The sequence below is a fragment of the Podarcis liolepis genome (assembly GCF_965112155.1).
Source record: "Podarcis liolepis genome assembly, chromosome: 1".
In the NCBI taxonomy this organism is placed as follows: Eukaryota; Metazoa; Chordata; class Lepidosauria; order Squamata; family Lacertidae; genus Podarcis; species Podarcis liolepis.
The window spans coordinates 134,328,004-134,472,182 of record NC_139554.1 but is presented as its reverse complement, the minus strand read 5'-3'; the positions used below and the strand labels follow the sequence as shown (position 1 = coordinate 134,472,182).

The following is a 144,179-nucleotide window of genomic DNA, read 5'->3' as shown; positions in this document are numbered from 1 at the left end:
ATTCTGTAACACAGCACAGAACCACACAATAGAAGCATTCGTGGAAGTATGAAGGCTTTCTTTCAGATGCTGAACAACCCAAGGGAACCAACTACAACAGCAGTAAGAAAAGTTATACTTCTTGCCAAATGCTAAGTTTAGTTTAGAATCCAAACTATGGTTTGCACTGCTAACATTACAGGCAAACCATTGTTTAGAGATGCTGACATTATTATTTTCCTTGCTCAACACTTCAGTGTCTGGATAAATCTGAAGGCAGAGAAGCAGCTGTAACTATGATTTGACCAGTCATGCCAAATCATAGTTAGTATAACCACAGTTTGCAAATCTACCTCAAATATTGGTTTTTGTTTCTGATTTGCCAGTTGCAAACCACTGTTAGTTAATTTAGATATTAAACTGCACTGTAAGCTTCTTTAACCATGATTTGTGTGATGACATAATTTAGAGTATGTTTACATGGTGTGTTTTTTTTACACAGAATCCCTATTACAATGTGAGGGAACATGTAAACTCACACTAAATCAGAGCTTCATCTTCATCCTCTCAGAATGTCATATTTTGTTATAAAATACATTTAAGTAAATGCCCTTAGGACTGCAACTCAAGTCTGATGAAGTAGCAGTTTGAAAGGAAAGTAATAATTGCCCTAATTCCTTTATACACCCAGATGTAATTCAAGAGAACTTATTTAACTTTCAGTGGTTCTGTTTGGGCCACCTGAACAGATATAAGGGCATCATAGGAACATCCTTGCAAAGGCTAAGGCAACGAAAGAAAGGATGATTCTGAGTTATTTACTCACTTATTGAAAGGGCTGCACATGCATCTCTGGGACACCAGCAAGGTTGTGTAGATGATGTGGGCATTTTTTATGTGATGACCAATGTTATGGAAGCACAATAACTTAAGACTGTAGCAGTAAACAGCTATAGCAGAAGGCCATAAAATGGAGACAGTGACAAGGGGTCTTAGAGGAGCATTTGAAGAGTAAGCTTCCTCCATCTGAATCTTGTGGCAATTTTTTAAATGAAAATGCAATAATGTTGTTAAAGAAACTGCAAAAATGACACTCACCGCAGCAAGCTAGGAGAGAGGAAGAAAACAAAACAAATATGCTGAGAATCGACTTCAAACTCACTGTGACTCTAAAGAGCACTGAAATTAAATATCAATATGAGGATGTTGAAAACTTTCTCCCTGCTATTAGGTCAACTTTAAGATGATTTTCATATCCCAGATGTTTTCTTTTTCAAATCCAGCATATGCTACTTAGCAAAAAGTAAAGAGGGAAGTATAATAAAAATGCTGAAGGACATTTCAGCGGGAACACATATTTTGGGATTGTTTGACATCCCTGACTGCAATTAATAATGAAATCACATTTAGTGTTTAATAAACTCTGGAAAATAACCACAGAGTTTGTTAAGCAGCAAATGTAATTTGATGTAAACAACAAATGTAACAAGGATGAAGATAAGGTATACAGGAAATCCTAATTCCCAGTGCAACAGAGTTGCTCAACTAGTTAAAACTGCGACTGCAGACAGCATGCACGGGGGAGGCCTTTCCCAAACATTGTAAATAATCTCTTTTATAATTTCTTTGCGGTTTTTGGAATGTAGGAAATAATTTGCTTGGATGATATTCAATAGTAGATGCAAACGTTTAATACCTTCAAAATATAAATAAAGGATGAAAAAAAATTAAGAGCCTTAGCCTGTGAACTTCTTTGCCAAAACAGGCAGCACACAGAATCAGGTTTCAATTTCCCTTTCTCTTGGGTTCACACCAGAAATACACTACTTAATGGAGGAGAAGTCCCCTCCAAGCTTGAGTCACGCTACCCACTTAAAAAAATTGAATTAGAGGAAGATAGGATACAAGGCTTGTTACTGGTCCAAAAAACCAATAGACTGGCCCTTGGGACCTGATTGGGGGGGGGGAATTGATAATGGGCCCTTGCTGCATGATAGATCCAACTGGTTTTCAGATGACTCTGGGCAATGAATTCTGTTGACTAGAGCCAAGCTGGCTACCTGGTTCTGTGACATTGAGCCTGAATCCATTTAGAAACATGAAGACTTGGATCCCAGAATCAATGTGATGGTGTGAAGCTTGGTTAAAGTCAACAACCTATTGTTTCTTATTCTGACTTGGTCACTGGCAATGATACAGCTGCTAATTCTGCAACAGTAGGAGTCAGAATACTTACAGCACATTTTCATTATGATATCCAAAATTTCACATTCCTGGAAACAAACGAAGAAACATTGGTGTCATCCAGGTCTTGGAAATTAAGAATCATTCTGCATCCCCCTTTAGATGGGTCCTTCATTGCAGTTATAGCCCAAGAAAATAGCCCTGTCACATTTAGCAATCAAGTCACCAGGCAGTATGTGAAGCATTAGATGTTTTTCTGAGAGGGCAGGCTGCATTTGTGGAGCATTATCTAATAAGCAGGAAGGAAAGGAGGTAGTTTCCATTGGTGGAAACAACACTGTCACTTTAGTCTTGATTTCAGGGTAAAGTAATGAATTCTAGTTAATATTGTGAATGGGTGCTTATTCCTTGCTTCCTTGAAAAGATGGCCATTTGATCTGCCATTCTGAAGTTGTCCCCTCTTAGCTGACTACACTACTGTACAAACAAAGTTAGTCTATGGGTTGTGGGAGCCCCCCAATGAGCGTATAAATCTCAGAACTGGCATAAGGAACAAGGAGGGGGCAAAGGCTGTATCTGGGGTGTCTACCAGTGAAAGAAAATGCAAGGCTGTAAGGAAGGTCCACAACAAGTCACCTCTGTTTTCTTCACTTTAAAGTCAGATCGTCAAAAGGAAAGACAGATAGCTAGAAATTCTACTGAAAGCTAAGAAGGGAAAGTCACTGACTCAGGGACTGAGCTTTGTTAGGACAAGCCAGAGTGCATCTCTACTCTGTTTTGCTTTGCTGAACACTTCCCTCCACAATCACTCAACCCTTCACTAAGAGAAGGACCCAAGTGTCATGTAAGGCCGGTTTTACTCACATCTGGTCCTGGAGGGCCTCTGGGTCCTGCAGGTCCCTGGAAAACAACACATTGTACAAGTGCCAAGAGAATACTTAGTTGCATCAGACAAATTCCAGAGAGAAAGCTATGTCAGACAGTTGTTACAAAAATGGCAGAGTCCTGTGGTGCCTTCGAGAGTGATGAGATGAGCTCTAATCCCAGAAAAAAATGGGCTAGGGTACAAGTTGCTACTGCAGGGATCTCCCCACACAGACAAAGAAATAAACTGGCAACACCCCTCAAAAACAGGAAACCCTCCTAACCAAACACTTCTCACCAAAAATTAAAACCAAGGGATCCCCACTGTAGTTCTTTTAATTACTCATAATCCAAATTATACACCTCCCCACTTGTACTCATAGTCATCTGGCTATGAGGATTAGAATCTCTGCCAATGAAAATGCCTTTGAATGTTGTGGTTGATATTTCTTCTTCTTGAGAGTTGTGAAGATATTCTTGTTGCTATCCTCGTAAGAGCACCGGGCATTGGCTCAGGTGCAATTTGTTACCTAAGGCATTTTGATAAAAGACTATTAGCTAGTCAGTTATTGTATATAGTAATATATCCCAAGTAGCTCCCCAAAGGCCTGTTCCTTCATAATCCATAGTTAGTGGGAACTTTATTACTCACTGGGGGTCCTTCTGGTCCTCTGTAACCTTTGGCTCCTTTCATGCCTCGGGTCCCAGTTGCATTGCTCTGGAAGAAAAAGACACCCGTTTCCTAAGGGGACGCTTACACTCTTTTCTGTGTTAAAGAAGACAGTCAAGTTAGAGAAGGACTTCTGGGCTGCCTTTGCTCAACTTTCTTACTATGACAACTGAGCAATCAAACTGGTCGATTAGCATCTGTGAGATCACTTCCTATCTAAGGAGTGGGTTGCATGTCACTTTCCCCCCAGGTATGGAAGGTGCAAGAGCCACAACACGGCACTCTCAGGAGAACCTGCAACATGTGAACAGATGAGAAATACAGTGGTGCCCTGCAAGACGAATGCCTTGCAAGACGAAAAACTCGCTAGACGAAAGGGTTTTCCGTTTTTTGAGTCGTTCCGCAAGACGAATTTCCCTATGGGCTTGCTTCGCAAGACGAAATGTCTTGCGAGTTCTTGCAAGTTTGTTTCCTTTTTCTTAAAGCCGCTAAGCCATTAATAGCCGCTAAGTCGCTAAGCCGTTAATAGCTGCTAAGCTGCTAATAGCCGCTAAGCTGCTAAGCCGCTAATAGCCGTGCTTTGCAAGACGAAAAAACCGCAAGACGAAGAGACTCGCGGAACGGATTAATTTCGTCTTGCGAGGCACCACTGTATATAAATCTTACCTGAATGCAGATGACATCTATACATTTATAGTAATTCACACATATTTTGAAAAGATAAATCACTCCATCGTCACCCATGATAAAAAGCCTGAAAATTGGTCCTATAATGTTTGTATCACTTCCTTTGGAACTCTAGTTCATACACTGTGGCAGTGAGTTCCATAAGTTATTTATTCACTGTATGAAATGGTGCTGTCTTTTACGTACAGGCAACAACTGATTTAGGCATGTCTGAATGACATGCAATCACGATCCTGTGCACGGCACAGAAGTTAGCCCCAAAAGGTCATAAAGACAGCATGGAAAGGGGCGGAATGGGGCAGGGGTGGAACAGGGCAGAGCAGGTTGACATGTGCTCCACCGACTCATGCAGGGGTTCAGAATGGAACCCCCATGCAAAACGAAGATTGAGTGATCCCGAGTTCTAATGTTATGAAAGTGGGAGAAGAATCTCCTTTATCCACTCACTCCCTACTGCTCATAAGTTTATAAACTTCTATCATTTCCTCCTTCGTCATATTTTTTTCTAAATTCAAAACCCCCAAACAAGTGCTCCAATCTTTGGTAGTTAAATTCACTGTACCTGCCCATCACACACCACCTCTGTCATGAGCCTGTCTGTCTGCTGAGATCATCATCTGAAGCCTTGCTCCTAATGGATATTCAAGCCTTCAAATGTTAGGCCTTTCCTGTGTTGGCCCTTCAACTGGCCTTTCCCAGGAACATTTGCCTGGTACCACCATGGCTATCTTTGAAGCACTAGACTAAGATTGTCCTGATCACTCAAGCCTTTGATAGCAAATAATGTATATTTGATTATTATTTCAACTGGTGTTTATTAATGTTCTTTCTTCTATCTTGGGTTTTAGGTTGTTTGATTTTAAGCTGGTTTTAATGTGCATTTTTATATTGTTTAGAATGAATTGTACACTATATTGACATAAATTCTTAAACAAATAAATAACAATTAATGTCTCTCAGAAATGTAAACTGCAAACCTAAATACATTTAGGTGGAAGGAATTCCCATTTGTTTCCACAGCACGTACTTGAATCAAGAATGTTTCATCTGTAGGTAATTGCATATTTCTAATTCTAGCTGTTGTCTCAGATGGCGAACTCAGCTAAAGTTGGCCAAAGTGTGTTTTCTCTTTTCTGTGTCATCACTTATTTCAATTAGTTTTTTTCAAAGACTTGGTAAATAGGAGTTATTTTGTCGCGTCTAAAAGGGAACAGAAATTTTCTTCTCCTGTTCTGCCTGTCTTCCATGACCAAGCAACTCAATTCTTTCCAAATACACACTGTTACTTCCCTATCTGTCCAGACAAGTTTTCTACTACTCCCTCCACATATTTTTGAATAGTATAATGGATGGGTTAAAGTATTGAATAATATTGCTGAATACTTTATCATATATTTCAAATAAAGATGTATGGTGGGAAATAAAACTCATGGATTATATTGCACAAGGGAATAATCTATCCCGTTCTTTTACTTACTTCCAGTCCTGGGTCTCCGATCTCTCCTTCATCGCCTTTGGGACCAGGATAGCCTTTGGTACCCTGAAAAGGGAAGATATAAAGCCATTGGGCAGAAGTATACAAACGACGTGGCACTCAGCTCCTGCAGTTAACCATGGAAAGAGGCATTGTCCATAGACACAGTGCTCTCTGCTTCTTGTCAACATGCTTGATTGCAGGCAAGAGATCACCAGAAGGCGTTCAGATACATTCCATCCGTTGGACCTAGACCTTTTGTTACCAAGCTACATTCAGAGCAATCATCTGCCTCCCCTGCACTGCAAGGCAATTCTGGGTAGAATGTGGGCAAAACCTCTCATATGCTTATTAGAAACATTAGGCAAACAGTTATTAGTGTACTGTTTACAATTTGCAATAAGATGCTTAGCCAAGGAAAGGCTTTTCAGCACAAAAGGGCAAGCTCTCTCAAATTTGCTTTGGATTAAATTGGGAACAGCAGAATTTCTTGTGGTGAAAATATGAACACAATTCATATTATCCTTCTATATTGATTAGCAGAGCACTGGGGCACAAAGCGCCAGGGACCATGGGATATGTAGTCCTCCTGAGAGCAACAGTTCCCACTTGTGGGAAGGGAACAGGGCACTGTGTTGGGAATGGACTGCTGGCAGTGGCAGAAAGGGCTGGTAGTGACATGGGATGGCAGCCAGCAATATTTTGATCTGAATCAGAGAAGAAATTTATGAAAAGTTCTTGTAGCCTAAACTTGGAGAAGTCTGCTTGCATCCTGCTTTCCAGTTAAGTTGCTTTTACCAATAGACTAGTACAATAATTCACAATCACACTTTTCTCTCCAGATAATGGTGTTACCTGAAAATCTCCCAAAGATCTTGTTTATCTTTTCAGAAACTACAAGTATCAGCTCTAAAGCTGTTCCACGTTACTGTTTTGTATATTACTGTACTGTATATTAACAAATATACCAGCATATGATTTCAATGCTTGATACTTTCAACCTGTGTGGGGAGGAGATATGGCATGCCTGAGTACCAAGAGTAAAGAAAGGAGAGACTGAGACTTACATTAGCCCCAGGATCACCTCTGTTGCCAGGATATCCCTTAGGAAGAGAAGGAAAATAGGAAGTTAAATAAAAAAAAGAATGCAAGTGGTAATAAGCTTTGTCTGAATTCTTTCTTAAACTTTGGCCTTCTGGAGTGAAACTCACCGGGAAACCGGGGAAACCATCTGTGCCATTTCCTGCTCGGCCATCTTCTCCCTAAGAGGAAGTTCCAAAACCAAGAGGAGACGTCAAAGTTTAGTTTATGAACCTTGTATGTCCTTAGTCTATTAAGCTGGCAGGGTCCCTGGGATCGACTCATTGTTAGCCACCAGAGAACTTTATGTTACAGGCAGTGCTTTCCCCCCCCCCTAGAAAAAAGGGTGCCGGTTCCCACCTGAAGGCCGTTGTGGCCATGGCTAGAAAGAGCGGGATGAAGGGAGGGTGGCTGGCAAGAGAAACAGAGGCTGAGAGTGGGGGGGGGACCCAAGAGGGAAGAGGGGGGGCTGACGGTTGTTCTGGAGCCCGTGACTGGCGACTGGACACAGCAGCCCTGGTTTCTTGCAGGTTCACAAGTGAGGCAGCAATGAGAACAGGGCTGGGGAAGCCCTGCTTCCCCTTTTCTCCTCAGCAGCGCTGCATCTGGCAGGTGGGCGAGGGAGCGAAAGGGACATGGAGGGAGCCTGAGGGAGAAGTAAGCGAAGCACAGCAGCCGCTCTCAGATGGGGATGGATTTCTCCTCCCCCCATTGTCTCCTCAGACACTCCAGTGAGCACCTGGTTTGCTCTGTTCCCCTCTCCCCCTGACCACCATTTGCTTCTCAGGTCTGGAGAAGTTGCTTCCCAAGGAGCTGGGAGGAAGAGGACTGCGCAGAGTCCTCCTGGTCCAGCTCGGTGGTCTCCTCTCACGTTTTGCACGCTTCCTTTAGGACACTCACCCTGTCACCCATCAAGCCAGTTTCTCCAGGTAATCCAGGTGGGCCAGGCAGTCCTTTAGGACCCTATAAAGCACATAGGGGAAAGCATCAAAGTCATTGCCATACGGACAGCACTTGTTGAGACATAAACAGCGAATCATCCTCTGGTGCCTTAAATACTAAATAAATACATAGTTTGCCTTTAACGTTCTATAGGACTCTATGGGCTTTCCAGATGGGGCTGTCTTTGCAAATCGGTTGCTAAGATACTGCAAATGGCAACTTTTTTTTAATTTTACTGCTCAAATTTCCATTGGAAAGGATGTTTACAAAGGGCAGTTTGAAAGCCCTTCGAAAGCCCTTCGAATTGGTTCACTTTGAAGTCCTAACTATTGGGGCTGGGAGGGGGTTGGCCAGGGGTGTAACTGGGGGTTGCCCTGAGGAGCAAGCAGGGGCAGAAGACGCACGAGATTCCATGTCTTCTAAGTAGCCTTTGATGTATAACTCTGTATGTCATGAAAACACATGATGCTCTCTGACTTCTGCAGCATAGCATTCTGCAACATTGCTGTCTATGAAGTGTGTGGCCTTTTAAGCTCTTGAGGCAAGGAACAGATCCCCTAATCCTGGGCATTAGAATATACTAACCTCCGGTCCAGAAGGGCCTTCATCTCCTCTGTATCCTTTAGGGCCAGCTGTGCCTGCTTCACCCTAGAAAAATGGGAGGACATCTCAACGGCTTCACCCTTCAAAATATGTGGTCAGCATAAAGTTGTGCAAAGAGCAAAAGCCTCAGCTCCAAACTCCCTCAATGACCTCCTGGCGAATCCCTTTGGCATATCGGCTATATGATTTCATGATGGATTGGCAGAACTGAAATGTGAATGGCTTGACATACATCACGGGCCAATCTGGATCTAACAGTTCCGAGTTGCACTCAGATGCAATATAAGAGAGCAAGTCCAATTGGACACACTTCTGAGTAGCCATGGATAGGATTGGACTACTGTACTGATGCTTTTTTCACAGGCTGACCTGTATAAACTGAATGCATTTGTTTGTTTGTTTGTTTACTCACTCACTCACTTTATATTCCACCTTCCTCCCAAAGGAGCCCAGGGCAGTAATGCTGAACCATTTTCTAAACCAACGTGCACAAGAATAACTAATATGAAGCAACTGGAAAATGTCACACAGTCCGATTTGTTTGTGTCATAGAATGGGGTTAGAAGGCATGGACAGCATGAGACAGCATTTCCTGGCAGAAGGTGTAAGAATTTGACTTTTCTCTGCCCCTCGAAAAGAACAGCCAAAGCTGTCATAGGAACTAAATGAAAGGCAACATCTGTCTTGGGGAGGGGAAAATGAGCGTAGGGTACATATTGTTAACAAATGTGCCCTGGAAGGGAATAAGGACCATTTTTTATTTGGAGGTGGGTGCTGGAATTAAGCAGTGTCAACATTCCTGTGCTGTAGACTGAAGAACCAGAAATTCACTGCAACTGAACAAAAGCAAAGCGCTAGTAGGATCATGGAATTGTAGGGCTGGAAGACCTCAAAGGTTACCCCGTCCAGCCTCCACTCTGGTTTTGCCAGGAAAGAGGAGGGAACAAGACAGAATCAGTTGGTCTATTCCCCAACCTCTGCATTTCCCCAAAACTTGTAGCCAGTCCTACTTCTTTCCTGAAAGGCGGGCTTCAGATTTTTATGATGTTCACGTCAGTTCAAATGATGATTTATTTGTCCTTTTAGACACAAATTCAAGTGCCTACATCACCTTGTCCATGTATGTATCTTAAACATCTTAAAATGTACGTATCTTACTATGGTCAGATCAAATAATTGTGGCGTAACATCCCTTGGGTAGCTGTGCAGCTGCCTTCCCCCATTTTGAAGAACGCGTCTACACCAACTTCTCAGCTGCTTTCTGTGCTGCACAGTGCAGGCAGGCAGCTCCTGCACCAACCAGTGTGAGCCAACGGATTTGGGGAAGGCTCTCATCTCCAGGGTGGGACTTATGCCAGCTTTTATTCTAGCAGCTTTTCTTCTAGCAGGCTGTTTTTAATTATTCCTTCTGACAGAGGACACCTGCATTTAATTTCAACTACGCTCAATACTATTGCTATAAAAACTGATACTTCACAACAGACTGGATGGGATGCATTTTGGCAAACAGACTAGAGCAAAGAATCCTTTCTTGAAAAACAGGACAAGAATTTCTGGAACCCGAGGAAGGATACGCTACCCCCGGGGGTACACTTGGGCAACTAGGAAGGGTAAAAAAATGAAAATGTAATAAAACATCATTAAGACCAAACTGGTTGTGTCATTAATAGTATCTGCACAACCCTATACTATGCGTTTCAAGATATTCGGGATGCAGCCAAGGTTTTCTCATTCACAAAGGGTTCTTCCACACTTCTGCTTCTCCTGTGCCTAGAAATCACACATCTGAGTGGTTTTCCACAAGACCCACACTTTCTAGGCACGGGTCCAAGTAGTTTTCCCTTTGCCCCACTCCTTTTCCAAGGGAAAACCCGCTCTTTAGCAACAGATTGGAAGAAATGGCAATCCAGGGAAAACCAGAATTGTCGTTTGTGCCGATTGAGTGCTAAAGAACCCAAAGTGAAAGGACCAAGTCTTATTTCAAGGACTGGGAAACTGTGGCCCTCCCTTTGTTCACCTCCAGCAACTTCTGGAGAGCCACAAGTTCCCCATCCCTTGCCTGATTTTTCTTGACGCTTGATGCTTATTGGTCTATTTTTATTAATTTTAGCACTGTTACTTCATTACATTGTTCCCTGCCAAAAATTCATTTTGTTGAAATTTTCTCAACCAACACATGGCAATTTCCAGCTTTCACTGTGGGTCAGAGGTAACATGCAGACCAGACAAGGGTTGTGGAGAAGCGTCTAAGAGCTATCTCTAGCTGCTGTAGTCCTGGCTGGGTTCCTGAGCTGATCTCTTGTTCCCTCGCATGCATTAGTTTGCCTTTTGCCTCTGCCCATTCAACAGATATGGACTATCAAGTGGGTGGGCAATGGCTTACTGGTTCTCCAGGTGGTCCAAAAGGTCCTTCTCGTCCTTGGTCACCCTGTGGCCCTGGCTCACCCTAAAAACCAAGAAGAAATTGAAAAGGCATCAACAAAAATACTTTGCAGAATGGAACAGCAAACAAACATGATAATTACAGGAGTAAGGTGTCTTCTCCATATCTAATTGTGCTGGATTTCCCCTGTAATCAGCAGAGATGAGACCAACCCATATCAAGCAGAAAATCCCTAGAGCAGCGATGACTAACCTGGTTAGTCCACATTGACCACAGTGAATGACAGCCATCTAAGAAGGTGCGACTGAAGTCTAATTTTTTTTTTGTGAGTCACAAAAACCCTTTGGCATCACAGCAGGGGATGTGCAGGAATGCTCAGTAAAATACTTTTTTAATGCTAAAACTTTTTTCAACAAAATGGACACATTTGGAGGGCGTGTTGTAGGATGACAAAAATAAACTCTTGGCATCATAGTGCTGAACACATAGAGCAGTAACACTTTTTAAAAAATGACAGGTTTCCCCCCTCTTTTTGGGGGGTGTTGTGCTCCAGAGGAGTTTGTGACATGTGGATCAGCAACAGATAGAATGGTTTTGTTCACAGCTTGCTCACGTTCACCACATCAGCCATTTGAGTTTCGACATGAATATGGGATTGTCATTACCATAATCCAAGAGAACGGTTTCCAGATGACCTGAAAACTCAAAGATTTAAACATGATTCCTGAGAAGTCCAGTAGTTTCAAATGGGCCAAAAGAAACATGAGGCTAAATCAAGGAGGATAAATCACTTGCCCATGTAAGTATTCCACGTGAGCCATATGAGTGACTGGTCTGTTTGAATGCTGAGTCAGCACAGCAGCAACTGAGCAAATTCTGCATGCAAATGGGGGCTCATCCACACTTCCATTTGCCCCACTGCTCCCCCCGGGAAAACCCTCTGTTTGCTGCTGAATCAGGACAAACATTATTCAGGTTTTTGCGGACTGAAGTTTCTTCCAATTCAGCAGTAAACAGAGGGTTTTCCCAGGGAAAGTGGTGGGGCACAAGGAAAACTGCTTGGACCCATGCCTAGAAAGCCTGAGACAAGCGGCAGTGTGGATGAGTCCTGTGTCCGCTTGCGTGGGAAGGGTTTGTGCATGACAGGGCCTCCATGGAGCAGGCTGGCCCTTTGCCCACAGCCAAAATCTCATCCACTTTGGCCCTCTTCTTCTCAGTCCTTTATGCGCAGAGGTTCACATAGAATCATAAAATCATAGAGTTGGAAGAGACCACAAGGGCCATCGAGTCCAACCCCCTGCCAAGCAGGAAACACCATCAGAGCACTCCTGACATATGGTTGTCAAGCCTCTGCTTAAAGACCTCCAAAGAAGGAGACTCCACCACACTCCTTGGCAGCAAATTCCACTGTCGAACAGCTCTTACTGTCACGATGAGTGACTCTACTCATAGCCCAACCAAGGCTACATTCTTGCTTAAAGAATGGTCTGGACAATTCGCCCCCCATTTCAAATTCTCTGTGTGCAGCGCTTTCTTTCTGCAGGCGGCCAAGATATTGTTGTGCAAATACCTATGGGATTGTTACACAAGAGAAGGGCAAGAAGCCAGGATAGTGGCATACGTGGAAACTGACTGGCAACAGGCATTTACCAACAGCTCCCTGGTGGCCTTGCTGAGCTGATTTGCATTAATTAAAAGAACTTGGGGTTCTGATGGGAAGCAGAATGGCTTCTTGCAGCCCCACAGCTGAGAAATTGCTCGTGGAGAGACAGTCACTTGCCAGCCCACTTTCCAAGAGGAAAGCAGCACTGTGGCATCTATGGCAATGGAGCAGGAGTGGGGCTGCAGCTTCCATCACCCATGATGAGCAGAGGCTGTGAGGCTGGGGCTGAGTCCTCCACTTCTGATGGGCCCTGCAATGGAGGGCCAGACTCCTCCGGGTACCTTTAGAGGACAGTTTTTTCTTTGTTTGCAGAAATGAATACATTAGAGGACCGGCCCATCCCAAGAAGCACATGGCAGTTCCTCTTCCTTCTCAGTGGTGCCAAACCTTGACATGAGCGGAGTATTTGGCTGCACTGGAAAATCAGGAAATGCCACAGCTTCTGCCTTGTGCATTGGGAGCCAGAGATATCAGCAGCCAGTTCTCTGCAAAGCTGGATGGAGAAGCTGCTCTCACATAATCCGATTCTTGGTCTTAAAAGGAGAAATAAGTGACCCTGACAGAAGTACCAGATCAGAACGTACATTTCCCTGCACAAACACAAGATAACACCCAAACATTTAGTTGCTTTTTGCCCTTGCCCTATCACATCCATAAGAGTATATTTTTAATGTCTTGCAATAGTTAAGGGCAGCACTAGAGAAACCCAGGCACAATTTCAGCCCAGTCACAAATCTCACTGGGTGGCCTTGGCCAGACCTTCTCCCTCAGTCTGAGCTACCTCTCAGGGATAGTGTCGGATCTGGTGCCACCTGAAGGCAACAAAACAACTGCCCCCTCCCACTGCTGCCCCTTCTCCGGCTTCTCTTATTTTTATTGTTTTTGCTGTTGGTAACATGGCAGCGCTGTGCCTTGTCCCTTTCTCTCCCTCACTCTGAGGAAGGGAAGTGGAGTCTTTCCTCACAGAAAGCCACCGTGGGAGAGTTCCTGTATCATGGCTGCTTTTCCAGGATGGCTAGGCATTCTCTAAACTTAAGGAATTAACAAAAGAGACTGGCAGGCCCTTGCCTAGACCACCTCACCGAGAATGCCTCACTCTGAGGAAGAACCTTTTTCCTTCCTCTGACAGGCAGAGAGGAGAGGGCAGGCAGGCAGGCAGAGAGGGGAGAGATACCAGACTGGACTGATCTGAAGAGGCTTCCAGAGAGGCACAAAAGACAAAATGGCAGGAGGGACCAAGTTCCGTTTTGCTTCCCTCCAGGATGGGAGCAGCTTTGCCTTCTAAGAATGGCTACTACCCGAATTCCAGCTCTAGTACTACAGAAGAACCACATTTTTCCTATGGAAAATATGCTGTTGTGTGAGTACTTGAAAAATGTGATATGCCTACAACAGATGTGCAACCTTGAGGGAAGGCATGTTAACTGTTCATTACAAGCAAGAAACAATTGTATTTTGTAATGTGATGCTGAACCAATTATTTTATATTGTTTATTTAGATCTATAAACAAACAAGCAACACTTCAGCGGTATTGATGCCCCATCCTGGGTCTTTTGCCTGCAGAGTGTAGCTCCAAACCTGATGCAGAAACTATACTTAAATGTTTACATGGGTGTGTGATGACACTTGCCTGATGGGTATTTGACTTTCCTGGTTTTTGCCCCACAGAGCTGCTGGAGGGGGCACAGGTGCTCTTTTTCATTGTGCTAATGAATCTGGCTCAAGGCCCACATCCATTCTTAGGTAACTGAATCAACACAATAAGCATCTAACGACAACGAAAAACTACTTTCCTGTCAATCTGCTTGGAAATAGAGTGTCTAGAACACAATATTCCACACCTGCAAGAAGTCATAATGGTTGGGGTACGGACGCTGCCCGGATGCTGAGGTCCAGCGTCGAGGGCCTTCTGGCGGTTCCCTCACTGCGAGAAGCAAAGCTACAGGGAACCAGGCAGAGGGCCTTCTCGGTAGTGGCGCCCGCCCTGTGGAACGCCCTCCCATCAGATGTCAAAGCGATAAATAACTACCTGACATTTAGAAGACATCTTAAGGCAGCCCTGTTCAGGGAAGCTTTTAATCTGTGATATTTTACTGTATTTTTTGTTTCTATGGAAGCCGCCCAGAGTGGCTGGGGAGGCCCAGCCAGATGGGCGGGGTACAAATAATAAATTATTATTATTATTATTATTATTATTATTATTATTATTATTATTGGGGTAAGCTCAGAGCACTTTAATGATGATGTCTCAGGACAGCCCTCCAGAGAGAAAGCCTGGCAAACAGAAACGAGCACCTTGTCCAACATTTTGTATGGAATTAGAGAAGCTGGGGTAAGCAGTGTGCTCCTCAGAGGAATGACTGTTGAATGCTCACTGTCTGTGGAAGAGGCTCAAATGAATTCTGAAGATCAGCATTCGTGAAAGCGCCTAAACCTCGGGAGCTCCCCTTTTCCCTCCCTTTCAAATAGCCCCAATTTAAGGCACTCTGCTGGCACATTTATCCACATCTGGTTCACAAAGTACAGTTGAACTGCTGTTTGTGAAAACATGAGATGTAAACAGGAAACTGAAATTTAGATGAGGCTTGAACTTTCCTCCTGCTGTGCCTGCCCAGCACATCAAGCTGATTTATGGGCTTGTATGTTTGTATGGGCTCCATTTCCACTATGCATGACAGCAGAGAGCAAACTGTTTGCAGTTAGGACAGGAGGTTTCTTCACACCAGGCACACAGTGACACACGACTCAAACGAAAGCATGCACAATGGGCAGAGTCCAAGACAAGCTCTTGCACCGCACAACCCTAACAGAGGAAAGGAGGTGGGCCTTTAAGGCTGCCGTTCTATAGCCCTTACTTGGGAGGATGTCTAAGGGCTTAACCTCACTTACCTTTCCTCCACTCTTCCCAGGCATGGTCCATGATTTAAAGCTCTGTGTTGGAGCATACACGTCCTTTTTTTTTTGTTCCAGAGCTTTCCCAATGAAAACCCTCTTTAAAGCTCAATTGGAACAAGCGCCAATCTGTGGAAAACCTGAATTGATGTTTGATCTGATTCAACTTTAAAGAATGGATTTTCAGTGGGAAAGCCCAGGGCAACCCCCCCCAAAAAACCCCACAACAACCCCATGCTCGGACACAGAGCATTAAGGCAGAGCATGATCTGGCTGACATTGGCCCAGAAGCTTAGGCTCAAAATACTGACTGTGGGGTTAGTTGAATGTTACAGAGATGTATTTTCACCATAAGGTTTTCAAAAGACACCTTACAGACTGACCAAGTGAGCTGGAAGAGAAAAAGAAAACACCTGAGGCTTATATGGTAGAATGCAAAATGTCTTTTTTTCCCCTGGGAGGTCTTGAGCAGATGAAATGAAGGGGAACCTATGATTTAAATGCACGATGCTTACTGAAGTTTTTTTTTTATTTAACAGCACTATTTTTTCTCAGTGGCATCAGAACATTTTTCCGTTCTCCCTGGCAGAAGTTGCGCCACTGCCCATGTTGGTTTTGGATAGATAAACTCTACAAGTTGTCCAGCTCATGTGCCTGTTGGGTGATTCAGCTTGGGACAGACATATAAAATATTTTCCTACTTACGCCCCGTTCGTATGGAGGACCTGAACGCTCTCCCTGAAAAGAAACATTCTCCCCTCCCCTCTACAACTGCACTGTTCTTGGTTTGCTTAGCACCAATATATGAATGCAATCCAGGAACTCCCCAGTGAGTCATGCAGATCCTCCAAGCCAACAGAGCTGTAAGAAATTCAGTACATAAACAGGTTTTAATAGAAATGGGTAATTTAGGAAGCAAAAGGAAAAGGCTTTTTTTAGATGTTCAAGCACTTCAGCAATGTTTGACCCAAACCACTCTACAGCTTTGCACTTTATTCCGCATCTCATACAAAGTTCGCTTGAATCTTTACATTATGTAGCCGTCTTCATGCCTCGTGCAACTTGTGAATATCACAAATGACAACTACATTTCCCGGCTCTAAAGATATATTTGTGCCTTTCTTCTACTAGACAGAGTACTGCTCGTTGGCTGATGGATGAGCAGAGCACAGAAGCTGTAAGATCTGGGTTGTTCCTGTGGAGCCCTGCCTTTACCTGCCCCACACCTGACGTCATGTATGATGCCAGCTGTGGGGCAGGAGGGTCAGTGGCTTCCCCTCCCTTCTCAACCCCATTATGCTGCACCTGCTGTTTTACGGCTATTTGGCCAACAACACGTATGGTAGGAAGCACAGTCTTGGAAGGGACACAAGGCCCCTTGAGGAAGTCCTGCACTGAACCAATGCACATTTTTCATACCTTGCTCTGATGCAGCCCTGGCAGGAGGAGAGGGAAGGCGGTAGGTCAGTGCTGGATGGAGACCAGAGCTTATGAACTGGCAATTGAGGGCTGCTAAAGCTGTGGTGGTCTGCACTTGCTTCAGGCCACAAGGCAGGAACAGGGCACATGATCGTTGTGACATTGCGCATGGGAAGGGTAAAATGCCAGGGTCTGCTGCAGAACTTTGAGTGGCCCCATTTAAGGACAAAAACAAATCCAGCTAGCATATAGCAGACCTCTCTGCCTGGCACAGCTTGGACAGCTTCCATGCATGCTTGAGATTGAATAAGGCAGTGAGAGGAAAGACAACAAGCTCTACTGAAATATTATTTCGGGATTTGCTTGTTTACCTTTTCTCCTCTTGGTCCACGGGTACCAGGGTTCCCTAGCGGCCCTCTTTCTCCATTTGCACCCTGTGTGATAAAGAACATGTCAGAGATGAGGAAATTGTAGCGCACTGGATTCAGCTATGAATTTGACTGACAGCCATAGCAGTCAGCTTTGTTATCTGATGGCTACATGACAATGCGACTGTGTTGTGGTTTTCTCTCATCTGGCAGAACTGAGTGGGGAAGGTAGTATAAGAGCTTGTCCTCAAAAGCCCATTTAGAAGGTAGTTGAGAACATGTTGGGGACAGGGGGAGATCTCCTGGGACAGCTGTGACTTAAGGGATGTATCAGCCTCATAAAAGGATAAAAATGATGGCAATGCTCAATTCCTCAGGCAGCCCAGAGCAACAGGGAAGAAGGCATTCTTGGTTGTGGCACATTTTATGTGGTTTCCCTGGGAGTGCACTCTGTTGACCATTCTGGTGGCAGGCCAAAGCTTTCTTTTATTCCATCAGGCTGTGTCTTCAGGACATGACAAAAACTATGCAACACTCACCTTTGAGAGGAGGAAATTCCACAGCTTAGGTGCTGCTACAGAAAATGCCTTCTCCCATTCTGCCACCCCCAAACCTATAAGAAACTACGAAGACTGTCCCTTAACTCCTGAAAGAATCTCTTAGGTGGTCACTGAGGGCTTTAGCACTCATGTGAACACCTTGAACTGGGCCCAGAAACAAACTGGCAGCCAATGCAGCTATTTTAGAATGGGGATTATGTGAGTTCTGAATGGAACCCCAGCCAATAGTGTCTCTGCTGCATTTTGGACCAGTTGAAGCCTTTGTGGCAACTTCAAGGGCAGCCCTGTGCAGAGCACATTCCAATAGTTCAGTCTGGATGTTGCCAGAGCACAGAGTGCTGTGGTCAAGTAATCCCTGACCCAAAAGGACTGCAGCTGGCAAACCTACCAGAGTAGGAAACAAGCACTCCCAGCTACTGAGGCCACCAGAACCTCCAGGGACAAGGTTGGAGCCAGGAGTTGAAGAAGGTTCTTTACTGCAGCACTTCACAGGTCGCTGCATTCTGTGCCAGGTCATCCCCATGGCTTTTAATCAGCCCTCCATGTCTCAACTACTGCTATGTTGGGTTTTCAGAGGAATACTCAAAATCGGTGCCTCGAGTCCTCATATTGTTGGTTACTCTAGCCAACAGGCATACTTCCCCTGTAATGAAAACAGTAGCCTTACCCTGTCTCCCGTGGGGCCATCTGGGCCAGGATTTCCCTATAAGAATAGGAAAGAAATGTTAAAACCAATCTGTGTAGCAATCTGGTCATTTAGACAATGGAGAATTTTTACATGTCTACCTCATCTCCCATTTCTCCTTTCTCTCCAGGCGCTCCGGACTCTCCAGGCGGTCCCTAAACAAACACATGCGAGACAAGAAATAAGCACATTAAAATGAAAGGATTCCGAAATAAGTGACTGGGAGCTCAGGCACCAGCTGTGCGCCACATGACAAGAGTTGATCTCAAGAACAGAAATGGATATATCTGCCAAAACAAGATGGTCTTCTTTGGAGATGTCATTCAAAATTGACATATTCGCTTACACAGACAAAATTTGAAAAAGTGGTGCACTGGGAGGGTATCTTTTATTTAGTTGCTAATCTTCCACAGTCTTGTTCTTTCAGGTGTTTCTTCATATGGATGAATTATATGAAAAATGAAAGCAGGTTGGAAGCCAAAGCTTGAAGGAAAATGGCTGTTACTGAATTTTGTAATAATAATAATAATAATAATAATAATAATAATAATAATAATAATAATATTTATACCCCGCCCTCCCCAGCCAAGGCCGGGCTCAGGGCGGCTAACAAGCAATAATAAAAACAAATTGAATGAATACAACTTAAAAACAAAATTAAAATACAACATTAAAATATTGAAACCTCATCGCAGGAGCAGAAAGGAAAAGAAAAAAGAAAGAAAGAGGAAGAGCGAATCAAATTGGCTCCAAGCCAAAGGCCAGGTGGAACAACTCTGTCTTACAGGCCCTGTGGAAAGAAATCAGATCCTACAGGGCCCTGGTCTCATGAGGCAGAGCGTTCCACCAGGCCGGGGCCAGTGTTGAAAAGGCCCTGGCTTTGGTTGAAGCTAATCTAACTTCCTTAGGGCCCAGAACCACTAGGGTGTTGCTATTTATGGACCTTGAGGCTCTCCGTGGGGCATACCGGGAGATATGAAGATAAAAGCATAGCCTCCTCTAGAGAGAACAATTCATCCTCTCTCTCTGGGCCCCCACTTTGGCCAGTAAGGCGACTTAAGCCAAATTAAAGGTTTTCAGGCAAGATGGCCCTTGCCCCTTTCTCTCTGGGCCTCTGCAAGTAACTGAGTGGGCAGGTGGCAGATGTCAAGGCTGCTCTCCCTCCCACCTTCGCTGCTCGTGCAGCCCACCATTTTAGGGCCCAATCTTCATAATATCTCAGAGGGAGGGAGAAGAGCGAGGCAACTGCCTCTTCTCCCCTTTCTCATTACCCCTGCTTGCTCTCTGGCCCATCGTCACCTTTGGGCAGCAACAGGGAACAGCAGAAGCCAATGGGCCCCAGGCAGAAATATACTTGAGCTGAGCTATGGGTTTTAGCAGGTACCTGACTACGCTGACCCCAGCGCTAACTCCGTAGACATTTAGAACACAGATCAGAGCTGGGTAGAAAGACAGATCTTCTCAACTGCAAAGGGATTGTTGTTTCACTGCCAGATGGCTGTTCTTTCATGAACTTGTGGGGGAAACCAAGCATGGTGAACCCCAAGCTCCTTTTCATCTTAACTGACTCCTTGCAAAGAGAGTGTGTAGGTAACAGAGACATTGAGGACATCATTGCAGCATGGAAAAGAACTGAGTGATCGTCTACAGGCCATGTCTTCAACCTTACCTTATCTCCAGGACTTCCAGAGTTTCCTGTCCTGCCTGGTCTTCCACTAAGCCCAGGCTCTCCCTTGAAGGAAATAAACCCAGACACAAAACAGAATTGTGAAACTAAATATGACTCACTATTTTAAATTCAATCGTCCAGTTTTTAAAATTATAATCTGTAAGCATGTGCATAATTTTGATCTGCCCCAGAGTGCAGGCACCAGCCTTGATCAAGAGCTCAAGAACTTTCAGAGGAACAACAGTAGGCCCCAAACTGGAAGGAACCAATGTTCAGTAATCAGCTGGTGATGGGAGAATTTCTTCCTAGTCCTGTTCACAAGTATGCTGGGAAATCTAGATTCTGGGCTTATCCACATTTACCTTTTGCCCCACTCTTTCAGGCATAAGTCTCTGCTTAAAAGCCCCATGTCTGAGCATTTCTGTTTTGCCCCAAAACTTTCCCCACAAAAACACACTCTTCAGTGTTCCATCAGAGAAAACACAAATTCACATTTCCCACAAAGTGTGATTTGCTCTGGTTAAGCTTTAAAGAGCAGGGAAAGCTCAGGTTGTGGGGTTGGGACTTGGACACAGAGCTTTAAAGTGTGGCCTGGAAACAGCAGAGGAAAGGGAAGTGTATGCAAGCCCCCCCTGGTTGATCATTCTTGATAACTTGGCTCTAATCCCTTATGTACGATGGTGACCAGTGTGTATACAGGACCTCAAGACCTGCCACCTTAGAGAGTCAGTGTGGTATAGTGGTTATCACAAAAGTGGACAGAAGAACACCCATTTTTGCAGAATGAGTATATTGGTCCTCCAGCAGTTCATTTTATTTGAGAGATACAGTGTTAAATGTCCTTCCAAAATGGGACAGTAATTGAAGCATGTGTGTTACAGTTCCCTTCCATGCAACACTATATAAGCTACTCTGAGCCACTTCCTTGGCATTAACCAACCAGACCAAAGTTTGTGGTAGGCGATTATTTGGGTATTTGGATGACACAGAATGTCAACCATGTAGAGTGGGAGGTTATCTTACTACCAATTTTTTTATCCCTCTTTGTCACAAACGCTCCAAAGAAACACACGTTCTAGAATCTATTAATCTTCACTAAAGTATGGGAAATATCCTGTGAGGGGGAAGTGTGAAGATTTGGGGACTAGGTGTGACTGTCTCAAGTCATCTTCACGGCTTTATTTATATATTTATATATTTTTATTTCTCAAAATTTACCGTATTTTTCGCCCTATATGACGCACTTTTTCCCCTCCAAGCAGAGCGCCCCCCGCGTCAGGCAGACATCCGCAGCGTGGGGAGCCTTGCAGGAGTTCCCGGCAAGGCTCCCCACGCTGCGGATAGCAGCCTGCTGCCCGGCGGGCGGGGCACCCTGAAGCAGAGCGCCCCCTGCGCCAGGCAGACACCCGCAGCGTGGGGAGCCTTGCAGGAGTTCCCGGCAAGGCTCCCCACGCTGCGGATAGCAGCCTGCCGCCCCGCAGGGGGGGGCGCCCTGATGCAGAGCGCCCCCCGCGCCAGGCAGACATCGGCCAGCCCCACAAGCTCGGGGGACAGCAGGGAGGCGCAGCGTCGCCATCCCACTGTTCCTCGACCTGGTTCTGTTTCCCCGACCTGCTTTTGGGGGGGGGAATAAAGGGAAAATTTTTTTCCTTTATTTCCCCCCCAAAAAAACTAGGTGCGTCCTATGGGACGGAGCGTCCTATGGGGCGAAAAATACGGTACACACCGCTTAGTTGTAAAAAAAACCCCTCAATGCAGTTTGCAAAAGATAAAAGAGTAAAATCAAGAGAAAATACAACCCTACTTTAAAATATACACAAGTTAAAATATTAAAACAGATCAAAATTACCTCAACTTTTTAAGCAGCTGGGTAGGCTTGTCTAAACAGGAATGTTTTAAGCAGGTGCTGAAAAGAGCACAGGGAAGGCACCTGCCTGATCTCACCAGACAGGGAGTTCCAAGGTGCAGGAACTCATGATAACCAACATTTTCCTTTTTGGCTTCACTGCAAGTCTCAGTGCATTCTTGAAAAGGTGTTGCTAGGAAAACTTGAAGCCTCAATACAGCATAAATTTTGCTGCAATAAGATTGTTTTTCAACACCATGATGTTGATCACACTTCTTTTGCAAAAAAAACCCAAAAAGGCAGACAAAGGGTGCATGATCATTTCAGGCAATCAAAGTCGCCCTAGCAAAGCAACAGCCAGGAACAGTGCAACTCACTAGGCCTCTTCCCCAAGCGTTGTTCTGCAAGTGTGGTGAAATGTTCATGTTCAATTTCCACCTGACTTTCAGCATAGAACAGTTCCCTGACCTAAACAGATAGCTATACTGCTCCAAGCCATAACAAAGAAAACAGATTATTATTCACCTTTCTTCCTTTGGGTCCATAAGGACCTAGATCCCCTTTTGGCCCAGGAGGTCCTTGTAAGCCCTGTTTGAAACCAAGTTGCAATCAGTGTTATGTGGGAAACAAAGATAAATCACATATGTTAACATATTGCCATGATCCTCATCAAGGGTAGGGGCTGATTTTCCCCTGGGATCCTCAGGTACACAGCCTCCTTCAATCTCCCAGCACTGCATTTCAAACTTTCCCATGTTGCAGTTTCTCCTCCACTAGTGAGATTCTGCTGCTCACACTGACTCTAGGAATGCACCTATATCCAATCCAAATATTTATTATGGTCATAGACTAGCATAAGGTAAAAGCACCTGCATACACAAATAAAAGATGCTAGATAGGCAATAAGGCAAGTGCAGAAGTAGAGGGTGCACATACTCATCCTCTCAGCTGCAGTAGACCAGCGTAAGATAAAAACACATAAAACATGTCCCTCTATAATAAAAAGCTGCATCCACTATTGCAGACTCAGATCTCTGCTGCTACAAGCCTAGGGTGATCTAGCATGTTGAACCTACGTACATCAAATCCTGGGGATCCTTTGCATCCTGGTAACCCATGAAATCCTTGTTCACCCTGTAAGGAAAGAAAAGTTGTCCAGATTGATAACCTGTCATTGTTGTTGCTTCTTCCTGTGATCAGCAGCATGCAATAGGCTACTATATAGCATTCACAGAAAGTGAAATTACCCAAAGAAACTAAATCAGTGAGCTTTTTAAAAATAATAATAAGGGAAGCAACTGGCTTTGATACATGGCAAACAGTTCTTCAGACTTAGGCAGCCCCACCTGCTCTGCAAACAGTGGACTCCCACTCCTGGTCTGGAAAGTGTTGTGCCCACGACATTAACCTGACTCCATATCTACCCTGAATCCATCCTGTGTTTTGATGCATTTCCCCACAAACCAGCTTCTGCCTGAACCCGGAAAAATAAGAACCCAGCCATGTTTTATGTTGGTAATGTGTACACAGCTTTAATGCAGTCTAAAAAGATCTGAATTGCTCATTCCAGCTTAAGCATTTGGTGATTTCCCCTCTGAGCGCTTGGATGCTCATCACATTGGCTATTCCTTCTGCATCTCTGTTCTTCTTACCATTACACATTTAGTGGTGATTTTCTTGGAATGAGCCTTTTCAGGCTCTGTTGCAAATATTTTTCATGCACATTTGCTCTGACTTACATACGTTTCTTTGTTAGGAAAAACATAGAGATTGCGCCCTGTGCATGAAAATATGAACCATACCTTCTTGCCATCTAAACCATCGATGCCACGCCTGCCTTTCTCCCCCTGAAAGGAGAAAAAAAATGTCAAAAATGTAAAAACAATGCTTGTTGTCTCCAGCATAACTTTCCAAGTAGCATCCATTCCCCCCCCCAAAAAAAACCACAACCCCCAATACATACCTTGGCTCCTTTTGCACCTCTTGAACCCTGTGGATGAGAAGAAGATTTAGTTTGTGGTACCAGCTACTGAAATGTGCCTCACTGAAAATAATAATATATTTATTATTATTTTCATTTGTATCTCATCAAGGGACTCAAGGTAGCAAACATGGTGTTCCCAGGTGGCTTTTCATCCTGGCATTGATCAGATCCAAACCTGCTTAAATCCAGCAAGGCACCTTTATCATGTGTCCTCAGACCACAGTCTAGGAATCACCTTGCTAACTGTGGAGAGATTGTTCTCTCATTAAAAAAAAGGTGGGTAAGTGGAAACTTACAAAATATTTCAGTTCCCATCCATCACCACTGACATATCTATAACCAACAAAAGCATAATTTAACTGTTTTGGCACTGACAAACAGCAAAACAAACCCCTTTGTATTCAACTCCAAACTGCTACTTATAATCGGATGCCCACGGCCAGGGCTTTATACTGTGCTGTATACTGTGCTAACTATTTTGTGATATTTTGGTCCTAGTAAAAGCTGAACAGGTAAGAGTTCCAGGTAAGGGTTGTTTAAATGGCCAGGGCACAGACGGGAGGGAAGCCCTTCTGCTCCATCAGCTCCGCCCCCTGGCCAGCCTGCATCCGAGCCTGCACCTCCATTCATCAATCTTGGGTGCAGGCTAGGATCTGGCTCCTGATAGGCAGCGCGGGTTTTCACTGGCTCCGCCCATCAGGACAGGAGGCCAATCATGGGATTCTTCTCCGGGTCCTTGACACCAGCAACATCGTGGCACCATGAGGGTGAATGGACTTGCTGGACCATTTTGGATTTTTTATATTATTATTGAGCAGACTCTTTGCCTTCTGTAGGGTTGCACTGTTAATCAATGGCACACTCACCTTGTCACCTCGGGTACCTTTTTCTCCCTAAACAGGACAAGCGGAAAAACACATTACAAAATGAAGAAATGAGACAAAATTTAACTATAGAAAGTCAAATCAAGCAATCCGTTAACCAACAGTATACCTTCATGCCTTGGTAACCAATGGGTCCTGGGTCACCTTGCTTCCCCTAGAATAAAGTAATAATAAGAAAAGTCACAAACCACTTTGCACAAAGTAATCAGACACCTGCTGTCATATGCACTAGTATCTGAAGATTTTTAGGCAAAAGCAATTTTATTATAATGGACAGGACATGAAAGATTGCACATTAATGACATTCTATAACTTTTAATGTACTCCGTATGTCATTGTGGGTGAAGACAAGCAGCCATTCTAAGGGTTCATCCCACCATTTTTGCCTGGGAAAACCCAACCTTTGCTGCTGAATTTGAAGCAAACATCAGTTGGGTTTTTGCAGATTGACATTTGCTCCAGTTCAGCACTAGAACAGGTTTTCCCAGGGAAACTAGCGGTGCAAAGGCAAAACCACTTGGATTCATCCCTAGAAAGCATGGGACAAGTGGAAAGGCACCCAACCCCGTGATCTCTAGGCACGGAAGAAGCGGGATGTAAACGAGCCCTAACTGTGGTGAAAGTAAGTTGCAACACACATTCTTTGCTCAGAAAATGAAGGCCCAGGGATATAGAAAGGAGGCATTCAAACTGCCTTTAGAATCCTGTCTTCACTTGATGACTCCCAGTGTATTTAATTTACTGTTTAAATACATAAAACTATTTGTACCCCACTTTCGATCCACAAGGTGACTAGCTACAAAGGAAACTAAAAGAAAAGCAACACTCATTACATACAGTCCAAACAGCTGAGTGAATAAAAATGCCAACAGCAGTCTGGCTTATAAAACCAGCAGTCAGCTTTGCCTGGCTTGCTTCTCCCTTCGTGGATGAGAAGGGGAAGCTCTTGTGGGTCTGCAGCTCTGAAACCTCTAACTGGTTAACTGGCTGATGGAAATTCAATTAGTTTTCTGGACAGCCGGGGAAGGCATTCAATCTCCCCACTAAAATCAGAATGAAAACCCAAGGAAAAAACCCCTACCTAATGAGTGCATGAAAATGAAACCAAAGGAAAAAATTTAAATGAATGAAGTGCTGTTTCCTGATCTTCCAAACTAAAAACAAACAATATGAGTAACCATCCCTTTGGAGATGTGGGAGAAACTCGCCACCTCCCAAACTAAAAGTACCCAGGTTTGGTTTGGTTTTTTAAAGAGGAGGGAACAAGGATATATATATATTCCACCCTGTTAGCAAATTGTATCCCAAAGAGGACCCAATAACCCTGCCTTGTTTGTACTTTGAAAGAGGTGGGTCCCCAAAGGCAGGCAACAAATAAATAAATCTGAGGGTAGAATATGTTACTGTTGGCTTCTTGGCCAACACCTGGCAAAAAAGAGATGTAAGTTAAAGGGTTGGAAACATAGGGGTGGGGTGACTCAGTGTAGCCTAAGCCTGGTTGAGGCCTCTTGCTAATCTTACTTAACGGGCAGAGAAACCCTCATGAAGGCCAGGGAGCAGCAGAGGGGAAGATCCACCAATGGCTCTCAAGTCTGGCTGTCTCATGCTGGGCCCCACTCAAGGTGAGGTTCTGGGCTGAGGCTTCCGGATCCGATTGCCTTAATGGAGTAGCTCCCGCGGCAACCGGAGATCATTGGCAAAGGAATAAAGAAAGATGACAGAGGGTAATTAGCTTTGTAAACTCCCCCCCAGGGTCAGGGGAAATCGCTTCACTCACGGACCATCAGTATCACCACCCACAATGATTCTGTGGAGCAGTCTTCCCCTCTTGGGATATCTAGCTTGCTGGGCTTGGTGTTCCCTTTGATGTACAGAGCGACACCATCTCTGGTACATCCTTCTCTGCCCTTCCTGTAGAGTTTATATACTGAGATAGCTATGTCCCACTGGTTCTCTCCATTCCACCAGGTTTCATTTATGCAATATATCAGTGCACTTCACGTCACCCTTCTTGGCTCAGAGGCTTCTAACATTAGCATATAAACACTTGTGTACAGTCTCTCGCTTGAAGTGTCTTTGGTACTTGCATTGTTATCTGCCTGGGCTCCATTCAGTGACCTTCAGAAGGGTATGCAAGGGCATTGCTACAGAAGAGGGCCTTTGATTTTTATAAATAAATCTTCCCTTCATAATCTTGCTTCATAATTTGTGTTCTTATTTTGTATTTTTATGTTGTGAATTGCCCTGTGATCTTCAGATTTAAAAATTTAAAAAATAAATTATGGTGGTCATCTGCATAAAGGGTAAATAGCATGAATCAGCTTTTACAGCACCCAGAGAAGGTTTCTCAATAGGTTTCCCTAAACAAAGTTTTATTTTACTTGATTATTTCGCAGTCAAATAACGGCGACTTACAGGTTCTCCAGCATCTCCTTTTTCACCAGGAAGGCCAGGTTTCCCCCTTTCTCCCTGAAACAAAACAGAAGTAAACAGGAGACACAATTTTGATTTTACATTCAGTTCCATAGACTAGGATGCCTGCATTGCAGGAGGTTGGACTAGGCATAGCTGTCAACGTTTCCCTTTTTTAAAAGGGAAATTCCCTTATTTTGAATAGGATTCCTCGCAAGAAAAGGGAAAAGTTGACAGCTATGTGGACTAGGAGACCCTTGGGATACCTTCCAACTCTACAATTCTATACAAATGCATGGGGTGGGGGGTGGGGAGTGTGTATGGGGGACCAAGAATATCCTCAGACTTGTGAATGAGATGAGTTTCCTTCCAAGAGCCCATTTAATTGGTGAAGGCACCACCACGTTGTTCTTGTAAATCTGTTTGGTTTTTTAAAAAAATCTGCCACACTGCAGACATTTTCAAACGGCAGCTTTAAGTAGTTGGCCCTTTGCAACACAGAAGGACGTCAAAATTACATTTAACAACAACATTAGACAAATGACAGACATCACCACGACATAGGTCAAGGTAAAGGGACCCCTGACCATTAGGTCCAGTCGTGGCCGACTCTGGGGTTGCGGCGCTCATCTCGCTTTATTGGCCGAGGGAGCCGGCGTACAGCTTCCAGGTCATGTGGCCAGCATGACTAAGCCGCTTCTGGCGAACCAGAGCAGCACATGGAAACACCGTTTACCTTCCCGTCGGAGTGGTACCTATTTATCTACTTGCACTTTGACATGCTTTCGAACTGCTAGGTGGGCAGGAGCAGGGACTGAGCAACGGGAGCTCACCCCGTTGTGGGGATTTGAACCGCTGACCTTCTGATCAGCAAGTCCTAGGCTCTGTGGTTTAATCCACAGTGCCACCCGCGTCATAGCATTTATTAATTAAAGTATTTGCAACCTGCTTTTAATGTAAAAGTCCCCACACTACAATTTAAACTAAAAAGGTTATCATAATAATATAGTTTTTAAAAAAGATACACCCTGTGGAGATTTCCAGCAGTACTGATATCCCAAAAGATTGAACTTTGGGGCATCCCCACCACATGTGGAGGTATGTCTCCTCCTCATCTTTCCCCACCAATGTCTGGGACAATAGTGTTTCATACAGAATGTAAACGAGCTGTGAAAAAGACTATGACTTGAAAGTGGATATGTTATATGTACATTTCCTTACTTATTTGCTTGCTTTGTATCACAAAAAAATCTTCAGTAAAAACAAATTTTAAAAAACACCCTTTGAAATTTATGCTGTGCTCTTTGGTTCTTCTGCAAGCTCACATGTACACCTGCCACCCCTTGTACTTTGGACAAGGGAAGCATATGAAATAGGACCCCTAAGAAAGATCTCATCACATTGGTAAGTTCTTATGGGAGAAGACAGCTCTTATTTCTTAAAGTATTCTGGGTCGGTCCCACTTAGAGCTCTGGCGATTCAAGTCATCCCTTTAAATATTGCCTGGAAGCAAACCAGAAGACAGTTAAGCTACTGCAAAATTGGGACCGCGTTCTGCACACAGCTTGCACCAGGCAGATGCATTTGGAACTAAGTGGTGTTTCTAATTACTTTTCAAGGAGCTCATTTTGGTGGACTAATCCAGATGTGAATAAGGCCAGAATCACTGTGGCTAAGCAATTTCTTTCCAGGAAAAGTTGCAGCTGGCAAATCTAAGCTTTTAAAGTGCACACCAGCTATCAGTGCCGCCTGTACATCCCAGTTTGGTGCTAGATCCAGCAGCACCTTTAAGCTCATTCAGGGTTAAATCCTGGCTGGCTTCTATTTTCCCACTTACTCACCTGGCATTGACCAGCAGTAGACAAAGACGGTTGTGTCACTGGCTGAAAAACTGGAAGGGTGGAATACCTTGCAAATGTCACATGTTTTTGCTACTGTCAGTCTCCTTGTCCCACCAGTGGCAGTGTATTCCTCAAAACTTGTTAGATTTTCCACATTCAGCCTTATAGGTGTGGCAAATTGAGTAAAATACCAACCTCATATCCTGGATCCCCTAATGGTCCCGGGGGGCCACGAGCAGGCTGCAAAAAGAACAGTGAAGAGTTAGTGATTTGAGCAGAGAAATGGGACCATTTTGACATTAAATATGATTTATATTACTAGATAGACACTCACCTGGCATTCATATGAGCAGCACTGCCAAGAAAGAGAAAGTATACCATTAGAGGAAGAGCAAAGAACTCACTGGGAAACCAATTTCACAGAACACACACTCTTTCTCTACTAATCTAGCAGAAAAACCATTTATTCATGTTTATGCAATGAACTACAGTTTAACATATCCCCCAAGGTTTGCTTTGGTCAGCTCTAGGGGGAGTTAGAGATGTGCCATAGGCTTCCATGTGATAGATGGCAAACTAATCTACTGAGGACCAAGATTGGTAAACTGAAGCAAAAGACTACACTAAAAAACCCAGCAAAGTGACTATACACCAAAATGTTGGCAAATCTGAAACAAATGTCACTTTAAATGGAATAAAAAGGCCTATTCCTTTATTCCTTTAAATGGAATAAAAAGTGCCTGGAGGCGGTTGGAGGATGGATGGCGGCTAATGGATTGAGGTTGAATCCTGACAAGACAGAAGTACTGTTTTTGGGGGACAGGGAGCGGGTTGGTGTGGAGGACTCCCTGGTCCTGAATGGGGCAACTGTGCCCCTGAAGGACCAGGTGTGCAGCCTGGGAGTCATTTTGGACTCACAGCTGTCCATGGAGGCACAGGTCAATTCTGTATCCAGGGCAGCTGTCTACCAGCTCCATCTGGTACGCAGGCTGAGACCCTATCTGCCCGCGGACTGTCTCGCCACAGTGGTGCATGCTCTAGTTATCTCCCGCTTGGACTACTGCAATGCGCTCTACGTGGGGCTACCTTTGAAGGTGACTCAGAAACTACAACTAATCCAGAATGCGGCAGCTAGATTGGTGACTGGGGGCGGCCGCCGAGACCACATAACACCGGTCTTGAAAGACCTACATTGGCTCCCAGTACGTTTCCGAGCACAATTCAAAGTGCTGGTGTTGACCTTTAAAGCCCTAAATGGCCTTGGCCCAGTATACCTGAAGGAGCGTCTCCACCCCCATCGTTCTGCCCGGACGCTGAGGTCCAGCGCCGAGGGCCTTCTGGCGGTTCCCTCATTGTGAGAAGCAAAGCTACAGGGAACCAGGCAGAGGGCCTTTTTGGTAGTGGCGCCCGCCCTGTGGAACGCCCTCCCATCAGATGTCAAAACGATAAACAACTACCTGACATTCAGAAGACATCTTAAGGCAGCCCTGTTCAGGGAAGTTTTTAATGTATGATATTTTAGTATTTTTTGGTTTCTATGGAAGCCGCCCAGAGTGGCTGGGGAAACCCAGCCAGATGGGCGGGGTACAAATAATAAATTATTATTATTATTATTTGCATGGGACTTTTCCCTGCAAAGCATGCAATGCATTTGCATGTGACAACTGCACATGAGTCTATTTTGCTCCTTGAATAATGCAATCCGTCCTTTAGGCTTTTCTCCTCAAAACACTTCCATACTGACAAGCAGCTTGGACCAAGGGTTCTTCTCCATTATGCTCCAGTAGGTGGGTACTTTAGGGTGGAAAGGGATGACCAGAAACTTTGTGAGCAGATGGTCATCTATAACTTCCACCTACACAGGAATCTCATGTTATCACTCTCCACGATTGCCCCAAAATGCAGGGAAGTAGAGAGAAGACAAAGCTTTAGGTTGTTTCAGCCACCATATAATTAGCTTTTAAGAAGCTAATGTGCAGGCCCAGTAAAGTGTTTCTGCTTGGCATGAAATGCTAAGCCAAACTCTGACTCATGATTCTGTGAGAAAAATAATTTCCTTTTTCTGACACACAGGCAACAGAAAAAGAGAATCCTGGGTCTCAGGTTCACATTTGCCCTGCAAGCCGAAGTTCTACTGGAGAATAAATGATGGAAACATACAGGGGAATTGTAAAAGTCAGAAATTATTCCTTGGTGGAAAAACAGCTTACCTCTTGCTCCACTGTCTCCGTCTGAAATAAACAAACGACAAAGAAGTCATATGAGGCACAAGATGGTTCAATGTATTTGACTCGGAACAAACAGAGAGGGAAGACAGATACCCACAATTCTAGCAGTGATTTTGTCAATTGTGTTGTCAATATCACGTGCTGGACGTCCAGTTGCTGTGAAATTCTCACGATAGGAATGGTCTGTGGCAATCACACCGAGCCGAGATTCCTAGGACAAAAGAAGCACATGGGCAGAAATGAGAAACCGGGGGATTTGGAAGGACTGCTACCCAAATCTAAGTTCCTTGGGGCTGCTGAACTGATGTACCGTAATTCTGGTCATCAGATGACACTGCAATGAAGAAACTTGCTACAGAAAGCTAGGAGATAAATGTAGTCACATGAAGCTTACAATGCAATCACAATCTCTAAAAGTCGTTCTCTAAGAGAAGGCCTGTTATAAGCTACCTACAAACCATACAGGGGAGCTGGCTGGGCAGGCACCATTGGAAGGACCCAAGAGCCAGAAATGCTGGATGAAGGCTGTTTAGGCACCATCTGCCAGCCCTATCTATAGTCAAGAGTCTTGCTTTCATGACATAAACTGCAGGAATACTGCGGACAAAATGCACATTTAATATAACACATTTTAACTGAATTATTTTCTCTTGGATGTGGGCAAAGTTTGTTGAAACTGATTCTTTACTTTTTGGCAAAACAATTTACAGGGAAACTGGAGGAATTTATTAATGGGAGGGGGCGCTTGAGCATGTCCACTGAAGCTGATTGTAAACAAAATTCTGACGGTAATGTTTGGCAGGTGCTGTGATCTGATAGGGGTGATGTGGAGCTCTTTGAGAAAATCACCGTATTTTTCGCCCTATAGGACGCACTTTTTCCCCTCCAAAAATGAAGGGGAAATATGTGTGCGTCCTATGGGGCGAATGCAGGCTTTCGCTGAAGCCTGGAGAGTGAGAGGGGTCAGTGCGCACCAACCCCTCTTGCTCTCCAGGCTTCAGGAAGCTATCCGCAACCCTTGGGAGACCGGCGCCACTTCGCGCTCGCCTCCCGAGGGTTGCGCAGAGCTGCCTGCAGTCCCGGGGCGAGTGCCGCTCTTGTGCAGCCATCGGGAGCAGGGCGCAAAGTCGCGCCTGCCTCCCGATGGCTGCGCAGAGCTGCCTGCATTCCGAAGCCTGGGGAGACCGGCACGACTTACTGCTGGCGTCCCTAGGCTTGCAGATAGCAGGCTGTTCTCGGGGCTGCGATTGGGGGAAGCTTGGGCTTCCCCCGCGCCAGCCCCGCGCCTGGGGGGGAAATAATTTTTTTCTTTATTTCCCCCCCAAAAAAACTAGGTGCGTCCTATGGGGCGGTGCGCCCTATGGGGCAAAAAATACGGTATGTTCCTTCACGGAGCCAGATTTCAACCTTGAGGTGAGCTGAAACAAACTTCAAATCATAGTTGAGACGAAGAGCATTTTCTAGGACTATCTATCAGGAAGGTTTTGACTCACTCTTCTTCCAGATCTGGACATGCTGAGACATGGACATGGTTTCCTAACCCGAAGAGATTGGCTGATCACTGCCAATGCACAAAGTGGTTGTTCAAGGCTTGATACTTGTCCATAGCTTCTTAGTAGTAGTTGCTGGTTTTGACTCACAAAACCTGTGGGGTAAACTTTACGTAGCTGTCACTTTTTCCTCGCCTGCGTTACATCGTGATTTCTAGAGCAGGCAAAAATGACCTCTAATAAAAGCCTTTTCACACATAGAAATTGGTGGAGAGAGGAAATGGGTGTGGCATTGTGGACTTAACTTTCTTCCTCTTCTTAGCCCTGGCATCAGAGGCAGAACAGAATAATTTCTGGAAATACTGTATTTCCATGGATATCTTGCAATGCCTCAGAGATTATTAAAATCCAAAGTTTAGAGAGAGGCCTTTCACCTATCTTCCAGGTCATGGTAGGGATGTTGTGAGCCAAAGGATCAACCAGATCTGCTAAGTAATATCCTGTTTCTGCTTTGATTCTCTCTATTTATGGGCAGCAATTGCTCTAATAGCATCCGTGTGTGTGTGCATTGCATACCAGATGGTCTGGAGATATGGCAATGGAGAACACTTTGATCCCCAGATGTTTCGCTTCAGCCGCAGCATCTTCCAATCCGCCACAGGGCTCTTTGTAGCCTTCCAAGGGGTGTCCATCTGTCACCACAATCAGGTATTTATTTTCAGTCTTATGAGATCCTCTGCAGGGGGAAGAAATCAAACCCACTAGTGCCGCCATACTGTCTCTATAATATGAGAACTCCAAAGCATCAGTCCTAAACCCTTGCACTGGCATAGCCACCTGCTGTACCAATTGCAATGTCTAATTACACAAAGATATATAGGTTTGTATTTGCTGATGAACCTACTCAACCAGCAATATGCTAGAAACGTAACAAAACACATTATCATAGAATCAGAAATTGTAGAGTTGGAAGGGACCCCAAGGGTCATGCAGTCCAACCCCCTGCAAGGCAGGAACCTGAACTCAGGACTCAGCTACATTAATAAAAAAAAAGCATTTTGAATGTGTTATAAACATGCAACACCAGATGGCACCAGAGAGCAAAGAAAAATTCTAAGTGCTTTTCCGTAGCTCTTTTTTTCAATTTTGTTAAAACAATTTAATTTCTGACTTATTTATAGCACCCCCCCCCCGGTGTGTAGATCCACCCTCATTCTCAACCTCCAAAGAAGGAGAGTCCACAACCTCCCTGTGGAGACTGTTCCACTGTCAAACAGTTTTTCCATATATTTATTCAGAATCTCATTTCTTGTCATTTTAAACCATTGGTTCAGGTCCTACCCTCTGGGGCAGGAGAAAACAAGCTTGCTCCTTCTTCCATGTGACAGCCCTTGAGATATTTGAAGATGGATCTCTTATCTCCTCTCAGTCTCCTCTTTTCCAGGCTAAACATACCCAAAGCACATTTGCTCACACAGGCATTTGGGGGAGGTCTGTAAATGAGTCTCACTATTTTTGAAAATGTGGCTGAACTGTTTTTATTGATTTGATGCAATTTGTAATGATGTTTAAATTAAATAGCTTATGGTTTTGTTATGTGCATTCAACCACCCTACAGAATGAGGGGTAAATGTAAATAATGAAGGAAATAAACAAGCAATAATAAATCTAACTACGAATATTGTGATCAGAAAGTGCAAATTCTATGACTTAAATAAACTCTTCAACGTAAATAAGGAATACATTTTGTTCTGGTATCAAACTGACTGTTTTTTTTTGTTAGAGGGGAAAAAAATCTCCCCACACATAGACACACACAGGTCCTCTCAGAGTCCAGAGAGGGCCAGGCCACTTTCAACATTTGAAACCCCTACTCATAATGAAAATGGAAAATGATGAGTGAACTCAATACAAGTCCTCCCATTCAGCAACCAAAAGCTGCTTCTTTCCCTGCTTCCACGTCAGACAAAGAAAGACACATGATCCTCATGGCAGAAAGCCTGAGAACTAAACGCACAGACTGAATGGAGAGAACTGCACAGTGGAAATGCCTCAGATTCCTGCCTAGTTAGGCTGTGTTCCTTACCCCAAGTACCTAGGAGTAAACTCTACCCAGAACTTAATTCTGAGTAGACAAGGTTAGGAATGCACTTTCAAGAGGGTTGCCAGACCCCCAGGACTAACCTGAAGTCTCCAGGTTTGCCTGACATGCTCCAACCACCCCAGGTGACAGAGGGAGGGCTAGACTCTCCAGTGGGTGAGAGCACCTTAAATTATATGGGGTCTTAGTGGTGGGATAATATCTATGGTGGGGGATGTGTCCTGCTCTTTCTGGGGTAGTTGACCCACCTTTGGTCCCCATCATGCACTCAGTTCTCACCTGTGGCTCCTAAAAGCTGTCCGTCTGGGACAGTGGCCGTCCCCCAACAACAGCTTCCCCTGACCAGCTAAACCAGGTGAGGGCAGCCGATGGGCCTCAAACCCTCAGTGCGTTAGGGACTTGTCCATCCCCTGCCTGCGAAAGAGGCTCTGGCAGACTGAGCAGATGAGACCAACAAAAACAGGAGCGACAATTTTGGAACAATTCCTGTTGCGCCTTTATGCATCTTTATGGGGAGCGGAGGCAGAAAGTCGTGGCCATTTTGGTTTGTCAATGCAAATCATTGCGAGGATTGAAATTTGGTCCCCCCTCCCAGCATGGCTTTGGATTCGAGGTCATAGGTGAGGGTCCCCTAAAGCAATCCAAAGCAAATACAGGTCTCGAAGCCTTGGCGGGGGCCTCACTTATCCCCCTCCCCTTTGAGGCAATGAGGGGAAGGGAGAGGGAAAATTGGCCTGCGTTGCTGGTCCCCTCCTCTTCAAAAGGCCTTCTGGGCAACAAAATATGCTGGACCCCCCCCCCCCAACATCCTCAAAAAGGAAGAGAAGAGAAGAGAAGAGAGCAAGGGGCAGATAAATCTGACTCCGACTCCAAGCCAGCACTTTGATTCACAGAGTGCGTCACCCCCCCCGCCACAGAGTCCTTAGTAAAGAAGAGTGGAGGGGTTCATGCCACAGCCAATGTATAGGAAGAGACGCCTTGAACCAAGTCATAAACATTTTAAACTCTTTAATACAGTGGTACCTCGCAAGACGAATGCCTCGCAAGACGAAAAACGCGCAAGACGAAAGAGTTTTCCGTTTTTTGAGTCGTTCCGCAAGACGAATTTCCCTATGGGCTTGCTTCGCAAGACAAAACGTATTGTGAGTTCTTGCGAGTTTGTTTCCTTTTTCTTAAAGCCGCTAAGCCGTTAATAGCCGCTAAGCCACTAAGCCGCTACTAGCCGTGCTTCGCAAGACGAAAAAAACCGCAAGATGAAGAGACTCGCGGAACGGATTACAGTGGTACCCCGCAAAACGAATGCCTCGCAAGACGGAAAACCCGCAAGACGAAAGGGTTTTCTGTTTTGGAGGCGCTTCGCAAGACGAATTTCCCTATGGGCTTGCTTCGCAAGACGAAAGCCCATAGGGAAATCTCTGGGGACCTGTTTTAAATTGCTGGCGGTCGGGAGCAAAGACTTTCGCCCACAGCCGGCCTTCAGAAGAGGTCCTTTGCTCCCCCCCCCTGCCTTCCCGGGACAGCGGAGACTTCTCCGCTGCCCCGGGCGATCTTAAAATGCTGGCGGGCGGGAGCGAAGCGTTCGCTGCCGACCCCTAGCATTTTAAAATCTCCCCGGGACAGCAGAGAAGTCTCTGCTGTCCCGGGGAGATTTTAAAATGCTGGGGGTCGGGAGCGAAGCGTTCGCTGCCGACCCCCAGCATTTTAAAATCTCCCCGTGTCCCGGGGAGACTTCTCTGCTGTCCCGGGCGATCTTAAAATGCTGGCGGGCGGGAGCGAAGCATTCGCTGCCGACCCCCAGCATTTTAAAATCTCCCCGTGTCCCGGGGAGACTTCTCTGCTGTCCCGGGCGATCTTAAAATGCTGGCGGGCGGGAGCGAAGCGTTCGCTGCCAACCCCCAGCATTTTAAAATCTCCCCGGGACAGCGGAGGCTTCGCTCCCACCCGCCAGCATTTTAAAATCGCCCCGGGACAGCAGGGGCTTTTAAAATGCTGGCGGTCGGCAGCAAAGCCCTCCTGTCCCCGGAGCTTGCGGGGCGGGAGGTGGGAAGAAGGGCTTTTCTTCCCACCGCCAGCCTTCAGAACAGCCTTCTGAAGGCTGGCAGTGGGAAGAAAAGCCCTTGTCCCCCCCCCCCAGCCTTCAGAAGAGGTCGGGGGACAGACTGTCCCCGGACCTGCTCTGAAGGCGGTTTCCCTAGGAACGCATTAATTGATTTTCAATGCATTCCTATGGGAAACCGTGCTTCGCAAGACGAAATACTCGCAAGAAGAAAAAACTTGCGGAACGAATTAATTTCGTCTTGCGAGGCACCACTGTATTTTCATCTTGCGAGGCACCACTGTACAATCAAAGCTATATCACTTAACCCCCAAAATGTATGCTACCAAACCGCATCTCTTAGAGCAGCTTAACTTTGCAGTTCCAAGCTGTCACATGTTGGTCCAATGTGCATAAAAACAACTTGTGGAACTTATCAAATGCCAACGAATTAATGAGCCCCCCTTTGAACTTGAGGACCAAGCCAAATGTCCCTTGCCGCCCTCTGACCAGCCCTGTGTGTACACACACACACACACACACACTTGTGTGACAGCTGCTTCCCCATGGTGCAATAAATTTACCTGAGTGCTTCTTATTAAACTAGCATTTTGTTGGGATGGAGGATACTGATTTGATGGGAAAGAGCCTTGCCGCTGTGTGTCTGCTCTCTCTCACACACACCCTCCTGCAAAGGGTCAGGTTACTGTGAGCTCTTGGTGTAAAGGGCAAAACACCTGCCACTGCCCCACCTCCTCCTTCCCCAACCCAAACAACTATGGGAAAGGGGATGGAGACAGCAAAGCCTCAGCGAGCCAAGGCAGTGCATGCTCATCCCAGTCCACCAGCCCAAGAGCCCCTGGTGGAAAAGGATACTATTTGCAGCATTTCCCAATGCTTGGCAGTACCCCACCCTAAAAAGAAAACGTCCCCTGTCAAGGCTCTGCAAAGTTCTGCTGCTTGGATTTGGGCAGGGACAGGGAGAGGCACAGAGCAGCTGGTTTGGCTCACCAAATCACGTACCTTTGGGGGATGGGGAAGGACATGTTAGGGGACTATCTCAGAGCCTTAATCCAGAGGGGACCCTTTTCGGGCTAGGTTGTCTTGGTGCTGTTCACATGCATTCAAGCTGGGTAGTTGCTCTTGGGCGTAGCCCTGGTCAAACGTGCATGATAGCGTGTACATTTGTGCCTGTGTGTGCAACACTGGTGCATGTCAAGTGTGTGGGAAATCGCATCAATAAGAAAGAGCAGAAAGTCTGAAGAGCAAACTAGTACAGGCCAACAAAAGCACACATCTAAAACAAACCTCCTGTTTCCAAGGGTTCCTCCACACGACAACAAATTTGGTTTCAAATTCTGCACCAAAATCCAAACAATTTATCACAGGATTCAATGTCTTTGCCTACTGAAATTGATAGGTGTATATGAACGGGCTGCTGTGGCATCAGGGACCAGCTGCCAGGCCACCAATACTACAGTCCACTGGAAAGGGCTAGAAAAGCTGCCCAGGTACCCCGTCTTCCTCCCACTTTTCCCTTCCTCCGTTGACGGAATGAGAAAATTAGCGTTCCCACTTACCCGACGAGCAGCTCTTCAATCCCTCTCTTGATGGCACAGTCTGTGTAGGTGCCTTTGCCAATAGAAACCACGGAGGAGACCCTGTTCTTCAGGTCTGCTCTCCCTGCAGGCATCCGGCTGAGCTCCTTGATCAGCTGCACTTCATCACTGTAATGCAAGGCTCCCGCATTCCACACAAGATTCCGGTCACACCGATAGTATCTATAAAGAAAGAGAACCACTTCCTTAGCTCTGGTGCCCCTTGCATATTTTTTATTTCTGTCTGTTTATAATGTACAAATAGACATACGTCACAATGTACATCTGTGAAAGCTCCCCACAGCATCCTGTACCAGCTGGCCCGGCCCACCCATGAGGTGGACTGAGGCAGCCCCCTACTGCCACCAGAGAAGCAAGGAGGAGTGGAAGTGGCTTGCAGATCCACTCCAAGATCTTGCAGGGGAACAGCACCTTCCCATTTCAGCTCAGATGGCAAAACTGGATGGGCTGCCCCTGTGTGCCAGGATGCCCTGGGAGAAGGATGGATGAATGGTGTCTGCTGTTGCTCTCCTTCCTTCCTTCCTTCCTTCCTTCCTTCCTTCCTTCCTTCCTTCCTTCCTTCCTTCCTGTTGTTGACTCACATACCAGAAATGAGAGGCTGCATGATTCTGTCTCTTGCCATGAGGCACATAAGGCCAGCGGCGTAGCGTGGGTTGTCAGCACCCGGGGCAAGGCAAGTAATTTGCGCCCCCTAACCCCTAACCTGCCGCGTCAGGTGATCTGAGGTGAGTTGCCGCTGGCGCTGCCGCCCAAACAACGCCGCTTGCCCGGAGGAGGAGGGGGGCAGAGAGGCGAGGAAAATGCAACATGGCCCAGCAGCTGCAGCAGCGGCGGGGCTGTGAGGAGGGGCTGCGTGGCGCGTCCTCCGTGGCCCTGACGCGTGGGGACCACGGCAAGCGCTGAGAGCCGCTGCCTGCGGATGCCTTCAGCCCAGACGCGCGCACAGCTCGTCGGTTCCGCGAGACATGGGGCTCTGCTACAGCCTGCGCCCGAGGCTCTTCGGCGACTCCGGAGGCGGCGAGCGCGCCCCCCCCCAGATGTTGCACCCGGTGTGGCCGGCCCCCCTTGCACCCCCCATGCTACGCCACTGCATAAGGCTGCTGCTTGCAGGTGTGGGGTTGTTGTTGTTATTTGAATTGAATTTATATGCCGCCCTATATCCGGACATCTCAGGGTGGTTCACAGAATAAAATCAAAATATAAAACCACAAAATACATAATCAAAATAAAAACAACAACCCAATAACACCCCTGACACCTCAAGGATACTGCTGTAGGGTGGAGCACATGAGGGGAGAAAGCGTGTTTTGCCTATCTGCTCTCATAAGAAATCAGCACTGATTCAGATAAACAGCAAAAGCTAGATTTTTTTAAATAAAAAAACCTGACCTGATATTTCTACCACATTTGTCTCGGTTATCTTGCTATCTTAGTAATCTTTGTTCCTTCTCCCATGCCGTTGATAGCAGCCCGACACAGATGTTTAGCTTTCTCCAGAAGTGGAGCAGAAGTTGAGCTCTGGCACAGCTGCATCAAGCGGGGTCGGCCTCCTGGCTGTGGTGCAGCTGGGGAGAGACGTCCCTTCTTCCTCCGCTGGGCCCCCTGGCTGCTAGGGCCCACCCACAGTTGAAGCCATGGGGCATGGTTTGGGGAACTGGCCAGGGGGAAGACTCTCCGGCTATAGAAGCCCAGGGCACCCAGGCCGCAGCTCAGTTGCCGCTGGTTTCCCTGCCCGCCCGCCCTGCTCCTTATGTGGTAGGGCTGCCCGAGGGCAAGCAGGCAGCTCCCACAGAGGACCTTGCTATGGAAACCTTTATTCGCCAGCTTTAGGGCCAGGGAAGAATTTGCCTTCAGACAAATTGGGCCTGTCTGGGGGTTTTGCCTGCCTCGTAGTCAGTGTCACAAGTTGATGGGGACAAGGCTGGGTCCTTAGTCTAAATGGCCAAGGGGTGGGGTCTTGCTCGAAAGGATCAGGGGATCCCCTTAAAGGGATCCAGGGAGGTGCATCTGTCTGGACACCCCAGATGAGGGAGGGTGGATGGGTCATGCCACCCCCGAAAATCGTGATGTGGGGGGGAGTTGCCCTGATTTGATGTACATCATAGGGCGATCCTTAACATTGGGTAATCTTGCCAAATAATCAACCGGCAGACAGGTCAGTTGATTCAGGATACACCCCCCAATGTCTGCGCCAAAGCCTTCTAACGTCTTTAATCAATAAAATCGTGGCCTGTTTAAATCACGGTTGGTTGTCCTGCAGTTATTGCAACTTTACCCTGCCTTGGCCCCACCACCAGTGGTTTCACTCCACCTGGAAACGCAATTTATCACCACAATAGAAAAACATCAACTTGTGTTTCATCAGGGTGCACAAAGGCAAGAGGTAAGGAAAACAAGTTCAGCTCTAATTAAATATGAAAGCAGAATTTCTTCCCCTGACATTGGTGTGCCCAAACATAAAACAAGACCAGGAATTTTGGAATACCACTACCACCTGCAGTTTAGAGCAGGAGACTGCAGAACATTCTTCTCCATATGAAATGCAGCAGGAATTTTGAACAATGATTAGGAAGTATAAAACCCACATAAAATGCATGCTTTTCAAATGACATTATTATTCTTACTGTGTAAAAATGTGCCTTGAATGTTCAGAACAAGACAAAAGACCGTATCAGATGTTTGTTGTAGGATTGCCAGGGCAGTTCATGCAACATTTACCTGTCAGTTAACTTATCAAGGAATCGGTTGGTGAATGCTTTAACTTGATCCACCAAGGCCCCAAAAGGCTTTTCTCTTAAGGCAACACTCTCAGAGGTATCCAAGACGAAAAACAGATCCACAGGACAATCTGTGCAAAATCAGAAAGAGGAAGTTTAAAAAGAACACTCTTTATAATACAAGATTCTCCAGAAAGTCTGCAATACTTCATGATGAAGTACACCTGAGAGGGTCTTTTTTGGTGGGGGGACGGCATTGCAGTGTAGTACCTATGTGACATAGAGCCCATCCAGACAACCTTTTTATTGTGCATCCATGATAATTTGTGATCATGATGCTCTGCAGGGGGTGTCATACAAGACCCTTCTTTCCATACTGATGGGGCAGTCACACGGCTTCCTTTCTAGTCAGTGCACATTTAGGAACTTCCTGCTGAAATCCCATCGCTTTGTGCCACAAATGTTCAGGTTGACTTATGCCCTTCTTTCGGTGCCCCTCTCGACAGCAAGAATGTGGTGGTATTAGGCGGCATCACAGGAACAAGATAAAGCAGAATAAATCCACTGCTGATGCACGATTATTGTGCCCAGACCATGTGGCAGAAGATGCCCACAATAGAACAATAGATCCCCCAGATCCTGAAGAAGGGCCTGGTCTGGGCTCCCCTGTGGATCTGGGGCAGAAAAGGAGGGTGTAAATGCCCCCACGTTCCATCCTGGCAGCCAAGAGGCTGTATATCTCCCTATCGCCTCTTAGGACTGCTGTGTAAGAGTGCTGTCCTCTGCCTGTTTACTTGGAAGTAAGCCACACTGAATGCAGTGGCCTTAGCCACTGGGACTGTAGCCTAAGCTGCAGAAGAGGAGGTCCTCCCTCTGCTTGGATCAGCCTACTATACTTTTGAGTGAGAGCTCTTTGGGGACTATTAACTTGCTGATGAAGAAATATCGTTGAAACAGTTCATTATCCTGGAAGAACTGTTCTGTTTGCTGCACCACCCGGCTCCAGTTCATTCTCCACCAAACTGTGATATAGATATGAACTGTGGAAAGGCTTTCTGCCTCAACTTCAGTGTTTCTTTGTGGTCACACACCATTCTAAGCATTCCTGTTGATGGAATATTCATTTGACTTCTATTAGTCTGTGACTTCTTGCACGTATTATGTGGCTTTTGTTTATGAATTTGTTTATGAATTAAGAAACAACTGATAGCGTTTCATAAATATTGCCAATACATTATTAGCCCTCGTGTTGTCTTTTGTTGATCTGCTTGGAGCTTGGGTGGTGGCTGGAGGCACAAAGCTCTCGCATAGCCTCATACATCCCCACCCTTTAAATATGGCGTTAAAAGAAAGGAATGGCCTTCCAAGGACCTTATCACAATATAAGGGACATGAAACTCTTTCAATAGTGCTATGTAAATGCTCAGTATTATTATTAAACTAATTTAAATGAATCAATATATATAAATAAAACAAGGCATGTGGGCCACAGTGCAGAGGCCCTCACACCCAAACAGGAATTGGACCTTGTTCTTCTCTAATATCACCCTGCCACTCCCCCACCCCCAACATGGCAACTCACTTCTGAAACTCCAATGAGCCCATAGCAGCCAACTCCTAGGAGCAGAGTTCCCTTCTCACCCCAATAAAATATTTGAGGGGGCTGCCCCCCAAGTTGTGTGTATTCAAATGGTGTGTATGTGTCACGTCTTGTGATCGATTATGTGGGACTGGGCTTACCTCCCCCCCCCCAGTATTTTATTCAAGTTGACACCCCTGAATGAGCCTCAACAGCAGTCTCTGGCCTGGAAATCTGTGTGCTAAGAAAAAGAAAAGAAGGTCCTTCTGGGTAGCTTCAGTCATAAGGTTTAGAACCCTCTAAAATATTATTATTTATGGTTTTGGAATATCATCTACAATATCCATATGTTGCAGATGCCAGAAACTGTCACTAGCCTTGGGCAGCTGGATTATCTTTGTGGAGAAAGGAGTCAGGATTGCATCTCGATCCCTTCCCCTTGCCATGCCTGACCTTCCTGCTCTCAGGATATCTTCACAGAGGGCCTGTGGGGGGTTGCCTGCCAATGGAGAGCATAAGTTGCACATCCAAAGCCAACTCCCTTATTAGAGGACACACATATAAGCCTCTGTGCCCACGTCACTCAAATACACAGATGTCAGAGACAGGACCAACAGGTGTGATTCTGCACACACGTATACACACACACACACACACACACATAAACACAGCTGATATTTAGTTGAAAGACTCTGCTCAAGAGCATTGCTTTTAGAGGGAAACTGAAGAAAAATGAACACAGCCTGAGACAGTAAAATGAACCACTACTTTCTATTCCTAATATAAAAAGAGGATTACACTAAGAATATATGCTATGTCAAAAGTACATATAAAGCACCCTTCTTTTCTTTTTTCTTCTGCAGCTTTTTTCTTCTTCTTTTGGCCATTTTTTTTGGTATACATTTTCATTTCATTTTTAACATGAGTATTTATCTCCAAAGCTCAATGCTCACTACAGTAGAGACACTACTTAAAGCTCTCTCTTCATCAAAAAGTGGGGCTATAATCCTCAGATATCCCTTAACGAGTTCTTCAAAACAAAGAAGGAATACAAGTTTGTAATTTTTGAAAGAGTTAGCAAAATCTGGTGACTTCCATAATGGCTTATTAGTCACCGTATTATTGGGACATACAGGCTTGGCTTGTACTGCAACTCAGTACAGAAAAGAATCTCTGACAAAAAACATATGTATGACTGCTACCCCTTACTTGCCAATGTGGGGCATATACTGCTGTCCTGTTACTGATTTTCATATTTGTATGTCAGACAAACTTAAAAGTTAGCATAAAAGTTAACGCCCAAATTCTGATCTGAAATAACACGGCAGATGCTTCATCAGATCATGGACTGGTACTCAGTTGTTTCATTTCAACGTAGTGAGAAGGCAGTAAGCATAAGCGAGGAGAAAGCAACACGCTGTGAAAATATCTTCTTACCTTGAAATGTTGCTGCACCATTGGAGACTGCTGTTGCTTGAGCAAGAACTGTTCTGAAAAGAAAGCAGCCCTGAAGTAGGAAGGCTGGGAAAAAGTAAGCGAACTTCATCTTGCAAGGATTGTAGTTATCATTTACTGAGACTTGAGGACAAATTTAAGGAAAAAAGAGAGGGAGCCCAGGACTCAGAGGGTGACAATTATCACCTAGTTTGCAATTATTATTAAGTTTCTGCTCTGTCCCTGAGTTTCCAGAGAGTGGAAGGAGAAAGGAAGGGAATTAAGAAGAGGCGGCGGCTTGGATTTGCAGGAGCTGGAGCTCTCCTTCCAGGAGGGAGGGAACATAACAGTAGTGTCAGATTCGGCTGAACTGCAGCACTAGCTAGTGAGTCATGAAACACACCAGCCCATTTTGAAGTCTCCCTTCTCTGAGTTCAGTTTTGCCACTGCCTTCTTCAAATATGGCTGGGCTCCTCATACTAAAACGTAATTTAGCTCCATTACAAAATTATTGCTGCCTGTCCTCATATGCTTGCAACTGATTAATGGCTCACAATGCAGAAACACACATTAATTCATGTTTTTGTATAACGGCTGACTCTAGTGTCCAATGAAATATTCAGGATATAAAGGGGATGTTTAGATGGCTAACAAGTAAAGATGAAAAATGAGCAGAGTTGTATCAAATGGGTATCTAATATAATAGAGTTGAAGCCTCTTAAGATATAATAGAGTTGAAGCCTACAAAGTTGGTCGCTTTGTAATTTTGCTCTAGATACATTTGGTAAACTGCATTTATGTTCTAAAATCTATCGTTATTAGGACCAACAGAATTATCAAAAAATCTGTCCAGCTTCTGAGTTCTCCAGAACTCTGCATCAGCTGTGACATAAAGGAGGTGTTGGTGATGCTTTGTGGAACATCTTGCCTCATGAAGGTCCCCACCATCTCTGTTGCATTCCACCCTGTTGCTCTTTCCTTCATTGCACTAAGCCTGAATACTTGGAAGGCTTTCCCAAGCATGCATTGCAGTCTTGTTTTCCCTCTCTTCCCCAAAATGTCCCCTGACTCATTTTTAGTCTTCCTCTCAACTGTTATGCTATTGCAAATAAAATGAAGGTATTTATAACAAATTGTGTAAATCAAGGCCTTTGTGTAACTTTGTATCTGCAACTAATAAAGTAATATCTGCATGGTTAGTACAACTGAATATGCTCATCGCAAATGGTGGAAAAAATGCCCCCCCTTTGGTTTTAAAATGTGGTAGTTTTCCTATAAGCGAACTTCATATTCATGCTTCTGGTCCAGTTCTTTTAACAGCCGTTCCCAGCAAAGCCCTTCTGCTTTGCCTCATTGCACCACTTATTTGCTTGTCCCAACTCCACCCTTCTAGCACCAGTGTGGGGTTTTGCCAAGAGAGACCTTTCAGCCGAATCTACTGAATGGTAAATGTTAAGTTGTGGGTGAACATATCAGACGACACAGCGATTCTTCAAACAGCTCCTGTTTATTCACAGGCCAGAACTGAACTGAAGGGTTCAGCCAGCCTGCTTATATAGAGCTCCAGTACCACGCAACTGTAACAACTTTCTGTAACTATCCAATCACCGAACGTCACTTTCAATCCCTTATTTGCATATGTGGACCTGAGTGAAAACTATCTACAGTACCCCCCTGCTGGCCCAGGGTGAGAACTTCAGTACATAACAGTAAAAGCTGAGAAGATAAAAGTTTATTAACCCAGGAGCACAACAAGAAAGACTTCTAAATGGTCAACTCTTGGGGATTTCAGTTTTCACTGATAAATGGTTGACAGTAATGATCCCCACTTAGAAATGAAAAGGAGTGAGTTAATCAAAGTAAATGGGGCAGGGGTCTGAACTGTTAGTGTTGACCCACTCAGATCGGTACCCAGGCAGTGATGGAGATGCAGTAAGAACATAGCCCTCTGCACGGTTTACCACATGAAGTAGGTGAGCACAGTGAGCGGACCTGTGCATTTACTGTAAACAAATTTAAATTTAAGGACTTAAATTTAAAGGACTTGTTTAGAGTCCCCTTCCCCCCTGTTTCCAATGTGGAGTGATGGCCTGGGACTCAACATTACCTGGGGAGCCTCCGCTTGTAGACATCATAATAAAGGCAGCAACAGTGTGAGGAGCCACACAACTTTGGAGTGGGGCAGGGCAGAATGTGTGGCCCTGCTGCCCCCACCACTGGGCTGACTCTCTTCATTCATTCAAGCAACTCATGAAGAGGACTTGCATCAGCATATGTGTTCTTTCAAATATCCTGCTCTGCAACTGGATGCACCTGCCTTGTGCTGAGGGGAGGGACAATAGGTCCCAGCATAGCCACTGCAGGATTGGCTCCAGTTTGGCAGTTCCTTTTTCTATATACAGGCAGCCCCCCTTTATGTGCATTCAAAATGTGCATGACTGTGTATACATGCATCACACCCAACCTGGAAACATCATAAAGATGTCACTGAAACGTCACTAAAAGGGCAGAATGGGGGTGGGGCAGGGCTTTTTGCAGGTTTTTTCAATGGGTTTCAATTATACACAATTTCACTAACATGCCTGGTGCCTGGGAATGTAACTCCCACGTAAATGGGGGGTTGCCTGTATTTCAACCAGGGCTGAGGCAAATAGCAAGATAGCAACTCCCTTTCCATAGATAAAAACTGATCAGACCGGCAGTTGGGTTTTATTTCTGCTCTGGTGACGCCTGTATTCCTCCCTCATGCCTGAAGTAGCCTCCTCATTCTGCCTAATGGTAGGGCTGGCATTGATTTCCGCTCTAGTTCAGGAATGGGAAGAGGGAATCTGCATTAACAGGATCCTTGCCCCACCCCCCAAAATTCCAGCTGGTTTCTTAAATATGAACTAGACTTTAGATTTTCATTACAACACACCAACAGACCATCCCCAAAAGGGTATTGTGTTTTTCCTCTTTTCTTAGTGAAGCTTTAGCAAAAAGTTTCTTGCGCAAAACAGTTGCGTCTTTATTACTGGGGAAAAAGAAGTTGTGGAGTTAAGGAAACTTTGGTCATTTTAAAACGTCTTCATGGCTGCTTTGAACAGTACAAACTGGAAAGGAGTCAACTGTCTGCTAAAGCCTAATGATAATGGTATGGCTTTTGCCGTTCATCTTTGACTATATATGGGAGTTGTTTCACATCTGGAAGGAATCAAGGACACATGCTTTCCTGGCAGCCTTGCAGCTGGGCTAGATCCCAGCTGCTCGGAAAGGAAGACTTTTCTGGAGGAAAGAGCAACAGCTCCCCCTTGGCCGCCGAGTGTGGATCTGCAGCTGGTTTCGTAAGAGCAGGCAAGCTCTCAAGGGGTCCCTTGTTTCTCAAAAAAAATTCTGTGCATCAGAAAAACGGAATCACCGAAAGCAGCTACCTTTTAAGGGCTGGAACTGTGCATCTTTTCCACAGAATCACTGTTTCCTGAGAAAAGCACTTCCCCCATCCAGAACTTAAAACCAACATTAACAGCATTAAAGAAATATGTTCTGTAAAGCAAGGGTGTTCATGTAGTGGCATTTTCACTTATGCACCGATGGTAATAATTAAAGAAACATAGCTTCATGTTGCAAAATACATGAGACTGATGAAACAGAACTGACTTCTGGGGGGCTGGGGCTGCATGTGAAAAGGGAGTAACAAGTCAAGAGGAAAGGAAGCTTAAATGATGGTGTAGCCCACCCTTGTGGGGAGGAAAGTATTGCACGCTGGAATGAAAGACCAGAAGTCAAATGGAAAGATACATTCCATACTCAAGCGCCACCGTTGAGGAAAGATGCAGGAAACAGCCCACCCTCCCAGGCATGACTAAGCCCTGTGAGCTTCACAAGGGGGTGGCAGGATGGATTTCAGGGCTGCAGCCAGGGCAGAGTGGTGATGTGCAGCCCAAGGACCCAAAGAGAAGAAGTGGGTGAGGCAGATGCAGCTTACTGTCCTGCCCCCCCCCCAAAAAACCACACACAAGCAGAAGCTCTTAACTTTTAAGTAAGAAATACTTAAAAGGCTCAGCAGCAGATACAAGGCTCAGGAGTTCAAGAGCAGAACAAGAAGTTCAGAGCTGGGTGAGAGCAATGGAGATGCCCCAATAAGTCTCCACCTCCTGCCCACCAAGTTTTCAAAGATGAGGCAGGGTGCACTCACTCACTAGACTCGCACGCCTTACAGGGATGTCGGAATTGCAAATGTGTGCTCCTTCAGAGGGGTCCTCTTCTCATTTGCAAAGGTAGCACCCCTAAAGTGTGAGCAGACTGCACCCTCCTATCTGGCGCCTGTTCAGCCATTGCCACCTCTGGTTCTGGCTCCCTTCTTGTCTGTTTCATGCAGGTGGGGCAGTAGGGGGGCATGACACATGGCTTACTGCTCCCTCTTCCCAAGCTATGGAAGTTGGAGTGGAAGGGGAAGAGCCCTCCTTCTCAGGCTCTCACCATCCAGCTCCCCACCCCAACATTTCTTCCTCCTCCTGGGTCAGAGCCTGCCAACCGGAGCCTGATTCTGATAGCGCTGTGGGGCTCATGATGCTGACACCACTGAATTCCCTAAGTTTGTCTCGTGATCCACTGCTGGGGTCCAGAGGCATTCTGGGAAAATTAAGATGGTGGCTGCAGCATTTCTTTTTTTAAAGAGACGTTTTTAAGGAGGCTGGCACCAACAGAGATGAACCCTCTGCTTCCCTTTGGAGATCCATCAGCATGCTTATTGGGTAGTAAGTTTCAGTTAACTCAATGCATCTTTTTGTTGTTGTTTAGTCGTTTAGTCATGTCCAACTCTTTGTGACCCCCATGGACCAGAGCATGCCAGGCACTTCTGTCTTCCACTGCCTCCTGCAGTTTGGTCAAACTCATGCTGGTAGCTTCGAGAACACTATCCAACCATCTCGTCCTGTGTCGTCTCCTTCTCCTTGTGCCCTCCATCTTTCCCAACATCAGGGTCTTTTCCAGGGAGTCTTCTCTTCTCATGAGGTGGCCAAAGTATTGGAGCCTCAGCTTCAGGATCTGTCCTTCCAGTGAGCACTCAGGGTTGATTTCCTTAAGAATGGATAGATTTGATCTTCTTGCAGTCCATGGGACTCTCAAGAGTCTCCTCCAGCACCATAATTCAAAAGCATCAATTCTTCAGCGATCAGACTTCTTTATGGTCCAGCTCTCACATCTTAGATCTGATGTGCCTAGAAAGGACTGCAGTGTTAATCTCTCTCTCTCTCTCTCTCTCTCTCTCTCTCTCTCTCTCTCTCTCCCCCCTCTCTCTCTCTCTCTCACACACACACGTGACAACATATGACACCTTTAAAACCTTTGGGTTAACTTCCAAATAAAGCATCTTTGGGTTCTCATTCTCATTAAGGAAAAAAAAAAATCCAAACATAACCCCAGTAATTTAGGTTGAAAAATAGAACTGCATTCTACCATATTTCTAAAACTTTATATACCACCTTTCAGTCCAGGGTATTAAGGAGGTTTATAATCAGCCATAAAAAGTAGCAGTCACAAAACGTATCAATGTAAACATATCAGTAAAATATTAAGATCCGTTACTGTAGGGCGAGTACTTGAAACTGGTATGAAGGACCTGGGAATGCCTGAGCAAGTTAATGTGAAAACACCCATCCCCATCAAGAGTTCTCCACAGAGTCCTAAGCATAGCTGTCAAGTGTACCCTTTTCTTGCGAGGAATCCTATTCGGAATAAGGGGATTTCCCTTTAAAAAAAGACTAGTAACAAATGTATAAGACTAGTAACAAATGTTGGAAATGTAAAGAAAAAGAAGGTACATTTTATCATATGTGGTGGGAATGTAAGAAAGTAAAAAGCTTTTAAGAAATATTATATAATGAATTGAAGAAAATGTTGAAATATACATTTGTTAAGAAACCAGAAGCATTTTTATTAGGCATTACAGGTAATGAGATAAACAAGAAAGAAAAGAAGTTATTTCTATATGCAGTGACAGTGGCAAGAATACTGATGGCCCAGAAATGGAAACAGGAGGAACTACCTACGATAGAAGAATGGAGAACTAAAATGATGGACTATGCAGAACTGGATAGAATGACAGGAAGGATCCGAAATCGACGAGATCAAAGATTTACAGAAGATTGGAAAAAAATTATTGAATATTTGCAAAAATTAAGTGATAATCAGATTACGTTTGTAAGTTTTAATGAAGTGCTGGGATGGGAGAATATTATAATAAGAATTAAAAATGAGATGAAGGTTACAGTAACATTATAAAGAATAACATAGAAATGTGTTAAAAGTTAAAATATGAAGGACTGGCAGACAAATTGAGGGAAGTCAAAAAAGAGAAATAAGATGTAATTAAGATGTATGGAGTGTATAATTTTGTTTTGCATTTGAAAACACACACACACACACACACACACACACACATATATATATATATATATATGTCAGGTCAGGCTGACAAATAGTAACTGACCTAGAGGCACTCAATAAATTTCATGGCTGTAAACAAAGGGAAACACTGACAGGTATGATCCTAAGCTTTTTCTGAAGAGGTCTTTCTGTGCTCCTGGTTGCGATCCTGACAAGCGGCCCTCCTGTTTAAGAAACATCCTGTTTATCAGCAGTGCTGATCAGGCAGACAGTGAGATGGGTGAAAAAGCAGTATTTTCATTACTTCTGCCAGGGAGAGGTCAGGAAGTATTTGGGTATTAACTACACATGTTGACAGTGCCATTTGTTGATTCTCTCCGGAAAAGTGCTGAGAGGGCAGCTGCTCCCCACAGTGGGAGCAAGGAACATGGCGAAGCCTCTGGGCTGGGGAGCTTGGAGTTGCTTGACAACTGCAACTCTTGCACGTCACACAGTGTGAGCCGTGAGGGATGGAGAGAGGATGCAACCACAAGGGGAAGAAACGGCCTGGTCCTCACAGTTGCCACATGTAATTGTTTACCGTCTTGCTCTCATAAGGAAAAGAGGGAATGAGTCAAGGTCTGGGAAAGGGGGAATGTGTTGGAGTCACACTCACTTCAGCCCTGTAGCCAAGATGGGTTTCATGGGTGCACCACAACATGGGCTTCCCACCCACCCACCCACACTAGGAATTTGATTTGGAAAAATATACAGTACTTTTGATTCGAGACCAAGCAGATGATGACTGTTAAGTTGTGGGTGAACATATCAGACGACACAGCACTTCTTCAAACAGCTCTTGTTTATTCACAGGCGAGAACAGAACTGAACTGAAGGGTTCAGCCAGCCTGCTTATATAGAACTTCACTACAACGCAACTGTAACAATTTTCTAAAACTATCCAATCACTGAACATCACTTTTGATGCCTTATTTGCATATGTGGACCTGAGTGAAAACTATCTACAGTATCCCCCTGCTGGCCCAAGGTGAGAACTTCAGTACATAACAGTGACAACCTTCATTCAAAGAACGACAACTTGCTTCAAGAACAGGAACAATTTCTTCTTCCGGGACAAAGGCAGGGCGAGTGCACAACAAGAGTCCTCCAAGGTGCAGGGGTGGGCTTCTGCTTCATTGTGTGAGGAAAAATGGGAAGGTGCTGCTGTGTGCATGGACAGTGCGCCATGTACTCCCCTGGCAAAGCCTTGCGCCTGCGCCTTCCAGGCTCGGGGACTCTTGTGAGATCTCGCCAGAACCCGGGAGCTGCAGCCACTTCTCCTCCCTTCTCTGGAAGCACCACTTGGATTCTGCCGCCCGAGGCAGCTGCCTTAGTCTGCCTCATGGACTGGCCATCCCTGACCAGAGGTCTCTTCACACAAGGCTTTCCCTGAGGGTGGTTGGATTTTTCATGAACACAACCACCCTATAATTACTTAGGTTATCCTGAAAAAGCAGCCCCCTGCCCTCTTCAAGAGCTAAATCCAACAACTTTTTATTGTGGGCAGGCATTCAACTCCTTCCCTTAGCTTTGTTTTGTTTTTCAGTTTCAGCAGTTCTGTACCCAGCTAGCTATCAATTTAAATCAACCCACAGAAGCCATTTTGCATTATGGCATCCTCCCTCTATGGCAGCCATTTTGTGATTCTCACAAAATTCAAACTGTGCCCATTTGTCCAAAAGGGTTGGTTACCCCTGGTGTAAGCGATCATCTTGGGTTTGAATAAAAAAATTCCTTCCAGTAGCACCTTAAAGACCAACTAAGTTAGTTCTTGGTATGAGCTTTCGTGTGCATGCACACTTCTTCAGATACACTGAAACAGAAGTTGCCAATCTCCCATTCCCACCACCCTTCTGAGTAATACCCCTCCCCACCTTCTCACTATATAGAAGGATCTGGCAACTTCTGTTTCAGTGTATCTGAAGAAGTGTGCATGCACACGAAAGGTCATACCAAGAACTAACTTAGTTGGTCTTTAAGGTGCTACTGGAAGGAATTTTTTTATTTTGACTATGGCAGACCAACACGGCTACCTATCTGTATCTTGGGTTTGAGTTAATTCTAATTTCTGACCACAGAAAGCATTTGTTTGTTTGTTTGTTTGTTTGTTTGTTTGCTTGCTAATTTAAAATAAATGTTTATTTTATGTGAATCTTGCCCTCCTTCAAGGAGTTCAGAGTGGCCTTCCTCATTCTCTTCCCAAACATTTCACACTTCTATTGTTTCTAGTCCCCTGCAGCCCCCACCCAATCTCACCTGGCCAAGTGGGCAGGACTTTGGTTTATTTTGAACCCACTATGAAGATGACCAAACAGTTACAGCACGTGATCTGTGGAACTAGCGGTTCAAGCTCTATAGAGTGTTTTAGTGCACTATTGGTTTTGGAAGGGTTAATATTTTCCCAATTAACTCCTGTTGGCTCCTGGTTATATGGGACAAACCCCCAAACATCTGGTAATAATATATCTTTAATAGCTGTCTGCATTTGTGGGAAAGTTTGGCTTGATTTCCCAGAAAATAAGTGTCGTTTGCAGAAGGAATTTTTGCAGCAGAGGATGTAGCTCCAAACCTAAAAGAGTTCTAATGAGAAGAAAGAGCGGGGAGGAGAAAGCAAAGGACCGAGCAGTTCTCCCCCCCGCCCACATTTCTGACTTCATAACAAAACAGCAAAACTGATTAACAAGTTTCCCTTTCCCTTATCCTGCAGATAAAATGTTTAGCACGGCCACATTCCTTTGTGCAAAGCTGCCTCGGAAAGTGGGTGTGCAGAGAAGAGCTTTTCCTTGCCTTAATTCATGCTAACAGCAATGGGAATGTGCTCAGTGCGGATCCTGCTGTGAAAAGCGACTGGAGTCTTGCTAAACGCAGGATCTAATTTTTGTAGTGCCTATTAATGTAACATGTTACGCTAATGATGCGATTAGCAAACAGTTTGTGGGTTTAAAAAGAAATGATATACCAGACACCAATGAGAGCTTTTCACCTAAGGTTAATTGCCAGTGCAGAGAAATGATTTTCACGACTCTTGCAGCTGGGGGGAGACAGAAAGCTTCAATCTCCCCACTCCAACAACTGACTGGATTGCTTGCTTGCTTGCTTGCTTTATTTAGATGTGTTTGACAGTGATAATAATAGTGAAACTTAGCTCAATTGGACAGACTAGTGGTTGGTTTCACCCTCCATCCCCGCCCCCCCCCCCGGCTGCAGTGACATCTTTTCCCAGGTGTTCACTTTCAAATGACATTGATGCCTTAGGTGGTGGTGCTTTTTGCAAAATAACCTCATAACTGATCTGGACTTGTGTGCATCTACAGGACTGGAAGAGGCTGCAAACATTTGCTCAGTCCAGGTGTCAGGGCCAAATGAAGAGAAAAGCTGAAATTTGGCACTGAGCCTGAGGCAAACGGGAGACACATGCCCTGGACACATCAGAGGGCAGCCAGATGAGGGCCAAGGCAACAAGGGGCATTGCGCACATGAATTATTTTGCATTAAACAAATAGCAGGTGCTGTCTGAATAATACCCATGACTGCTGGACTGCTGGACAAGTCCATGACTGCTCCTGTCTTGCTTAGCTTGCTCCTTAAGGAATATTTACAGAGAAAGCTAATGAAATACACCAGGGCTTGGATGGCAGAAGCTTGGAGAATTTATGGGTGCCGAGGGAACCAACCAAGGAGTTAGTTGCACAATGAAGTCTGATCTAGCCTGAGTCCCAGGGCTCCCCCTGGTGCAAACTATGTTCATGCCACTTTCTCTTAGTCTGTCACCCAAGACTGAAAGCGTGTGACTGGAATAATACATGCAATAAAATGGAAATGATAGAATTTACCATTAGAAATAATCAGTGCCAGAACTCTGAAAGGTAAAGGTATCCCTGACTGTTAGGTCCAGTCGCAGACGACTCTGGGGTTGCATGCTCATCTTGCTTTACTGGCCGAGGGAGCCGGCGATTGTCTGCAGACAGTTTTTCCAGATCATGTGGCCAGCATGACTAAGCCGCTTCTGGACACAGAGGAATGGTGGCGGAAACCAGCTGGGGAACCCTCAAGGCAAGAAGGTTCAGAGCCCAAACATTGGTGGCGGGACAATGAAGAGGGGAAGTAGGAGAATGAAGACTGGGAGAGGGGGGTATCAGAAATGGAAGAGGTAACAGGGTCTAGTGAGATGGGAGAGTCTACGGCAGAGAGAAGTCCAGAATCAAAGGCAGAAGCTGAAGCAGGAGAGTGGAAGGAGGGAGGCCAAGAGGCAGAGATGAGTCAGGCTGGCGAAGAGTCACGCATGTCTCCTCTGCTGCTGTGACAAGCTCCTCTCCACCCTTGTCTCCCAGAACCAGAAGAATCACAAAAAGGGCAGAGGAGATAAGCAACACGCAGGCACAGTCTCCAGTTGCTGTGCTCATTAGGCCTGACATTCCTGTGCAGATCCTGTTTTTGCTAATAAAGAATAAACTGCAACTTGCTTGTTGTGATTTGCTGCTGGCTCACAGTTAGGCCATCAGGGGTAACGAGCAATATTTTTCTATCTCATACCACAGCGGAGTCAGCAAGTGCAGCAGCCAAAACCTAGAGACCACATCAAATAATCACAGTATTTTAATTGGAACCTGAGAGACATCATGGTCTGTGGTTGGGTACCCATTAAAGGCTTGTATTAAATCAGAAAATAAGAGGAGAGACCATCATTGACAAAGTAGCTGAACTTTTCTTTCCTAACCACTATTAATTTTCTATTCCTTTATCTGTGTCTGATCACCACCAGTCATGGTAACTGTAGGAGTTTGCAAAAGCTCTTTATTCAAAAACCTTTTACACATTGCAGTTTTATTGTAAATCATAGAAGCCCACCATCAATACACACTGCTATGCATGGAATGCAATATGTATGTGTGATTCAGGTTGTAGCTGGGAGATGGAGAAGGGGCTCAAATATGGATACGAAAAAGCACATTGCCTGCTCTTCCTACTGCAGACTTTGGGCTCTCAAATTTCAGCAGCACCCTGTGCAACTTTAAAATGTGGCACCCCCTGCCTCTCACTTTCCATTCTACAGCATAGTTGCGGCGCCCCCTGTGGTGTCCATGAGGCTCCGTGCGCAGTGCCAGTTGCGCTTCCACAGATCCGCCTCTGCTCTTTGTAATAGCATGTGGTCATTAGCATGTGGCCAATACATTCTCCCTCTTTCTTATGCCTCTGTCCTTAAGTGACTACAAAGCGTGGGCTGCGCTCTACCCTAGCTGTTACTTGTAGCATCCAGGAAGTAGACAAGTGGCAGGAAGTATCGAGTGAAAAGGCCCAAACTCTGTAAACACCAGAGGTCAATCACACATTTCAGCCGCTGAGATTAACGGCTACAATTATTTTCTGCAAAGTTTTTGCAAAAAGCAGCTGGAGGGGCGGCAACAAGGACTAAGGCTGTGGTCCAGGCAATATGGAGTTATTTTCTTTCCTCTTGTTTCATTTTTGCAATGCCTTGTCTGGAGTTGCTGTCCTCTCCATTAGTATACAAATCTTTAGGCAGCTTGAAATGGTGGAGATGCATTTGTGTATCTCCATGGTCCTCAGTCCTCTCCAAATGAGCTACACCGATTTGGGCACAAAATGATAACCACTCTCAAAAAGGGACCCCCCAAACCAGCTTGAGGTTTTCACAGCAGTGATGCTGCAATATCATCACATGTTGTGGCTCAGCAGGCCTTAGAGTGTGACACACTCATCCAAGCATATAACTATCCTTCCTGAAGAAAGTGAACCACACAAGATACAGGGTAATCCCATTACACTCTGAGTGCCAGTACTAAGAGCAACAGATGTGAGAACATTTTAAGGGGAGTTTTCCATGTAGATTTTGGATTAAACTTGGCTCTGACCATGAAGTACATACAGTCCTACTTTCAGAGCGCCGGTGGAGAGGACGGCCGTGGGCCAATTTCTGAGGACAAGTTCTGCCTCTCAGCTTTGCTCTGGAATCCTCTGCCACATCTGGTCAGAAGTAAACAAAAGCCAAAATGTTCAACTACTAAGTAAATTCTAAGAGAAACTCCACCCTCCTGAAACATAAGCTGGAAACTGAGCATCTTGAAAGAGGTAAAGGCCTCTAGGCTAATATTCTGGCTTGTGGTGAGGGTGGAGAAGCCAATTTGTTGTGCTTTGTATTAAGGACATTCCCTGTTTGTCAACTTAGTTGCCTATATTCAGAATTAGACTCCATCTAAAAATAAATTATGGGTACAGTGTAGCCTGGTCCAGGCAGAAAACTGCTGGGTTAGTTCTGTCAGTAGAGCATGAGACTCTTAATCTCTGGGGTATGGGTTCAAGCCCCACGTTTGGCAAAAGATTCCTGAATTGCAAGGGGTTGGACGACATGACCACTCCAGCCCTGCAATTCTGTGATTCTGTGATATGTGTAAGGAGAAATTTCAAGAGGATTAAACTAAAATTTGAAAATTGCTGCAGAAATGGAGAGAACTGAATTTAAGAGTGGAAAAATGAGAAATGGAGAGAACAAAAATTGACAGATTCATGCATCTCTGGTTACAATACCAGCCCAAAGTCCTTGTTTGCCCCAAGATAGTAAACCTGTGCCTATGTTTCGCTGTCCCGAGCTGTTGGTGTGGTGGAATCATGACTGGTTTTGTGTTTTCAGGTTATTATATGCGCAAAAATCTTCCCTGCACAAAAATTCTAAGTATTAAGGGGAATGTGTTCTGGCCTAGCATCGCATGCTAGTTTTATATATGAGAGGAAAGTTTCTGCATGGAGAAGCATTGAATGCACTGTTCACTGTACAGTCTAATGCGGTACAGATCAAGCACAAATTTTACAACCTCAGTGAGAATTAGTCCCAAAGTTTTCACTGGTTTCCATCATGCCTCAAATAGAGTCTCAGATTAGGGCAACTTTTTCTTTTGGTGGTTGGGGTTTTGCATATTTTAATTTCTGCATAATTAAACCTAGGAAATGTACCAAAACCTTAGTGGACTGGCTGGATTTCCAGCTTGATGGAAATGCTAGTTAGAAAATAAATCAAGCAGTCGTTGAGAATGGTCCTAAGTATTCATAGGGCACATTTGTCTTTGTATGAATTCTCAGCATTGGTACCTTCAGGGGTCCAGTATAAGCAACTGCACATTTGGCAAGAGCATCATTCTGGGGACAGAGAGTTGCTCTGGCTTTCAGGCCTCTGGCAAACTTACAAGCCATAGGAACCCTGCCACTTGCAGATGCTGAAGCAGACACTTGCTTTTAATTTTCAGAGCATTCCAATAACAGAACTAATGTTTCCAGGCCAGTGCTGAGCTTCCTACGTTATTTACCCAGAACTGTTAGCTCTAGAAAGGACACACAGCAGTCCACATAGGGGGGTGTAGGAGGTGGCCAGAATGCTTGCTTAAAACGCTTACACAAATTTACAATAAACTTTGCACAGATCAGACACCTACTCACATCAGACTTTAATATTCAAGTCTTACATAAAAACCAAGCTACCCATAATTCTAGCCTCTTCTGGCTTGGTAATCACCATAGGCTCTTGAGTTTTAATCATGAGTGTATTTACTCCCTTCTCATCATAATCTTTATGCATCGTTTAAACAATCAGAAGTGACAGAGATAACAATGTTATGTTTGGTTCAGGTGTAGAAACATCCAAGTCCAACACTTTACAAACGGTTAGGGCACATAGTGAGATATCCTTGCTGGGTGCTCCTCCAAAAGAGAAAGTCTGCTGCAGTTCAGGTCCGTGTGCTTTCCAGAGACAATGAAATATGTTTTTATTCAGGCAGGTTTCTGCCAGGGATGAAAACAAGTGGGGATTTGTCTTCTGTAATTGTTCCAGAGTTCTAGCATGTGGGCAGTTGCTCTTAGCTTAAATTCTGGTCTGAAATAAACTTTAATAATTTATATGGAAATAACCAGTGCTTGGAAAGTTTATTTTTAAAAAAGGAACTCACTCTGGTTCAATTTCATCCAAACGAACTCTTTGTTCATAAAAAACCCCTATCCTCTGTGATTTCTTTCAGCATTCAGCATGATAATTTAAGCTGCTATGCTGATGGATATGATCCAAAAGTAAATAGTCCGCAAGTGTCAACAGGTGAAGCTTTCTTCCTAATGTGTTTCCTTACTAGAAAAGGCTTACCCTGCTTAATTTCTGCTTGCCACATAGTGGTTAAAGGCACAAAGCACCCCTCTCTTTGTTCCTGTTCCTATATTTCTCACTGCAAGCTGCTCCTCTCGGAAAAGAGCGAGTCTCTTCAGCAGCAAAGATACAGGAAATGCCTGCCTTGCTTTCTTTCTGATTGCTTAGCAGCAGTGATTAAGTCACAAAGCATCCACAGAAACAGCAGTTCCTCCATGTCTGCATAATATGCCTAAAAATGTTGCTGCCCTGTTTTGCTTTCTAACTTTCATTATAGATGTCCAATTGACTTACTTTTTTTTTATTAATGCAAGAGTCCAGTCCACCTGCTGGGGGAGTGTGGGAGGGAATGAACATGAAGAGGAGCTAGAAATCATTCAAAGTTCTGCCCCAAATGAACTTCACTCTGTTTTAGTTCCCCTGGCAATTATGGGAAGTAAATGCTGCCTGTGTGCTTCGTATTATCCATTACACAAAATACTGTTTACTTTTTTTATAGCTCCATGTTAAATTCCATGCTCATCCCTCACAAACAGCAGACCGTATTTTGGCATTGAGAAAGATGTAGCATAAATCAATGTGCAGAGAGCCTCCCAGGTATTTATCACGTTCCCCACCCCACCCCAGTCAGTTAATATGCATTACGTTGCAACAGTGATTCCAAAATAAATCTAGCTGGATAGCAGACAACCACTCTCCATAGGGTATTCATCTAGAATTACTGGTATTAAAGAATCGGTGTCATTCTGTCTGCATTCAAGTTCTGCTTTATGGGCTATTATCAGTGGCGTAGCGTGGGGGGTGCAGGGGGGCCCCGGCCGCACCGGGCGCAACATCTGGGGGTTAGGGTTAGGGGGTGCAAATCCACGAGTTAGGGGGCGCAAATCCACGGGTTAGGGGGCGCAAATTACTTGCCTTGCCCCGGGTGCTGACAACCCACGCTACGCCACTGGCTATTATCCCTTCTGGTTCCCTGTGCACAATGTAACACATGTCAAAGGGGACTTAATCTAGATCAGAAACTCTACAGCACGTATCTCCTGGTTTTCCAACAATTTGGCAGCCCATGGGTAACATTTTAGCATATATTTACAGAAGTAGCAGAACATCAGATTAACTGGCTGTTTTCTGATGCCAGACAGATGAGCAATAATTACTGTCTACACACTTAACTTCACATGCAGTTCTGAGACCCAAAGTACTGGTTGTTTTAGCTGGCCATTGCCTGTTAATGTTATAACACTGCTTCCTAGCATTGCTTCACAGCCTTTTCCCTCTAGACAAAAATGCAATTATAAGTGTAACAATGTATAATGGGCTGCCTTTCTCTGCTCATATCATGCTTGCTGCTAAAGGTATTCTTGTCTGTCTGTCTGTCTGTTCTGCTGACACAGGATTTCTACCCAAGTTGAATCCAATAGCAAGTCTTAGTACCATGCATGGTTCCCACCCTCCACTCCCATGATATGCTGTCTCCTTGTCTTAGATTCTTTACCTCATTTTATTCCCATAATAAATTGTAGAAGTAAACTCACTCTTCATTCTTCAGTGTCTTTGATGTGGTCTTTTAGCACGCAGTTTGCTTTGTTCAGTTATTGTTGGGAAATGTCCTTTTCAGGCATCATGTTGTAAAAACTGCGTAGAATCATAGACTTAAGGTCTAGCGCAAAGGATTTTAGCTTTCTCAAATTTGCCAAAACCATAATGTTGTACAAGTCCTAATAGATCCAACACGCCGATTGTGGACTTCTGCTACTTGACATTGTCTCCATAAGGTTGTTAAAGACCACTGGAAAAACCATCTGTCTCTACAGACCGCCATAACTATTTGTCATAAAAGGGTTTTATAGTGTTTATTAGAAAAAGAGTAGATTGACCTTAACTTTCCAACATTTGGACAGCTTTCTTTGCAAGTGAAAATTCCTTACCACATTTAATTACTATAAACGAAAACGTTACATTCAAACGTAAAATATAAACGAGGCATGTGCTGTGCTGTCCCTTTGTGAGGAATCACTACTCATTGTTGTGTAACAAGAGATGTTTGAATTGCTCTCTACCATTTATTGCACTTGTAATCAACTGGTATTTGGCAATTTACTACAATCTGTAGAGTTTTATGAATGTGAAAACACCATGGCTTTGGGGGGTGTTTTTGGCATTTTCAGAGATAACTGTTTGCTGCTCTTTTTAAAAATGCCACCAACCTCCCACTTGGTTTCTTATAGGCATCCAACTGGGATTATGGGAGGAGAACAATTCAGGAGATTATGGGCTGGCAGAAGTACACCCTGCTGTGGATGAGGAATCCAGGGCTGGGGGCTCCACCGAATTCTCTCAGTACTGGCCAATGAGAACAGAAGTTAGCATATGCTGATTTCACCCCACATTTCCCAGGTGCTGAGAAAGGAGTGTGAACTGGTTGTGCTATATCCTGTTCTAGTAAATTCCAGGGCCCATGAAGCACTGAGGCAGTGGGCTCAGAAAAGCTGGGAGGGGTGGCAGATCCAGAGGCACGCAAGGAGCATGCCACTTCCTGGGAACTACACTTGAAGCTCCCCTCCTCTTTCTCCTCTGCCCCCTCCCCATCTCCCTTTTCCTCCCCTCCCCCAGCCTTCAGGGGGTGGCAGTAGAGTCATCACCATCAGAGGACCTGGTAAATTCTCATCATTCATGTATTGCCTTCCTGTTTTTCAGAATGGTTTGTTCCCAGAGGTTTGCCTTTCAAGATGCTCAGAGTTTCTAAAGGTAAAGGTAAAGGGACCCCTGACCGTTAGGTCCAGTCATGACCGACTCTGGGGTTGCAACGGTCATCTCGCTTTATTGGCCGAGGGAGCCGGCGTCAGCTTCCGGGTCATGTGGCCAGCATGACTAAGCCGCTTCTGGCGAACCAGAGCAGCACACGGAAGTGCAGTTTACCTTCCCGCTGGAGAGGTACCTATTTATCTACATGCACTTTGACGTGCTTTTGAACTGCTAGGTTGGCAGGAGCAGGGACTGAGCAACGGGAGCTCACCCCGTCACGGGGATTTGAACCGCTGACCTTCTGATTGGCAAGTCCTAGGCTCTGTGGTTTAACCCACAGCCCCACCCGTGTCTCAGAGTTTCCAGCAGAGCTTAAAAGGGAGGATCAAAACAAAAAAAATCAACCATCACTAAATATATGCTTATTGGATCCAATCTGATCAAACAGAAGCATGGAAGAGGAAGGAGGCAGGTGAGACAAAGAGCCTGTCAAGGAAAACCAAGAAGGAGCACACAAAGACCAAAGGCAGAGCTTGTTACTAGCAGAGCTGCACAGACTTTTATTAAATACAAACAATGGCAAACACAGCAGGCTCCCAGAGGCTGGAGCTTCCTGAGCTAAGTCCAAAAGTCTGTGGGTGATTCTCTTAAGGATATTTTCAGCAGTTCCTGCCGCGTTAAATTTTTTATTTGTCTCCATTTCTATGAAATAATTCTATATTTAAAGGAATATTTTCCTCACCTTGTTCTCTGCTTGGTAACGAAAATGGCTTGCTTTGCTTTGGCTGTGCCTCACTGGAAGCAGCCCAGTCCTTGCAGGAACCCATGAGAACCCGGTTGATCCTCCTGGGCTCCTGCCTGTTCCACTTCCAACATGAAATGGGAGAAAGTCATGCCACATTCTTAGGACAGAGATCCAAACATTTTAAGGATGAGCCAAGGACAATCAGGGTTCAAAGATGGAAGGAACAATTGAATAATTAAAAGAAACAGCTATTTCAAAGCAACCACTGCTCTAGATTAGGCCAGATCTCAGTCCTACTACAGGTGCTGCAAAAAAGAGTAAAATTAAAAAAACCATCTTAGCTAAACTGAGCTAAATAAAGACTAGCGAGACCAATCTTCTTCCAAAGTCTTACCAAGGGAAATCCCAGGCAAAACCTATATAAAATAGTTAGCACTGTACAGCTGAAACACAGACTGGCCTGGAGCATAAATTTAAAATTCAAGAACAAAATCAAAATCACAAAATGCAACTTATAAAGCAACTTATTAGTATGTGCACACATACATACATACATATATATATAGATATATATATATTTATATACATATATTTGTTATTAAAGAAAAGTTTCCAAGGAGAAGAGGGGTGTGTGTGAAGCCGTAAGTATACGCATTGTAGAAGCTGGGTGAAGAAGCGTCATTGGCTAGAGAGGGTCATGTGATGCAGAATGATGTGTGATTGGCAGAAATTAGAGTGCGCCCATTCCAGTGACCTCAGACGTCAGCCTAGAATAAATAATTGTAAAAAATAAATGGGAGGAAAAGTGGGGAATCGCTTAAAGTTTATGACAAACATAGACATTGAGGACTTCATGCTATACTCCTTAGGTCCCCTGTTCACATAAATTCAAACATGGAAAAGAGCTTGCTAATGATTCTGACAAGCTAATTTACATTCACGTTGCCTGCAATACCATGGATTTTGTTACACTCATCCTTTTCTCTTAAAAAATAGCATCTGATCTAATTTAAACACAATTACAGTTAGTATATTTAAAAGAAGACAGAAAGAAGGAAGTTATAACAAATGAAGCGTTGCTGTATGGAGGGCTCACCTTCAGCGCTCCAGTCAGCCAGCCAGGCGCTTTCCCAGAATACTCCACCCTTGCCCCCTGCTCCTGAGTTGGTCAGCAACCCTGACCCAAGAGACATTTGATTGCTTACAAGAGTACATATGTTTCTTGTGGTGAAATTGGTTTCCATTTGCCTGGTAGGATAGTGAGCAGGTAGGCATGTATGACATCTTTATAAATGACATGGATGGAGGAATTGAGGGGATTCTCAGCAAATTTTCAGATGACATCAACCCTGGGAGGGGAGGCCAATGCCGCAGAAGACAGAATTGGGATGCAAGATGACCTTAACAGATTGGAGAAATAAGTCCAAACTAAGAAAGTGAATTTCAATAGGGACAAATATAAGGTTCTGAACTTAGGCAGGAAGAACCAGATGCACAAATATAAGACACCTGGCTTACTAGCAGAACATGTGAAAAGGATCTAACATGAGTCGACAGTGTGATGCAGAAGCAAAAAGAGCTAATGCTATTCTCGGCTGCATCAACAGAAGTCTACTGTCCCAATCAAGGGAAGTAATAGTATCACTCTATTCTGCCACATCAGACCACGCCTGGAATACTGTGTCCAATTCTGGGCACCACAATTTAAGAAGGATGTTGACAAGCTGGAGCGAGAGCAGGGGAGGGCAACCAAGATGATCAAGGGTCTGGAAACTAAGCCTTACAAGGAGCACTTGAAGGAGCTGGGTATGTTTGTGTGGACAGGCGGAGTCCCCAGATCCCGAGCGGTCCCCCCTGTCATGTGGAATAACAACTCAAGACAATGTGCTATGGGATTAAATTGGCCACAACTTTATTAAATTTCAAATGTGGGTAGACCTTGGCTCAGGCATTGGCCGTTCTCCCTCCCCAGTCCCCAGCCGGGGACCTAGGGAGCATCAGGGTTATCCAGTGTGTGTGTGTGTGGGGGATGGGCCGGCTCTGGAGAACATATGTTCAAGCAGAGATAGCCGCCCCCGTTACGCCGCCGCCGCAGGGGAGAGCAATGACGACCTTTCGGCGTACGGTCAAAGCCTCCCTTCAGAAACCCCTTTAACGGGGAACCCTGGTATCGCCGCCGCAAGAGGAAGATGGACTAAAGGATTCCACCCAAGGCCTGATACCGCCAAAGTTGTGACGCTTTGCTACGGGAAAGGCGAAACCTGCCAATGCAGGGAAATTCCTTTCCGGCCCTTTAACAGCGACCTTAACGTAGCAGCGCCCGCATACCTGTGAAGAAAAGTTAACCTGCAAAACCTGTGAAGAAAAGTTAACCTGCAAATAAGACATTAACTGAGGGTGGGTAGGGTGGGAGAAGCTCTGGAGCCAAGTGATGATTCCCAGGTAAGATCCTCCCTCTATTGTGTGGGCAGGTAATCCCTCCCCCTACCTGGCCTGGTCTCCTTGGCAACGCTTCCCCCAGGTGGGATTGGACAACTGACTGAGGTAGGCGGGGACCTCCAGGTATCCCACCTGAGGGAAGGCAAAGCCAAGCCTATGCTGATGGGGCTGCTCCAGATCTAGGGCTGCGCGCGTCCACGCAAAGGGTGCCCCCCGTTTTAAGCGGGGAGCGGTCATTAGCCTGGAAAAGAGACTGAGAGGAGATAGGATAGCCATCTTCAAAAATCTCAAAGGCTGTCACATGGAAGAAGGCGCCAACTTCTTTTCTCTTGCTCCAGAAGGTACAACCCAGAGCTTCAAATTACAAAAAAGGAGATTCTGAGTAAACTTCAGGAATAACTTTCTGACGGAAACAGCTGTTCAACATTGGAATAGACTCCCTCATAAGATGGTGGACTCAACTTCACTGGAAGCTTTTAAGCAGAGGAGGAATGTGTGATCTGGTTGAGATTCCTGCCTTGCAGGGAGTTGGAAGAGATGAACATCAGTGTCCCTTCCAACTCGATGATCCCTCCTGTGCAGCTGTGCCACCCACACATTTCCTGTTTCATCCATACCAGTTTGGCCGCTATTAAAACACATCCTATTATTTCAAATAGCAGATAGGATAATTTTTAAAAGTCTGATTAAGATGGAATGACCAACCTATTATCATTCTCCTTATTTGCCCTTATTCAGAAAAGTGCCTGATAAGATAAAAATATATACAGGAAATGCCAATGCAATTCATTTTCTAGGATCAAAACAAGCGATAATATTGCAAAATAAATTATGCATCTCTTTGGGTGGGATTCACCTGACGAACCCTTTCAGCATAAGCCCTGTGAAAGGACTTTCACTTGTGCAATGGGGCTTCCCCCTGCACCCCCCAAATTGGCTTGGGAGTTAGGAAACCCCAGAACAGCATGCAGGGGGAGGAAAGGTGGGGTTTTTCCTTCTGGCAAGCGGAAATGCTTTTCCAGACGGAAGAATTGTGACATTGAATTACACCCTTTGAATGAGGAGGAGGAGGAGTTTGGATTTGATACCCCTCTTTATCACTTACCCTAAGGAGTCTCAAAGCGGCTAACAACCTCCTTTTCCCTTCCTCCCCCACAACAAACACTCTGTGAGGTGAGTGGGGCTGAGAGACTTCAAAGAAGTGTGACTGGCCCAAGGTCACCCAGCAGCTGCATGTGGAGGAGCGGAGACGCGAACCCGGTTCCCCAGATTCCGAGTCTACCGCTCTTAACCAATACACCACACTGGCTGAGTTAAGAGAGATTCTGACATAGCCAAACTAATTTGTAAGTTATGAAAAGAGATATCTGTACTGAGAAAATAGTTGGATTTTTTTTAATCGTTTACAGCTATCATTACCAGATTAATAGAATAAGGGGAACTGTCAACATAATTGTTCACTGAATTCCCCAAAACTAGATTGATGGATGATCTCACTTCTTGCTGCCATGAAGAGCAAAGAGTACATGTTGGCATTAGAGACGTTTGTATTGTGGTCCAAATGGCCACTTTATTTATATCTTGGGTTATGAAAGTGGGGTGAGGGAGGTACTTAGGAAACCTTAGTAAGCAGCTCTCACCTGGCATTGATGAGGTACTGAGCAAGGCTGATGTTAGCTGGGGTTCCTGTGATGGTAATTTGGCGTTCTGATGAACCTTCTGTGGCATTGGCGATTTTGATCTGTGCTCCAGACATCTGTCTAATTTCATTGATTTTGGTCCCTTGGCGTCCGATTATGCAGCCTATTAGCTAGAAAAAAAGGCACAGGGGCATTTCTTAATTTGGTCCACTGGTGTTAAAGATTGGGAGTAGTATCGTAGGGCTTGTGAGATATGTCAGGGCACATGTTTCTGTTTTGAATACTCTGGAAATGTAATGGTCAAAAGAGCTCTGCTATATCACTCTCCTGCCGAACTGTGCTTGTGCCTTGGCAATCTCTTTCAAACTATTCAGGTTATAAACAGTCACCACCAGGCCTGTCTATGACCTGCATGGCACTTTGTCTTGCCACAAATCATGGCTAACGAAATGGCTGAGGAAACTTTAGAGGTCTGCATCCTCGCCCCAGTCCCAACCCCTCCAGCTCCCTGCATGTTGTGGTGGCAGATGGCGTGAAAAGAGAGATGTGGTGGACCCAGTAAACTCCATGTCTCCTTCTCCCTATACTATAAGATGGTGTTGGTGTCAGGGCCTTGATCAAGGACCAAAAGGGCTCTCTGTCCCCTCACCTTTCTCTTCAAGAGCTGCAGGTGTGGTGTTCTTCCTAAGCCTCAGCCCTTCTGCCTTTTCTCTCCTCCCAGGTGTACTCAGAATGGAGCAAGGGCTTGTGCTCTGAGATGAGCACCAGGGGAAAGGGAGGGGCACAGAAAGCTCTGTGATCGGCCAGGTCAACACACGCCCTGGTGCCCCACTTCCATGGTATCAGAGCTGGGGGGGGGCATAAGCAGGGATGAGAAGGTAACTGATTTTTCGTGCCCACTCACTCATTAGCTCCTCCAATCAAAGCCACTAACAAGAGCGAATCTTCAGTAATACCAGTAGCTGTCAGTTAAGTAAAGTGAGCATGCAAACTTTCTAAGCACAGCCATGACTTAAACATTCCAAGTGTGAAAAAGAGAAGCAGAGAAGAGGCAGCTGGAAACCAAACCCCCAAGGCAAAGTCTTAAGAATGGTCAAACAAGCTCAAGCGAAAGACGCTTCTGAGCAAAAAGAACCACCATCAAAATAAAAGTAGTCTTCAAACACATGAGTGTTAATTGAAATGTTATTTCAGTTATAAACTCAGGAATTTTAGCCACCAGGTGTTAAGAAAGATTCACTACAGCTGTGTCCACAATGTGGCACTGAGCTACACCTGGGTCGCTGTTTCTGTGAGCACCTTTGTCACTTTCAATGTTAGGCCTCCAAAATCTATCTCGATGTTTCCTGTCCACAGTATTTTTGAATTTAAAGGTAAAGGGACCCCTGACCATTAGGTCCAGTCGTGGCCGTCTCTGGGGTTGCGGCGCTCATCTCGCTTTACTGGCCGAGGGAGCCGGCATACAGCTTCCGGGTCATGTGGCCAGCATGACTAAGCCGCTTCTGGCGAACCAGAGCAGCGCACGGAAATGCCATTTACCTTCCCGCTGGAGCAGTACCTATTTATCTACTTGCACTTTGACGTGCTTTCGAACTGCTAGGTTGGCAGGAGCAGGGACCGAGCAATGGGAACTCGCCCTATTGCAGGGATTCGAACCGCTGACCTTCTGACTGGCAAGTCCTAGGCTCTGTGGTTTAATCCTCAGTGCCACCCGAGTCCCATTTTTTTTTTTTTACTTACTGCTAAATTTCCACCTAAGTAGGTATGTTAAATGCTGCTGCTGCTCATTTTTAGCTGTTCTTTGGGAAACCCGTGAGGAAAATTCCTAGGAGGACCACCCCTCCGGTAAAAACAGACAATTTTTGCATTGCTGTGACCTGCCCTGGGACCGCGGTGAAGGAGCAGGTAAGAAATCATCCCAGCAAACAAAAACGAACAATATATGATAAAGTAAATCTAATTAAGTAGCTGCCTTGAATGTCCATGGAACTGAAACAGTCATACAGAGCTAGGGATTGAGGAAATACTCAATCTTGCTCAATCTTGCTCAATCAGAACATTTTAGTTTAGTTATATTGCAATTTCTGAAACAATATGTGAACCAAAACACAGCTTTCCTTTGGAGCTTGTCCTTCTCTGAATTTTGCATTTCCATCCTCCACCTAAGCAATATATAAAAAATGAATATTTTAAGGGAAAATGTGCACAAAAATGCATTTATTAGGGGAAACTGCTTGAAAAATGTGTTTGTTACTGAAAACCTACATACAAGCAGGAGAAGTTTGCACAAAAAAGGCTGATGAATTTTCATAAGGATATTTTTTATATAAAATTGCAAATTTTTGTAGAAATGTGAAGAACTGAATTTAAGACTGGGAACATGAGAAACTTAGACAAAGCGTGTTCTCCTTCATGGAGAGCACGTGTTGCGGTGGGGTCTGCTGAGCCACCCCTCTGTTACCAGGCAGGGTCTCTAAAGATGTCCTGGGGCAGTGATTGGTTCACTGGGTTGCTGGGGTAAAAGTTATGGCGGCTTCTCCCGTCCTCCTTAGCTCAAACATTAGCTCAAACAGATTGAGGTTGAATCCTGACAAGACAGAAGTACTGTTTTTGGGGGACAGGAGGCGGGCAGGTGTGGAGGATTCCCTGGTCCTGAATGGGGCAACTGTGCCCCTGAAGGACCAGGTGCGCAGCCTGGGAGTCATTTTGGACTCACAGCTGTCCATGGAGGCACAGGTCAAATCTGTATCCAGGGCAGCTGTCTACCAGCTCCATCTGGTACGTAGGCTGAGACTGCCTGCAGACTGTCTCGCCAGAGTGGTGCATGCTCTGGTTATCTCCCGCTTGGACTATTGCAATGCGCTCTACGTGGGGCTACCTTTGAAGGTGACCCGGAAACTACAACTAATCCAGAATGCGGCAGCTAGACTGGTGACTGGGAGCGGCCGCCGAGACCATATAACACCGGTCTTGAAAGACCTACATTGGCTCCCAGTATGTTTCTGAGCACAATTCAAAGTGTTGGTGTTGACCTTTAAAGCCCTAAACGGCCTCGGTCCAGTATATCTGAAGGAGCGTCTCCACCCCCATCGTTCTGCCTGGACACTGAGGTCCAGCTCCGAGGGCCTTCTGGCGGTTCCCTCACTGCGAGAGGCCAAGTTACAGGGAACCAGGCAGAGGGCCTTCTCGGTAGTGGCGCCCACCCTGTGGAATGCCCTCCCATCAAATGTCAAAGCGATAAACAACTACCTGACATTCAGAAGACATCTGAAGGCAGCCCTGTTCAGGGAAGTTTTTAATATGTGACATTTTAGTGTATTTTTCCTCTTTGTTGGAAGCCGCCCAGAGTGGCTGGGGAAACCCAGCCAGATGGGCGGGGTACAAATAATAAATTATTATTATTATTATTATTATTATTATTATTATTATTATTATGCAATTTTGGTGGGAGGGGTAAAATGTTTAAATACTCTGCACGCAGCCTGGAGCTTTCTCTTTGCTGCGTGCAACGGATCACCCGCCCACCCGCCCTTGAGTAAGGGGTTGTTGCATTGACCTTGCTATGCCTGTCATGGGGTCGTCTGCCGTTGGGGCAGGGGCCTGGTAGGAATTTTGTCCATCTGGCTGATTGGCTGGGCTATTTGGTTTTTGCCTACTGCGTAGCAAATCGTCACAACTTGTAAGGTTGCGGTTAGGCATTGGTTATAAATTGGTGGAGGAGGGGTTAGGATAGGCTGGGCCTGCCCCTCCATGGTTGCTGCGGAAAGGGAATTCCGTTAAAGGAATCCTGGGGCTTGCCATCTTTTCAATCCCTGGAATGGGACTAGGGCCAGCAAGCCTTCGGGGAGCATGCGGATGAAAAGTGAGGGTCTGTGACTCAGTTCCATTTCTCCCCGACTTGCTTCCCCCCGCACTGTCTTTCGGTGGTGCCCGGAAGTCAGTTCTGTCCCCAGGCGGGGGGACAGATAGTCTTAACCAATGCCTAAACAACCACTCACGGTTTTGTATTTAAATAAAGTTGTGGCCAAAATTATGCCAAAAACCTTAAACAAAAATTAAGTGTGCATTGTGAGTTATTTGGGGGGTGGCTTGGGGACCTCGACACACAACTCAACATGACAGCTTTGTTTATCCCTATACACAGTGCAATATACCACATTCCACATGATTCAAGCAGAGTTGAATGTTTTGAAGCTGAATCTCTTTCATCTCTCACCCTCTGCCATCGAATACTGTGGAGCTGGAGGGCCCACATTTTCAGTTGCCTTGAGACATAAAGGTCTGCTGGACTCCAAGATACACCCTGTTTCTGGAGGAATGAAGCAGCTGTCTATATCATGACAACTTCCAGTGTCGCTTCTATGTGTGCAAAGTGTTGTCTGCAAGAGCCTCTTAGTGCTTTCCCCAGTAGTACCAGATTTTGATTTTCTTCTATTACAAGTGCAATGTAATTTTTTAAAAAAGCTTTTTGTAGTGATCTAGCTCAAAGGCAGGACCAACTATCTATCAAACTCATCACAGAGCATCCTAAGAAACTGGAGCCAGAGAGTAAGAATTTAACCAAACCTGGCAATGTCTCTGAAGGGGTGGGACATAAATCTAAATAATACACAAATAAATCCATCAATGTTTTTACAAACAGCAACTGAATATGGGTGTAAAAACAGCTGATGCAAGTTTAGGCTGCATTATGAAAAATAACATAGCGGTCAACTTTTCCCTTTTTTGAAGGGAAATTCCCTTATTCCAAATAGGATTCCTCGCAAGAAAAGGGAAAAGTTGACAGCTATAAAATATTGGTTCCACTTGGTTCTGCACTTGTCAGACATCATCAGAACTGCAGAGCATGACAACAAGGATGTAGAAAAATTGGTTCCAAAGATGGCAATGAAGATGCAGGGATATGGATAAGGTGGAAGGAACTGAGAAGGGACATGAAAGCACACTTCAAATACCCAAAGGGGCTGTCACACAGAGGAGGGTGTTGACTTGGTTTCTTCTGCCTAGGAGGGCAAAGCTAGATCTAATGGGCTTCTATCACAGAAGATTAGGCTTCTGTGCAACCTTAGGAGTAACGTCTTATTGGTAAGGACCACTTGACAATGGAACCAATTGCTGGCATGTGTATATGTGTGTGTGCTAGAGGTCTTCACACAGAGGTTTGACAGTCATCTGTTGGGAATACACCACATCTGGATTTTCTGATTCAAGTGGAAGCTTGGTCCACAGGCCCCTCTCCAACTCTACTATTCTATGGTTCTATGAACCATGTAAGAATATAGAAAGATGTGCAAGCTGGTGCCCTATCAACCAGGAAGTAACAAGGTAATGGGGAGAAATCTAACAGAATCCACAATGATAGGACCTCAGAAGCAAATGGCGAAGAGAACATTGTCCCTTTCATACTCCAAAAATAAATTGCTTCCATAACTCTATGGATGCATTTCTATGGAATCTTATTGAGTGAACATGGCTTGCATATTGAAAATAATGCATATTCATGCCCATATCTGTCCAGAACATGAAGTCACAGCATACTCAATGTGCGAAAGGGGTAACACTCATAAGCACCCTGGTTTTCATCTGTGAAGTGTTGGAGAATATATTATAATAGGAGCTGTAATCAAAATACATAACACAAGCCATTCTGGAAACAGCTCACATTATACTGCTGTCTATATAATTTAAGTTAGTAGAAAGAAAAATAGGTCTTTTAAATGGTAGATTTCCTGAAGAATTGTTCTGCAGGATCGCAGGCAGATCATTTATAATGGGCCAGGGAGCCAGACTGGATTACAGATTCAGAAGAAGTTCCTAGTCCTAGAGAGAACATTCAATCCCTTGCTGTTGAGGATAACACCACTTTAAGACACCAGAATTAATAATGATTTGCTGTTCAAAAAGCGAAAAGTCTTTGTCTCATTCAAATATACGATGGCGGCCTCTAAATTTCAGGTTGCATGCCAAGCTCAAAAATCAATGGCATAAACCAAACTAAACTAAACTGAAACACTCAAGTCAGAATACTCCATCACCTTTTCCTCCTCAGCCACATTATTGGTTCACCTTCAGATGCAGGTATGCATTTTTAGAAACCTGCTTAAATATTTTTGTTAAGGTTTTATTGAATGTGGAACAGAAGAGTGTTGATGTAATTGTGATAGACAGTGTCCCTGCACATACATTAACTGTAACCAGAGCTCAGTTTGCTTTCATTTGCATAATGGATAAACAGTGCAAACCATCTATACAGGAGGTTTTAATGGTGGATTTGGGGTTGGCATGACGTGGCAAAGTCATGCTGTCTCTGTAGGGGAGGACTGTCATGGCTTGCCCTGGGGAATGAATGAACAAACCTGGGAGAGTTTTGGTTGCTCATATTCATGGAAGATGAATTCAAACAAATTAAATATAACTGAGATTAATTTTTAAGAGTATGTTCATGCCAAAATTTGCATGCTCAATGGGGGAGAATTAATGTTTGTTGCTAAGCAAATTGCCCCCACAAATTAAAAGCATACCAGAAACAATTATGTCTTTCAATTCAACGAACACTAACAGTACATTTGGGCTCTGGAAATTTCATAAGAAAAGTATAGAGAAGGGAAGACTCTGAAGGACCTATGCCTGTTTACAATAGGAACTTTGCAGGGTCCTCTAATGAGCCAGGATAAATTGACAGGAAGCTCACAATTGCAAATAAGATAGAGCTACATTCTACCTTGCTTATTATAAAATTTATATTGCACCTTTTCTCCAAGTCAATAGATACAAAACCACAATTTCATGGAGCTGGAAATGCATGTTCAGAGACTTCAGTCAGACCCTTTTCACTGTCTTTTTCTAAAACACACTCCACCATGGTTTTTGACTTGCTTAGCTCTCAACTGTTTCCAGACCTGGGGTCTCCAATGCGGTGCATATGGCAGGGCCACTGTACCCCAGAAACCACCCTTGGTGTCCACCAAGGCCCTTAGTCCCTCCAGACAGATAGATAGCTTGTTATGGGGAATGTACTTCCCTCCTCTGTGTTTTATTGATTTTTTTTAAGGTGGAGGTATTTTGTCTGCTTGGGATAGGGGGCTATTAAAGCTCTTTTTTCTTCTGTGAAATTTGTGTTTTGTGGTGCTCACAGCAGTTTTTTAGATTTTCAAATGTGCTGCTTCCTAGGTCCAAAACATTTGGGAACTCCTGTTCTAATCCATACTCATAATGTGTGAAATGAGCACAGCTGGAGTGGACTGGAAGAGAGGTCAATTTACATTTCTGTGTATTTATTCACAATAAATAAATAGCTAGCATGAAAACCTTTCTAAACAACATCAAATGTAGAATTTCTGCAGGGGCTATTTGAAAAGGAGTACTATATGTGTTCTGTTCTGTTTCTCATAAACTGTCAAACTGGTTTTTAAAAATAGGGGAGGAATTACTTGCTTTTTATCTAGAAACAAATGGGATATTTGCATGAACAAGTAGTCAACGAAGCACAACCTTTCCTGTTAGAATACAGTACCAGATAATAAGAAATGGAGCCACGACCCCTCCCACTTCCCACTTCTCTCCCACCACAAAGTCATAGCTGTCAACGTTTCCCCCTTTTTAAGGGAAATTCCCTTATTATCTGAATAGGATTACTCGTAAGAAAAGGGAAAAGTTGACAGCTATGCACAAAGTAAGTCCCACCATTTCCCAGCTCAGCTCCAATTGCACTGCTTTGATTACCACTCGGCGCAGAGGTCAGGATCAGAATGGGCAAGGAAAACAACTCCCTTTTCATCCCATAAGGCAACTTGTGAAATTACTGAGGCAGCTCCTGCCTGCAGCTGGCAAACCTCTAATGCTCTAGGACTAGAAAGGGTCAGAAAATGGTGTCATTCTCCAGAGATGTCAGGTCCATTTCCTAAGGACTAGACTAGTGAAGAAAGTTTGCCAAGGCCATCCCCCTCCCCAATTCTTTATTCCACCCCTTTCAGTTTAGTAACTGTACTTTGTTAAAAGACTTTGAAATGATATGCCTGGAATTAATGCATGGGCTTTGCTAAATGTCCTAGATGTCATTTGTAGAGAAACATGTTTTAAAAATGGTACGGAGAGCATTGAGATGCGATACTCACATCATTGGGAATGGTGAGTTCATGAGTACTGGCCGGGGGACTGGCATCCAAACCTGAGCATATGCAAGGGAAAATGGTTATAGCTTGAAGACATAGCACTGCACAGCGTCTGGTATTCCACCAAAATAGCAGACCTTGTGAATTTCTCAGACTACACCAGGGCCAGAGGGTAAGGAAGGAACATGTTTTGGCAAAGTAGCAAGGAAAGCACTAATACTACTAACCTAGAGCTCCTAGAATCAATTCTCTCTTATCCTGCCCATTTGGTTCTAATACAAACCATTACAAACTCCATAGGTACCGTATCCTCACCTCACCTTGCTTCCGTTTCGGGATCAAAGATAAAACAGTTGGCTCAAAAAGTTGCTGTTAATCAACAGAGCAAAAACACAGCCAGGACCTTGTGGTACCTTGGGGTTAGTGTTGGGGAGAACATGTCCAGGCCACGATGCAATGTCTGCCACAGAAGTCCATTTTGTGAAGCGCATCGTATTCAGTCTCTCCAGCCAGGCTGTTTTGGTTGCCAAACATAAGCAAATTGGTTCCTACATTGCTACTCACTTTCCATTATGCTGATGCCCCTGACAAGTATGGAACATATCTTGACACCAAACCCAATATAAGGATAGAGTTCTACTGCAAATGTACTCCAGAGGTAAGTGGTGTGAAGGTCAAAGGTATAAACTGGGGAGGGGGGAAGCAAACTTTCCTGTCATATTGGCAGCTACGAGCAAGTAAGAATGTAAGAAGAGCCTGCTGGATCAGGCCAATGACCCATCTAGTCCAGCATTCTGTTCTCACAGTGGCCAACCAGATGTCCATTATGGAGAACCAGGAAGCAGGGTTCCAGAACAAGAGTCCTCTGCCCTCCTGTGGTTTCCAGCAAATGGTATTCAGAAGGTCCATCATGATCAATTCCACGGTAGATGAACGCTTTAGCCTGATGATGGCATTAATCAGGTTTAAGCAGTACAAACAGGAAATAATTTTTGAGCTGACAACATGACCACTCACTGAATCAGGGAGTGTTCATTAATTGGCGCAGTTCAGGCAACACAGTCAGTGAAATTTTGGCTTACCCAGACTGTGCAAATGTGTTGACTGTCCAGCTTTGCTCCCCACCCCGGTCCAAAGCTAAAGTTTGTCGTAGCTTATCATCAGACCCTGAGATTGTGGTCAAGCTCTTTCCCACTGTAGCTACGGTATTTTGCCACATCTATTAGTCTTTATTGTTGAATTTATTTCTTGTAGGAATAGGTCGCAAGACAAGAGATTTCTGCTTTGAAATCAATGACTAAAATATATACTGATCTGCTCCTTTAATTTATACGCTGTCATCTCAAAAAACAGTCTACTTACCCTTATATGTAATGCTATATATATTGAATAGGTTGTGCCCAATTTGAAACCACAGTATTCTTTTTTAGAAAAGTCAAAGAACTGTGAAAACTTTCACAAAGTAACTTGCTCCATCTCAAATTGCCCCATATGCAAAACTGCCTCTCACTCACAGAACAGCTTAAAATAATTCCTTCCAGTAGCACCTTAGAGACCAACTAAGTTTGTTTTTGGTATGAGCTTTCATGTGCATGCACACTTCTTCAGATACATGAAAGCTCATACCAATAACAAACTTAGTTGGTCTCTAAGGTGCTACTGGAAGGAATTTTTGTATTTTGCTTCGACTATGGCAGACCAACACGGCTACCTACCTGTCACAGAACAGCTGTTTTCCACCTCACACTACAGCAAGAAAAGTGAAACTAAATCCAGACGTGTTGTTCCCCTTGCACGATCTGTAGCACAAGTGAATGTGTGAGAAGCGCTATAAAGCCTGTTGTGAATTCTTGGTCTTTTGAGCAAGTATTTGCAGAACAATGCTAGCCAATGTTTTCCTTTCACTCCAAGTTCTTAGTATCCAACTCAATGACTTGAAGAATGAAAACATGTTCCTGACCACCTCAGTCATAATGATTCACTCTTTATACAGCACATTTCCAGTGCCAAATATACTTTATGCAATTTCAACACCATGTTGAAAAAGCAAGGAATGTATAATTAATTTCTCCCAAAAGAAGATGGATATTTGCCTGCAAAAATATGATTTTCCATGGAACTTAACAGTTCTCACATAATTATTCTGAACCTGTAGTTGGCCCACCAGATGTTGCCGGACTCCAACTCCCATTGGCCTGAGTTCACAGGGACAATGGTCAGAGATAAGGGAGTTTCACAACATCTGGAAGGCCAGATATCCCTTTTTTGCTCCAGATACTCATTTGAAAGAATAAGTGTAAATTTAGAGACCCACCCACTGACAGGGAAGCTTTCCTTGTTTCTTTTGGGGCTGGTTGCAAAGAAGAGGCAGTAATAAGAGGTCTGTATCTGTATCACTCTGTGTGATTTATAAAATGTTGCAGCAAAAGAGGCTGTCTGGAGGTTTTCATCCAATTTATTTCAGCCCAGGTTTTGCATTAGTTAATGTTCTATCCACAATGGCCTCAGATAAGTGGCTGGGGAAACCCAGCCAGATGGGTGGGGTATTATTTATAATAATAATTATAATAATAATTATAAGATTGAAAGGAAAGATTCCCTGGACTGTACAAAGATTCAAGGCTGCACGCTCAACTACAACTTTCCTTTTAGGCTGCTCCCTTTGACTGTGCCTGGAAGCAGATCTGCTGCAAATTACAAGCAATATAATGCGAAATAAAAGCAAGACTTATAATTTCAACATTTAAAGAAAATGAAGTTAGCGTGCTTATTCTCTAATTCATCACTCACTTCTGTGATCCCTTATGCTTCCAGTTCTAATATGGCAATTTGCCTCTCCATGATCTTGTAATGAAACAACTTCTTATTTGCCCATTTGCTAACACCCAACAAGCAACCTGGTGGAGAACTGAACTCAGACTCCTCCCTCCCTCCCAGCAGAGCTGATCAGCAGAAGTCCAGCTTCCTTGAAAGATCTATGCCTTCCCAGCACTGAAGCCTGTGTTCATGCAGTGTTAGATCAGGGGCAAATCTTAGATCTGGTCTATGTAATGCTCACAGATAATTACGCAATTCTTAAATTTTATTTTGCTGTTTTTGAAAATAAGCAAGGAAAATTACATGTGAATATTTGCCATTCTAACCAGATGTGACATTTATTGCCTGAATGCAATTAGCACCTACATTTTAAATAAGTGAACAGCAGACATGGGGAAACCTGAAGAGGCATAGGACTGAGAGGAAGGAGGAACCTCTGTCCCTGACAGGCCCACTCCCCACCTCTGAAGCTGCTCTCTGCCTTTCAAGGGAAGCTTCTGTTAGCACCAATGAGAGCTCCTCTTGAAATGCAAGGAACAACTTTGGAGAGGTGCTTTTACCTGGGATCATGGTAGGGGAAGAAAGTCAAACTCTTCCTCCCAAGCCCCATGGTCTCAAGGCATTCCAGGCCTCCTCATGTCTACATCTCACAGAACAACATCCAGGCACACTCCCCGTGACCGGCTTATAGCACAGATTGTTTACTAAGAGTCCCAAAACTAGGTTCAGGACCCAGATGAAAAAACCACAGGTAAGCAGCAGCATTTGGCTACCTCTGGAGCTGAGACACCATTTTAAAAAGTAAACTAAATCCAAATTCATATTGGAAACCTGGTGCTCAGGAGGGGACTTTAACCATATTCTCCTGTAATGCTATTCTTTATCAGAATCCCTCTCCAACACAAGTTGTGATGCAAAACGTGAAAGTATTCATATGGCTCTTGTGACTTTTCACAACAAATAGATGCTTGGTGGGGGGATTTTAAGCTACCCAGGTCATATGATGGTGGTAGGGTGGTGGGGTTGCAGTGATTTTTAGGAAGTCATTAGTTTACACCAGGTGTCCTATTGGGAAGACCCAGTTTTCTGAGTGCATGTTCTGGAAGTTGGGCAATACGGCAGTACAGGATTCCTTTTGGTGTACCGACCTCCCCGCTGCACCAAGGATTCCCTGCCTGAGCTGCTTCAGGTCGTGGCAGATGTTCTCCTGGAGACCTCCTAGTTTGGTTGTCCTAGGGGATTTTAACATCTATGCTGACACAACCTTACAAGGGCCGCTCAGGACTTCGTGGAAAGCATCGCTTCCATGGGGCTGTCCCTGAATAAGTTTGGCACAACTCATAGTCACGGACATGCCTTAGACCTGGTGTTCACCTCTATGGATGTGGGTGATCTGACACTAAGTAAAAGCAAAACAAAAGAAGTGCCATGGTCAGATCACTTCCTGGTGCAACTGGACTTCTCTGCAACCCTTCCCCTCTGCAGGGAGGTGGGACCAATTTGGATGGTCCGTCCCCGCCACTTAATGGATCCAAATGGTTTCCAGAGAGTGGTAGGGGATGTTTTATCCCATGTTGATGGCCTTTCAGCTGATTCCCTGGTGTCTCTGGTGGAGCTAACCAGGGGTATTGACTGTCTGGCTCTGAAGCTCCCTCTCTGATTGCATGGAGCCCGGACAGCCTCGTGGTTTTCCTCGGAGCTGAGGGTGATGAAGCAATCACTGAGATGGCTAGAGCACCAGTGGCGGAAAACTCATTCTGAATCTGACCGGACACAGGTTAGAGCTCAATGTCAAGCCTACCAAGTGGCAATAGTGACGACAAAGAAGACCTTCTTCACCGCCTCTATTGCATCTGCAGAAAACAGCAGCAGGAGACCGGTAAAGGCCCCAAGATCTGCTGCAATGATTTTGCAAAGTTTTTTTTGCAGATATAGTCGCTCAGATTCAGAAGGAGGTAGATGCCACCATGGGAGCAGGGCTGGGGCGGGACAGTGCTAGAGTCCTGTCTAGTCAATTCCAATCTGTTACCTCTGAGGATGTGGACAGACTGCTTGGACGAGTGAAACCAACCACCTGTCTCCTTGATCCTTGCCCATCCTGGCTCATAAAAGCGAGCTGGGAAGGGCTGGGCGATGAGCTCCGCGGGGTGCTGAATGCTTCTCTCTGTGAGGGAGCCTTCCCAGACCCACTGAAAGAGGCAGTAATTAAACTGCTTCTTAAAAAAACAAACTTTAGACCCGGCCAATATGGCCAACTATCGCCCAGTCTCAAATCTTCCATTCTTGGGCAAGGTGATTGAGTGGGTGGTTGCTGAACAACTCCAGGCGCGCCTGCAGGATGCAGACCATTTGGGTCCCTTCCAGTCAGGATTCAGCCATGGGACTGAAACTGCCTTGGTTGCACTGGTCGATGATCTCCGGCGGGCTAGGGACAAAGGTGAGAGCTGTTTCCTAGTTCTGCTGGATCTCTCAGCCGCCTTTGACACCATCAACCACAACATCCTTCTGGACCATCTAGAGGGGCTAGGAGCCGGGGCACTGTCATACAGTGGTTCCACTCCTTTCTCCCAGGCTGCGTCCAGAAAGTGGTGTTGGAGGATGAGTGTTCAGACCCCTGCACTCTCACTAGTGGGGTGCCTCAGGGTTCCATCCTCTCCCCCATGCTTTTTAACATCTACATGAAGCCGCTAGGAGAGATCATCAGGGAGTTTTGGCTGGGTGTCCATCAATATGCAGATGATACCAAGCTCTACCTCTCTTTCAAATCAGATCCAGTGAAGGTGGTGAAGGTCCTGTGTGAGTGTCTGGAGGCAGTTGAAGGATGAATGGCAGCAAACAGATTGAGGTTGAATCCTGACAAGACAGAAGTACTGTTTTGGGGGGACAGGTGGCGGGCAGGTGTGGAGGACTCCCTGGTCCTGAATGGGGTAACTGTGCCTCTGAAGGACCAGGTGCACAGCCTGAGAGGCATTTTGGACTCACAGCTGTCCATGGAGGAGCAGGTCAATTCTGTGTCCAGGGCAACTGTCTACCAGCTCCATCTCGTACGCAGACTGAGACCCTACCTGCCCAGGGACTGTCTTGCCAGAGTGGCGCATGCTCTGATTATCTACCGCTTGGACTACTACAATGCACTCTATGTGGGGCTACCTTTGAAGGTGACCCAAAACCTACAACTAATCCAGAATGCGGCAGCTAGACCAGCGTCTCGGAGTGGCTGCCAAGACCACATAACACCAGTCTTGAAAGACCTACATTGGCTCCCAGTATGTTTCCTAGCACAATTCAAAGTGTTGATGCTAACCTTTAAAGCCCTAAATGGCCTCAGCCCAGTATACCTGAAAGAGTGTCTCCACTCCCATTGTTCTGCCAGGACACTGAGGTCCAGCGCCGAGGGCCTTCTGGCAGTTCCCTCATTGTAAGAAGCGAAGTTACAGGGAACCAGGCAGAGGGCCTTCTCGGTAGTGGCGCCCGCCTTGTGGAACACCCTCCCATCAGATGTCAAATAAATAAACAACTATCGGACTTTTAGAAGACATCTGAAGACAGCCCTCTTTAGGGAAGCTTTTAACATTTGATTAATTATTGTATTTTAATATTTTGTTGGAAGCCGCCCAGAGCGGCTGGGGAAACCCAGCCAGATGGGCGAGGTATAAATAATAAATTCTTTTTCTTATTATTATTATATCAGGTTTGAAAGCAGTGTGTCAAGTGGAGGGTTGCTGTTCAATGTACAAAAACCCAAAGCTCACTAAGGTGCACAGAACTAGTTGCATCAGTTTTGGATCCTGCCAGTGCTTATAAAAACCCACTGATAGGACGTTGGAGAGGCTTAGAGGAGAGTAGTTTCGCAGGTTGACTGAAAACAAAAAGCAGGAGGAGCCAAAATCCTGTTCTTATACAGAGCAATTATTCTGTAAAAGAGGAGACATTTCAGTTCTGCAATTTCATTTTATCCCAGTGTTTTTCTAAAAAAAAAAATATAGGATTCACTGTATACCATTATAGCTTAAGCAGTTCATATTGTGTTATACTAACATATTAATGCCCACTGAGAGTCAAACTATCTCATCAGCATAACTTGAGCAGTCAATTTGTAAGTGGCTACAAAAGTGGTAGAATCCAATTGAAAAAATACTTATAAATGCAGATAGTACCCTGTGTATTTGCCTATAGCCTTTGTTTTACCTGATGATTGGCCCATCAGATTTTGAGCTTCTTCGGAGGAATGTAAGGGCAGCTTTTCTCCTGAAGAGCAAAGAAGAAACAGATTTAATGTTTTTTGCCTTCAAGGAGATAAGCAATGTCACTTCATCTAGGAAGCTCAAAATATGATGAACAAAATGGCAGAACACGCATTTTGTGATCGCCCAAATGAAATGAAGATATATTAAATAGATACATGTAACACATGGAATGTAGTATCTACTAATTGAGTGTTCCGTTGAAATGATTTCACTTTACTTAATAATTTACTAACATTTGTGAGGCACAATAGCACCTACTAAGTTTCTGTCAGAAGCCCTTAAAGTCTTCGCCATGCTTCGAATAAAGGGCTTATCTACTAGAGTAGCGGCTCCCTCTCAGTATTTCTCATGAAAGCATGAGCTTCACCTGCTAAACATTAATTAAGAATGAATTCATGTCTTTGAATACATGATGAAACAGTGACCAAACAGTGACCAAAACCATGACAGAGAACTAAAAGGAATTTGCATCCTCTCAACTGACACTTTCGATGCCCCCATAAACAAAGTGTTGTTGGCCACATGGATGTCTTGCAGCAGACAAAATGAGCAGGTGACTTGCAGACGCATAACCTGTCTATTTCTCAGCAAGGTAAAGAGCAAAGTAGATAAAAATGCCCATGAGTGGATTGAACTCATACCCACAATGAAGAAAAACTGGATGATTATTCTAGTGCTTTAACATATCTCAAACTGATACTTGCAACTTTGGTTACAGATCCTATTTTTTTTTTAAAAAAACCATTAAACAAATTGAACTTAGAAAGAAAGAGAAACTGCATAGGTAAGAAGAGAAGGAAATCTGTAAAGGGTATTTGGGTACGTACCAGGGAAAGCGGGGGTGGTCTGTCCAAGGGGAGTAAAGGGGGTTTGCTGCATAGCCAACTGGTGGAGCTTGGTCAACTGCTGAGGGGTAGGAGGGACATTAGAACTAAGAAGGTTATTGTTATAGAATACAAGTCACACCAAAAACTAAGAACAAAATTATAATTAAAAGGAAAAAAAACACCAGGAAGCCATGTGGAAACATGGCAAACACAGCTTTAACAGAAGGACTTGGCCTGGGTAAATACGGTAATGCCCAAATCTGTGGCAGTTGTGCTTGATCAGGGTCTGAAATACAGCAGCCTAGTTTTGGTGTTTTTATCCCTGTAGCTAAAACAACTAAATAAAATTCTGCCTTGCATCTTCTGGAACAAAACTGGGAAACATCTGGACCACCAAGAGTGCACACATAAAGCACTTTCAGCGGCAAGTTGGGCACCTTAGCAGAGGAGCTAACTGCTCCTGGAGATGGTATTTGGTGCCCATGGCAGGAAACGTTCTAGGGACCAAAGCAGTAGTGCGGGTTTAGGACGTATGTAGGCCAGGTGAAAAGTCCAATGTGTGTGGGTTTGGCCAAAATAGGTATGTATTTCAGACCCCGTTCATCCCTTGTTGTGCTCAGAGACTTCTAAGAGCCCCTTAACAAAGAGCTCATAAAGAGGAGTGCATCTGGAATACATTTTGCGCGGCATCTCTGCTATTACCCAAGAAGGAAAATAATGGCAAAGCATGTCCACTCTCAAAATTTTGCTGTGCAGGCTTGGGGAGTAATACGATTCCTCAGGGGTCGGCAATGTGGTGAACTCCAGGTGTTGTTGGGCTCCCAACTCCCATCAGCCAACATGGTCAATGCTCAGGGATGACAGGAACTGAAGTCCAGCAACATCTTAAGGGCACCCCATTGCCCTCCCCCTCTTTAGATGGCATAGGAACAACAAATCTACTAAGCCAGTCAAGCCAGCCCCCTGAAATGCAAGGCATGGGAAGCTTATACTTTCAATTCTGGGCAAAAATAATTGGAAAACTCTTGCTCCTGCAGCATATTGGAGGGAAAGGGATGCAGGGAAGTCTGACATTGGTTTGGTAATAGTCAGGGTGAAGCACTGAAGGCAGAACACCTGGGAGGCTATTCAAGAAGACAGGTAGGAAGGTAAAGGGGAGTTTGAAAAATAGAGCTTTCAATCCATTGTCAGAGTTGGCAAGCAAAACACCAGAAGAAAATGGCATGCAAATTATCTCCACTTTTAAAGAAGCTCACAGATAGAAATCAGAACCTAAAGTAACTAATAAGACTTTTCAAATGAAACTCAAAGCAAATATCACCCTCAAAAGTCTGGCATGCATTGAAATTTACCCTTAAGAAATGCATCTTTCAGAGCAAATTATCTATGTTCCTAAGGTCAGAGGCAGCATGATTCCCACACAGTTGTACTGAAAAGAGGCAATGAACCATTTCCCCTGTGTACCATCCTTGTCCAGTTTGCATGGCTTCTGCTCATAACAGTTTGATTTCTTGTCCATTTCTACTACCTTTCTTCATTTAGGCTTATCCTACACCACATGCAGCCACACTAATTCTGGTAGTAAGAGAAGTAGATTTAATAAAAAGGTCTGTGTGAATATATAAAAAAGGAAATTATAGAGATTTCAAAGCTATAGAGAGAGTTTCCTTTGAAAGTCCTCTTTCTGTCTCCCAGGAGAGACACAGCATTTCCTGATCAGTGCAATTTCTTCATCCTGCTCAACCCACTGGGTGGCACATTCTTCTACATTTTCTAGCCACTTCACCAGATGTGGCTTTTATTCAGTGCAGTGGAAATAATTTTGAAAGAAATTAGGGTCATTCTATTCATTAGTAAATCCAAAATGCTTTTTAACATAATGGGTTCAATCCAGAATTAAATATGGTGGAAACTGGACTTCCCTTAACAGCCCCTTGAAAATGGTCCATCAAGAGTTGAGAGGAATGGAGCAGCTATAGCATAAGGTCTGATGGGGGAGGTGGACCCCCTGCCAAAATTGCAGGTGGGGAGGCTCTTTCTGCAAGAAGAACAGTTATAAGACAGATTTTTTAAAGCACCAGATAACTAATCAGCTAAACTCCTTTAATTCGAATGCAAAACAATTTTGAAAGAAGGGTTGGTGTATAAAATCTCAGTGCGCCATCTCATAATATTGATGCTTTTGTGATAAATCAAACAACTGATATAACACACTAGGCTATTTTGGAACCTTGGGGCTATAAAGTAAACCTTAACTGGAAAAAAAAATGGTTAAGTTGAACACTGTCAATGGAAGATTAGGAAATCAATGTATGCAATGCTCACAAAACAGAAAAAGGTAATAATTCATAGAACCTTTTGGCAAATGTGTTTTCTAACATAAATTTATAAGTCCCCCCCCCCACAATGCATTGGTATTTATTTAACTACACCATAGACAGATTAATAGAAACTGCTCAAGAATCTAAACATTCCAGCAAGAATAAATGAAAATGGCAAGGCTCTGGGTGTGATTCTCGAGTTCACTTAGGGTCACAGCAATGTGCAGGGAGAATCTATATTTATGGCTGGCCTGGCCTACAAGTTCAGCAGAACAAAGAATTACCGTATTTTTCGCTCTATAAGATGCACCAGACCACAAGACGCACCTAGTTTTTGGAGGAGGAAAACAAGAAAAAAATAATAATTCTGAATCTCAGAAGCCAGAACAGCAAGAGGGATCGCTGCGCAGCGAAAGCAGCAATCCCTCTTGCTGTTCTGGCTTCTGGGATAGCTGCACAGTCTGCATTCACTCCATAAGACGCAGACACATTTCCCCTTACTTTTTAGGAGGGAAAAAGTGAGTCTCATAGAGCAAAAAATATGGTACATAGCAGGAAAAAGCATTGGGATTTTCCTCAATAGTTCGTTGAAACTGTCCTGGTGCAGCATGAGAACATTGTCCTTTTCTAGTCAAATACAGACATATAAATATATGCACAAGTACAGTATTCAGAAAAAGGACTGCCAGAGAAGCAATCTGCAGAAAGACAAGCTCTATATTAAGCCCTCCTGAAATGGGAATTAAGTGAGTCTAATTTTCTCTGCACTGCAAGCCTACGGCAACCTAAATTGCTAATTTTGTTTTGTGCATTGAGTGCACAAGTTGTCATTTGTCAGTTGCGTAGGATAGAGATGTTTTCCCTGGGAGTAATGTTTGTCTTGTAGAGATATCTGACTTTTCCAGCTTTCAAACGACAATATTTTGTTTCTAGGAAAATGTGATACTTTCCAAAGCTCTGGTCATTTTTTAAAAAATTCTACAAATGTCACAAGTACCTTTTGGCTAATGCCTGTGACATCCCTTGCCATCATCCCTATGCGCTTGCCATTTCTGACTTTTAGAGGTTATGAGCTGCCTTCTGATGCATATATATTACAGGACCACTAAGGAAGTCTTTTTTTAAAAATGTAGCAGAATTTTCCCCTTCACATGATGCCCTGCTATTTCAACCACTTGAATTAATGAAGCAAGCAGTGTAATCCTGGCTTTCTGGTTGCTGTGTAAATCTATTATTATGAAGTTCCCCTTTGGTTAGTAGCTTAACTGGAATACTTTATGTTGTAGCAGGAAGAGGACTTGTACATTCCTGTCTGAGGATGAGAGGATGGCTTGAGATGAAAGCAAACAGCAGTGCCAGCCTTGTTTCATGGCTATTCCCACCACGATTATCCCCGCTGCCTTGTCTAACGGACACTCCAGGTCCTCTCAACAAGGTCTTCTTCACAACAAGTCAATAGACCCAACTGTAGCCACATAGGATCTGTAGGGTACGAGCCTCCTACTTTCTAACCTAAAGAGTTAACTTTTCATCATCTGAAAAGTGTTTCTAATTTTTGGTGTTTTCTGTACCATTTTTGATTAGAGATGTTTTTGGTGAGGTGAAGATTCCTGTTCACAATATTCATGCCCCTGCTATACACTGGGCACAGTGGTAGGTTCCTTATTATTATCTTCAGTTCCTTTCCAAATTTTTCCTGTCACTTGCCTTACCTGACAGAAGACACAGCACTGTGCCACTGTGAGCCATACAACCCAGCTGGATGCAAAAAGAAAACTGTCCAAAATAACTTCCTCCTTCTTCTGCTGCTGCTGCCACTGCAAACCCATATCCTCAGACCAACGCAAAACTTGAGGCCGAGTTCTCTCTAGGCATGAGTCCGGGTTGCCCCCAAAACTGAGCAAAAAGTTCATGCTGTTTCTGGGCTGTAAGGCTGTGATAGACATTTCACCATTTTGCACCATTCAACAGTTTCATTTGTTGAATGAAACTCTATAGTTTGTTCCTATTGATAGATGAAGTGTGCAATGAGCTAAAGGTGTGAGACTGGAAGGGGTGGAGGTCATGGCTACTTTCAACAATATTCATAATACTAATATTGGGTTGGATTGACTGTTGCAAGCAAATTTCCCCACCTTATATGTGGGTGGAGAAGTGGGAGAGGTTTTCCACTGTTTAGTCTCCCCTCTGCCTGAAATTCTCCATCATTGGCAGTAAGCCCCCCAAAAGGAATTTTTTTAAAAAATCTCAGAATATTATATTGTCTATTTAGATGTTTTGGCTCAGACCTGGTTATACCACCTGGTTATAACAGGTGAAGGCCCACATATCTCCATACGAAAAGATGCCTTCTCATTTCCAGAAGAAGGCCAAGCTGGAATGCTTCTTCATGTTATGCTAAACACAAGAGTTGTTTAAGAAGAAGAAGAAGTAAAACTGAGCTCCCTCCTGTAGACTGGAATGGTGCCGACCCAATACAGATCCGTTCTCTCCGCCAATCTCTAACCTCACCAAAGAAACATTTCCAAATAACATTAGAAGATTATGTCTAGGTGTGGCTTATATTTCTTTTCAGAGATGATGATGCATAAGAAACAAATCAAACCTTTGCTAAGTATATAAGTACATCTGTTCACTTTGCTCCATGGACAGGGTGCCAGAACATGAATAACAATGACCAGCTTTAAACATTATTTCTTTCCCCTAGGTTTGGGAGGAAGGGTTTCAGCATCATCAGGTATTCAGACATCTTTTCCATTATAACTGAGGATATCTACAATGACAGATTGTAGAATCACTCAGGAAGTGAAGTCTGAGAGAAGCACACAATGTTTAACAATTCTGGGTATATTCTCTATATTACCAAATAAGCAAATGTATAACTTAGAATGGTGCATCTGTTTGCGGGCAATTTATGAGGAAGGAGAAGCAGAGGGAAAGGTTTTGAATGGCCAATATTTGAGGCACAAAATGCATATTTGTGTGTGTGTGTTTGTGTGTTGTACACACACTTACACACGCACAATGTAGCAAAGGGATAGCACAGAATAATTTCAATAATTTCACAACAGGCCAAGTCCTCAGCAGAAGTATAGTTGAGTGCTAATAGGTTAAAGGCTAATACCAATACTACACACGGCCATTTACTTTGAGAAAAGTTGTATTAATATTAATTTCTAATATTAATATTTGTTGCATTTGGCAGTAGCATGCAGATGACATAAGAAAGCAAACTTCTTATACAAACAATGAAGGTAAAACTCACATCTGGGTGTGGAATAGCGTATTGTCCCTGAATTGTATAGGCCTGCAAGAGAGAAACAACACACAGTGTAAGAATTTGTCAGTAGTGTCTAATGACTACTTACACCACAGTTGAAGGGAACTAATTGGTTTTATAATTTTCTCTCATCCCCATGGTAATACACCAAGTATCTTAAGCTCATCTGTTCTTCTAGACAGATTTAGACATTCATATCAAATACACTGTCATATACAGTGACAAAATGTATGTACCTAATGAAACATTTAATAAAACTGAGAGCCAGTTGCCCACTGTAAGGGCTCTTGTGCCTTCATTATCAAATAATGTCACAAAACGTAAAACTTCCACTAGTGTTCAATATGGAATGTCAAATTCAGCCTTCTTTATAACTGCAGAACTGGCATTCTGCATGGTATAATATATATGGAACTGGTTTACTCAGACCAAATGTGTACCAGGGAGCAGGCCACATACGGACAAAGATTAAGCTGTGGTTAGGGAGACTGAACAATTAATTCAGAGTTTGACACACATATGCTGATACACAAAGGCCACTACACGTGAGTCCACTTCTGTCAGTTTTGAATGCTCTGAAACAACACAGATGTGCAAGAAGATTGAGAGCTACTACAGAATGTCTCAACTGAGGAAATGTGAATTGGGCCAGCACATGGTGAGTTTCAGTCTTCTCATTTGTCTGTGGCATCTCAACATGTTCCAGTGATCATTGCATAATAAGAAAAATCACTTGGTGACATCTTTACTATCTCTCTCTCTTTTGTCTCTAATCTACTCTACCCCCATATCCACTCTACCCCCAGTAAGCTGCTGTTTGGTGTGACAATTATATCGCACAGATTCAGTGCATATTTCATCTCTTCATTCTTAGAGGTCTATCCAATATTACTGCCTCAAGACACCAATGATAAGACACAGCAGATCATCAGAGGAACTGCTTCTGTGAATTGACATCCTGTTCAAGTATTTATTCTGGGTAGAAATGACTATTATTATTATTATTATTATTATTATTATTATTATTAACCACTCTATACCCATAGGTTCTTCAGAGTGTCTTTTGCAGGTAGTCCATGCCCTTATTTTTCCCCAGGGTTCACATGTAGAAAGCGTACACACATTCAGGTGTACATGTAGAGACTTCTGTGCAAATGCAAGAAGTACTGGGGCAGAACTAATGGCTGTGACCTCAATCATCCTCCCCCACATTCATTCCTATCCAAAATAAAAAAAATTGCATTGCTAAGATCACTTCAGAATGGATCAAGAGGAGCACGAGTTCTGAGCAGTGACCTGTGCCTAGTCCTGTCAAACAGAACTTCTGACCCCCCAAGCTGGAGAAGCCCCCAAGCTTTGTAGTGTGGCCTTTCAGTTGCACAATCCCCTAGTTTGGCAATATTAGTGTTACTTCATTCCTTGCAGGCTGCCATACATTCTTGTGGACAACGTAGCTTGGCCACGTAGTTTGCAAGTAGTTTACAACAACAGCTCTAATATTTCTTGCGCATTTCTGTTACACACTGTGTTTACTGCATGAATGGAAATTTTGAAGCTGGACTGCAACCCCCTTGTTGTATTAATGGCCCACTTCAAGTCATATAAAAGCACTTTGCCCTTGTTAGTTGTTAGAGACAGGAGCAACACCCCCCCCCCCCCATGAGTTTATGGCTGGGCTAAATATCCCCATGTCCAACATTTTCCAGTGGCTCCTCTGAAAAGCCATGATCTTAGATCTCAAATATTCACCTTCTGAAGCTTGCTCAAACATGACTGCTACTAGGAGAACACACCAAAATGTGCCACATCAAAGCAAAGCACCCAGTCTAAAATTCACATTAATTTGTCACAGCTACTCCACTAGAATTCCATAAGACCATAGCCTAGAATGGGACATGTCAGCTGCTAAGGAGTCGGTAATGCTATACAGTTCCTTAGCCTGTGCACAGATGATGCAAAATCCCAGTCTCACATCCTGGAGAAGAACAATTCCTCTTCCACGTAGTTGGTTTATAAATATGCAATATTAGCCCATTTTCTACACACATGTATTTTACATGATCCTAAACTAGAGACAACACAAATGCATCTCTGTGATTTTTATGAGTGAGCCAGGCTCTTGGTTCAGAAGTGTATATTAATCTCTTAATCTGAGGGCTGTCTCCAACAAAACCATCCTATTAGCACTAGGGCTAATGTTGGCGTCCCTCACTCCCCATGTGTTCCCCCAAATCTGCTTTAGAGGTATGAGGGCACACAGGGAAAGGAAGTCCTGATCCACAGGCAGAAGTGCCTGAGCTAACAGAATACTGTAATTTCACTGGATACAACCTTAAGAGTCTGCCTTGTTTTATATCAAGAATTTCTAAATAAAGTTTTGCAGTTGCCCTAAAATAAACCCTTTTCTGTTTCTTGAATATAATGGAAATGAACAACACACTGTATAAATAACTACAGCTAAAGATGCCTTTCTGCCAAAGAAGCTTATTGTTCAGGAAGGCATTTCTTATAAGTTAAAGTGATTTAAAGACAATTCCAATATAAATGGGATAAAAATGGACAACCACTTGCAAAGGGAGAGTAATAACAGCAAAGGAAAATAGATATCTAGCTCTTTGAAAAAAAGGAACTGGGTTTAAGAAGTAAAAGTTTGAGAAAGAGGAAATCCTCAAATTAGAGTCAGAAATGGAGGCTGAAAAGAACTGAGCAGTGCTTGAGACTTGGGTTGGAAACGCTGCCGGATATTGATTTCCAAATCAACTGGTTTCCCCCCCTTTTAATTTAAACGTTTCCCCTCATTTTAATACACCCTTAAATGTACACATTCCCAAATATTTGTTAGTGATACTGGCAAAGTTTGCCTAAGCCTGACTTGGAAATCAAGTCTCCTGGAAGCTTGACTGAAAGGAGAGGCCAGTTTTACCACCGTAGCTCCAATGTTGGTTGTTCTGCAGTTCAGATCAAAGTATGATATACTAAAACAATCAATCCCCTATACGCACCCAAATGCATATGCCATTTTTGCGTGTATAAGGAAACATAGAATGCCTTCTAAAATGGGTTGCTGTTCAATTTGGATGACACCAAAAAAGTAATTTGCGAGGTCTGAGAATTTAGCAATAAGGTATTTCCTCAGAAGACATGGGGAAAGAGTTGCTCAAGGCACCTACCTTTCTATGTTAGGAGCTACTGTTCTCGTGTGCCAAACACTCTATTCACTGACAGCTGAATTTGATTTTGTTTTTGCCATGCTTTTGTTTTGCCAGATGTTGAATTGTGATGTGAGCTATGAGTGTCTGTGGGCATCTGTCAGTGGAACAGGCGAGAAGGGAAGCAATTTCTAGTCCCCTCATAGCACCCTGCAACACACACACACCCCATTGGATTCCTGCAGAAGTATTAGGAGAATTAGGAGATGGGACTGCAATTAAAAATCACCTCCTTTTTCTTTGCTGGGTGGATGCCAACACCCATTTGGTTCCATCCTATACTTTGGTGCATTGTTTTTTATTCTATTTTGTACTGAATTGTATTGTTAACTGTCTTGGTAGCCCTGACAAAGAAGCAGGCTGCTATTGCTTGGGCCTCCCTAGCCTTCATAACAGATCAACAGATGAGGATCCCAAACACTTTATTTCTTAGTATGATTTGGCAGTGTTCCTTCTGTCTTACTCTCCCTTTTGAGAATCATAAGCTGGACCCAAAGCTCTTTCATCAGGTTGCTATTTTAGAGAAAAGGCATCATGGATCAAATACTGGGTAAAGAGTGATAAACAAGTGTTAGGGGCCATTATGGCATTTTTATCCTCCCAAAAAATCAGCACAAATGCCCAGAACAGAAGTAACATTTGTGGTCAGGCACAATATCTAGGTAGATAAAATCTGCAGAGATTTATTTAGTTGGTGAGGTATGAGTATGCAAATGCTGTTCATTAACTCAAATGGGAGGAACAACATGAATTTTCCAGTTTTACTACTTGGCAACTTGCAAGAATATGCTTATAAAAAATTTAATTATTTCTAATCTTGCTGTGAATTTATGTGTTTGCATCATGTGGTTCCATACTTTTCTTACAATCAATAGCACTGGTTATGATTTTGGTGGACTCTTATCCATTAAATAAGCATGCGCTTATGATTTTTATTGTGTCTGCTAAAATATCAAGTATGATACAAAAATGAACTGGTTCTTTTATAGAGCCAATCTGCATGGTATGTTGGAATTCTGTATCTGGAATTTCCCACATAATTTTCTTCTTCAAAAAGTAGCCCAGAGGTGGTGGTGTGATTTGGACTGGGTTCATGGCACAGGAAAGTGCCTTCATCCTTTGCTAACCACCCAGCTTAAATCCCACCTCTCAACGTGCAAGGAAAAACATTTTCTGTGAGCTGAATCTCTCAAATCAGTCTCCCTTGTGAAAGCTTTTTGCAGAAGGAAGTTCAGTGTAATGTGTTATTTGGTTCCGTTAATTTACAGCCTGAGTTTAATGTCAAGATTTGGAGACTCAAACACATGATTAGTTTATTTTAATCTACTGCATTGCTTTTTCATTGTGAGTACCATTTTTGGACTCTGTCACAATGAGAAAAAATATTTCAATTAGATGCTAATGTAAAATGGCCCTGGAGAAAACTGAGTAATTGTACTGAAATTAGTTAAATAATCAAGAGACAAAAATTTCAAACAGACCCCTGTGCACTTGGAATGTCTTTTGAAGCTTATCAAATTTGCATTTATTGCTCAAACATGGCTATTCAATACTATTTAGCACAGAAACATTTAGAGTTCTGTTGAGATATGCTTTATGTTTGATCTCATTTCTCTTATTTTTAAATCTGCTTTTTGAACTCTTTAATGCGCTTCTGTGTAATCTTTGTGATTTTGTGAGCACTGAAATTCTTAAAATAAGCTCAAAAATTGCAGGACAAAATGAACAACTATGCAGGTCAAAGCGCTTGCAAGCACACCCCGCAAAGCACATTAAAATGCGTCCTTATTGAGGATCTTGTCCTCCAGGGTTTGTTCTCCTGTTCATGTCAGCAAAACATACCTTCCTGTGCACCTAACATGCTTGTCTCAAGCCACTAGGCACTCACATTGGGATGTGGCGTTAATGAACAAAATCAAATGTGATGCCCATGATTTTACCTTATAACTTTTGTTATAGGGTGGCTTAGAGATTCAGGAACTGTCCAACTACCCCACTGCTAATGAGCTATCATTTCTGCTGTTCCATCCATGTTAATGGACACATACACCCTATTCAAAGATCCCACTCAAGAGTGGCTACAGAGCGGGAGAGGAAGCTTCATTCTCTTTTCCAATGTTGTGCTTAAGGAGGAGATCAGTAGAGAGTATTGTTTGAACCAGAAGCCACTCTCTATTAGCTTTAGCTGTGCTAAATGGCTTTCATGCCTCTTATCTGGAGGACGAAGCAGCTACACCCTGTGTTCAATAAAGAGCTTTGAGTCCAAGTGCTTTGGTGCAACATGAGTGGGATGACATCATGCAAGTGAAAAGACGAGAAAACCTGAGAGCACTAACGGGCAGCGGCTGGTGCTGCAGTAAAAGGCTGAGGTTGGCAGTGGAGGCCGCAAGCGGGTCGGCTCTTACCTGACCACCTGCAAAAATGACAGGGGTGGAGGCGGGCTTTGGGCGATAGGGAATGGTGGCACCTTTCGGTGGGGACTAGGAAAAGGGACAAGGAGAGGGAGAGAGAACATTAGACCAGATTTCCTGAAATGTTAGTAAAAAGAATGTTAGAGAGCAACCAAACACATAAAGATCAGACCATGATCTGCACGTGGATCTACGATGCCAGGTATGAATCTACCGTGCCCAATTTCCAGACAACAGAGAAGCTAAATAATCACTTAACAGAAAAAATGGTTCTACCATAAATAATATTTAGAATTTATACATTGCTTTAGAGTGTTCAAAGTATCTCACATACCTCGTCTTAGGAATCCTTCCAACAAACCTACAAAATCATCACTTTTAAACCCATCCGGTAAATTTAAAACTGAGGTAAGATTTGAATCAGGGAATTCTGGTTCACAGGTTTGGCTTCTACACCTGTTCTTAGAAATTAAATTTCCTAAAGCTTTTATTTTGAATGTTGATTCATTTTCACAGCTCTTTCACATCCATGGCAGGTCCACCTGGAAGAGCTGCACTCTGTCTAATATAAGATGGGAACTTAGCATGCCTTCACTACCTCAAAATTTGAGGACTACTGCAATGTAATCTATGCCTATTCTGCATTTCACAACCCTATTCCACTGTTTGAACTAACTTTTTTGTGTTAGGGTGTAAGGTAAAGGTGGTAGGTTGTACTAGAATATGACAGACGACCATTGTGATTTTGAGGAGTTTTAGGTGGTATACCTGTGTTCCATACACGCCTAGAATTCCTGTAGGCCTGTCCAGCTCCATCGCAAATCCTAGCTAGTGCTTTCCCAGCTTTGGGAAGATTGTAGGAGGGCTCTAGGACTCTGCCAGAGCCTTGTGCCTCCTTCCCAAAGCCTGATGCCTCATTTATCCACCTTTCGGAAGGCAGAATAAGGGCTGGGGGTGCGTCACATTTTGGGCTCACTCTCTTCTGCGCCCCCCACGATATGGGAGTGTGCAGCCTGCAGGTTCCATGTCAAAGTACTCTTGCGACCCACTTGGTATGAGAAGTTGGACCACCCTGAATTAGAAGAATAGCAGTGATGACCTTATTAATCTACTATTTCTCTGCTTGCTCCTCTGTTAGTTTTGGTTTTCTGGAGAATTATTATTATTTAATTAAAGTACCATTGGAGTGTTCCATTCCATCTTTTATACATTCCTCATGATACGCTCCACTTTGTATCTAACAAACAGGCAAGAAACTAGACTGGCTACTTTGCTTTATGGCCAATGTCTTTATAGGAGGCTGACTATTTTGCTTCAAGTCTTTTTGAAATCATTTGTGTAATCTGCAGATGCCTTGAAACCATAATTAGTTGAATGCTTTAGCAAGCAGGAAGCCATAACAATACCAAAGAGTAACTGAATTACAAGAAAGGTACATTGTCCAAGTTTTCAGTTGTTGGTTTTTTTCTGTATACTTTACCCCCATTGTTACAGACTGTACCTCCAGCATCACCACACAGATCTGTTTGACACATTGGATAATAGCATCGGGGGTCCCTGAAATGGTCACTGCCCTTTCTGTAGAGTTGGGCAGCATGTCCCCCGCCACTTGAACCTGAGCACCTGTAGACTGGAGAAGAGCAGGAAGGTAGGGAGAGAAGAAGAGAAAACAAGTAAATATAGACAGGCAGCTTGTTAGTCTTGTGCAAGCACCTAAAATTTGGCAGGGAATTCATGTGTGGATCAAGAAGTGAAATCCAATTCCCCATTTGCTTTGCTAATTATCCCCTCATTGTTTTCTGCCTGCACAGGCAAGATAAAAAAATAAGGAACAATATTAGATCTCTGATATTAAAAATGGCCCAATGGAAATGTTGTTGTTTAAAAAAAGAAAAAGCGGAAAACAAATTTGCTGCCTCAAATCTCTTATGGTAAGTCCCACCCCACTATTTCCCCCCCTTTTCTTTTTAAAAGATTGTCCTAATCCTGAAGATCAGGGAGTATTTTTACCTTCCCATCCCCCCATGCAAAAACAACAACAACAAATCCCCAAAGCTGAATTAAATGGGAGAATCTGCATAACCAGACTTTCCACCAGGCACCCTACAAAGCCTGTCTCTGCTTACCTCCCTGATTTCCTTAATCTTGGAGCCTCCTTTTCCAATCAGCGACCCACACTGGCTTGCTGGCACAACCAACCTTAATGTTACGGGTGGCTTACTGGTAGCTGTACTATTGCTCATTGAGTTGATTATATCCTTTGAACAGAAAGAAAGAAAATGCCTTATGATGCAGATGACAATGCTACCTTATTTAAAATGAGGCGGACATTATGATGAGCCTGTGAGTGAATAAACAGAATTGTTCTATTCCTGCTAAGTTGAGAAGGCAAGAAAGCATGCCTGCACACAAGGAAGAAGTGAATCTCTCAAAAGCTTACGAGATAATTGCTTGAATCTCCTGATTTAAGAATAAGTTTATTGTTATGGTAGATTGTAACTGCTATACATTTAGCACAATATCATAGAGCTAGAAGATTAGAGAACTAAACAAAATGTAACCTCCATTCAACTCAACTATATTTTGTATAGCCAGCCTCCTAAAGAAATCAGTCCATACTGTTTGCAAACTGGATTGAGAAGCACAACATACCATGCCAGGGATGCCTGTAAGTAGGTTCCACATGTTCCCTGTGCCCCCTGTGTGTCCCCCTGCTGCCCTGTGTGCCTGCCACTTGCCACTTGCCACCCCCCACCAAGCCTTGCTTACCAGGGGGTCACATAGTGGCAGCTTCTGGGTTCTGGCAGGATCTTGAAAGAGCCCTGTGAAATCTTGCAAGGTTGCATGAGATTTCACAGGGCTTTCACAAGACCTCCCTGAAACCTGGAAGCTTTCACCGCAGTTGTCAGCGGCACCTGCGTTGGTGTCCCTTGGATTCTACCACCCAAGGCGGCTGCCTCTGTCCTGTCAGGTGAGAGTGGGGCTTCTTTTCCAGCTAGAAGGTCTGCATTCGCTCCTGGGCTGATGGGCAGTTTTGTGAAGACATTTCATCAATAAGATGCCTATCTATTAACTTCTTGTAAAATTATGAAATAATTTGCTTACCTCCTCAAATTTGTAAGCAATCATGGCGAAAGCCTTGAAGATGGCATCAGTGGGGCCTGTTATGGTGACAATTCTCTCTGGACAATTTCCCTCAGAAATATTGATTCGTGCACCACTCTAGAATGGAAGGACCACACTTTGTCATACATATAGTAATTACATATGATATATTATTTGCACCACATATTTATAAAATCAACACATGTGAAGTACACATGATGTCAAAGCTAATCTGCTTAAATAAATTAAAAAATTAAAAAACTGTCCAGTAGCACCCTAGAGACCAACTAAGTTTGTTCTGGGTATAAGCTTTCGTGTGCATGCACACTTCTTCAGATACTTGCTTAGTTATATTTCTTCAGATAATCTGCTTAGTTATATTTACTCATGTAATGTCTACTCATATCTTACCTTGGATATAAGAAAAATATCTGTAAAACCATGTGTGGAAAAACCCCTCAAACAGAACATCTTACAAGCAATACATGCCCTATAGCAGAGCTTTCCAAACTGTGTGTTGTGATATGTTAGTGTGTCAGCTGCTGTGTGTAGGTGTAAAACTGAATTGCCATGTCATGAAAAGATGCATGTCTAAAAAGTGTGTCATCAAAATGAAAAGTTTGGAAAGCTCTGCCCTACAAGATTGTTGTGTATCTCTGGGTTACAGTTGTCTGCACTGGGCATATGTCACAGGAAAGCATGATCCCTCCTTCAGCTGTCATCTGTGAGAGTTACGCAGAATGTTCCTACATTCTGTTCCAGAATGTTCCAGCACATTACTAATGAAAAGAAACTTAACCCCCTCAACCACACAAAAACACGCGGCCCTTTTCACCTGTGATCTTCCATTCTGAAATCATCATACTAGTTTACATATTAAGCTGCAACATCACCAGGAAGGACTGGACACTTACCTCCTCGCGCATCTTTTTCACTGTTTCTCCTTTCTGAAAAAGATGCAAAATAACTGCTATAATCATATCAACACTTTTGAGACAAATTTAACAGACATGCCATAAAGGATTTTAGCATGTCTGCCTTATTATTGGAGGGATTTAACTAACGAGTCCTATCGGCGGAAGCCCTGCACAAGGACGGCTGCTTGTGTAACAGGATTTCCCCTCCATTCAAAATTGGCTCAGGAGGCTGGGAGAACTCCTGGAACAGCCTGCGGGGGAAGAAGGAGAGGGAGAGCCTTCCATCTGGCAAGCCAAAATGCTTGCCCTGGTGGAACGGTGAATGCCTCCCCCTGTATCCAGGGAACAACACTGGGAAAACACACTGTTGATGCACATAACCATCCTATCTCGAAAATCTAGTGAACCTGTTTGCCCTGTAGACTGAGGAAAATTTTAGAATTCGGCTCTGTTAAAGACAAATCCTTTGCCCAATATGCCGCTACATTTATTAATGGACAGCTCAGCTGTTTTTGGTCTAAGGCACTTGACAGCTCTTGCCTGACCCCACTCTATTAAGGACCCAGATAGATTTGTAGAAAGTAATCACAGCTTCTTTTAAGCTGGGTCTGTCTCTCCACCTCTCCAATAGCTCTTGTAATCACACCTTCCCCTTGAGGTGCTCACTCCGTCCCGCATCTTGGTACATGCACACCTTCAGAAGTTACCACTATGGCACATGGAGGAGAGAATACAGCCCCACCTCCTGCGATGTTTGAAGCCCATTTTGAAATATCTTCTAAATATATTCCAGATGTGGTTGTAGCAACAACTGGCATTTGTGCATGGGGGCTTCCAGATGGGGAATTATTTTATTTTATGTATGTATTTTTATTAATTTTTTATATGGCCCCTCCTCATTCAGAGATCTCCGCCAGCAGGCTAAGACTTTCTTGTTCCAACAGGCTTTTAATGAAAGGACTGGTCCTGAGCTGGGTTTTTTTTGTAATTATTGGTATGTTTTAAACAGATTTTCTATATGTATATGATTTTAATTCTATTAATGTTTAATCGTATTTTAATTATTGGTTTTTCCTATGTTTTTAGTGGTTCTTGTTTTTAGCTGTAAGTTGCCTTGAGTCCCATCAGAGAAAAGGGAAGGGCATAAATAAATATAGAATACTACTAATAATTGTTTCTGTCTTTTCTTTTGCCCCTTTTTTAATCTTTTCTATTTGGTACTGTAGATCAAGCTCTGGCTAAAAGAGAATATCTGGCTAGTGTGGAAGCATCCTTTAACAAATGAGAGTGACAACACTATAGCACCATTTTCGGGGGAAGAATAGGCGGTTGTTTTGATTTTTGAAATAAATGTTTATGTTTAATAATCATAAAATGAAAGACGTGATTTTCCCATTTACATAAGGCACACCCTATCTGCCTTGCACCTAAGGATATCTAGGCTGTGGTTGAGGTAGATGGTTGAAACCCCTGGGTATAGGGAGGTATATACATTCAATAAATAATAATAATATAGAAGGTGCATCTTAAGAAAGTTCAGGGCAGCCGAATCGCTTGTCCCATTTTAGTCAGCCAGTCAGATTTTTATTATTTGCAGTCAATGGCCATTGCAATGTAACTCATAAAAACAAACAACTGAAAAGTAAGCTAAACATATACAAGTTGTCAAAACTTGAAACAGTAAATCATGTTTTTTAATCCCCTTGGCAGTCAATACTGTTGGGGATCAAAAAAGAAGCCTGCAGCTTTCTCACTGCTAGGACATCTAAAGCTACTTTATAGGTAACAAACTTGTCTGCATCAGCCATTTTGAAATTACCTGATTGACCTTCTAGCAAATTATTAAATTAACAGAAGAATCTGATTGTAGGTGAACTGTACAAATGGCAGGGTATAGCGTGCCATCTGGCCTCTTTCACATAAATGGAGATTATTATTTGCGGTCCTATTAAAGAATTTACTGGTAGTAAATTCTGGAGGCAAACCTAGAAATCTAAAGTGAGTAAACACATCTCATTCCACCAAACCACACACTACAGCTTGTTTGTACTAAAAAATCAGCTGGGAAAGGGGCATTTCCCTCCCACATGTGCAGTTTGTAAACACAGGCAATATTGAAGCATTAAGATGCATAGTTTGAAGAAATTACCTTCCCAATGATGCTTCCAACTTCCTGTTTTAAAAGAAAAATTGCAACAAAGTAAGAATTCAAGAACGTTCATTAATAAACATACTTGGCTGAGACTGAAATTAATTAAATGATATGGGCCACAGAGGTTATCTTCCCAACAGAGAGCTCTTGGTGCAACCCAGTCACTGCTCTTCTTCTGAAGAACGCAATAGACTTTGCACCCTATTTGGGATATTGTATTCATTATGCTGCTATATTCTTTCCAGTTGGAGTGGCTTAGATCTGTGGATGCGGAAAGAAAATGTCTAATTCACCTGAATGGCAGTTTTTAAAATAATTTCTTTTTTTTTAATAAGATATTTATTGAGATTTTCAAAGTGTTACAAAATAAAATAAAAGCAGAAGAAAATAGAAAATAAAAATAGTTAACAAAGTAGAAAAAGAAAAAAACAAACCCCTTCCAACCATACGAATACAAATTCAAAAATAAGAAAAAGATACAGAAAAAAATACAAAAATACACCACAAACAATTAAGAACATTTAAAAACAAATTCATTATTCTCCAATCCTCAACTGTCATTACCTTCTTTCTTTGACCTCCTCCTCCTCCCTTTCTTTGTATCCTAGTTATTAATTATCCCAGCAAATCCTTTCCATATTTCATAATATTCTGTCATTACATTACCCTAAACTGTTTTAATCTTGTCTTTCTATAGGAAAATAAACCTTAAAGCTTAAGACTTAACTCTTATCCTTACCAACTTCTCATAACCATAATATTCTTTCATAATTCTTTAAACATCTTTACTAAAGCCGAGTAATTTCATTCCAACATTTTTCTGACATTCATCAATTTTATAAAACAGTTCTAATGGTAAAAAAAAGAAATACAAACAGATCCACTCTTCATCCAACGTCCCTTCCTCCTGGTTCCGGGTTTTGTCAGTCCTTATTATCCCATCGATCTAGCCCATTAACCTGGCAACCTTATATCCGAGGCCCTCGAGTCTCTTCCATGTCCCTTCCAAAGCTCTTCTTCATATTTGTAACTGTATTTTCCCTTGTCTCCTGCTCGTGGTAACTCCAGCTTGGCAATATTTTTAACCCTTCTCGACAGATCAGCTCCTTTTCCATATTCAACACTGAATTCCATATGGTATTTAAAAGCATGTTTCAAAGACCCTCCAAAATTAAGAGCCCCCACAATCCCAAACATCTCACGGCCCATTGCCAGATTTGAAAAGTCCAAACATCCCAGCATAGGGGGGTCAATCCAGCCCTCCATTTCCAAGCCAAACCAAACTTTTTCTTTCCAAATCTGGCTTTTTCCAAGTTCATTTGTCAAATCCGAAAACTCATATTCCTGTTGGGCCTGTTCTGTCAGGACACACTCCTGATTTAATTCCTGGGTGGGCTCCACATATTTTCCCACTGTCTGTTCAAAATTTCCCACTGCCTGTTCAAAATTTCTAGTCGAAGTCGCCATCAAATTCACCTTCTCATGTAACTGTTCCAGTAGGGCATTTGTTTTATAGAAAGCACACAACAAAGTTTCTGAATACATTGTCCTGCAAGGTCAAATGCCTATTCCCACAATTGTAATCTGTAACAGCTGCCGGCTCCCTGGAGTTGGTTACAGTTTCACAGTATCCCTCTAGGGGGAAAACTTCTATTTGTTCTTGCAACAAAGTTTCCCTTTTTGAGATACTTTGCCAATATTTATTCCTTTAAAGTGGGAAGGGAAGCAGTGGAATCACTATGTTTCTCTTCTTTTAGCTATCTGTCAAAAACGCTTGTCTCTGGTCAATGAACTTCAAACGTCAGTCCTGACACCCCGCTCCAGGATCAGGACGGAGGAAAGTTGCTTTACTTTAAACTCACTTTAAACAATCCGAAAAAGATCCCCCTTCTTCTCCTGCTGTCGAAGGGGGGTTTCCACAATTTTAAATGATGAAATCCAATTCTTTAAAGGCGATTTTCTGAGCTCTAGTTTACGTTGTCTTTGCTTTATTCTGTCTACAAAAGAACGGAAGGCTGACTTCCTGTTTAGACCTTCCCATTCCGTACCAAATTAAAATAGATTTTTAAGATCCAATTCCTTTCTGCTCACAAGTCCCCATTTAATGTCCAGTTGTTCAAAATCTAAGTACTCACGGGTGCTTATTTTAGAGTCCAAATTGTCCCAGGAAAAAGGCAGCGCTCTCCGGCAACGGCTATGCGGCTCCGCTCCGCGGAAATAGCAGTTGACTCAAAGCACCGCACCACTTCCCCCTCTGCACTTCGGAGCCCGTTAGTGGGTTCCTTAGCGAGTTGGGGGGGGCGCTAAAGGTGCCCGCCGAGTCCCATGGTCACAGGCTTCATCCACCTGTGATTTTTAAAAGGTTCCCCGCTTCGCCGTAGTGGAGAAGACCCGTTTCCCGCGGAGCTAGTCCCTCCAGTTCAGAGGGAGTCCGCCATTGCCGATGGCGCCGCCCCAGAAGTAGTTTTTAAAATAATTTCCACCATCTTTTAAAAATCAGTTGCTTAATGTGTACTTCAGGGCTTTTAAAAAAACAATATTAAGTGCAATATTAAAAAGCGATATTAAGCACAATATTAAGCAAAAAGTGTTTTTGTGTTACTTTCTTTTTTCCTAGCACAGGATGTGCATCCAGCCTGTGACCATTTCTAGTGGAGGACAATCATAAGATCATAAAATTGCAGGGTTGGTTTGCAGAAGAGGGAAAAACAGATCTCTCTATTAAGTTTTTGTTTGTTTTGAAGCCCAATGTAAGTACAGTACTGCCATTACAGTATCTGAGGCAATCCCTCACATGCTCTGCGGGGAAACAGGTACTCTGAACAGGGCTGTTTGTACTGACTGTCCACCAAATACAAAATGGCTCAGTTGCACTCAGGTGAGGAGCACACAGAAGTGGATGGTGGGATATGCAAAGAGCTCTTTAGGGCTTCAAAAGCTTCAGGTTGAACATTTCAGCCCATTGATTCAGGCTGGAAGCTTAACATAGATTTGTGGTTCCCAACGTGGTGCACCCCCCCCCACAGGGGGGCAATTTGATTTTTAAGGGGGTGGCAATTTGAGAATGAGTTGTTAACAGTTAATGGCCTTTTAGGCTTTCTCCATGTGAATAGTTCACTTTTTGAAAATTAAGAATTATATGGCCCCAGTGGTGGTGGTGGAGATCAGGATTTTTGAGATGCTTAGGTGGGGCATGGCCAAAAAAAGGTTGGGAACCACTGGCATATTCAGCCTCTGGTAAAATTGCCCATATGCTTTCTTTTGTAAATAATAAGAACATTGCTAGACTAGAGTACCAGCCAAATAAACCTTTATTTGGAATTTATAAAAATTATAGTAACTGGATAACTGAAACTCAAGAAATAGACAAGACTATCAGGCAAACAACATGCATTGAGTGCTCCTACAAGCTCTGTGAATAGAACAGAAACATGATTGATTTCCCCCAAAAGCTTTTTAAAAATCATTTTTGGGTCTGACCCCACTCTTTGATATTTCATTACATGTATATTTAATACCTTTAATGATGCCTTGACCACAGTTCATTATTAAATTTCATAACATTTGTACAGTGCATATTTTGTCTTCTAGGCTGATATCTGAACTATATAGAAAATCCAGATTAACCCCCCCACACACACACAATTGCCTCAAGGCCAGCATCTTCTTCCAATGGTGGACGGGGAGGGGGGCACTTTTAAATACTGTTCCCCCTGGATATCTTTTTCTTTTTGGCTCTTGTTGGGGAAATGCTGCTACTGAAAGAAAACAAACTGAAAGGGAATCAGTAAGTAAAGCCTCACCATCACCACCTGAGCAGAGAAAGTGGCTTTGGGACCCTTCAGTGAGGATGTTGAAGGACAAAATCAGAGACTTTTCACCACTAATCCGCTGAAGCTTTTCAATTAGCATTAGAAAGAAACCTTGCTTGCCAGCAGGCATTACAGAAGGACCTTGGCCATGGGGAACTGGATGATATAGAAGGGTTGGGGCACTATTTCAAGAACGCTATAAAGTCTGAACTCTGGGAGATTTTGGTTGGGAGCCTCTATCTCAAAAAAGCCAGCGATCATGATCTTCAGCCGATAGTGGTGGACAACAATAACTTCCCCAATTAAACAGTTTCCCAGGTTTGTTGTGTTATGAATCGCATATTTGTCAGAGAACTAAACTAATATATGTGACATGGACACACAATCTTAGCATTTGCATCTAGACAAGTAAATCATCACTGGCTCCTGGACGTTGTTTTAAGGAAGCACACGGTCCCTGCTCACCTTTCCATGCATCAGCAGTCGGATGGTGAGAGTCACATTCAGGCCACCTTCAGAAACTTTAGATTCCATCTTCTATGGTGGTATGGGAAACAGTCTGATATTAGGAGACCCAAGGAGAAAGTGACTTCACAGGAGAAAACCACCTGTAAAGAGAACAAGTAAGATTTAAGATGTTTTCAGTCTTTTGACAACCTGGAAAACTGATAGTGATCTATGCGAAGAACTTTCTCTGAGTGTTCCAGGCCTAGTCGGTGGCATAGCATCCGTTACCAGTGCCCAGGGCTGGTGGGTGGGCACAAGTCCTGCCCTCGCTGCCACCGCTGGAGTAACCCCATGCCCGCTGGAATAAAGCAGGGGGAGTCTGGCTGGTCGATGCAGCCCTTGGTGGCCATGGAGGAGCATCAGGCCATGCCATGCTGGGGGTGTCTGCATGGCGGCCCCTGGGTCGTACCCCCTCAAAAATTGTGCACCTCGGTCCATGGCCCCCTGCCCCCCTACTCTATGCCCCTGCTGTTAGTTATTCTAAAGAACAAATTTTCCTTTGATGTGTCTCTATATTTTGTATCTTCCATTTGCCTCCTTCTTCTCTCTCAAGTTGTGAATAATTTGGGATACGTATGATTTTACTAAGATGGGTATCCTGGAGAATTCTGCTTTAACACAGCATAAAGAAACATTAGCACTTAAATAGCCACAATACATCTTGTTCCCTTTAACATCTCACAGATTGTAAATTTATATTACAGTGATTCCAATTTACTTTGACTAGTCTTTTACCAAAATGCTAAACTATTTCCCCATATTCCCATCAAAACTAGATGCCATGAAGTTTCCTAGCTAGGTGTTGGCCTTACTTATCTTCTGCAAGCCATTCAATAATGACAAGTTTTTATGCTTTTTTAAAAAAATATTATATACAGTACTGCTTGCTTGTGTGACAATCTCTAAGTAGTTTGCCCAACTGTACGATTCTGAGGAGTGTTGAAGTGGAACTTTATTTCCCCTCTCACATCAAGTGGAACCATGTTAAATAACCCAAGTGCTGTCTCTGGATTTTGCAGAGCCCTTCAACAACATGGCATCCTCCGTGGTCCCCCTTCTCCTTGCCACGGCCACATGCCCCTCCCCCAGTCTCCATCACTGCCTAAGGGAGATCCAAGTGAGTGAAGGCTGAAGCTCCCTTGCCCTTATCACTGCCCACAGGCTATAGAGGGCAGCAAAACAGATGGAGACATCAAGGAGGAAGAGGAGAAGCACCGGGGGAGAGCCAGTGTGGTGTAGTGGTTAAGAGCAGTAGACTCGTAATCTGGTGAACCGGGTTCGCGTCTCTGCTCCTCCACATGCAGCTGCTGGGTGACCTTGGGCTAGTCACACTTCTCTGAAGTCTCTCAGCCTCACTCACTCTGTGTTTGTTGTGGGGGAGGAAGGGAAAGGAGAATGTTAGCTGCTTTGAGACTCCTTCTTCTCAGTTTGGGTACTGGCCTCAGCAGGTGCTCAATAATACCAACACTAGACATTGGATCTGACCTTCATGCTTACTTGTTTGACATTTTGACATTTGTGATGGTGGTACATGTGTTGCCCACAGCAGTAGAAATTCAGTGTGCAATGCTATCACTGGGCACTATATGTAAATGCACAGTCTCAAGCACATACCCAATAAGCCCATCACAGCTCAGTGGTAGAGCATGTGCTTTGCATCTAAGTCCAAGATTCAATAGCTTGCATCACCAGTTAAAAGGACTATACAGCAGGACTAGGGTCCCCCCCCCCTTTCCCAACCCTTGGAAAACAGCTACCAGCTGCAGCTAGATGGACTGTGCTGTTAGACACCTCCTTATGAACTGCAAAAAGGGGAAGTGAATCTAATCTGGTAACAACAGCATCAGACCACCCTTGTAGGTGGACATAACAGCAACACTGGATCTACAGCAAACCTTTTCAGAACTAAAATACCCTGCAGATGAAGTTAGACAACAGATCAACAGAGCCAGACTGATACCCAGAGAGAACTTGCTGCAAGACAGACCCAAAAAAGAAAATAACAGAACACCTCTAGTCATCACATACAGCTCCCAAGTTAAAACAGTACAATGCATCATCAGAGACCTACAACCTCTCCTGGACAATGACAGTTCTCTTTCTCAAGCTCTGGGAGGAAGACCGTTCATTGCCTACAGACAGCCACCCAATCTTAAACAACTCCTAACCCACAATAATACTACAACCAGACTTAACACAGACACTGGCACCAGAGCCTGCAATAAACCCAGATGCCAACTTTGCTGCCACATACACCCGGACAACACCATTACTGGCCCCAACAACATCACACATACCATCTCGGGACTATTTAATTGCTCATCGTCTAATATTGTGTATGCCATCAAATGCCAACAGTGTCCTTCAGCTCTCTATATTGGACAAACAGGCCAAACCTTACGCCAAAGAATAAACGGACATAAATCTGACATCAAGAATCACAAAACAGAGAAACCAGTAGGAGAACACTTCAATCTCCCAGGACATTCTATACAAGATCTCAAAGTAGCTGTTTTACTACAAAGGAATTTCAGAAATAGACTGGAAAGAGAAGCTGCTGAATTGCAACTCATTACCAAACTTAAAACCATGGAGAGACCTGGTCTGAACAGAGACATTGGATTCTTATCTCATTATACATGACTAAGCCATTTCTCACCTTCTCACCCCTTGCTTTTTCCTGTAAGACCTATTACAGTTGTTAAGAGTCGTCAACAGGCTCATCTCAGCTATCTGCCAATCTCCCATTCCCACCACCCTTCTGAGTAATACCCCTCCCCACCTTCTCACTATATAGAAGGAACTGGCAACTTCTGTTTCAGTGTATCTGAAGAAGTGTGCATGCACATGAAAGCTCATACCAAGAACTAACTTAGTTGGTCTTTAAGGTGCTACTGGAATGAATTTTTTTATAGCAACACTGGAGATTAGAGGCCTGTGCTGTTTGGAAGCCACGAGTATTTTAATATAGTGTGATGATTGTCAAATTGCTAAGTTAGTCAAGGGCAGAAGGACTGTGTCGCTCTAATCCCCAAGGAATTGTAATGAGGACAGGGGACAAGTTTATTATTTGCAAACCATTTTGTTTCTCCATGTGTGGTATATGCTGTACGGATTCTCCATACCTCGACTGGGCAAGAGTTTGCAATCCAGAGATCTACCAGTAGTTATTCCTGTTTTTCAGTGGGTCCATTTTGCCCCCAGTGAGTGATCCTGGTGCACGGAGAAAGAGGAAAGGCTTGCAAGAATGCTCTATTAAGTCTTTAATGGCAAAATTTATTTGAGGCATGCCGAGTTTAAGGTGTTCAATTGTGCTTCTGTCTCTTCTTCCTCTATCTAGAAAACGAAAAGCCTGAGAATCAGGCTGTTATGTAAATGTTTCCAATAGATTGAAAAAGTGGGTCATGTGTTCGCCAAATGCTCCTGGCTTTAAGATTTATCAGCGTTATTAAATTATACATGCTTCATGCTTCAGTGTGTAGGAAAGCTCCATTAGCCTTTTCTTAATCATACTGGTGAAAGGTATGCATTTTGTCTCTGAATTCAGGAGCTGAATGAAAACATGGGTCACTATATAGAAAAGGCTTTTTTTTACTTTGAATTCATGTGCTCTTCAACATATTGACAATTCCCTGCAGACAGAGATGTAGACAAAAGCCAAAAAACATGTTTTACAAACATGCTGTTCAAAAGCGTCACAATAATAGCTTTTATTTTCTGCTCTAAGCCAGCTTTCTAAAGCTCTTCTTCTTCGTTGATTCTTTTGTCTTCTGCTTGTTTTAAAAGAAGTCATGACATAGCTTTCTATGATTCCATTTAGGGACTTTGAAAGTTCTGTTATGTGCAAGCCAGTAAATGTACCACGTAGGGGAAGACCATATGCAGTTTGCTCACCTGTGCTTGCCTCTTAAAGGTAGAGGGACCCCTGACCATTAGGTCCAGTCGTGGCCGACTCTGGGGTTGCGGCGCTCATCTCGCTTTATTGGCCGAGGGAGCCGGCTTACAGCTTCCGGGTCATGTGGCCAGCATGACTAAGCCGCTTCTGGCGAACCAGAGCAGCGCACAGAAAAGCCATTTACCTTCCCGCTGAAACGGTACCTATTTATCTACTTGCACTTTGACATGCTTTCGAACTGCTAGGTTGGCAGGAGCAGGGACCGAGCAATGGGAGCTCACCCTGTTGCGGGGATTCGAACCGCCGACCTTCGGATCGGCAAGTCCTAGGCTCTGTGGTTTATTATTTTTTTATTTATTTATTTAAAATAAATCCATATATCTTTATTAAAAAGTTAGCTCATGACAGTTCAGACTTCATGGGGATCAGGTCATCTGTAACCTCTGGACATATTATAGCCTGTGCGTCTTCAGGTTGCCAACAAATTACTGAAGCAAGGTAATAACTCAACTCACTTCATGGTAAGAGAGATCACAAATGACCAGTGCACCAAATGACAGCTACAAGAGGGTTTGGTTTAAGACAGATGATTAAGGGAGATGATTGCATGATTCCAGGCAATATGTGCTTCAGGTGTCAATTATCACGGTTTAACCCACAGCGCCACCCACGTCCCCTGTGCTTGCCTCTTACATACAGATAAATATTTTAGAATCTGGCTGTACGTCCCATTCACTCCAATGGGAATTTCCTGCCAGCTTAGGATCTGGTTCAGCAACCAAATATCATTGCTCTAAAGCGGTAGCACTACACTGACACATACATCACCTGCTGGAAGAATTCTGTCTTGCTATCCCATTTCCCCATCTTAAGTAGGTGATTTCAGTGGAAAACTCATATGCCAATTCAAAATTCAATGGGTTCTTCAGGTCACGTTATTCTGCCACTGACAGCCATCCACCAACACGGTAGTGGAGAAACAAGAGCTAATCTCAACATAGGGTATCAGACCATATCCCTATTGCCCAAATAGTATGATTTAACAGCTGCAGTTTCCCAGCATTCTGGAGCTTGAATGGACATTAATGCAATGACTTTTTGGCTAATTGAATTTGATTTCATTTTGAGAAGGCAATGTCTACAATTATCTGATCAGGTAAAAATTAAATTTAAAATAAGGAACTAAATGAAAAAAGAAGAAATAGTAATGATTAATAATAAATCACACACCATCTAGAAGGTGAAAGTCATAGATAACGTATCTTATGCCTGCCAAGTGGGTAATTGGTTAAGTGAAAAATAAAGAGTAAAAAATAATAATAATAATAATCAGATACAGATGCCAAAAGGGAGTTCACTTTTTCCATGAATAAGCCCCAGATGTCTTCTGCTGCTTTTGAATTCTCCCTTCCAACGCTGCCACCATTAAAACAGTGGTAACTAGGATCTGACCTCTGTGACAAAATTATTATCCATTTTAAAGTTCTGTTTAAATTTATTTTTATGCCGCATTAGAGGTGAATGCAGGCTCTTCACAAAATGGCTGCTCTAAACCTTCATGGTTGTTCCCTATAGCAAGAAACTTTACTAATTTATGGCACTGTCTGGAATAAGGTCATGGACACAAACTTAGTAATATCAAAATACTGGACTGTATTTCAATTTGTCTGGAGACCTTGAGCCTCCTGGCTTCCATGCTTCATCTGTAAAACCTACACATTTTTTGGGGCCCAGGTGAGGCCTTGTCACTCGGACGTGTCACCTCCTGAAAAGCCTGTGTGGCAACTACTTTCAGGTGTTGTTCGTGGTGTTTTTTGTGCCACTTAGTGAACTTTGTTCAACCAAACCAGTTCATTCCAAGCACTGGCCTTTACCTATTTGCGATTCTTAATAAAAGGCATTTCCCGGCCAGTGTTAGCTTGTGACGTTCATAGGTAATTGAACGTCTTACCCAGTGCTTTTTTTTCTTAAAAAAATGTTTAGGGGTCTTCTCATTTTGACTCAAGGAAACCACCATTTTATAGTTCAAATTGGGAAAAGTAAATACAGTAAATGAACAAAAGTACAAAGATTCACAAAATGTTTAGGGGTGTGCATAGCCCTGCGTAGCCCCAGAAAAAAGCACTGGGTAAGCTGTCACACATGCGCAGTTGGGGCCTGTGTTGCCCAGGGAGAGCTGGAGAGAGAGGAATGAATGTCATAGCTCAAGGAATTGCAGAGGGTGAGTAAAATGGTAGAAAGGCATGGAGGAAGGGGAAATGTTAAAGGTCCAGTCAGAAATTCTACGGGTATGGGTAGCTTATGGAGGCCAAGGGGCCCATCTTATCAACGCCACTTTTGATGAATGGCCACTGTTAAATATATAATCACCATGGTCAGAATAGGAATGAATTTCTTTTAATTTCCTTCTGGCTTCTCTGTTCGCAATCCTCACCCATCTCTATATATGCCTGCAACTCAAGATAACCACATATCTGATGACATAAGTAGTAGCCTGCAAAAGCTTACACTGTAAGAAACACAAATGATTCTCTTCAACCAGGCATTCAGATTTTTTCCCAATACATATGCTTGGGTGGTGAGGGCGGGGAGTTATTAGTTCTTTGGATGAAGGGTGGAGGAAGAAGAAGAAGAGGAGGAGGAGGAGGAGGAGGAGGAGGAGGTGGAGGAGGTGTGTGAGTCTTTAAGGTGCTACAAAAGTATTTGTTATTTTTACCTTGGCTGGTGGTTGGAACCCAAACCAGCTATTGTCCTCACCTTAGTAATAAAAGCAAGAATCTAAGAAGAGCCTTGTTGGATGAGAGCAAAAGCCCGTCTAGTTCTCCACCACCTTGTTCTCACAGTGGCCAACAAAGGTAGGAAGCCTACCTGCGGAACTTGAAGGCCACAGCCCCCTCTTCTTGGTCTGATCTTCTCTGAAGACCACAGACATCTAGCGGGAGCAAATGGTGGCCTGGGCGCCTGAGAGACCATGCCACCGTCCACTTGGCCATGAACTCTTCTGACTGATTCAAATCCTCCTTAGGCTTTTATTGGCCAGAATAAGACAAGTCTTGTAGTCTCTTGACAAACATCGTTTCCCCAGCTTCCAACTCAATTCAGTAATGTCACTGAAAATAATAAACAAAGATCACTGACCTCTGCTAGGGGAACAAAAAAGAAGACACACAGCGTCTCCAACTGACCACAGGGCAGAAATTTACCCCACTGAATGCACTTTTGAAAATCCACTACATTTGGTAGCAAAACCAACATGTCAGCAACACTGCAAAGGCCAGAATTGCTGAAGGCAAACAACAGAAACCTACTCATCTGTCTTCAATGAGCCTGGAAATGGGTCACAAAAAAGCTGTCAGTAACTGAGAAGGGAACTGGGACATCCCTACCTGACTGAGTAGGCCTGACAGTATGTCAGTTATTTCTGCATTTAACTGCCTATTTTGTGGATGCCCTTGACTCCTCAGTTGTTGTTGTTTGGAGAGACAATAGAAAGAGATCAAATCCCTTATGCCAAACACTTCTTTTCCCATGATGGTTTGCCACACGTCCCATGCCATTAACTCCCTAATCAGAATCACCACTCCTGGTACCCATTTTACCATCAATGTCCACAGATCCAGAGGGAACAGAAGCCCTTTCCAGGCACATGAAGATTAAAAGTGTGCGGTCTTAGCAGTTCTTGCTGATGCCTTTAAGTCTTCTACAACATAATAATCCAAGAATCAAGTGATTGTTTGTCAGATACCTCAGCTATGGTTTACTAACATTAACCATAGTTTAGTGTTAAGTCTAAACAAGGCCAGGGTAGCTTTCAGAAGCTTTGTAAGACCTTTCTAATTATAGTCTGTACCTGCGTTATAGTTCTTGAAGAACCAGCAAGGGTTTGATTCATATGCAGGGAGTGCTGCCTCACGGTGTGATTCTACACTGCAGGGCTGTGCACACAATGGATGTGACTGTGTGGACAGGGCTCTCAGAATTTATCAATGAGAAAGATCAATGCTGCCCTCCTGGTTCCATATGCTGAAGCAGCTCCCACACTGCTGGAAATGCATGAGGCCCTCCTTCACAGCCTTGACCCACAGCAGCAGTCATGGGACCCTCTGTGATTATTGCCCAATGGGAAACTCCCATAGCTGGCACACAAGAGAAGATGCTCACAAGAGAAGATGCTCAGCATGCTCCATGACCAATAGCAGGTTCCCCCTTCCAAAAGGAAGAAGCGTGTGGATTGTCACTGGAAGAGTTGTTTATTGAGTTAAAGAAATTTACTAGTTGCTTCTCAGCTGAATAAAATCTCCGTGTTACATTAAGAACCCATTCAAAATGCACAAACCGTCCTTATGTCATTGAAAATGTAGTAGCATTAATACCATTCATTAGCCTCAGGTGTAGCACCTGGCCATGAAACACCCAGGAAGGGCATACCTTTCTTGTTCTTTTGGAAGATGGTAGTCTGTCCAATTGCTATTGCATGGGGAATATGTGATATTTTAGTCCTGTGCTTTATATGTTTCATAATATTTGCATTTATATTTCAGTGATAACAGTACTTCTTTCTAAGATTAAGAATAAAAACCAACGCTATAAATGGATCAGCCATGCCAGAATACAACCACAGCACAAGGTCATCTGGGGGATAATTCTGCACACTTGAGGTTTGCTTTTGCTCATGATTCCCATGAGATATCTAACACATAATGGCCATTTGATGTAAACCCACAAATTCAGCTTAACATGGTCAGCAAGAAACAGCAGTTCTGACCAGTTGCTAATTCAATATTAAGCTGCATTTTTGTGTCAATGTTTGCTTCAGGGAGAAAGATGAGATCTGATTTTTTTATTTATAACTATGCATGTTCCCTAAACCATTAAGCTTGTGGCGTTACCCTAAAGCCTCCATCAGTTAGTGATTGCAAACTAAAATTCTGATGAGCTGAAAACATTGATTTCCATGACCTTTCTCAGCCATCTCTTGATTGGAGAACATTTTAAAAGTACCCTCTTGCATGCTCTCTGCGGCACTGCCTGTCGCCCGATCCTCCTATTAGGTCCTAATCCTGTGATTATAAGCATTATATTTTAGCAGCTAAGATGGTATATGGAGCAAACAACTCAGGATTATCATTTAATGTTGCATATCATGGTCAAGTCAGAGATGGCAATGGGGAAGAGGGAGATTTTTATGGTTCAGTAATCTCTGAAAATACATTTTCAGACACATGTGGATTACTATATTTAACTAAATTATGCTGCCGAAATATGTGATAATGTATGTAGAACAGTGGAGAGATCCATCAAATTTCCTTCACTATTCCTTAACATGCAATGTGGTTGTTGAGAAGAGGAAGAGGAAGAGGAAGAGGAAGAGGAAGAGGAAGAAGAAGAAGAAGAAGAAGAAGAAGAAGAAGAAGAAGAAGACTGACTTCACATGTTTGCATTAAGGTTCACCCAGACCTTAATATCTTTGGAGGCCCTTATTCAGGTGCCTCCAGGGGTGGGAGGGGGCAACGGATGAAAATAACTTCTTCGTGGTTGCACTCCTCCTCTGAGATGGTCACCTGGTACCTACCTTCATGTCTTCAATGCCAGGTGAAGACTTTCATTTTTTAATTTTTCCACACCTTTCAGTCTGCTCCTGCCTAATTAGTGTCATTTGTTTTTATGCTGTTTTTGTTTTATTGACCTGTTTTCCTCCATTATTTTCAATTTGTTTTTATTATTGCTGTAAGCTATCCTGAGAGGGCAGCATATAAATTCCTAAGATGTCTTCTTAGTATGATACATTATCCCAGCAGGAGCTAAAACACAAAAGGGGTTGCTTCCGCACCAGCAATTTAGTCTGGAATTGCCACTCTAGGTTGAAAAGTGCTTTGTTTTGAATTGGGTGCTAAATTGATAGCATTCCTAATGGGGGCAATAAACTGATGTTGTGACTGGTGTGTCCCTCAGTGTTGATCAAGATGTCCAGTTCTATTCTGACAGTTATAAGCATTCATCTTTTTCAACACCTGAAGATCTAAATGAGTTATAAAAATGAACCCAACAGTGTTTTGTGCTATAATAAATAATAGCCCTTGTTGTGAATAGTTAAGTGTGACTAGTTGCACTGGAATGTCAAAGGTCAAAGAAACATAAATTGTGAACAACCACACTGTGAGGTACATTCATTTTATGACCATGGCTTCTGACCTAGAGAAGATCCTTGTCGTTTTTGGGACATGGATTTTACTGTCTGCATGGTGCAATTGTGGATCCTGATGCTTTCTCAATAAGATGTGTTCCAGTTACTGTACTGTACTGGCAAATGGATTTGGCTGAAGCCTCAGCTGCCCCATTGAATATGCCCATCAAAGGAAGAGTTTGGGAACAGAGAATACGGCTTTGATTTATTGCATTTAACAGTTCAGTACCCGCATCATCCAGTGTGTGGCCCAGACTAGCAGAAACTGACAGAGCTTATTAGGACTTTGCAATCCTGCAGGAAGACTTCACAATAATTTTTTGCCTCGAGGGGAGTGGAAGGTAGAGAAAATCTACAGTAGGAACTTGGAACAGGCCACATTTTGATGCATGTAGCATAAACACCAACACTCTCTATATTCAGGTTTAGTCACCGAAACGATGTAGCACAAATTTAAAAGGCATCTATCTTGGAAAACTGTGGGGGTAATGCTCCAGACAAGAGGCTGTGGAAAACACTTTATGTTATGGTGCCATAATTTATGTGAGCCTCTCACCACGGACACCCTGGTTGCATTAGCCCTCTTCTGGAGTTCAGTCTTGACTTGCAAGGGACAAAGTCATAGGGGGTGAGGCAAAAACATGCGCTTCATTGCCTCCCTATGTTTCTGAATGTACTGGACTTGCCCACTCCAGCCCAGGCTTTGTGTTTATCATGGAGGTAGCTTGTAAGTCCGCCTGGCAACCTGGCACACCCCTATTCTCTGACACATTTTTGCTGTTATGTGTCCAGGCTGAATGCCTAGAGAGAACCATCGAGAGCTTTCTTCATAGCAGCACCAGCCTCCACTAGGATTGCAGAGTGCAAGGCCATTTATTCCACGCCTTTCTCTCAGCTGTTGCAGTCACCATGTGGGGTCACTGGCCAGAAGAAGCATGTCAGGGCTTCCCACATCAGGACTGCAACATGTGAATTAGCCTTGAATGGTTTGTTCAAATGTCCTGTTTAAAATTCATACCATTCTCCAGGAACCTATTTTACGTGGTCACTTCCCTTCACACTGATTTACGCTTGCGCTCACTTAGGCCCTATCTGTTTACAAACTGGGGTTAATGATAATCCCTTGCTGGGAGTAGAATATAGTGGCCCAAGACACTACCATGGGTTCAACATTGACCTTCAGTACCTGATACAAAGAGAAGCAATTGGAAGTGAGTGCCAGAAAAACAGGGCTGAAACAGAAAATGTCACATGGTCAAGTTTCTGTAGCCTGGATGGGGAACCTAATTTCTCTAACAGAGCAGTATTGGAAAATGTAACATTTCAGGAAAGGGGCATTTTCATATGAGGATCCACTTCGGCCTGGGGCTTTTAAAGAGGCAATTTAGGACCACAGAAGGAGCTAACTGCAGAGTTAACAGCTAGCTTAGAGAATGCATAAGCTACACCTATAATAAATACCCCTCAACTGCCCCAATTTAATTGGGACATCCCGTTTTGGGGGGCCATGCTCTAACATGAGATTGTGACCCTGAAAGATGTGCATTCCGGTTTCCCTCTGGGACATGTTGGAGAATATGAGCTAAGCACTGGGTCAAATGGGTCCCCCAGCTGGCTCCTCCCCACCCTCCATGGTAAATAGGCCCCTGGACAGTTACTAAGTGGGTTGTGGTTGTCACCACAGTTTTAATTTTACAGCCTACTTCATTCCAGCAAGTCTTCAGGCCCATAACCATGAAAGGAGGAACAGCAGGAAAGCCATATGGGTGGTTGCCTAGTAACTGACCAAAATGTCTCCCACTACTTCCTGGTTCTCACAAGAAATAATGGGGTACGGATAGATGAATACTTGCCACTTTTTTCCATGATGGCAAGGAACCATTAATGAGCATTCTTTGGGTTTGTTCAGTCAACCAGCTGCAAATCCACCTAACAGTTGCCTATTCAACCCACATTTTACCAGCTTCCTTGTATGAATATAATGGGGGACTTTGTAAAAAAAAACACCTTACTGAAATCAAGATACACTATGTCCACAGCATTCCCCTGATCCACCAAGCTTGTAACTCCATCCAAGAGAGAGAGAGAGAGAGAGAGAGAGAGAGAGAGAGAGAGAGAGAGAGATGGATATCTGGCATGACTTGTTTGTTTGTTTGCTTGTTTGATTAGTAATCACAGCAACCTTTTCTAAATGCTCACAGACTGACCGTTGAGTTATCTATTCTAGTACATTCCCTAGTATCAATGTCAAGCTCACCGGTCGGTAAATTACCTAGGTCTCCCCCCCCCCCCTTGAAGATGGGGACAACATTTGCTCGCCTCCAGTCGGCAGGGACCTCACTTGTTCTCCAAGAATTCTCAAAGATCATGGGCAAAGGTTCTGAGATTACATCCGCAAGCTTCTTTTGTACCCTTGGATGCGGCTCACCAGCCCCTGGAGATTTGAATTTATTTAAAGTAGCCAGGTGTTGCCGTACTACCTTTTCACCTATCTTGGGTTGCAGAGTTTAAGCTGTGTTTGTATATTTGTAAATAAACTGAAATGCTACAGATGCCATAAGCCTTCTTTGAGCTCCTTCCAAAGGAAGCTAAACCCGACTAATTGCTGCCCCCCGCAATAACAATATGCATACAGGAATAACTCTTAGGATAGCTTCAGCACTGCAATTTGGAATAACTTGTGGGCATTAATAAGCTTATTTAGTGGAATTTCAAGCCTGCACGGCCCCCTCTCAGCAATATAGTTCAACCTGCTGGTAGGAGAAGCATCAATGGCAAACGCTTCTTCAGCCTGAGCTTTAAAATCTCCATTAAACAGCTACTTCATGTAGAGCCGAGGGCAGTTTTCCCCATTACTGAGCTCTTTCCATGCTTTTGAAATGGGTTAACCTAAATACATGTTGCTTTTGGTGAAGTTGAACCTTCAGATTCTCTTTCAAAGACAATAAAATATCAAATCTGAGATTTTTAGTGCTACATTTCCTTGATAACAATTCTGAGAGGGGTAGCCACATTAGTCTGTTGCAGAAAAAACAAGAGAGTCTTGTGCAACTTAAAGACTAATCCATTTATTATGGTAGAAGCCTGCCCCGAGTTCACCTTGTGGTGGCCAGTGTGGTAGACTGGTAAACTAGGACGTAAGAGACCAGGGTTCAAATCCCCCCTCAGCCATGAAACTCACCGGGTGACCTTGGGCCACTCACAGTCCCACACAGTCAGTGTGGCATCATTTTCCTTTACCATATTTTCCTTAACAGTAATGTTTTCAGGTGGCCCATAACCATCATTTTTCTGCAGCCTGCCCTATTTTAATACCAGCACAACGATTTCCAATGTCCAGGCCATCAAACTCCCTCATCCCTAGAGGAGAAATGTCAGAATTGTACGCTTTCTGTGAGAGCAAGTGTGTGTCCCCCTGCCCTCCAATCCCACTCATGTGTCCACACAGTGGCATAGCTTGGGTTGTCAGCACCCGGGGCAAGGCAAGTAATTTGCGCCCCCTAACCCATGGATTTGCGCCCCCTAACCCGTGGATTTGCGCCCCCTAACCCTAACCCCCAGATGTTGCGCCCGGTGCCACCGCACCCCCCGCACCCCCACGCTACGCCACTGTGTCCACAGGCACACCAGATCCAAAGCATGTACAAAGTGACTTGCTATAGCCATGCTGTGCATTTCCAGCATTCTAGGGCAAGGTGGCTCCCAGGGAGAGAACAAAGATTCTCTGCAGTAACATCACTATGTTTGCCATGCATACTTCTTAACCCCTTCGCTCCCCCACAAACCGTACCAGGCTCAGAAAAATCCTCTCGGCTCCCACAGCTGCAGGTTTACAGTTCCCTTCCTTTCTCTTTGGACGAGTCCAATCACATGCATGACCTGAGACAATTCCTGCTGCTGATTTGGCAGAAGAGCCATGCTCAGAGCACTGACTACAAAGGGAGAGGGAAAGCCAAGTTTCTAAGCATTCTGCACCACTGCGGATTTGCCTTAATAAACACAACCTTTGCCTTTCCTTCTTTGTATTACGTAGGTACTAAATGACATATATCAGAATCTGATCCTCAGATTTACAGAATTTTGATTTCATAGAATCATAGAACCATAGAATCATAGAATCATAGAGTTGGAAGAGACCGCAAGGGCCATCGAGTCCAACCCCCTGCCAAGCAGGAAACACCATCAGAGCACTCCTGACATATGGTTGTCAAGCCTCTGCTTAAAGACCTCCAAAGTAGGAGACTCCACCACACTCCTTGGCAGCAAATTCCACTGTCGAACAGCTCTTACTGTCAGGAAGTTCTTCCTAATGTTTAGGTGGAATCTTCTTTCTTGTAGTTTGGATCCATTGCTCCATGTCCGCTTCTCTGGAGCAGCAGAAAACAACCTTTCTCCCTCCTCTATGTGACATCCTTTTATATATTTGAACATGGCTATCATATCACCCCTTGTCTACCTTTTGAATAGAAATTGGATAGGGAATATGGGCAAAAAACAAAGTATGAGCATGTACTGCACATGCTCATGAGCAAATTCTGATGGAAGTAGGAGGATAGGGCATCAAACAAGCCCACCCCATCTCCCCATTAATCCTTCCAACAGATACCCCTGCAATAGCTTTTTCTCACTAACGCAGGCAAGGTTGTAGATCTAAGAGAAGAGAAGGGGTGGAAAATACAAGGGGTGGGGTGGGGAGCTTACTACAGGTCTTTTGAGATGGCTATTTCATTGCAAGTAATTATGAAGGAAGCAAATATTTTTCATTAAGTGCAGGGTTTCCTTTGTGGCACTGAGGAAATATGGTTTCCTAAAACTTATGGGTCATCTCTTGCAGTATGCAGAGCTGGGGAGAAAGTGGTTGAACAAGAATATAGAAAAAAACATCTAAATTCTTCTATTTACATCATTCATGAAAGGTAGCACATTGTCCCCAGATTTCCCACTATTTTGTGAATATTTAGCAGAAACAATTTGTTTTGTTTTTGGTTCCTTAGAAGCTAAGTACCCATCTTTATATTTCTCCTGTGTGGGTGCGCCCATGTCTGCAAGCTCTTTAAAGCAGAAGGGGAGGAACCTGATGAATGTAATCCCCAGCAAGAACTTGCCATGGCATAAACTGGTTTAGTTTCCTATTAAATTATTGACAGCTCTGCTTTTTCATTTAAAGCAACAAACAAGCGACAGGACCATGTCTTCAGCATGACTAACCTGCTAGCCTTAATAATGGAAGTGCAGCAAATTGCACCACAAAAACTAGACTGGGACTACCCTGGATTGCATTTTTCTTCCTTTTGTAATCACGGTGATATTTTATGAAAGTGTCTTTTTAATTAAAGAAAATATTTACACAAATCTATCATTCTTGAGAAAGATTAGCATGAATATGTATTTGACTTTGGGCATGCAAAAAAATGTTTTTCAGCACTGTTAGACAGGTGCCTCTCATTTTGCTTTGACTTTGGACCATGCCTCTTTTTGCATACCTTAAAGAGCAACTCTTGACCATGTGTTGCTGCAACCACAGATGCAGAAGAACCACCAACTGTGTTCACAAACCCCACGCTCACCAGCCAGCAACATTTTGCATTATAACATTTTGCATTATTCTATTCAATATTTTGTGTCAAGTGTTCTATATAGTGTTTTTATGCATAGAGATGGTTTGCAACATTAAGTTTTAAAGTTTATACTAATTTTAAGCAGCCTAATTTAGAGAGAGAATGGTAGTGCTTAATGTTGAATATGTTAGAGTTTTGCTACAGTTCTTTCACCATTTTTGTAACTGTCTTAGTGTCTAGAACGTCATAAAGGCAGGCTATACTTTATACAGTGGTACCTCGGGTTAAGTACTTAATTCGTTCCGGAGGTCCGTACTTAACCTGAAACTGTTCTTAACCTGAAGCACCACTTTAGCTAATGGGGCCTCCTGCTGCTGCCGCACCGCTGGAGCACGATTTCTGTTCTTATCCTGAAGCAAAGTTCTTAATCTGAAGCACTATTTCTGGGTTAGCGGAGTCTGTAACCTGAAGCGTATATAACCCGAGGTACCACTGTACTTTATATTTACTTTATACGTAACCAAACAACCCCATGTGCCGTGGCTGCAGCATGCCTACCAGAAAACTCTCCCACCACAGGTGCCCCTGCCTGTTTAGTGCTTTTCCTCTTTCTCACTGAAGCTAAAATCCCAGCCTTTTAATCTGACCAATTATTGTCAGGTCCAGTGGAAAAGGAAACCTCCATTGAACTGTGTCTACTCACCGTCCATGCACTAGGAAGCTAAATTAACTCTATGCAATTCAAGCATAAATTTGCATTTTTACTCACACAACACATTCATGTACAACAATATTTTAGCTTTGCCAACTATTGTGCTGGTGTTTTTAACAGCTTCACAGCATGGCAAGACTCTTCAGGTGTAGCTACAAAGACAGACAGACAGACAGACAGACAGACAGACAGACACACACACACACACACACACACACACCAGAATGGGGTCAATATAAGGCAGGCTACATATTTCCCTCATCAATTGAAACAGTAGCAGACTGCTCCAACCAGTCATTCAATTTGATGCTTTGTCCTGAAGTGAGATACCAAACTGCAATGTAACAAAGTTTTCCATGGCAATGTTGGTACTGTATATACAAATGGGGAGCTCATAGAAAAGAACAAAGACTCCAAAATACTTCCTAGCAACCCTCAACAACTTGTAGGGTCCAGAGGCTAAGAAAACCACAGACCTCCTATTGTGCCGGTATAGGAAGATGACAGCAGCCAGGTCCTCTTTCACCTGAACAAGGGAAGACAGACAACATTCACAGCTCAACAGACTTGGGGACACTTCTTGACCCCATTGTTTTCAATGGCTTTGTCTAATCTAAAATTTGCTGTGAACAGAATCTGCAGTCAAAACTATACGTTATCCTTTAAGTTTCTTGACTTAAAAATATTGGTTGGCGGATTCAGTGTGAGAGGTTGTTTAACCTTTTTCTCCACTTTTGTCTCAAAATTGTCTTCAAGATACTGCTCCCAGCCCCCCCCCCCCCCGGACAGAAGATGTATCTTTCTGCACAAGTGAGAAAGCAGGTGGGGGGGGGTATGCTTTTGAGTTAGGAAAGAGTGATTGAATGCAGTCAGTTTCCATGTGTCCTACTTTACAGAGAATAGCTGTCCATTGAAGGCAAAGGTCTGCAAGAGACTCAGAGCACAGTCCTTTATTGGAGAGGCACCCTCCTGTCGATGGACTGCCTGAATCGGGGCCTGGAATCAGCCCATCAACACAGCACATGGGCAGGCGCACAAGTCAAATGGTCAGTTGTCACAATCTTCCCCACTAAGATGATATTCACTGCATTTCTGATCAAATTATAACAATTATATCCAGATTTATACTATACAGTGGTACTTCGGGTTACAAACACTTTGGCTTACAGACTCCGCGAACCCGGAAGTAGTACCTCAGGTTAAGAACTTTGTCCCAGGATGAGAACAGAAATCACATGGCAGTGGCGTGGTGGCAGTGGGAGGCCCCATTAGATAAAATGGTACCTCAGGTTAAGAACAGTTTCAGGTTAAGAACGGACCTCCGGAACGAATTAAGTTCATAACCAGAGGTACCACTGTACATATGAATCAGCAGGTGCACATTTTAGGCAAATGTAAGTCTTCTTTTTTGGTGATGTATTTGTAAGTGGCTACCTTAAAGCTAATATGATTTGAGCTGTCTTTCCCTGCCGCTGAGTTTCTACTTTCAATCATCACCTCCATTTCTGTTTTTTAGTTTAGCTTCATTGTTCCTGCATCTCACAAGTATTGTTACTGTCCAGTTTGGCCCTCCTCCCACTGGAAACTGTGTGTGAATGATAAAATATGAATAAAGTATGCAGTAAATCATATGTTCTTTAAGTTATTGTATTTTTCTGGGTTTTTGCAACAGAAACCTTGTAAACAGAATTGTTACAACAGAAGTTTTTGCCATTACTATTCCTACCATTTCTGTCTCAGTTGAAACCATGAGCCTATTGTGCTGGGTGCCATATACAGAAACCCAGATGAGGGAGTGAATAAGTAGACAGCAGAAGGCAAAAGCAATGAGCAAAAGCCAGGATATTCAATCCTAAATTTAGAACCAAAACATACCTTCCTGTCTCTGTATTGCAGACAACTTGGTGCTCTTCCTGCTTGCGGTTTTCACATATTGCACCTCAGGGGATGAATGATCACAAGGAAAACCCCACCACAAGTGATGGTGTTCTGCAAACCCTTCCTCAACTCTAGCAGAAGAGTTGGTGCAGTACTCTTCAGTGTTACAGAGAAATCCAGCTGCTTGTAGGAAGTGTTGAACAAATAGGAAATTGTCTTTTTTTTTATTTTACTTTTCTCAAGCAATGCAAGACACAAAACAAGCCCTCCTCTGAAAGTAAGGTACCTTCTGCACACAGAAGGGAGTTTCAGATCCAAGCCCAAACATATAACTGCATGCCTGAAAGTAGGCTAGTCCATGCTGATAATAATTCCCAACCTAAGTCATCATTATCTGCCCAGATTTGAATGAGAATCTAAAGTTACATCTGTTTTTAGAACCATTGATACGGACAGACATTGTTCTCTCCATGAGGCTCTCCCCACTCAATAAGACCTGCTGCACTGCTGGTCTCATAGTTGCTTAGTTTGCTAGCTGTGCTCATCCTTTATGTTCTTCCTTGAAAGAGCAGGAAGAAGGAAGGGAAGGTGTTTGCATGGGTGTAGGAAGTCACATACAAGCTCAAGAGACTCAGGTTTCCCATGCTGTACAGTACAAGGTGTCTCCTGCGGAATTGTTAAATGTTCTGCAATTATCCATGTACAGTGGTACCTCGGGTTACATATGCTTCAGGTTACAGACTCCGCTAACCCAGAAATATTACCTCAGGTTAAGAACTTTGCTTCTGGATGAGAACAGAAATCGTGCAGCGGTGGCGCAGCAGCAGCAGCAGGCCCCATTAGCTAAAGTGGTGCTTCAGGTTAAGAACAGTTTCAGGTTAAGAGCAGACCTCCAGAATGAATTAAGTTCTTAACCCGGGGTACCGCTGTATATCTTAAGACATAAGAGTTAAATATATATCATGGACCTTCTCTGCCATTTATAAGTGCTGTGTGAATAACCATTCTGTGCTGCTTATCACCTCCTAGGTCTTCATCTGCTGAAACGGTACCTAAAGTCATTCTCCTTCTATGTGACACGATGCCACTGCTTTCGTATTAACGGCATAGAAGAGCCAATGACCTCCACATCTGGGATTCTCCCTCTGTTCACTCAGCCTGAATCCATTCATCGCTCTTGTTTTAATCCCACAGGCAATATCTTCCAAATAATCGGCCTTCGTTTTCAATCTCTTGATCTAGCCGTGTCCCTCAAATCCTCTCAGTCCAAGAGGAAAGCAATCTTAATGGCCCCATTTCATGCCTTGTTTGTTTTTAATCTTTTAAAAATGTACAGTATTTGAATGCAAGTTCTATGTAAATGTAATAAAGATTGCATTTCAGAATGCAAAGCATTTATTTATACAAAAGGGGGTGGTGAATATACAGAATATCCCCCCCCCCCAGTGACCTGGATATTTGTGCAAAGTTAGAGTGAGCTTTTGGCATGGATAATAAAATGAAAGTCTATTTATCTTTTTTATGTCAGCAGTTTAAAAGATGTTTAAATTAGCAGGTCATGAAACACCTCCACAGGTGGAAGGGGGTGGGCATGATTTTCACAGATCCCTCTTTCCTCCTCTAGTGCCTTCCCCTCTCCCTTGCGTGCGAGCTGGATCTGAGCTCCTTCCACAAACAGAAGAAACCTTTCATCAGTAGACGGGTGTGTCTAGATCTAATGCAATCTCTGGTTACGCCCCCCCCCTTGCATATCATTTAAATGTAAATAAACCTTATCCAGTCAGAAAAGACTTATCCTTTGGAAAGCGCTGTTGAGACACTTAAAAGAGCTTACCGTATTTTTTGCTCCATAAGCCTCACTTTTTCCCTCCTAAAAAGTAAGGGGAAATGTGTGTGTGTCTTATGGAGTGAATGCAGGCTGCGCAGCTATCCCAGAAGCCAGAACAGCCAGTGGCGTAGCGTGGGGGGTGCAGGGGGGGCCGGCCGCACTGGGCGCAACATCTGGGGGTTAGGGTTAGGGGGTGCAAATCCACGGGTTAGGGGGCGCAAATTACTTGCCTTGCCCCGGGTGCTGACAACCCACGCTACGCCACTGAGAACAGCAAGAGGGATTGCTGCTTTCACTGCGCAGCGATCCCTCTTGCTGTTCTGGCTTCTGCGAGTCAGAATATTTTTTTTCTTGTTTTCCTCTTCCAAAAACTAGGCGCGTCAAATACGGTATTGAAGTAGTGTGACCACACTTTAGCTTTTCATTCTAATAATATAAACAGATTATTTAAGTGCTAGTAGTGGGGGACATCACGCTCGGACGTATGAAGTCAGATTATTTGTCCACATAGCCCAGTGGTGTCTAATTTGGCTGGCAGCAGCTCTCCAAAATGCCCAGCACCTGCTACCTGAAATCCGTTAACTGGAGGTGGAACCTGGACTCCAGGGTCGTCAATGGTGGGGTGAGAAAGGCACAGTGGTAGGAACTGGATGAGCCAGAATGGGAAAATAGAAGTCCGGCATCCTTGGGTTTTCCTGAGTTCTAGTCCTTTAAGAATGCCGAAACATGTCTAGGCACGAGTCTAATTTCAGCTGGTAACCTATTCCAGAGGACTGGAGCTGGAACAATAAAAACCTGGTTTCTACTACATGTTAAACACACCTCTGAGGCATGCAGTACTCTCAGCAGTGCCCTGTCTGAGGAGTATAGTTGTCAGGATAGGGATTGAAATTTGGTTGACTGGAGGAATTGATAGATGACTGGCATGGCTGACATGAGGAAGAGTCAATCAACCCCTTTGTTTTCTGTAGAGTTGAAGGTGATAGAACAAAGAAGGAGCGATGGCTGGAACACTGGCTGGATCCATATACAATTTGAAACAGCAGCAGATTAAGTGAAAAGATTAAAAGCCGAGCAGAAAAACTCAAAAACCAAAGACAAACTGAAACACACACACACACTTTTAAACATCCAGAGCAAACTGCTTGGGGAGCAGTTGAACTCATCAAGAAAGGATGAGTTCAGTATCATCAGTATGTAGATGGTCCACCATTCAGATTCTAGGGTTAGGCCCACCCAGAGGACTCCAGTGAGCTTCAAGACTGAATAGGGACATGGAATGCATTGAGGTAATGCTGATAACTAGGTGCACCATCCAAACACTCTTGGTGTTGGCCTGGAGTGATTGGCTTGGGTTGAGGCCTCCCCCTGACCCTACCAGCTTCCACAAGTGAGCAAAGAGAAGCGCCACCAGCTGGATCCTCACTGGTAGCAGCCAGCAGAAGTTCCTGAAACGGAGGGGCCTTTTGAGGGAGGGGCTAAGGCAGCCCAGTGCGGTCACTGCCACCCTCCCAGCTTTCTGCCCCAACTGGTTTGTGTCGTGGGGCTATGGACGCAGTGCTCCATTAAGCCGCAGTGGGGACCGGCTGGGGTTAGGATTTCACCCCGAGCAAAAGATTATCACAAAAGGGATCGTAAAGGCTGGAAGATACTAAATAACAAAATCCAAGTGAGAGGGGCTGCAATACTATAGCCCTTTACTTGGGAGAAATCTTCATTGAACTCAGACATCCAGGAGTGATGCACAAGATAAGAATTGCTGTTTAAGGAAACTATGTTGAACTTAAAAGATATATAAATAATTCATGTTGGGTTTGTTCATGAAATGATCTTATTGCTAATGTTTGCCAGTAGAGATTATGGATCTCAGAAATCTTTCTCTCCTCTTCCGTATCTGAAGCCTCATAAACTGAGCACACTCCATTCTGACCTTGACAGCAAGCTCTAAAACTGTCAGTCCAGATCTGTTTTCACTTCACCTAAATCTCAGCCTGAATTAAAATCAAGATAAGGGTTTTGTTTTGTTTTTTAAAAAAAGAATCTTATTATATGGGAGCAATCCAAAGCACAGTTAAGTCTCTTTAATGCCTATTGATGTAAGTGAGTTTAATTCTGTGTGGGATTGTGGTCTTTGTTCCTGGGTAACGCAGATTTTTGCTAAAAAGGTAAAATCCACACTGAATGATCTCGTTTGTCTTGCAAGGCTGTTGCAGAGACTGGAGCAAGGCAGTGGCATTCGTGCTGTGTTTGGACTGCTCAGCAGACGGAGTCGACTGTGCTCAGTGCAGAGGGGCAATTTCCTCCTGAAATTGCCACTTGTGAGGAGATCCACTTTTAGGCCACTGCATTATTCCTTTCAGGATTCTTACCTATATTTCTGAGCAACTTACTAGTTCTCTACAAACCGTGATTATTTTTACATACACTTAAGTCATTCTACGCCCTAGAAATGCATGACACATGCAAAGTCACAACTTCCCTTGCTGAAAGAGAACTGGTGTGTCACAGAGAGGTGGGGGAGACATCATGTGTCCCATGCGCACAGAACTGCTATCATTGCAGAAGTACAAAATGAAAATAAATGCAGTAACTGGGTTTTTTTTTGTTTCTTTTAACCTTGCATATTCAAGAGTGGGCTTCTCTATATTTCTGGATATCATCCTCCATATGCCCTCTTCAGAAACCAGAAATGACACTTATGTGTCTTGTTTGTCAAATTAGTCTCATGTATACTTAACAGTATTTTTAAATGATCTAAATATAAATGGACTGTTATTTGTGTCCAAGTATTCATGCACACATATATATATACACAATATGCTTACATTCCTTATTTCTTTTCCTCGGCTTGGACAGAACACCGTGTTTATAATACCTGACAAAAGCAAATGATCAAAACTTGTTTTACAGAAATAATTAGCACTAACTCTATTCAAGGCTGCACTGACTGATTCTTGATGTTGTAACATTGATTTTTCTGAACAATCAGTGAAGCCTCATCAACATAATTACACTCTGTAGTGAGAAAATGCAAAAATCATGGATTTCTCCTTTTTGGCAGTTTTATAATGTGAATATAATTCATAGGTGTTCTCTAACTCTAGGAAATCCTCCCTCTTGTGAATGCATAAAGTCATTGCCTACACGGTGGAAAATGAAAAGGGAAGCAGAAAAACACATTCCATCCTACAAAGTGATGCACATTTCACATTTTATTCTATTTAGACAACAAATTTTCATATCTGGGTTTCCGTTAAGAAATAATAAGGAAGCCATTTTCCATCCCAGTAATTCAGAAAACATGCGGTTTCACCTCTGCAGTAGTGCTTACACACTTTTGGGCACACACACACAGCTTTTTCTAATTAAAAGACTTGCCAAATATTCATTTTGTTCTTGGGTTTTAAATCCTAAGCACACTTATTAGGAATAAGTGCCATTGAGCTCAATAGGACACACTTCTGAGTTAATACGCTCAGGATTACAGTGTATGTTTCTGGTTTCATTGGGGTGGGGGACTGGACTGCAGCATAAGTATACCATCTCTTAATTTTTCAAAAATGGGCAATGTTCAGCACAATTTACAATTCAGAATAAAATTCTTTAAATTTTTATGCTTGTAAACATCTTAAGGCAGTAATATGAAGCTCACTTATTAAGGAGAAAGCACCCGTGAGCTCAGCGAGACTTACTTCTGAGTAAACGTGCTTAGAATTGCACTGCATGTTTTTAGATTTCCTGTACCGTTTACCATTTGATGTGAAATTTGGGGAGCTGTACTTCAAATATTTATTTCACTGTAATCTAAAACCATAGGTTCGTATTAGAATTGTCATGGAAATTCTACTACATTTTTTACCTGTATGACAATGAAGATCGATATTATTTGTGTGACATTCTTCTGATAGTATTATTATTTATGAATATTGAAATGCTTTCTGTTTTGCGGTATACGATTCATTTTAGGATAGCACATTAATTAATTCCAGAATGGAAATATTACATGCAATGGATCTGTGAAATTTAATATCATATCTGTGAAGTTATTTAACATTGGGATCTGTATAACTCACATTTCACATTTATATTTTATTTAATGTAGCTTTATGATATATTAAAAGAAATGTTAGATATCAAATTGGAATCAAAACCCTAATGCAGTTTTATTTTACATTACACTGCTCTTATGGACTAAACTAAAACTGATATTAATTTATATTCCCCCCTCCAAAAATTTTAACTTTAAGAGAAGGAATAGGAGATTAGCTCATATAATGTTACATGTATATTAGATAAAATATTAAAAGAAATGTAGGATTCCATCTAAACTGTAAGATGTATTGTTTTCTTTGCTACGTCTTATTTTTACCAAAATTGTGAGTATTCTAGAGCATTCTAGAGCATAATGACACACTGAGAAAGTAGGTTCTGTCATATTTAAGTTTAATCATCATACTGTATTATTGGATGATCACTATTATATCAAGGTATTTGATGCAATTCTGCCTATAGTAGTAAACAAACACATTTGAGTAAAAACAATGTCTGGAGATTCTCTTAAAAGACACCCCAATCCATTGGTTTTCCCTTGGTTTTCTTTCAAACAGAAAACATTCCATCCATTCTGCTCCTTTTAGATTCCCTGTCAAGACCATTCCTGAGACGTCACATGCAAAGGAATCCTATGCAGATTTACTCAGAATTAAGTCCCCCTGTGTTCAGTGGGGCTTCCTCCCAGGTCTGCGTGCAGAGGATCGCAACCCCTTGAATACAGATCTGATATACTTTAGGGCTCCTTCGCCTCACTTGCTATCTATCATTGTCTTTATGCGTCTCACTAACACACACTGGGGTAGGAGATGGGTTGGAGGGTCTTTGGAACGGCTGTTGCACACCACCAAAACAATATTTTAAATCTCCTTACCTCTAAAAAAGCAGCTTTGGAAATGATTTAGTTTGCTGTGGGTTTCAAACAGATGGTCACTCTTTCCACGTTGAGAAAAGATGAAAAATGCGAATGGGTAAAATTACAGTGTTATCTTGTTCAAATGCATAGAGGTCTAAACCCTCATTGGCCTCTGGATGGAAATCATGTGACATGGGATGAAGTGCATGTGACCTATTTTCTCCCAAATCCTTTGGTTTCCTTGAAATGGGATGCAACCAACAGTGATGTTTGCGTAATTCTGATGACAATTTTTTTCAAATAAAAAGAAGCCACTGATCCAATCCATTGCCCTCAGGCCACGAGGCTTCACAGACAGGAGTTCCCTGTGACTGGGGAGATGGATCCAGCAATTAGCCAAATATTACTCCTTCACCATTTGGAGTCCTGTTTTTGTTTAATTTTAAGTAACAGATAGAGAACAAACAATTTTGATGAATATATGGACATTCATCCCAATTGTGCAACATCAGTGTAGTTCTCGTTAAATCGCATGGCTTGTCTAGTGGTGTTGTGTACCACTCAATATAGCTTAGTGTAGTGACCTAGTTATTTAACTGTTTCCACTCCGGCAAATCTATCTTGCTAATGTAAAGATGATATATGCAGATTGAAAATTGACACCATTCTAAGTATAATTTCTAAGTTACTATTTCTAGAAGTTTCTTTTTGGATGCTTCCCAAAGGATTTCAAGGCATTGAAACCAATGAACTGAGTATATTATTTCTGGTCACACTGTTGATAGGTAAGCTTCATGTATTTTCTGAACCAGAAAAACAGTTATTATTGTTACTTATCTTGGCACTGTACAGCTTTGCTAGATTTTTGTGGGTTCTGCTGCATTTTTAATGATTTTATTGTGTTTCTTTTAAAATTGTATCCTGCTCTGAGAGTCCTGTTACTGGCCAGTTTTTGTATTGTTTCAATGTGTTGGAAATTCTTAATTCAGAAGGTATGATATAATTCTACTATTACTATTCTATAATATAAATAGTAATGTGCCCCCACTTCACTGTGTTTCTGATTGCAAGTGTAGCATGTTAGATGACAATCTGCTTTTCACCAAGAAAACCGATGCGATGTAGGTCGCTGTCGTCCCCACTTCAAAAAAAGGATTCCTTTATTTACCGTATTTTTTGCTCTAGAAGACTCACTTTTTCCCTCCTAAAAAGTAAGGGGAAATGTGTGTGCGTCTTATGGAGCGAATGCAGGCTGTGCAGCTATCCCAGAAGCCAGAACAGCAAGAGGGATTGCTGCTTTCACTGCACAGTGATCCCTCTTGCTGTTCTGGCTTCTGAGATTGTTTTTTTTCTTGTTTTCCTCCTCCAAAAACTAGGTGCATCTTGTGGTCTGGTGCGTCTTATAGGGAGAAAAATACGGGTACTTTGTGCCAATGTACATATCTGTCCTGTTCACAGTGACCATTTTTTGTTTGTTTGCTTGTCAATGTCAGCTACCTTTTCATCTGAATTGATTCCTGGACTCATTACGCTTCATGAGCAGAGGCAGCAGCTTTGCATACAGCTATTTAACCCACTTTGAGGCTGGATAGCAAAGAGCAGCCAGCCCACTCAAGTGAGGGATCAGGGCCATTGGCCATTGCAGCTAATTCTTCGGTTTCAAGATGAGCAAGATTGCCTCTCCTTGGTGATGCCACTCGACTGCAATAATATCGACGAGTTGAACCTGAGAGATCCAAGTGGCAGGAACGTACTTTGGGGCCATCCTGGAAACATGTGATCTGTGACTATGCTAAGCGCTGGGCCTCACACGTTCTCCTGAGTTCAGACATAACCAGAATGGGTGGAGTATTGTTTCAATGTGGCATCCAAGCCATTTCTGCAATGTAGAATCAGCCAAGTGCAAACAGGATCCCAAACCGAATGATTCTGATACATGTTACAGGTGGACAGAAGGTTTCTCAGTTTCTTTTTCTCATTTCATGAAAATAAGTCTATTCGAGTGATGCAAAGCATGAGCCAGAAACTCAAGGAATGTCCAGGAACACCAAAGTACATTGTGGCACTCCCCTAATCAGGGCCATTGATGGTGTGGCATTCCAGGAACTCCCAGAACTGATTCAGATGCGCGCCAATGTGGAAACAGCAATCAACTCAATTTTTTAGAGCAAATGTAACAAAATGGCAGAATCCAATACTATAATTATGTAATAATGGTCTGTTCCTGCCCTGATTTTCTTCAAGCACAAGCGTCTTGGTCCCAACCATACTGTATATATACTGTATGTGTGTGTGTGTACGTGTGTGTGTGTGTGTGTGTGTGTGTGTGTGTGTACACACAGTATGTTGCATCCTTTTGTTTTTGTGGCAGAGTAGTAAAGAATGGAATTGTTAGATAAATGCCATTCCTTATTGAGGCAACAAAAGGATACATCAAAACATTTTGCAAGGTTGGAAACAAGAACGGGTTTTTATCTTGTTCAGGCTTGAAACCTAGGATGGTAACCAGCTAACACAACCCATCACTGCGAGGATTTGTGCCATCTCCAGATCTGCTCGAGAGGGTTAAGGGACCTCCTAGAAGAAATTCCAGGGGTCTCAGGGCAAGGAGAGAGAGAGATTGTTCACCTGTACAAGCAGAAATCCTTGAACTGAGACTGTTCACTTCTCACTGTGTCCCATACATCCCCCTTTCTACATCCCCCTTTCTGCAGGTCTGTTCTCCCTGCCTATGCTCAGCCACAATGCTCTTCCCACTAGTTCTATCGATAATGGTTAAGTAGTGCAGTGATGATTTTATTTGTTCAACTAGGAGCCATAACAAATATTTTCTAAAAATCAGAGTTTGACCCTTAATGTCCTGGCTGCAAGGGCAAATAGGGAAACATGCAGTACAACATACTTTTCCTTTTCCAATAGGAAAAGGTGCCCAAACTCCCGTGGTGAAAAAGAAAATCAAAATATGATAACAGGACAGAGGTTAATAAGAGAGGCAAAGCTCTTCTCAGTCTGGCAGATTACTTGAAAAGAGGTCATTGTATTCAATGTGACATTCCTGAATTTCAATATGAAAACTGAATTATGTTTCTTTCTAAATGATTAAGCGGTAATTTTGTTAACAGGCTTGCTACTGAGTATACTATGAAATATTAAAAGTAATTGCTGATGTGAGAACACATATGCTAGAGAAACAACAACTGTGCAATCAATAGAGATTTTCCATTGCCACTCTTTGCTTGGAAACAATGCGGGGTTATCAATTGTACACAGTCAGGAGCCTGAAAGGATAAACTGCAGTACTTGTCAGCTCAGAATCTGTGTTGTCCTTCATTGAAAGGCATTTGGCTAAACCAAGCTCCAAGTAATCAACTAAATAATTATATAAGATGGCAAAATCATTGTACTCTCCTCCCTCAATAGCAGACCAGCCGGATTAGAGGATCAAAACAAGTGCTCTTTAAATTAAAACCACTGTGAAATTCAGGAAGAGAATAGGGTAATGTTGGAGGGTCATTAAAATATTTACTTCAGGACACAGTTCATTAGAAAACCACTGGAAAGCACATAGTGGCATTAGGCTCTGAATTACTGAACAGACCCTGTTGATACATTTCAAAAACGGACCACAACTGTCTCTGAGAAAGCTTTCCCACAATAAATTTTTGCATGTGAATGGAGCTCTCTCTGGTTAGAGTACATATAAACCTAAGTGTCCCGCCAAATCAGACCAAAGGCCTAGCTGGTCCAGCATCCTGTTCACACAGTGGTGGACCACCAGGGACGCGGACTTATAAAAAATATTGGGGGGGCCCGGGAAAGCTCATGAATAATAAATAAGCTCATGAATATGCAAATAAAGTGGCGCCGCCTCCTCGTAAGCGAATAGGGGAGAGCGTGCTGCTCCTATTAATCAGCTCCGAAGGTGGAGCTTTTGCTCGGGAGGGAGGGCAGGAGGCATGCAGCCCGACCCTGTGCATTTTGGGCTAGGGGAGGGGCCCCCTCAAGCCCCATGGAGTCGGCGCCTATGTGGACCACATGCCCATGGGATGTACAATTGCCCCCCCCCCATACCCACTGTTAACTGCAGATCATTCATAAGCAAGTTTAAAAGTACAGGTCTCAATACTGATCCTTTGGGGGTCTACTTCCAGCACTCCATTGTGAGAACTGCCCAATTACTTCTACTCTCTGATTCCTGTTTATTGATCGATAAGAATACAATGACCACTCTCCACATCAAATGGAGGGCGCCCTTCGCGAGCAGCACCCCCGATGCTACGTGACTCCCGGCCGAGCACTCCTGGACGGCGTCCCCAAGTTGCGAACCTTGAGCTTCCCGTCAAACCTCAGTTCAAAGAACCAATTGTGACTGGGGAGGCGTAGCCAGGGGAGCGGGTCTTAAAAGGGGGTCTTAAAAAGGGTAGGGTCTTAAAAGGGGGTGGAGCCTACATGGGAGTTCTCAGTCGGCTCCAGAGCTTCGCCTGCCCTACCATCCTTTCCTTTAGGCCTTTTATTGCAGGTTAACTTCTTCTTTACAGGTATGCGGGCGCTGCTATGGTCTTACGATGGGACCAGGAAGGAATTTCCCTGCATTGGCAGGTTTCGCCTTCCCTGTAGCAAAACGTCACAACTTTGGCAGTTTCAAGCCTTGGGCGGAATCCTTTGGTCTATCTTCCCTAAATGGGGGGGGGGGCGTGAAGCGGTGACACACGCCCCCCCCCCGTAGTGGCGATCCCAGGGTTGCCCGTTAAAGGGGCTATGTTGAGGGGAGTCACTGGCCATACACTAAAAGGTTGTCAGTATACTCCCCTGTGTTGCGGTGAAATGGGGTGGGGGTGGGCTCTCTGCTCAGACATACGTCTTCCAGAGCCAGCCCAATGCCCAGACAGAGTAGTTAACCCTGATGTGTCCCAGATCCCCAGCTGGGGACTGGGAGGTTAAACACCCAATGCCTAAGCCAAGGTTTTCCTACATCTGAAAGTTTAATAAAGTTGTGGCCAATTTTAATCCCGTAACACATTGTCACAAGTCATTATTCCACCCGGGTTTCGCCTGGGGTCGGGTGTGGGGGCGAATCTCTGCCTGGGCATGCAATTCGTTTTATCTCGTAATCTTACTCAGGAATCTTTGGTGAAGGACTTTATCCCATTCATATGCTTATTGACACTAGTAACTACAAGGAGCAGATTAATGGTTTCAGTTGTCTCTACACAAATGCACTGAGCATGGGAAACAAGAAAGACAAATTGGAGCTTTTAATACAGGGTGGCAAATATGACCTGGTAGGCATTACTGAAATCTGGTGGGATAAGAATCATGACTGGAATGTAGGAATTGAGGGGTATAACTTGCTCAAAAGGAATAAACCAAACAGGAAGAGATCAGGAGGAGTATTATATGTAAAGGATATGTACACTTGTGAAGAATCCATGACCTGGAGCATTGAAAGCAGTATATGGGTAAAAGCTGTTGGAGAGAGAAACAACAGTGACCTTACTGTGAGTGTCTGCTATAGACCTCCAAGCCAGACTGAAGACTTGGATGATGCCTTCCTAGAGCAGATTACCAAACATTCAAAAAAGAGAGATATAGTACCCACAGCAGACTTCAACTTCCCTGTTATCTGGTGGAACTCAAACGCTGTAAAAAAAAAAAAAAGTAAGGTCCTTAAAGGTGAAATGTTGAAGGCCCCAATGCAGACAGTTTCAAGAAGAAAGAAAGGTGGGGTGCATGTAACAGTCTACCTGTGAGCACTTATAAAATGATGCTGTGATTACTAAGACCCAGCATGGGTTTCTCAAAAATAAGTGATGCCAGACAAATCTCATTTCTTTTTTTGATGGAGTTACAAGCTTGGTGGATCAGGGGAATGGTGTGAACATAGTGTATCTTGATTTCAGTAAGATTTTGACAAAGTCCCCCATGATATTCTTGTGAGGAAGCTGGTGAAATGGGGGTTGGATGAGGTACCGTATTTTTCGCTCTATAAGACGCACCAGACCACAAGACGCACCTAGTTTTTGGAGGAGGAAAACAAGAAAAAAAAATATTCTGAATCTCAGAAGCCAGAACAGCAAGACGGATTGCTGCGCAGTGAAAGCAGCAATCTCTCTTGCTGTTCTGGCTTCTGGGATAGCTGTGCAGCCTGCATTCGCTCCATAAGACGCACACACATTTCCCCTTACTTTTTAGGAGGGAAAAAGTGAGTCTTATAGAGCAAAAAATACGGTAACTGTTAGGCGGATTTGACTGACTGAACCCAAAGTGTATTCATTAATGGTTTCTCATCATACTGGGAAAAAGTGAAAATAAAAAAATTCCTTCCAGTAGCACCTTAAAGACCAACTAAGTTAGTTCTTGGTATGAGCTTTCGTGTGCATGCACACTTCTCAGATACAGTGTATCACTTCTTCAGATACAGTGTATCTGAAGAAGTGTGCATGCACACGAAAGCTCATACCAAGAACTAACTTAGTTGGTCTTTAAGGTGCTACTGGAAGGAATTTTTTTATTTTGACTATGGCAGACCAACACGGCTACCTATCTGTAACTGGGAAAAAGTGATAAGTGGGGTGCTGCAGGGTTTTGTCCTGGGCCCATTGTTGTTCAACATCTTTATAAATGAAGCAATTGAGGGGATGCTCATCAAATTTTCAGATGACACCAAACTGGTAGGGGTAGCTCATGCTGCAGAAGACAGAATTGGGATTCAAAATTACCTTAACAGATTGGAGAACCGGGCACAAGCTAACAAAATAAACTCCAATAGGGACAAGTGTAAAGTACTGCAGCTGTACAAACATAAGATGGGGGACACCTGGCTTACCAGTAGTACACGTGAAAAGGATCTAGGGGACAACAAGCTTAGCACAAGTCAACAGTGTGATGCAGCAGCAAAAAAGGCTAATGCTATTCTCAGCTGCATCAACAGAAGTATGTGTCCAGATCAAGGTAAGTAATAGTACCACTCTATTCTGCCTTGGTCAGACCGCACCTGGAGTCCTGTGCCCAGTTCTGGGCACCACAATTTAAGAAGGATGTTGACAAGCTGGAACATGTGCAGAGGAGGGCTACCAAGATGATCAAGGGTCTGGAAACCAAGCTTGATTAGGAATGGTTGAAGGAGCTGGGTATGTTTAGCCTGGAAAAGAGGAGACTCAGAGGAGATATGAGAGCCACCTTCAGATATCTCAAGGGCTACTCCATGGAAGGTGGAGCCAGCTTGTTTCCTCCTGCTCTGGAGGGTAGAATCATAGAATCATAGAATCATAGAGTTGGAATAGACCACAAGGGCCATCGAGTCCAACCCCCTGCCAAGCAGGAAACACCATCAGAGCACTCCTGACATATGGTTGTCAAGCCTCTGCTTAAAGACCTCCAAATGAGGAGACTCCACCACACTCCTTGGCAGCAAATTCAACTGTCAAACAGCTCTTACTGTCAGGAAGTTCTTCCTAATGTTTAGGTGGAATCTTCTTTCTTGTAGTTTGGATCCATTGCTCCGTGTCCGCTTCTCTGGAGCAGCAGAAAGGACCTGAACCAATGGCTTCAAGTACAGTGGTACCTCGGGTTAAGTACTTAATTCATTCCGGAGGTCCGTTTTTAACCTGAAACTGCTCTTAACCTGAAGCACCACTTTAGCTCTTGCTGCTGCCGTGCCGCCGGAGCACAATTTCTGTTCTCATCCTGAAGCAAAGTTCTTAACCTGAAGCACTATTTCTGGGTTAGCGAAGTCTGTAACCTGAAGCGTATGTAACCCAGGGTACCACTGTAACAAGAAAGGAAATTCCAACTAAACAAGAGGAAAAACTTTCTGTCAGTAAGAGCTGTTTAACAGTGGAACAAACTCCCATAGAAGATATTAGACTTTGGAGCTTTTAAACAGAGGTCGGATAGCCATCTCTCTTGGATGTTTTAGTTGAGATCCCTGCATTTCAGGGGTTGGCCTAGATGACCCTTGGGGCCCCTCCCAGCTCTTTGAGTCTATGATTCCATGATTTTAAGTTTAAAGACAGAACTGGGGGTGAGAGATACGTCTCCAATCCATGTCTGTCATTTTGTGGCCTTTCAGCATTTTTTTAAAAAAATTATTATTATTATTTCATTTGATTACTCTCCTGGCCACTGGGTGCTCCCTTGCTGTCCTGCAAAAGTGTTCAGATAGACCTGCAAAATCATAGCGAAGTGCCAAGCACCAGCAATACGAGTCCTCCCTCCTGCGGCAAAAACCCATCGTTTTCTTCTTCTTGGGAGGATGTGATCTTGCACTCCCTTCCTCTCCTGCAGTAAAACACTGAGGATCTTTTAAAAATCAAGTAGGCAAAAGGCCGTCTTCTCCTCCCACCGCGTACAATACCTACAAGGCGGTGAAATGCCGTGTTCCTGGAGCTGGGTTGCGGCTTGCAATTTTACAACCATGAGAATAAAATGCAGGACTTCTTGGACGTCAGGAAGGGTTCATACTGTGATGCTGGAATGCTTTCAGTTTATCGGGGCCTTCTGAATGAAAAGCATGCAGCGTCCTGTATATGTAATCAATAGCAATAGGCTTGCCTTTTGGAATGCATATTCAAAACATCATATGGCATCTGGTTCATGACATTTTATTGCCACGCAGGCTGAGGCAGGATGAATCTCACTAGCCACAGAAAACGTCAGAGATGTCCTCCTCCACATGAATTTCCTCTTTGCCCCCAGCAAGGTTGACGCGTGTTCCACATTGGGAGGGATATTGTTTTCTGACTAATTATTTCAGAAGGGCGTGAAGAGGAAGCAGCAAACAATGGGGAGAATGAGAACAAATGTCCGGGATCTCTGTTTCCCTAGGCCACAATACCACAGAAACAAATCTAATTCCTAAATCAATACAATTAACTATTGGCTCACCTTCAAGTTCATATTAAGCAGAAGGGTCAAATTAAGACATTAACTGGTTATCAATGGATTGCTTATATCCCCCTCCTCTCTGGACAATTAACCAGGGTTCAAAGCACAAGCACTCCACTATTTCCATTAGGGGGCGTTATTGAGCTCACTTAAAAAAATGCCTCACCCTAGACACCTCCCTTGTTCTCTTAGAATGGCAATGGCACCCACCTAAGAGGTGCAGGAACTGAGTTCCAGCAAGTTCTGGCTGAAAAAAAGCCCCAATTATGCGTCATGCACCACATCTAGAAATACCTTGAGCAACTGGGGAGCACTGTAATGGCCGCTTACCCAGTCTCCAGGTGGACAGCAGTTGTAGCTCGTCACATCAGGCCCTCAACTCCACAGAGGTCTCTCCAAAAGTATTCTCCATTGTGCAGCCAGCGGCTGGGGAATTCCCCCGGTCGGCCACAAAGGAGAGCAGGATGGCCACCATCCCCAAGTTTTGAATCAGCCAATCGTCTTTTTTTATGTATGCCACAACAGCAGCAAGAATACTTATTGCAAAGTATTGGAAGACACAAGAACTACCCACCCTGGAAGAATGGCAGATGAAGGTGATGGATTACATGGAATTGGCTGAAATGACTGGCAGAATCCGAGACCAGGGAGAAGAGTCGGTGGAAGAAGATTGGAAGAAATTTTAAGACTATTTACAGAAATTTTGCAAAATTAATGAATGTTAGAATGATGTTGGATTGAACTTAAGTGGTTTCTAGCTGTAATGGTATAAAAGAATATGGAAAAATTGGATTTTTAACAGGTAAAAATTTAATGTTATAATATATTAAGATTAAAGATCAGGATAAAATAAGGAGGGAAAGGAATTGCTGAACTAATAAATTGAACTGGAATACAAAAAAGGGAGGTATGAGGAGGTCCGGGAAATAAGCAAATGAAAGATAAGTGACAAAAAGATGGAATTGTTTTTAACTGTTTTTTCTTTTTTCTTTTCCATTATGTAATATTGTGAAAACTTTAATAAATATTTATTAAAAAAAAAGTTTTGAATCAGCCAATCAGTGACCAGAGGGCCCAGCTATATAGGCCGGGCGCACCTGAATTTGGGATTGCAGTCAGCAGAAGAACGATTCTCTTCATGCTGTGGTTATTTTGCATGCTAACCTTTTCTCCCCTGCACTGCATAACAGATCATTGTGATGGTTCATTAATGGTTGCTGTATTCAGAGCCAGGAATGAATATACCTGCAAACAGATTGGCCCCATTTGGAGGTTTGTCTTCCTCATAAGCAACAGTCAGCGGTGGAGCAGATGCCCGCGCTGTCCAGGGCGGAGCAAGCCGCTCACGAAGGCGGAGCGAGCTGCCGATGGCGCACCGCCCGCCCACGACTCCCAAGCCTCCCCCAAGCTGCCAAAATGAAGGGGGAAGGGGGGGGTGCCGCCGGCAAAGTGGCGCAGCTCCCCACTTCCCCTGACAGCTCGGGGTTAGCTTGGGAGTCACGGGGGGGGGGGGCAGTGCTCCGAATGTCACCCCTCCAGGGATGACACCCGAGGCAGCTCGCCCCACCGCACCCCCCTTCATCTGCCACTGGCAACAAGTTTGGGCAGATAAGAGATTCCATTGGGTGGAATCCTTAGTCTAATATTGGCTCGGAGTACAGTGGTGCCTCGCAAGACGAAATTAATCCGTTCCGCGAGTCTCTTCGTCTAGCGGTTTTTTCGTCTTGCGAAGCAACCCTATTAGCGGTTTAGCAGTTTAGCGGATTAGCGGCTATTAAAGGCTTAGCGGCTTAGCAGCTTAGAAAAAGGGGGAGAAAGCAAAAAAAAATCGGAACACTCGCAAGACGTTTTCGTCTTGCGAAGCAATCCCATAGGGAAATTCGTCTTGCGAAGCAGCTCAAAAATGGAAAACCCTTTCATCTAGCGGGTTTTCCGTCTTGCGAGGCGTTCGTCTTGCGGGGCACCACTGTAAACTGGTGCATTGCCCCTATCCTGAGCAGGTGCGATTGCAGGGTACCCTGTTAGAGGGCTCTCGTGGGGAGTCTCTGTCCAGAAGCCAAGCAGGGGAGGGGGCAGATGGGAGAGCCAGTGTGGTGTAGTGGTTAAGAGCGGTAGTCTCGTAATCTGGGGAACCGGGTTCGCGTCTCCGCTCCTCCACATGTAGCTGCTGAGTGACCTTGGGCTAGTCACACTTCTTTGAAGTCTCTCAGCCCCACTCACCTCACAGAGTGTTTCTTGTGGGGGAGGAAGGGAAAGGAGAATGTTAGCCGCTTTGAGACTCCTGAAGGGGAGTGAAAGGCGGGATATCAAATCCAAACTCTTCTTCTTCTTCTTCTGTAGCCTCAGGGGACTACATGGAACTGCGTCTTGAGGAGGCCTCCTAATCCCAGGCTGAACCCAGTGCCTGAGACAAAGCTTGCCTACAACTGCAGTCAATAAAAGGTGTGGCCAGTTTTAAATCCCAGAGCACTGTCTTGCGCAGTGTGTCCCACCTATCATTGTCTAGGCCTCTGTTCCCTGGGGTAGGAGTGGGGCGTCACTGCAAGTGGGTCTGCAATATTATAATTGCTGAGAAATAATGCTGTATCTGATTATGCTAGAACCGGATGCAAAAGGGTTAATACAAGAATATTCCACGCCGTGGAAGGCTATAGAACCTTTAAATTTAGAACATTTTGTTTGGGTCATCTTTTCAGATATTTGCTACTATGTGAAACCCTGCACTGGTAGATTGTTGCAGACCTGCTTCAAACGATAATACCAAGGTGGGAGAATCAGAAGTCAGTTGATATATATATTCATTTTTCTTTTTCATTCATTACACATCCATCGCACAGTGGAATTCATCTAAAATACAATCTGAAAGAAAGTCAGGTGTGCCGTGCATGGTGGGCTGAAAACATCACTGTGTCTTTTTGCAGTTTGCCTAGTTTCATGGATGAAAGGAACAAAGCGTTACTATATGTGAGTTATTGGCCAAACTAAACAATCTGGTCTTGCTAGGCAATAAAAGAAAAGATGAGATCAGACCATTTGGGGGCAAATCTTGTGATACTCTTTCTACATCTCTACACTGCTGCTATTATTATTTTGTCAGAAATATGTATGGACAGAAAATATATGAACAGAAAATCTAATATTAAAAAAAAACAGCATTCAGAAAAGCTTTGCTGTAAGAGAAACTTTCCATGTCCCTGGCCACTTTGCTCCTAACTTTGAGGAAGAAGAAAAAGAACTCTAAAATTGCTGAACTAGAATTTATTAGCAAATTTGATTTCATTCAGGTTGGACTTCACTGAGTCCATTGATCTCTTTCATACTGGAGATATTAAACTAACACAGCTCATTGTTTATCTCTCTCATGTAGATAATGCAACGCGGCCTCCTGCCAAAATCAGAAAGTAGGCTTTATGAACAGTCTGTCACTTTATATACATTAAATCTCTGGGAGCAAGTTGTGATCCCTGCCCTCTTGAACTACTTTAAATCTACACTCAGATACAAGATCTCTCTGATTTTGTTGGTTGTACAAAATAAAACCCTGCAGGAACCACAGCCATATCTATTTATTTATCTCACTGAATCTAAAAGTGCAGCATTTGCCTGTATTCTGTGAATTCTCCACTGACTGTATCTTGCATATGGGACATTTCCTTGTCTTTCCTGGTATGGCACACTTATTTGGCTGCTCCTCCTGGCCTGCCTGGATACTTGAATTAGAGCTTTAGGAGACTGATGTATGGAAGAAGCTACTTTGGGGCAAGGGCCGGACTTAATGGCCCTCTAACCCCTCCAGCCCCCTTCTTCAATGAAAGACGGGAAGACATTTGTCACTGATACTTTGCTGCATAAAAACCTCATCTTTTGGAGAAATTAACTAGGTCGGAGATACTGTGGTTCAAGCAGGAGAGCATTGTGGATCTGGCTCCATATATGTGGTTGTCAATTATTTGGATAATAGGTTGCCTTGAGCTAACTCAGCTTCAGTCCCTGGCAAAATGAAGATACTCTGCACTTCACGAGGCAAAGAGAGAAAATGTCAAGGATTAAGATTATCTTATCTTCTTATAGAGATAAACTGGGAAATTTAGGAGAAGTGCTGATTGCCATAGCATAAGATGCTACAGAATTATTTTCAGAATTCTGAAAGAAAGGAGGAGTGAGGCTGCCAGCTAACAAAACACAGTGGATGAGCATTTCAAACCTTGGCACTCCTGCCAAGGCAGAATTTGATGGAGCCATTGGCTGAGTCTAATTACTGGAAAACCCTTTTTACGACGGTTGTCTTGGGACTGGCATGTTATGTACAAAGAGTAAAAAAAAGATAGCCATCTTTCATTGTGATATGGACCTTCTGCTCTGGAGGAACCAATAGTAACAGCATGTTATTCTGTACTAGTTTTGTAATTTGATTGTTAACACAAATCTCTCTGTATGCATCTTTGACAGTACTGTCCACTCCGCATTATACAGTTGGTACCCAAACTGAGACAGTCTATATCTGTGGCACACAATGTATGTCTTACGTGAACAGAACCTTTGTGTATAGCTAATGGGAATTAGCTGCATAAGTGATTCCAGATACTTGGAAATTCCCTCTGAATTTGATTCTGCCAGCTTTGGGATCCAAGTTCCGCTTCAAAAACAATAGATCAACAGTGAAATTGAGTGTCCTGAGCCGGCAGGACACCAAGGAAAGGGAGAAGGATGCTGGTGAGGGGTGTAGCTGTGATTGGTACATATCAGGATAAGCTGAAGAGAGGGAAGGGGAGGTTGGGGACTTAAGAGGTACTCACGGGACATGAGAGGCTGCTGCAGGGGCCAGGGGAGCCTGGGAAGGGGACACATCACTAGAACCAGAGGTGCCCCCATCTCCAGGGACACAGCAATTTCTGAGGAGCTGGGAACAGCAATAAGTGCATCCAGGAGACTGAGGCAGGCAAGGAAACCCAGCCCAGCGGAGGACCTTGAGGTCCACAGCGGAGGACTTTGGAGGTCCCAAGCCTCAAGGAGGTTAGATTGGTTTCAACTAGGGCCAGGGCCTTTTCAGCACTGGCCCCAACGTGGTGGAACGCTCTGTCACAAGAGACCAGGGCCCTGTGGGACTTGACATCTTTCTGCAGGGCCTGCAAGACAGAGCTGTTCTGCCTGGCCTGTGGATTGGACTTGGTCTTATGTTTCCCTCCTCTTATGGTCTTGATTTATCAGCTAATTTAAAATGAGGCTGCATTTTAAATTGCATTTTAACCTGTATTTTAAATTGGGGTCCCCCGCTTTCCCCCCTATTATGTTTTTACTGTGATTTTAGCCGCCCTGAGCCTGGCTCTGGCCAGGGAGGGCGGGGTATAAATAAAATTTATTATTATTATTAGGGAATCAGGTGGAGATCACAGGGCTCATTAGCTCTGGGATGAGGTTTGTGGTCACTTAGCTGGATGAGGCTCAGGGCAGGTGAGGGTCATAGCTGCACGGCTGGCACAAACTCAGATACATCAAATAAGATTGGGCAGAAGAAAAAGAGAAACAAGGCAGAGGCACTGTGTCTGCTCAACTTTCTCTGCTGCTGGAGCACAACTTGGCTGCTTTGGGGACCTCACTGGACTGTGACTTTGGGGCTGACCCCAGGTGTTCCAATCCTGGATCTTCTGCAGAGGGCAGACCCTGACTCTGCAGATTGACTTTGGACCTTGCTCATTGTATTGGACCTGGACCAATATTTAACCCTTTGGACGGTCTGCCTCCTCTCTAGTGTTGCTCTTGGGGCTATGAGCACCATCACGATTTACCTCTGGGTATGCCGGGGTTCAGGACAGTGAGTGGTGCTGTGGGCTTGCTGATCATAAGCTCAGTGGTTCAAATCCCCGTGACAGTGTGTGCTCCCGTTGCTCGGTCCCAGCTCCTGCCAACCTAGCAGTTTGAAAGCACATCAAAGTGCAAGTAGATAAATAGGTACCACTCTGGCGGGAAGGTAAATGGTGTTTCCATGCGCTGCTCTGGTTCACCAGAAGCGGCTTAGTCATGCTGGCCACATGACCCAGAAGCTGTATGCCGGCTCCCTTGGCCAGTAAAGCGAGATGAGTGCCGCAACCCCAGAGTTGGTCACAACTGGACCTAACGGTCAGGGGTCCCTTTACATTTACCTATGCCGGGGTCTAGTACAGTGAGGTTGTTCAGCTTTCAGTTTTGCACATCAAGTTATGAACAATACA

General features: G+C 43.7%; 2 protein-coding genes across 39 annotated transcripts in view; both read right to left on the bottom strand.

Moving 5' to 3' along the window:
* The window catches only part of COL6A1 (collagen type VI alpha 1 chain), a 51,757-nt gene extending 6,910 nt beyond the window's left edge, over positions 1–44,847 (bottom strand). Inside the window, exons 1-29 of one of the 3 annotated variants that reach the window (XM_083473389.1) lie at positions 44,297–44,847; positions 41,282–41,411; positions 38,525–38,725; positions 33,385–33,544; positions 31,416–31,529; positions 31,301–31,321; positions 29,425–29,445; positions 29,286–29,330; positions 27,253–27,306; positions 24,947–24,991; positions 24,820–24,846; positions 23,933–23,959; positions 23,772–23,816; positions 23,050–23,103; positions 22,495–22,557; positions 20,124–20,186; positions 18,556–18,609; positions 18,437–18,472; positions 17,213–17,275; positions 10,867–10,929; positions 8,466–8,528; positions 7,839–7,901; positions 7,070–7,120; positions 6,926–6,961; positions 5,862–5,924; positions 3,680–3,745; positions 3,028–3,063; positions 2,216–2,252; positions 1–3 (exon numbers count right to left, since the gene is read on the bottom strand). The exon at positions 1–3 is cut by the window's left edge and continues 131 nt beyond it. In XM_083473389.1, coding sequence (XP_083329515.1) covers positions 2–3; positions 2,216–2,252; positions 3,028–3,063; positions 3,680–3,745; positions 5,862–5,924; positions 6,926–6,961; positions 7,070–7,120; positions 7,839–7,901; positions 8,466–8,528; positions 10,867–10,929; positions 17,213–17,275; positions 18,437–18,472; positions 18,556–18,609; positions 20,124–20,186; positions 22,495–22,557; positions 23,050–23,103; positions 23,772–23,816; positions 23,933–23,959; positions 24,820–24,846; positions 24,947–24,991; positions 27,253–27,306; positions 29,286–29,330; positions 29,425–29,445; positions 31,301–31,321; positions 31,416–31,529; positions 33,385–33,544; positions 38,525–38,725; positions 41,282–41,411; positions 44,297–44,405 — 1,812 coding nt within the window. In that variant the 5' untranslated portion in view covers positions 44,406–44,847 and the 3' untranslated portion in view covers position 1. Of the gene's footprint in view, positions 4–1,939; positions 2,253–3,027; positions 3,064–3,679; positions 3,746–5,861; positions 5,925–6,925; positions 6,962–7,069; positions 7,121–7,838; positions 7,902–8,465; positions 8,529–10,866; positions 10,930–17,212; positions 17,276–18,436; positions 18,473–18,555; positions 18,610–20,123; positions 20,187–22,494; positions 22,558–23,049; positions 23,104–23,771; positions 23,817–23,932; positions 23,960–24,819; positions 24,847–24,946; positions 24,992–27,252; positions 27,307–29,285; positions 29,331–29,424; positions 29,446–31,300; positions 31,322–31,415; positions 31,530–33,384; positions 33,545–38,524; positions 38,726–41,281; positions 41,412–44,296 lie in introns of those variants that run through there. The other 2 variants (XM_083473390.1, XM_083473388.1) reach the window with 2 other exon arrangements.
* Positions 44,848–62,112: 17,265 nt separating this feature from the next.
* PCBP3 (poly(rC) binding protein 3) lies at positions 62,113–139,275 on the bottom strand (the record flags this gene model as incomplete). 36 transcript variants are annotated; one of them, XM_083474419.1, is made up of 15 exons in its annotated part: positions 62,113–63,095; positions 66,408–66,577; positions 74,522–74,574; positions 81,524–81,583; positions 82,410–82,488; positions 87,996–88,037; positions 93,556–93,699; positions 95,111–95,260; positions 95,757–95,888; positions 96,736–96,852; positions 97,650–97,682; positions 99,802–99,825; positions 104,082–104,224; positions 134,684–134,724; positions 139,216–139,275. In XM_083474419.1, the coding sequence occupies 13 exons, from the start codon at positions 104,148–104,150 to the stop codon at positions 63,059–63,061; spliced, it is 1,110 nt and encodes a 369-aa protein (XP_083330545.1). The 36 variants fall into 36 exon arrangements, with proteins under 36 accessions (XP_083330545.1, XP_083330526.1, XP_083330537.1 ...); XM_083474400.1 differs by lacking the exon at positions 139,216–139,275 and adding an exon at positions 138,301–138,381; XM_083474411.1 differs by lacking the exon at positions 139,216–139,275 and adding an exon at positions 137,971–138,053.
* Between the last annotated feature and the right edge of the window lie 4,904 nt (positions 139,276–144,179).